Below are 135,818 nucleotides of genomic sequence, written 5' to 3'. Positions count from 1 at the left end.
GTCTCTGGAACTGCTTTTTCTTGCAGACAAAGACCTGCGGACCAAGGGCTTCAGCCTGGAGTCCTGCCGCAGCATGGTGAACCTCATGGACGTATCCTGCCGTGGGGCTTGGGGTTGGGGTGGGGTAGGCGTGGGAAGGGCGTGGGGTGACTTGTCCCAGGAACAGCGCGGAGAAAGGGACTATGGAGTGGGGATGGACCGGTGCCTTCCTGGGCAGCGTGCCCTTGATTGAGAGTGGGAACTGAGCCCCGGGGCTTGTGTCCAGTGAGCGGCAGAGCGGGGCGGACTTTCTGCACATGTGCCCAGCCTACCCAGAATCTCAGGTCTTGCCGCGTCTCCCCTCATCTGGCACTCTCCCTGGCCAGGCGCCCCTTCTCCCGAGTTGCCTGCTCACTCCCCACGCCTGGTTTAAGCTGTGGAATTTTTTTCTTAATGGCTGCCCAGCGGGATGGCAACGGGAAGCTGGGCCTAGTGGAGTTCAATATCCTGTGGAACCGCATCCGGAATTACCTAGTAGGTGGACCTGCTGGCAGCCCCGTCGCCGCCTCTGTGGCCTTAGTCACAGCAGGGCCAGGTCGGGCCGTGGGCTGCGTGGACCGGGCCATCCGCCCTGGGGTGGCTTCCCTGGAGCCCACACACCCTAGCAACTGACACTCCTGTTAGGCCTTTCCCTCCACTCTGAACAACCCTCCACCCTGGGGCAGAGGGGAGGGCTGGCTGTCTCGGCCTGGCCCTCACCCTGTGCTCCCCACCCCAGTCCATCTTCCGGAAGTTCGACTTGGACAAGTCGGGCAGCATGAGTGCCTACGAGATGCGGATGGCCATCGAGTCTGCAGGTGAGGCTTGAGGGCAGCAGGTACCTGTGGAGCCCCACGCCCTAGGCTGCTTCCCTGACAACTGGCCCTTGTCCCTGGGGTGACAATGACGATGGCGGGGCTGTGGGGACATCCATCTTCTCCCTTTTTCCCCACGGTTTCTGAGCTAAGTATTTTAGCAGCATTTACTTTAGTCTCCACTGCAGCTACTGAAGACAGGGGCTTTTATTGTCCCCGTTGTGCACAAAAAGTGGGACACAGAGCGGGGAAGTGACTGGCCTGAGGCCACGCAGATGGGGGTTGTGGGTGGAGAGCGCCATAGCCTTCAGTGAGAGAGACCCAGGGCTCACCCTTGCAGCCCCGAGGTCCCTCCCTGTCCCCTTGGGCTGGGCTAGGCCTCCCTGATTCTCACCTGCTCTCCTGGGCCAGGCTTCAAACTCAACAAGAAGCTGTACGAACTCATTATCACCCGCTACTCGGAGCCTGACCTGGCCGTGGACTTTGACAACTTTGTGTGCTGCCTGGTGCGGCTGGAGACCATGTTCCGTGAGTATCCCTATTCAGCTCCCACTCCCAATGTAAACCCTGTGTGGCGTGTACCAGGGAGGGGGGAGGTCTCGGGGGTTGGGCCCCCGAGTGCCAGGAGACCTATGGGGTGGGGGTGCTCTCAGGCAGCAGGAAGAGCCTCTCGTGGCTGTGGCCGGTGAGAGAACTCGGGGTGCTGTGGGGAAGTGGGGGACGAAATAGGAGGGGAGGCTTGTGGGAACACCTCCCAGAATTCTCAGCCTCACGTAATCTTTTCTTCAATACACAGGGTTTTTCAAAACTTTGGACACAGACCTGGATGGAGTTGTGACCTTTGACTTGTTTAAGGTGGGAAGCTCCCTTGGCCGGGTCGGGGAAGGTGCTCGGGTGGTGGCGTGCGCCCCCTCCTGGGGCTGGAGCCTGTGGCCTCAGAGCCAGCCCTAAAGGCCAGGGAAGGGTGGGGTGGGGTGTCTGGGTCCTGGGAAGAGAGCAGGGAGGGAGAGCCAGGCCCCTGGGGGACCTCTGCAGGAGCCAGCAGCTTGGTCTCCCGGGGGTAGAGGAGGTAAGAGAGCACGCCCCCATCCCCGCCGAGAGGGTGCCTCTCTGACCTGCCTCAGAGGGGCTGATGCGATGGTGGCCCCTGAGCCATGGGGCTGGGGGACAGGCCCTGGGGTCCAGCCCGGCTGACCTGCCCTCCGCTCTCCTCCGCCCGGCAGTGGTTGCAGCTGACTATGTTCGCATGAGACAACAGTTAGCCCCCCGCTGCGTTCCTCGTCCCTCGGTCGTCTGCCACGCCACGCCCCTCACCGCACCGCATCGGGCCACGCCGGCTGCAAGTGCCTTCCTCGGAGCGGAGGTGGCCTCCTGTCCCTTGAGCTCCCTGCACCGCGGCTCATCTGCTCTGGGCAGAGCCGTGTGGCCCGCCCTGCACTAAAGACCATGGGCCCAGATGAACTTCCCCAGCCCCTCTCGTCACCAAACCAGAAGGGCAGCTTTCGCTTGTTCCTGCCTCAAGACAGGTTCCTGGGAGAGCTGACAGCCCGGCCTCCCAGCATCCTGATGAGACCACTCACCTGGCCTCGCCTGCAGACTTCAAACCGTAACCACTAGCTCTGCACAGTCTGTACCGAGGTGTGCAGAGCCGCCTCCCAGCCAGGGCCGGGCTGCCTTCCCGGGGCTGTGAACGCCTGTCCCTTCCTGTGCAGAAGCCAATGCCCCCTCTGCCCCACGGCCTGGCCCCCAACCCTGTCTGCTGCCCAGGAGCCGCCCGCCCGGCCCAGGGATGGTCAGGCCCCCCCTCCGCCCCTCCCTCCTTTTTTATATTGGTGATGTTAAAGGGGACTTCAGGGACTGGTGTACGACTTATGGGGTGCCACAGGCACCTGGGTGTAGGGTGGGGGGACTCATGTTTCCATGCAGAGAAACCCCAAATAATAAAGGAAAAAGGCCCCACATCTTCTCTTGTCTCTGGAGTGTGTTTCTGCCCCAAACTGCTGCCTTGTCCTGCAGGACCACCTGGGACCCTGGCGGTGTGACCCGGCTGGGCCTGCACCCCCTCCCGGCCGTCCCGGGGGCCTGACCCTTCCCTTCCCTGAGCGCTCCCGCCTGTGAGGCTCTGGCTGAAACCAAAACCCCCAGTTAGCACAACCCTGACCCCCCAGGCAGCCCCCCAGAGCGCAGAGCCTCCTTCGGGTCCTCTTTGGGGACCCGGGGGTGGGGCCCCTGTGACCCAGACACCTGCAGCTTATGTAAGTGGCTCCCGCCCCTCTGGGATCAGGGCTTTTCTTACCACAGATAAGAGTGGGTTGAGGTGGGGGTAGAGCAGGAGTCGGGGTGCAGGGGGGTGAAGAGGAAACCACAAGGGGCAGGCTGTGTAGGTCAAAGGCCAATGGAGCCCAGGGGTGGGGGGTGGGGCCCCAGGGGGAGCCCCGAACGCCAGCCTGCCTCAACTCTGCCCACCAAAGGCGGCACAGGGCCCAGAGCGGGTCATCCTGAGTCTGCATCTTGCCTGTGGTGGTCCCTGGGACAGATCCTGCGAGGCGCAGGCGTCCCCATCAGTAAGGGGTTTGGCTCACAGCGCCCTGGGAGCCTGAGCTGGCTGTGAGCAGGCCAGGTGGAGGAGCCGGGGCCGGCGGGTAAGTGCTGGTCCCGTCCTCTGAGTCCTCTGTTTTGGGTTTTGTGTGATGAGAGGGTTGGAACAGCACGGGGCTGGATGATCTGGGGGCGGCCCTACCCCCCCAAAAAAACCCATTCATTCAAAGGCAAGGGGACGGAGCATTTACAGCAGGGATCCCTCCCCCCACAGCTGGGAGGGCAGCATGGGGGTGGGGGGATGGGGGCCGGGGAGGTGGGGGGCAACTACAGATTTGGGCAGTGGACTGTGAGATGCTCACAGGAGGTGAGAGTGAGGAAATTGGGGAGAAAGGGTCTGGAGGGAGGGGGAGCCCTTCAGAACATGGGGACACCCGAGGCCTCCTGTGAGGTGTAACCGGACCCGTCTGCCCTGCCAGAGCCAGGGCATCTGTGGCCCTAACCCTGGGCCTGTTCTTCCACCTCCCAGGGCCCAGCCCCAGCCCCTTTACATAAGGGCCCCGCGGGCTGGGCCTCGGGTCAGGCCTGAGGCATGGCCTTCACAGACCTGCTGGACGTGCTGGGCGGCGTGGGCCGCTTCCAACTCGTCTACACAGCCCTGCTACTGCTGCCCTGCAGCCTGCTGGCCTGCCACAACTTCCTGCAGAACTTCACGGCCGCCGTGCCCCGCCACCACTGCCGGGGCCCCGCCAAACCTGCTGCAGCCGCCGCCAACAACTCTGGGGCCTGGCTTAGGGCCACCGTACCCTTGGACCAGTTTGGGGTCCCCGAGCCGTGCAGGCGCTTCACGCAGCCTCAGTGGGCCCTCCTGAACCCCAATACCTCGATCAGTGGGGAGGCCACGGAGAGCTGCAAGGACGGCTGGGTCTACGACCGCAGCGTTTTCCCATCCACCATCGTGACGGAGGTGGTGGGGGGGTCGGGGTGGTGTGGGGGGCTGCTGCCTGGGGCCGAGGCTGGAGCCTGCCTCTCTTTCTCCCCCTGCAGTGGGATCTGGTGTGTGAGGCCCGCGCCCTCCGTGACCTGGCTCAGACCATCTACATGGCCGGGGTGCTGCTGGGTGCCGCCGTGTTCGGGAGCCTTGCGGACAGGTGAGCCAGCACCTTCCAGAGGCTGGAAGGCCCCCGGCCTCTTGGTTCATTTCTGTTTTCTTTCCTTTTTTTTGAAAAATAGTTTATTTATTTATAGAGAGAGGGAAAGGGAATGAGAGAAAGGAACATCAGTGCTGGAGAGAAACACAGATTGGTTGCCTCTCAAATGCCCCCAACGAGGACCTGCCTGAAACCCAGGCGAGTGCCCTGACTTGGAACTAAACCGGTGACCTCTCCATCCGCAAGCTAGTGTTCAGTCCACTGAACCACACCATTCAGGGCAATTTTTCTTGCTGCGGCCACAACACAGTGCTAACCACTATACGATCATGGCGAGCTACCGGAGCCTTGCATGTTTATTTGTGTATTTGTAGATTGATAATACAGATAATACATTCAGCATTATTCAAAATTCCAGAAGATACGAGAGTTTGTAGGGGAAAATTCCTCCCTCGCTGCTGCCCACTCGCCCGCCCCCAGTAACTTTGGGAAGGGCAGCCTGGTTTCTGTGGACCTTACCGGAGACACTTTATGCAACCCAAGCAAACGTAGGTCGATGCTGCGGCCCCCTTTCTCCTCACACGCCGGCATACCCCCAGGCGGCTCTGCACCCGGCTCTCTCCTCCCCTCAAGGCCTCTGTGTATGCCTTCAGAAAGCGCTCCCCAGCCTCCCTGCTGTCTGTGCTGCGCCCCACTGCAGGGAATGAGTCGAGCTAACTACAGGCCCCCAGCGACAGACAGCACCCCCTTTAGAGAGAGGCCCAGAAAGCACAGCGCCGTCAGGGATTCTACCAGTTGGTTCCCACGCCTCCTCTTCTGGGCTTCTTGCTCCTTCCTTCCCGTCTCTCTCCCCCTTTTCTCTCTTCTCTCCCCTCCGATGCCCCTCTCACAGTTCCCAGTTCAGGTTCTGGGGGGTCTTCCTGGACGCTGGACCCCACACCCTGGAGGGTGCTGCTGGCAGGTCCCTAGAGGGAGCTCTGTCACAGCCCTGTGGCACTGCAGCACGCCATATCCCGGTCTTTCCGGGTATGACCTTGTGTATCTTATTCATCCACAGCGTCTTTTTTTAATTGTATTTTATTGATTATGCTATTATAGTTGTCCCAATTGTTCCCCCTCCACCCAGCACCCCCCACTCCCTCAGGCAATCCCCACACCTTTGTTCATGTCCATGGGTCCTGCATATTCCATAGTGTCCTGCATGTCCTCAGGCCCCAGTGGAGGCCTGTCACTTAGAGGTGATGGGTGAACTTTCATATAACACAATGAGTGAGCTAACGAATGCATTGGTGTATCACGGGGTGTGTGCAGAAGAAATACAGCTGCCCTCCTGCACCCTCACTCACAAATGGGGCGGTGCTACAGCCGCAGTGGGGTGACGCTGCTGCTTGGCCTGGGAGCCCTCTGTGGTGTGACAAGTCCCTGCCCCAGCCTGGGAGTTCTGGTTTGAGGCCTCTCTCCAGCCAGAAAGTTGCCACCTGCCGCCCCCGCCTCCCAGCCTTTGCAGAATCCCTCTCTATCCCTGACCCTGGAATGTGATGGCTTGATAGGAAGGCCAGAAATACTACTCGAGTGAAGAAATAAAAGAGAATACACCTCTTCATCTTTGATATTTTCCACACCACGCTCCTCCCTGCCGGCCCAACCTGCTCCACCAGTGCCCGGTCCCGGCAGATGAGCGGTTTTCTTATGGAGGGGCGGCTCCGGTGGCAGTGGGGCGGGGGCGCTCCCTCTCACCCCCCCTCGACAACCCCCTAACGCGGTGCCCATGGCCAGGCTCAGGCTGGGCCGCAAGGCCCCCCTGGTGTGGTCGTACCTGCAGCTGGCCGTTTCGGGGGCCGCCACGGCGCACTTCAGTTCCTTCACTGCCTACTGTGTCTTCCGGTTCCTGACGGGCATGACCTTCTCTGGCATCATCCTCAACTCCTTCTCTCTGGGTGAGTCCGTGGAGGAGGGGTGGGGCGGGCCGGGGCAGGGGAAGGCTCCCAGAAGGCGCACGGCAGCCCCGTCATCAGACACTTGACCTGTTTCGCTGTGTGGGATTCTCAGGCAGTGCCCTTGACTCTGAGCGCCCTGGGCTCTCAGCAGCGGCCCTGCCAGCAGTGAGCCTCGGGCCTCGGATTGTGTCTGCCATCAGTTAGCTGAGAAGGTTGGATTTACTTCCCGAGTGTGTTAGTCAACAATGACTAACTAAGCACCTACTGTGTGCCAGGCTCCCAGTCTGGGCGCACAGAAGTGAGGTGAGACACAGCACTGCCCAGGGCTGCAGGCAGCCCTGAGGTGATGTGATCCAGAAAGGGCAGGGTTCACCGCACTGCAGAGGTGGTGACCCCTTAGTGCCATGGCAGAGACCTGGCCTCCTGGGCGCCAGGTGAGTATGTGCCCACCCCTCAAAGTGACAGGGTCAGTCCTCACTCCAGGCTCATTCCAGGCAGCTCCCCAGTGGCCCTGACGGAGAGTATGGTGGGGCAGTAGGAAGCCTGCCCTGGACGCAGGCCTGCCACCTGCCTGCACTGCCCTCTACTTCTGTCACCGCCTGGGGACACCACCAGGCCTCCGGGAGGGTCTGAGGGATTCGGAAACTACTGCCAAAAGTGGACTGGGCCTTTCATTTTGGGGGTGGGGGGAATCCCAGGGCCTGGATAACCAGGCTGCACCAGACGCACCCCCTTCCCACATTAGGACATCGACGGGTGCCGTGCTCACGGCAAGATGTCAGCAAATCACGGCCCATCTGCCTTATTCTTTCGGGTGGGTGTCCAGCCATGGCTCTTGGAATCTGAAGGCAGGAACACGTGTCTAAGGTCCCTCTCATTCTAGAGTCACCTGTGTATCACACATACAACTACACACACGTGCACACGCGCTCATGCACCCACACTGCTACCAGGTGCCAGGTGCGGGTCTAAGCGCTGAGATGCAGCTGTGAACAAGGCAGACCCCACCCCCGTAGGGCGGGCATTCTCATGCAGGGAGACAGGTAACGAACAACACAAAAACTCGAGTCGCTCAGTGTGTTAGAAGGTGGTAGGTGCCACAGAGGAAACTAAAGGTGGGAAAGGGAATGAGGTTGCCCAGGGTGGAGGGGAGTCCGCGGTTTTCATTGGAATGATCGGGGAAATGGGGTCACTTCCGGCAGAGCTTGAAGGAGGTAAGGAAGCACACCCTGCAGTTCCAGGGAAAGAACATTCCAGGCAAATGCCCTGAGGGAGAGTGTGCCCCGGGGTGTCCGTGTGGCTGGGGCACAGCCAGGGGGGTGGGGAACCAATGAGGTCAGGAACACGGAGGGGCAGACCCTTAGGTCTTGTGGCCATTTGAGGACTCTGGCTTTTCCTCTGAGACGGGAGCAGCCTCGGGAGGGTCCTGGGGGGAGCCGAGACCTGACTGGTCCCAGTTAGCATTTATCGGAGCCCTGGGGCTTCGGCATGCGGCCGAAGGACAGAGACAGGAAGGCTTCTGTGGTCACCCAGTGAGAGGCCAGGCTGGCTCGGTCGGTCGGGGTACAGCGGCACAGAAGACGGGAAGGACTCAGATTCTGGCTCGGTTGTGCGGGATTTGCTCATGGACTGAACACAGGAGCTGGCTGCTCTCGGAAAGAGGCGTCCGCGTGGATTTTTCAGGGCCGCCTTGTGAGAGTACATCATGATTTCCCTACCAGTCCCCCCCCCCCCCCCGTGCACTTTAGGTTGTCTCTGGGTTTTGCTCTTCGCCGAAAAAAAATTGTGTCATTAAGAACCAGTATAAAAAAAAAAAAAAAGAACCAGTATATTTCCTTTCCTACCAGACTCTTCATATCCTTTGCCTGTTTTTTGTATGTTCGGCTTGTTGCTTATTTTCCTATTGATTCGTGAGAAATTTTCCAAGGTTAGCAAAGTTCCCCCTTTATCTGCTGAGTCACAGTCTTTTCTTTCTGTTTTTTTGCTGGCGTTAAGACTTTGCTTAGAGTGGGTTGGGTTTTTCCCCCCTTTTTGTTTTTTTAAGCCAGACACTTCTTATTTTTATGAAGTTAAGTTTATTGATTTTTTCCTTTATTGCTTCTGGGTTGTGTGACATTCTCAGAAAAGCCTTTCCTGACTCTAAGATTGAAAAAAAAAACAAACCTGCCCTGGCTGGTGTGGCTCAGTAGATTGAGTGCTGGCCTGTTGGTTGCTGGTTCCAAAGGGTTGCTGGTTCGGTTCCCAGTCAGGGAACATGCCCGGGTTGCAGGCCAGGTCCTCAGTGGGGAGCATGCAATAGGTAACCACACGTGGATGTTTTTATTCCTCTCTCTCTCCCTTCCCCTCTGTCTAAAAATAAATCAATAATCTTTAAAAGAAGAAGAAGAAGAAGAGATCTATCATGATTTCTTCTAGTACGTTTGTGGTTTTTTGCTGTTCACATCTGCGTCCCTGGTCCACCTGGAATTTCACTGAGTGTAAGGAGTGGGGTCAGGATGCCTGTGTCTCAGCGGGCCCCTGAGGTGACTTCGAGAGACCCGTCACTGCAGAGGGTTGGGTGAACTGAACACCCTCACGAGTGAGGAGTCCACCGAGCCCGCTGTGCTTTCCCCGCAGTGGTGGAGTGGATGCCCACCCGGGGCCGGACCGCGGCGGGCGCCCTGCTGGGGTTCTCCTTCACCCTGGGCCAGCTCATCCTGGCCGGGGCGGCCTACCTGATCCGCCCCTGGCGGTGGCTGCAGTTTGCCGTCTCTGTTCCGTTCCTCATCTTTTCCCTCTATTCTTGGTGAGTCCTGAGCAGAGTGGGCGGAGGGAGGGTGCACCCGTGGGGCCGACCTGTCCCTCTGGGAGGCTCGGGGGAGAGCAGTGACTGGGACTTGCTTGGAGTGGGGGTGCGAGATGAAGGAGGCCGGTGCGTGTGGGGCCATGGCTTCCGAGTGTGTGCATGGCCGTGGGGAAGCTCCGGAAAAACCTCTTAGCTTAGCGTGGGGCTACGGGGCAGTCTGAGCGGTTTTGCCTTTATCGGCCCCTCTGTGTCTCGAAACCACCCACGACATGTCATAGGAGGGACATGAGGCACAGCCGAGGGAGGGTCTGTGATGTATTCAAGGTCACGCACCGGGGTGAGATCCAGATTTGAAACTGGATTTGTCCAAGTCCCAAGTCCCAAGCTGTCTCTAAGTACCTCAGTAATTTTTTTGTCTGATGTGTTGCAAATAAAGGGGAGCTAGCGTGTCCCCCAGTCTTCCCGATTCTTCAGAGAACAGGGCATTTCACCTTTGTTAGGGTCTGAAAGGAGGTGAGTGAAGGCGTGTTTGGGTTTGGGGAATGGAGTGAGTCCCACTCCGCCCTTCATCCTTCTCTTGGTCCCAGGTGGCTGCCAGAGTCATCCCGCTGGCTCCTCCTCCACGGCAAGTCCCAGCTGGCTATGCAGAACCTGCGGAAGGTGGCGGTGATGAATGGCAGGAAGGAGGAAGGGGACAGGCTGACCCAGGAGGTAGGCGGGACGGGTGGGAGGAAGAACGGGAGCAGTTTTCGGTCTTTCTGGAGGCCTGGAGTTGGGCCAGGATTTAGTGGCTTCCTAGGACTCGGTGCCCATCCAGGCGAAGAGGCTGGGCGTGAACAGCCTCTTCCAGCTGCTTTGTTCATCAGACTATTCATTTTGCAATGGAGAAATAACCCCATTCACACTGACAGCCAGCCGACATTTAAATAAGATAATAAAATAAAAATGTTAAAATAAAGATCACAAAATAAAACTGATGAAGAATTAATAACAAAGCACCAAATACATACTATTTGTGATAAGATCATTACCATTTATTAGAAGTAAGTACCATTTATCGAGTCTCGTGCTGGGAACAATCTTATTTAATGTGTCACTTTTGCTGAGGAGGAAACCTACGTTTGGAGGGATCCGGTAATCTGCCTCACAACACAGCAGGAAGCGGCAGGAACACTTGGAACCGCTGCTCTTGACCATGGGCCAAGACTGTCTCAGGGCCTCTACCAAGGGTGGGGAGTGAGGGTCCCGCTGGAACCGCAGGCGGCTATTTCAGCCTCATCGGGAGGCAGCTCGGGAGACTTGGGACACTTGAGCAAGCCCTGGCCTCATTCCCAGTCCCTGGAAACAGCCTATTAAGGGCCATCAGCCCCAGGACAGAGAGGAGACGAGGACCAGTCTTCTTCCCAGGGACTTCGACCTTGGCCCTCCTCTCCACGGGTGAAGGGACACCTGGCAGGGAACTAGCGTCTCAGATCCCTCTCCTCCCCTGACCAAGCCTTCGTTGCCCAGGTGGTGAGCTCCTACATCCAGAGTGAGTTGACAAGCGTCCGCACCTCCAACTCAGTCTTGGACCTCTTCCGAACCCCGGCCATCCGCAAGGTCACGTGCTGTCTCATGGTGGTCTGGTAGGTGGTGGGCTCGTGCCCCGGACTTTGACCCGAGGTAGAGACACAACTCTTGTCCTTACTGACTCACTCTTCAATGAGCTCAATGCAAGGAGCAGATGAATCTTGTGAATTCAATCCTGCACCACACCTTTTCTCCAGGGTCCTCTGGCCTTCTGCTGGGTGCTGGGATGTGGTCATGGGTGAGACACGCATGCTGACCTGGGGACCCCACATCTGGGCAGTGGGTCTCACCTGGGTGGGGACACTTATTGGAATCATCTGGGCAGCTTGTCTCAGAATGCACCATGTCTCATCCTGATATGCCCTTGGGGCGCCCCAGGGGATTCTGGGACATGTCCCACTCTGGAGAAATACTTGTGGGTCCAGAAGGGGGCAGACAGGAGAACAGTAATTTCCATGAGGTATAACAAGTGTCCTAAAACAGTTCTCCTCACTGGGGCTGCTGAGGGCTTCACGCAGGGGGTGGCATTTGGGAGGGTTTAAAAGACGGTTAATAGAGTTTGCAGGGCGAGCAGGAAGGAATTCCTAACAGGTACAGAGATGGACATGAGGGTGTGGAATGGATAAACGTGCAAAGGCAACCCCTGCCTGTTAGCGCAGGCTGGAAGCTAGCAAGTCCTAGCGTCCAGCTAGAGGAAGGGGCTGCTTTAAAAAGACTTTCAATTTGCTTGACAGGATGTTCTGGATAGAAATTATAATACAGGTCGATATTTATGAAGCAAGGAATGCAGGCTGCCCACTCTCTGTGCTCGGAGCAGACCTGGGCACTCTCTTTAGTGGTAACCAGCTGGGCTCGGGTAGACCAGACTACCCGGGGGCCCAGAGAGAGGCAGCCAGCCTCTTGTGCCTCGTTTTCTACTTACGTGCCTGCCCCCAAGGTCCTTGGGAGGACTAAAATCTGACCTGAAAACCCACAACTGGCCCTGGGAAATGCTCAGGTGGAGAGTCTGTTCTCTTATTTGAGTTTGGGGCCATGCCCCCTGCGAACTGGAAATGTGGGACACGCAGGACCTTCCAACACAGGACTGCCTCCCCCAGGTTCTCCAACTCCATGGCATACTATGGCCTGGCCATGGACCTGCAGAAGTTTGGGTTCAGCGTCTACCTGGTACAGGTCCTGTTCGGGGTCATAGACATACCAGCCATGCTGGTGGCCACTGCCACCATGATCTACGTGGGCCGTCGGGCCACACTGGCCTCCTTCCTCATCCTGGCCGGGCTCATGGTGATTGCCAACATGTTTGTGCCGGAAGGTGAGCCAGCAGCTTCTGCCATTGCCACCTGGGAGCCTCTGGGGTCAAGGATCTGGTGGGCAACCAATCCAATAAGGGAGCGGGGCGGAGAGACAGTGTCCTGGACCTGGAAAGAGAGTGGCTGTCAATTAGTAGGGTTTTTATTAAGCACTGGATTCCTAGGGTCAGCGTCATGGTTGTAAATACCCTCAAAGCCTTTACCATCTTGTCAGGGACATTAGACCGAAGCAGAAAACTAACCAGAGGGCTGGCTGGTGTGTGTGCACCTGGAACCTGCCCAGGCAGCATCTCAAGGGCTGAGACGTTCAAGTCTGAACCTCAGCCACGGTCCCTGGAGCAGCGGTTTGCAATCTGCCTGTAACTGTCACCACTTGGAGACCCTCGCAAATTGCCATGCCCAGGGGCTCCTCCCGGCCAGTGCAGTTGGTCTCAGGAGTGGGACCTAAACCTTAGGATTTAAAAAACTGTCCAGCCCTGGCTGGTGTAGCTCAGTAGATTGAGCACAGGCCTGTGAACAAAACAACTGCGGTTCGATTCCCAGTCAGGGCACATGCCTGGGTTGCAGGCCAGTCCCCAGCAGGGGATGCATAAGAGGCAACCATACATTGATATTTCTGTCCCTATCTCCTTCTCGTCCCCTCTAAAGATAAATAAAATATTAAATAAAGAACATAAATAAAAAACTGTCCAGTGAGTGCGGCGGGAAGCCAGGGCCGGGCCCGCAGTCCCGGAGCGTGTGCCGAGCCGAGGGCTCGCTGTGACAGCCACGGCCTGGGCAACACCTCTGACTCCTCTGCGCGTCAGCTCCTCCCTGTGAAACAGAGGGGTTCTTACTATCAGGGTTTCGATAAACTTCTTTCAGTGTTTTACCTTATTTATTGATTTTTGTATTTGACTTAATTGAGATACTATTATACACATGTATATATACAATATAAGATAAAAAGGATTATATGTGTATACGTGTGTGTATTTACATGTGTAATATATCCTTTTTCACATTGCATGTTTATAGAAACATGCTTTTCCATGTCAGTACACGTGCTGCACCAAAGAACGTGCTGTAACGTCCCTGACCACTGCCCCGATGGCGGACGTGGGCCCTGGGCTCCTACTGTTTGTAACCAAGAGCATAGCCGCCCAGTAAGGATGGCAGGAATGCAAACCTCTAGTGAGCCCCGAACACTTTGCACTCATGCATCGAGTGGACCCATGACAAGCCAGTGGGGCAGGTATTGTCCTCATTTTACAGATGAGAACAGCGAGGCTCAGAGAGGTTAAGCAACAGTGACCCAGGTCACCCACCTGGGCCAGAGCTGGGATCTGAACCCAGGCCTGACTCCAAAGCTTGTCCTGGTTCCCCAGCTGGACTTGGTGACAGACAGAAATACGGGAGGAGGTCGCAGGGGTCAGTGAAGGGCTGTGTGGGCACTTCTGGGTCCCAGGTGGAACGTGAGGTGGTGGGAATCCTGATTCTCCCCTTCCGTGTTCGGGTCCCCCGACCACCATGACTGTGCCTACCGCAGGCCCCTAAGCCTCCCCCCTTTTCTCCCCCATTTCTTCCTGAGCCCCCCCCACCCCCCTCTGCCTCCCTGGCCCCCTTCTGGGCTCTGAGCCGGTCCCTCCCACAGCTCTGTCCTTCCCCCCAGATACGCAGGCGCTGCGCACGGCACAGGCAGCGCTGGGCAAAGGCTGCCTGGCCAGCTCCTTCATCTGCGTGTACTTGTTCACGGGAGAGCTGTACCCCACAGAGATCAGGTGGGTCTGTGGGGGAGGCAGCGGAGCACCTGCCCCGAACTGGGGGCCCCTCCCTGGCTCTCCTGGGAACACTTGCCCAGGCAGGTTCCCTCTCTCCTCTGCCCCCCGTCCCCACGCTCCCAGCTCTCTGGTAAGTCTGGGCCATTGTCACTGACCTGTCCACCTTCCTCGGACAGGCAGATGGGCATGGGCTTCACCTCGGTCAACGCCCGCCTCGGGGGCCTGGCAGCGCCTCTGGTCACCGTGGTCGGGGAATTCAGCGCCATCCTGCCGCCTGTGGCCTTCGGGGCCACCTCGATCCTGGCTGGGCTGGCCGTCTGCTTCCTGGCTGAGACCCGCAACACACCCCTGGTGGAGACCATTGAGGTGATGGAGAGGAGGTGAGGGTCCTCTGGGCGTAGCCGGGTGGGGCGGCCACATAGGCTGTGGTTCCCACAAAACAACTGGGGGGCAGCGTCCCTGGGCGAGTGAGGACTGTGCCATCGCCACACCCACTCCCCCCTCGACTGGGGCTTAGCTGAGACCACGCTGAGATTTTAGGCTTTCGTTTTCAGTTAACAGAGAAACCAGTGCAGGACTAGGAGGAGATTAGGTTTTTAAATCTGTATTTTGAGAAAATCTTTCTGTCCCTTGGCATTATTAAATCTCAGCCTAAATGGGGCCTGAACATTTAGGAAAGTTGCTCTGGAACAGAGTTTCTCCACCTTTTTGTGTTACCTCCCTCCCACCCGCCTCCAAGGGGACTGTTACGTATTTTTACTAATCACACTCCACCCTCCCAATTACATTTGAATACCACAGATACGCTGCGTATCTTTTAATGTGCTGTAGCCCTCTGGAAGGCCCTAACCGCTGCAGTAGCTCGGATATTTTTGCCCCCCAAGAACCGGCTTTTTCCCCCTTGGGGGCAGTATCACCCCCGTGGAGAATGCGTGCTCCACCACTGTGCCTGTAAAAACTCCTTGCAGTCGAGGATTTTAGAGCTGCTGAGAGGTTCACAATCAGTGCACATTTAGTGTGTCCCTGCGTGACTCCCGGGTGTCCTGGCCCACAGGCTTCTTCCGTAGCCTGTCTGGGGTTCTTCTCGACCACTCTTGTCCAACCAAGCGTGGGACAGGAAGGGTCGGCTTCAGCTCAAGCGGCTACTTCTTCACGGCAGACACTAGAAAAGACGTGCCTGGTTTTGCAGGAAAGGGTGAGGAGGGGAGGAGGGTGGCAAGAGGGAGCCTCATTCTGGAGTCGGTCAAATGGAGTTTCAGATATTGGGACAATGAGAAATCCAGAACTCCTCCGCCAATCCCATTTTTCTTAAATTCTAATCCCATCAGATAACTGGGAGTCCAGTCACAGGCCCGGGCTGTCAAGGATTAAGATGAGAGAAAAATGACCCCTTTCAAAGTTTCGAGTTACCCACCCTCAGGAGGACAGCAAGGGTTGAGCTCTATCTAATCTACCTGCAGCTCGGGTTCCTGAGGTGAGGCCGTAATCCAGCTTCCCCAGATTAATTTCATAGACCGACAAAAATCTTTTTATAGAAAATGTATGTCTGTGTAAATTGCCAGATCCTTCATTAATCACAAAACCAGATACTGTTTCTTCAAAATGGCCTGAATGTCTGGGGTGGCCCTGGGGTCAGCGCCAGGGACCCCGTGGTTGTGCATGTTCCAGCCACACAGCAAAGGAAGAGTTGACTCACCCAGTTCAAAAATCCTTTTCTGTAAGAATGAAACACTTGCAAAGGAGGAAATGCCACTAGGAAGTAGACAGAGGAAAAGAATTCATGTCAGTCATAATCAAAGAAATGCAAATTAAATCAGTGATGTCACTTTAAAACATCAGATGAGGAAAGATTTCAAAACATAGTAATAGACAATGCAGAAGATGTGTTAGCGGGAGTGGAAACTCCTATATCCTTTCTAGAAGTTTCTTTGGAATCACTGATCATGAGTCATAAATATTTTCACATTCTTTTAAGCAGCAATAGCATTTCCAGGACCCTGCCCCAAGGGAATAAGCTTCTATGTGGTCAGAGTTTATTTACAAGAAAATTCATCACCATGTGTAATATACCAGGAAAAAAGCGAGCTTCCCAAATATCCGAGTCTATTGTGCAAAATATAAAACAGGTGGATGAAAGTCGTTAACGACCTGGGGAATGTTTTCAATATACTGTTAAACAGTGTATTAGAGTTTCTATACCATTTTCCTATACGTCAGGAAATACAGACTCAAAAAAGGAAAGAAATACGTTAAATGGTGACAGTACTTGCCCTGGAGTTTGGGTGATGCTTTGTTTTTTCCTAGCTTCTTTAGATTTTTTAAAATGAATTCCAAATTATTCATATTGGAGGGGTTTGTTTTGTTTTGTTTGGTAATTAGAGGGAAGAGGCACACAATGAAAGAACACAGGGCAGCTCCTCTTCTTGCCTAGAGGCTGGGGAAGGGACCTGGGGAGGCAATGCTCCCGAAAGCCCGCCCAGATGGCGGAATGACCTGGCGCAGAGGTGGCCTGGCCTGGAGAAAGTTTCAAGGCTCCAACCCGTGACCTTCCACGGAGCTCCTCCCACTGGCAGGGCAGTCTGAGGGGCTGAGGGGTCAGGGGACAGGTTTTCAGCCTTTCAATGGCCCAGCTCTCCACCAAGGTCAAAGCCCAGGCCCCTGGCCAGCTGGGACCTCCTGCTGCCCTCCCACCCACGGTGGGCACCAGTGGCGGGCTGACCCAAATACATTTTTCGTGCTAGTGTTATTATATTTCAGACATTGAAAAAGAAGTCCATGGATTTCAGGTCACTCGGCAGGCTAGCTCTCGTCATCTTTGCTTGTTTGATGAGTTTGGAATGGTGTTGAGCAAGCCTAACCATTTGCAGCAGTAGAACTGAGGAATGCCCACCTCCGGGCCTTTAGGAGCCATCTTTGAAAGGGGTGAGGACTCTATTAAACAGAATGGGGATGAAACAAGGCCCTGCCTCTCAGCTCCCACCCACAGGCACACAGCAGGTAAAACACACAGGCCCAGTGAAGCCAAGGGCAGAGTCAGGAAGGCCTCAGAGGGCAGGGACAATAGAATGGTTTCTCTGTGGTGATGTTAAGAAGAACATCACACACACACACACACACACACACACACACACACACACACACACACACGGTTTAAATCATTGAACTAAAAGACCAGAAATAGAAGAGTTAAAAGGTAAGGATAAGAAACACAGATAAAATGTTTTGAACTTTGAAAAAGTTCTAAAAATGGAACCAGCTAAAAGTTGAGAAGAGAAATTGGCAAGATGTGTACGTGATTAAAACAAGAAGATAAGGAAAAGGAAGACTGTTAAGCAGGAGAACAAAGAGCTCTCAGTCTGCAGTCTGCGATGCCGGGATGAAATAGCTGAAGGAGACAGGAACCAGTCATTACAAAGACTTCGGGTTAAAAGGGAAAAGGCCAAACTGGACCCCATGGGGGAGTAGCCCTCAGGCTCTTTGGAGGGTTATTCCAGGGGACTTCCTTGTCTTGCTCTTCCCCTGACTTTGGCCTTTGACCTCTGCTCCTCCCTGCCAGGTGGGCTGGCTGCTTCTCCACCCTGGGCCAGGGTGAGAGGGGCCTGGCAGTGCCCAGCCCCTGGGTCTCTGCTGGTGGCCCTGGCCGACACTGAGTTGGGCCCCACTGGGTGACTTTGAGTATGTGTCTGGCTTCAGGTCCTCTTTGGAAAACTCTCTGACCTGCAGCTTTTCCAAGTCTGGCTCTTACCAGCCAGGCCAGCCTCTGCCACCATGAGACCTCAGGAATGGAGCAAGGATGGGGCAGAAGGCACCGTGGAGACAGGACTTGTGCATGGTGCAAACACACGCTTGAACATTACACACGCACCCCCTGCTCCTAGCCGCCTCCCTTGCACCTTTCCATGCCATGTTTTCATTTGCTCGTTCATGTCTGCAGAGCCAGAGAAGGCCTTTCCAAGAAGGACACAGGGAGGAAGGCGGAAGAAATTTCTCTTCAGCAGCTGGGAGCTTCTCCCCTCAAAGAAACCATCTAAGGTGCCGGCACTCGGGCAGCACCCCAGCCGGTGTCCAGGCTTCCGCTGGTGCTGCCCCAGGGACGAGGTTGGCCAGGGACCATGGCAGCTCTGCCAGCCCATGTCGAAGAGTCACCCGCAAACTAGGTTGGGGCTGCTGGAAGATACCAGACCAGCGGCCACCGGCGTCTCACATGTACAGAGGTCAGGAAAGCCACACCCGTGACCAGAGGAGGGACTGCTTTCCTCTCCCTCCCCTGACTCTGCCCCTTAAAACCTCTCCACTCACTCATTCTTGTTCCACCTGTGGAATGCTGTGTCTTTGCAGGGTGAGGGGGGCAGTTCTGCCGCCAACTTGTCCCTGAGGAATTGCAGAGCTCACTGTGCTCCCTGTATGAGGCGTTACTCTCTCCTGCCTTGTAGGATGCAAGCTCTCCAGTGTGTATGTGACATACCTCCTCAAGGGAGGATGTCCGCACGCCAGAGCCCTGTCGCCCCTGGCAGTTGGCCTTACATGGCATGTGCTCAATAAATAGTTGATGAGTAAATGATGAAGTCTTGGCAGTGGAGCAAGACCTCTGCCCATCATTGCATTCCTAGGCATCCCACTTTGCAGAGGAAACCCAGAGGATTGCATCCCTGGCACGGCTCAGTGTTCCTCTGACCTCAGGCCGGTTTCCAGCCCAGGTGTTGAACCTGTGTCTTCATCCCTGACCTTGACCTTCATAGGAATTCAGATTAGATTCATGAGGGATTCAAATCCTGGCCCACTGGGTGGCCTTGGCTAGTTTCCTTGTCTAATCCCTTCTTCCCAGAGTTGCCTGAGAATCAAATGGGATAAAGGCTCTGTCCCCTACAGTCCAAGCGAAAGCACAGAGTGGGAAAGAGGCAGGAACATCACAGTCTGGGCAGGAAACACTGCAACCTTTTGTCAAGGTTAGTCTTTCAGTAGCTCAGCCCTTGGCACGGAGCTCAAGTGAAACTGCCCCCGAAGTGGTCCCAGGGCCCCCGCCTTGATGCACCAAGTGCTTGGTCCTTCCCACGCTGTAGCCTCTCTTTCAACGATCTGATACATGAGCTTTCCTATTAGAATTGCTCTCAGCTCACAGCCCTCCGCTGGTCACTAAACTTGAAAGGCAGAGGTACCCGGTCATATTTTAAGATTCACTTTTGGAGTCACCTCTTCCAGGCAGCACTCTCTGACTTCCCCTGTCCACCTCTGGACTCCCATGATGCCTTCTGCACACCCTCCCCACTGTGTTGCAATGGATCCAGCTACATGCAGGTCATTTTTGCCTGTCCTGTGGCCTGCACGTAGTAGGTGCTAAGTTCATACTACCGGAGCGAATGAAATCGGATGCTAAAGAACAAAAGTGGCCTGTCACTCTTGAACACTGACGAAAGAGGCAGAAAAACTGAATGGGAGACCTGGATAAAGTAACAAGATTTTAGATGCATTTAAAAAATATATCTGTTAGAAACACCATTTCATTTTGTTTTGATATTTTATTTATTTATTTTTAGAGAGAGGGAAAGGGAGGGAGAAAGAGAGGGGGAGAAACATCAATGTGTGGTTGCCTCTCACGCACCCTCTTCTGGGAACCTGGCCTGCAACCCAGGCATGTGCCCTGACTGGGAATCGAACCAGCAGCCCTCTGATTCACAGCCCGCACTTAACTCACTGAGCTACACCAGTCAGGGCTGAAATACCATTTTGTTTTTATTTTTGAAGAAAACTTAAAATACTGATTCTCAATTGTGGAATCAGCTGTGAGCTTTTTAGAAATATAGGGCTGGGGTCCAGTCCTGGAATTCTGACGTCTTTAGTGGGAGCCGAGGGCCGCTGTCTAGAAGGAGTTTTCCTCTCCAGCCAGAGAACTGGCACAGCCTAGCCCGGGAGACGGGGTTCAGTAGAACGACTGAAGTCCTAGGTCGGGCGAGTTACCGTGAGGTGCGTAAGCTGACATCCCAGTGCAAAGGAAAGACACACTTTTATGGGGATGCCACGTCCACTGCCACGTCCACTGTTGGATCCCTCTCTCCGTGACAAGGTCCTGAGAGGGGGTATAAGACTTCAAGGAAGCAGTTTCCAACCTGGTGGACGTGGCATGGAAGGCCCTGCAATACCTATTGTGATTGTGCTTGCTTTGGGGATCATGACCTTTTCTGCTTTAATCATTATGAATACCCTGGCAGTGATTCAGATAGGGTGCCTAGACCTTTCCCGGCTCAATGAACAGAATAATGATATCATACTAGAAACGTCAGGGAATATAGGTACAAAAAAAAAAAAACAACCAGAACAATCTGAGAATTCAAGCTTAATCAATAACAGATCATTGGAAAAACACCCAAGATAAGATAGAATACTCTAGGAAATCATGAGATGATCTCACTGCTTTCTTAGAGGGAATCAAAGTATAAAACATGTCTATAAAAGAACTCCTAGAGAAACTTAAAAGAAGTACCCTTGAAAGCCCCCCTGCAACATAGGAATAGCCCCTCCTTTACCTTGAATAAGAATATATATCAACTAGACAGGCAAAGAAATAACAAAAGCTAGTTAGTTATTACAAACTAAACAGTCACTAGGGAGTCAGAATCTATAGTACACAGAAAAACATTTTGGGCAAAAAAAAGGTAGATAGCTAAGTTAGACATCACAAGGGCCTTATAATAAATTTCCTATTTTCTCTACTCAATCTAGCGTATCCTTTTGCCCTATGACAAATTCTGAGAAACTTTAACATACAATAAGATACTTCTAATTGTCTGATTAATAGCTCTCCTGGTTAAAATAATCTTTGTTTATTATAACTAAATCTATGAGAACTTTCATACTTTTACTGATTACCTTTGTATTGATTTTTTCTGCTTAAATGATCATGTTATACTGCAAATGTTAATCACTACCTGAAATGAAAATATAAAAATCTGCTTGTACTTGCAATAAACGGAACAGAGCTTCACTGTCCTTTGAGGCGTGTTGTCATCTGTTACCCAGCGCCGACGCCTACCCTCACCTGTGGGACCCCTTGACCCGCTGTGGCCAGACCGCGGCATGGGGACAAACTTGATTTTTTATATCAAATATTCTGACATGAAGTTTCTCACAACAAGTGTAAATAACTTTGAGGTCACAGGTCGCAGTCCTGGGGTGAAACCATGCCTTTGACCACCCTGGTCCCTGGCAAACACGACTGGCCAGGAACTGTTAATGAGGACCGGTGCCCGGTGGTGCTACGCAGACGGCAGCATCTACACAGGACTCCACCGGGCTGGTGTCCCTTGTCCTCGTCTCCCGGGTAACTGGCAGGTGGTGTCCAGGCGTCTTTACCTTTACATCCTAAGGCACTGACCAGCCTTTGACGACAGTCTTCCAGGTTCCTCTAAGTCTCTCATTATCAGGGGGCCTTGTGTCTGCAGGGAGTTGGCTGCCAAGGGGCCCGGGGCTCCACGTATCAGTGATCGCCTGGGCCAGGAGAGATCAGCTAAGGCGAATGGTAAGGCGGGTGGTGCCCCGGGCCTCTGCTGCCGACTCCTGTGCCCGGAACGGAGCACTCCGCTAGTGACGGAGGTGCAGGCTGTGGAAGCAGCCCCTACATTCTCACTGTCCCATGGGTGGTGTGGCCTGGAAGATGTCACAAGACCCACAAACCCCCAACATTGACCCACGTGCCACATCAGTGAATCAACACACCAATCAGACCTGGGCTGCCAGACAGCAGGTGCCGCCGAAAGATGGCCTGTAAAGGAGAAACTGAAGGAGACAATGGGACGGCCAGAGCTCAGTGTCCAGTGCAGTACGCACTGCTAGCTGGGGCTCTCAATTCGGCAGTTCCCCCCAAAGGGTACCCCCACTTCAGTAGAATTTCCACTGTGAGGATTGGGGTGGGGAGGCGTGGAGTCCCAGACTGGTCGGCAGAGAGCAGACCGCACAGTAACCCACCTGGTGCTACTCCCCCCCCCCCCCCCCCCGCCCCCCCGCCCGGGGCCTACCCACGGGCAGCCAGGCTACGGGAACCTGCAAGTAGCAAAAAGACAGTGGGGGTGGGGAACCCTAACCTGCTGCTCCTTTGGCAGCCACTCTGCTCCCTCCACTTGAGTAATTATGGATATTGATGAGCGTTATCACAAACTAGAGGTGACACACCTCAGGCAGGCAACAGGAGACGCTTTAGGATGGCGCAAGGTGTGTACGGAAGAAACTGCTGAGTCCCCAGCACAAGTCCGGGCAAGCGACGTGGGTGAGACATGGGGAAGGGGGCGTGGTTGCTGCAGGGGCTGTTCACGGGGACCAGGGGTGGGAGGGAGGCGGAAGGAAGGCAACGCCCCAGACCCCCAGACCCGGGAGGTCAGGGTGGAGCCAGGGGCCACTGACCTCTTTCAGCTCTTCTTCTAGGACAGCTGGCCCGTTTCACCCAGACATGCACGGTGGCTCTCAGCCTCACCACTGACCGATGAAGACTCTTTTAAAACAAGATATTTTTATCTCATTTTTTTAGAGAGAGAGGGAGGGAAACATAGATGTGAGAGGGAGACATTGGCTGCCTCTCACACACATCCTGACCCGGATGAACCCGCAATCTAGGCGTGTGCTGTAACCGGGAATCAAACCGGCAACCTTTCATTTTGTGGAACTGTGACCACACAATGGCATGCATCAGTCAGGGCCCAATGAAGAGTCTTAATCTGACACTTGCCAACAACTATTCAATTCACTTTTTTAAAAAAAGATTTATTTATTTTTAGACAGAGGGGAAGGGAGGGAGAAGGAGAGGAAGAGAAACATCCATATGTGGTTGCCTCTCACGCTCCTCCAACTAGGCACGTGGCCCACCATGCAGGCATGTGCCCTGACCGGGAACCGAACCTGTGACTCTTTGGTTTGCGGGACAACACCCAACCCACTGAGCCCCACCAGTCAGGGCTCAATCCACTTTGTAATATTATTTTGGTTTTGACAAGTATTTTGAAGTTGTCTGGGGTTACAGTGTTCTGAATCTGGAATCTAGATTTAGTCTGTACTATTCAATGTGATTGCTATTAGCCACCTGTGGCTACTGAGATTGAAATTGAGTAACATTAAGTAAAATGTAAAAGTCAGGGCCTCAGTTTCACTAGCCACAGTCCAGTGGCCAGTAGCCACCTTCAACTAACAGCTACTGTACGGTGTGGGCAGCACAGATCGAGAACATCTCCCCCATCACCCTGCTCTAGAAGCTTCCTCTCTGAACACGCGATCATCATTGCTGGGGGCTTAGAGTCCAGCTGCTGAAGAGGCACTGGGTGTGAAGTGCCCAGTTGCAGGGGGACACCTCTCCTAATGAGTCCTGATTGCTTTTAACAAATAAGGTAATGCAGAAAAAATACAACTTTTGGGGTGGTTTCCTACTACTTTTAGATAGAGTTTCTAGAGCAGTTCTGTGCAAGTAAGGATGACTATGCAAAATTCAAAAAAGAAAAAAAAAACATCAAAACCACAGTTTAAATAATGCTATCATTGTTATCTCTTCAGGACAGACTTTCATCGGCTGGCAGGTCCCAGGGCCACTTCTCTGTTCAGCAAGAACTCAAGGGCAACCCAAGGTCAGTCGTCATAGTCCACACCCCGCTCTAGCTGGAGAAAGAACCCAGCCAAGTCTCCCGCTTTCCCAGGTAGGGAGTTTCCTAGCACACCCCTCCCTCTCCTGGGCCGGCAGTGGGTCTCAGGACTTGGTGAAGTTTTAATATGGATCCATCGAGTGAAGGGCAGCCGGCTCAGGTGGTCCTGGCCCAGTGCTGGCTTCATGCAAAGGGACCCTCTGCCATTAGCCCAGAATGACTGTGAACACAGCCAGCTTCCTGGGTCTGCAGCCTGTGCAGCTGCACCAGACCCCACGCCCAGAAGGTCCCACAGGTGCTCTGCTGCCATCCTGAAATTCTTAATCATTTTGAACTGGGAGCCCTCTATTTTCATTTTGCTCTGGGCCTCTCCAGTTAGGAAACTGGGCTTGTCTGCATAAAGTCAGACCTTTTTCAAGGGAGGTGTTAATCTGTGACGGAGAGAAGGTACAGGCAAGGAGAAGAGACGGGAGAGACAGTGGGGAGGGCCAAGCATGAGTTGCAGGGCCACCCGGGTGGGGGTGCCCTGGAGCTCGGGCACTGAAGGGGTGAGCGCTCGCTTGTTGCAGATACGTCCCTGTCGGGAGAAACTGATGGCGCATGACAAAGGTTTCTGTTCGGTCACTTTGTTTTACCATAACATTGACAGTTTATTTTCTTCCCAAACTTTTGCCCAACATGATGTAAACAGGTAGAAACTGGCCGAAGGGGGCTGAATGTGAAACCTGACCTGCTCAGGGAAGGTGAGGCCTCAAGTGAACCGTGGAATGGTCTGAAATTAAGACTTTCTAACTAAAAGCAGTTCATGCAGGTAGTCATGTCCTACGCTGGTATTTTTTCCCTAACAAAGGTCAGTCTTTACCTTAACTAAGCCCATACCATTCCCAGAATTAGCCAGAAGAACATTTGAATTTGATAAACTTACCGGTCCCCTGGCCCAAGAAAGCTCAAGCACTTGAGCTAATGGTGCTCCTCCTGCTGAGTCTTAGGGCGAAATGTGTCAAAAAGAGAATGGCACCCCTCCTCTGCCACCCTACCCCCTTCCCCAGCCCACTAGCCCTGAGTGAGAGGGGCCAGAGAAGCACAGCTCTTCCTTGATAAATGGGGCAGGCGGGGGAGCCAGGGGGAGCACAGTGAACATGAGTCACCTTGGCTTGCCCTTCCGTGAGTGCTAGAGAGAGAAGCAGAGTTCATCTGGATTGTTCACATGATCCATGAAGACCCAGACAGCTCCCTTGATGTCCCCTGTAAGGACAAGACAAACAGCCAAAACAGGGGCAGGTGGGGGCCAGCTCAGTGCTACCCTGGCTCTGGAAGCACAGTTAACACCACAGCTTAAGGAAGAGCATCCAGGTGGTAAGAATCACCCACCTGGAGAGCAGAGCTGTGAAAGGGAGGGAAAGAGTGATTAATGCCATTCCATCTTTTTCCTTTCCTACACAATAGTCCCCCCAAAAGTCCCCTTTTCTCCCTAAATACCTACAGCAGAGAGCGCTCAATTCTATTAAAACATGCAAGTGGGCTGACCATATCCAGGGCCACCTAACTCATCCAGGCCCCTGAATGAACTTGATAAAGGTACCCCATTCCAGGCAGCAGCAGCTCCCTGGGCACCCAGCTTGGTGGGTGGAAGGGGCCTGTGTGCAAATTAGAAAGACTTCCACCCCCGCCACACCCCGGGAGATGTACCTTCACGGCAGGCCGCACAGGTTGGCCAGCAGACAAAGGCTCGAGCTCAGCACCCACCCCCACCTGTCCGGACAAGCTTCCTCGCCCAGCGAACAGCCTGCACAACTGCACTCAGAGATTCTGCTTAATTGCTAAACATGAAGCTGCCCTAAACAGGAGGAAAGCAGTTTGCCCAGACTGATTCCTGTCAGGGGCAACTTACCGAATCTCAAAGTCATTGGGAAGGAACGGACAAAGGCTTGGAAAAGCCTTTTTTTACCCCACTTTGTTCTTACTCAAAATATGAATGTGATGGCTGAAATTCCAGAAGCCACTTTGGACTCCAAGGTGACCTGAAGGCTAATGCGAGGACAGTGGGGCAGAAGGACAGAAGGACCCGGCCTCCGATGAATGCGATCGGCCTTGGGCTGCACGGTTCTGGAGTTAATTTATCTGACAGAGAAATAAACTTCTGCTCTGTCCCAGCCACTGTGATTCTGAGATCTGGCTGTGTGGCAGAGATAGAAAACCTAGTTCATATACTGCTATAATCAAACCATTGTTATACTGACACAGAAGAGGCAACCAATAAGTTAGTAAAATATAATTAAAAAATCCAGAAAAAATATCCAACTATTCATGAGGACCTAATGTATGAAAAGATCACAGTTCAGTTCCCTTGGAAAATGTTTTATTGACTAAATGTAACTGACATATTGGCTATTCGTCTGGAAGAAAACAAAACTAAATCCTGCCTCATGTTACAAATAAAATTAATTCCAGGTAGAGGAGAGATCTAAATTAAAATGTAAAACCATTAAATTGATAAAAGAAAAATCAGAAGAATATTTACATAGGCTTAGGTTGGGGACACCTTATTAAGAGAGCAGGAAACCAAAAAGCCATAAAGGGAAACATAGACATAAAAAATATAAACTTTTAGTAGAAGAAACTGCAAAGCTAAAGGGCAGGTCGGGAAAATACGTGTGTAACACATCTGATAATGGTACTGCCTGGGGCGGGGTCGGCAAACACTCTCTATAAAGGACCAGATAGTAGATAGTAAGTACTTGAGGTTCAAGGGCCTCACCGTCTCTGTTGCAACTACACAACCTGCGTAACACAGATCCAGCCACACACCACTTATAAATTAACGGCCGTGGCTATGTTCCAATAAAACTTTATGGATACAGAAATTTGGGCTTCATATTCTTTTAATTTTTTTAGGCAGTGAAAAATTTAAAATTATTCCTAACTTGCCAGCGGAATAGTTGAATTGGTATCTGGTCTGTGATCTACCAAGAGCTCCTGATGTTTTCTAAGAAAAGACCAAGATCAGAAGACATAAACGTGCAAGTTGTAGAAGAGGAAATCCCCAACACTTGTAACAGAATGGGGAATGGGACTTCTCCTGTTCTGAGTACGATACACGACAAATAATCCCACCACCCAGAGCGGGTCTTGACAAACAATTGACCTTGTACGGGAGATCAGAACCAGTCTCTCAGCGCACAGCACCATCTGCAGACATCACAGGCAGCAAGTAACTCAGAAAAGGATTGAAAGAGGGAAGAGGGTTGGTGACATACCCACACTATCTGACACTCGAGCAGATGAGTTTTTAACGTCCCCTCTTCTATACGTTATCTTCAGTTATTATCATATTGAAGGCATTATGTATTTCAAAGTAGATCCAACCATTGTTTCACCTTTGGGGTTTTGTTTTTCTTTATTGGGCTTTATTGGGTCAATGCCTTTTCATGGTAAGGCAGTGCCTTCTATTATATTATGTGAAATAAGCTAGTCGAATACCATATGATCTCACTTATAATGTGGAATCTAAGGAACAAAATAACTTAACAAACAAAATAGAAACAGATAACAGAATTAATCATTCTTAAGAAAAGGACTTATCTGAGTGGACCTGACCCACAGCATGAGCGCTTTAAAGAGAGTTTCTCTGGCTGGAGCAGAAACCCCTAGAAAGAAAAGCAGTTTGGCAGCACCGATTGCAGCCTTGCCGAGAGAACCCAGACATGCTGTGCTCAGACTTCTGACCTACAGAACTGTGAATGAGTAAATGAGTGTTGTTTTAAGCCAACGCCCATTTAAAATTTGTGATGTTATTACACAGCAGTGGAAAGCTAATACACCCTTTATTGCCTGTACCTAGGTGGACCACTCCCACCCTCCACCCTTGGTCCCCACCAGGCAGAGGAGTGAGGGGTGCGTAGGGGATTTTCCCTCTCCACAACACCTCCCCCCAAATCCCTGCTGTGGTTGATATGCAGACTCCAACCAGCTCCACACTGCCCCACTGAGGCCGGGACAGCGTGCTCTGGCTCTGTCTGGTCCTCGCCTGGTGTCTCATACTCTGAGCTGTCCCCTGAGAGACGTTAGCCTCTTTGGCACAGTCTGGAGAATCCCTGCTTTGGTAAAAACCCCATACTGTCCTCAATTAGCTCCTACTTTTGGATGTTCGGACAGTTTCCTTTTAAAAACATATTGTAAATATGGCCACGACGAACAGCTTTGTACATAAAACTTTGGGCTTTGGCTGCTTTGCTTAGGGTAAGAAATACTGAGTCAAGAATTAACATTTTCAAGGCTCCTGATTATATTGACAAACTGTTTTTTAGATAGACTCTACAAGTCTATTATCCTATTTAGTGTGATGCCTAAGGTTGTTTGATCTAAGTTGAGCCAAAGATTTCTGCTCAAAGAATTTGGAGATATTTCTGGGGGAAGGCCCTCTTCTCATTTTACCTCTCAACTGTCTCCCCCTTAGTGAGCCATCTTCACTCCCAAGCTTTCAGTCGCTCATTGGGTACTTCTACCTGGAAATCCCAACGGCGAAAAAACCTAACTTCCAAAACTAAGGTATTTGTCACCTTTCCATTCCTTTTCCACCAAAAATGCTACAGGTCCAGAAAACAGACCTACCACTGCGGCTGGGACCAAGGTGATAACTAGGACGGTAATCATGGCAATGAGATTCCCTGACGAATTCGCCCTTTAAGATGAAGGAGAGCACACCGAGTGCGGAGATGACAGGAGGACAGAGAAGGGAAGACAGGCCTTCCTCTCCGGGGTAGGACACAGAATGGGTCATCTGAGGGACTGCATACGACAGCACCTGCGCAGCAGGGCACAGGACTAAGTGACTAGTGTGCGTCATGGACCTTCGCCAAGCGGGCAGGTCCTGGAAAATACTCATTTGAGGCAGCCACGGAGATATTACATGCGGGGGCCCGCGGGCCTGAGTGCCCGGAGCCCGCTGCCTGCGAGAGAAAAACTGCGCAGCAGTCCTAGGGCACCCCCGCCACAAAGCGCGGGAGCAAGAGCGGGCGCGTAGGAGTTTGTGCGCACGCGCCCTGGGACGCACGTGCGCGCGCAGAGCCCGGGAACTAGGAGCAGGCCGCAAGGGGAAGGGGTGGGGAATTGAACCCGGTCTCGCGCATGCGTACGCTGCACAAATCCTTTGGCGGGTTTTCCCTGGCACGTCTGTTCTGTGCGGGTCACTGAGAACCTACCAAACCTCTTGCTTTTAGGAAGCGGGAGCTTTTAGGAAGTAGGCTGTTGTTTCCTGGAGAGCGACTTCTCCAGATTTCTGCTCCATTCCTTCGGGCGTCTGGCGGCTTCCACCACTAGAGAAAAACAAAAGTGTTTCTCCGTGACTGACACCTGGGGTCTTCTGGCCACCTGAGGTTTGGGGCTATTTGGCCACCTTCGGTCTCGGTCCCCCGGGCCGCTAAAAGGATCAGAGGGACCTTGTCCTGCTCAAGAATCTCCACGCCGGTGGGTTTGTTGGACTCGGGTCAGAGCTGGGTGGACCCGCCCCCCTCCTGCGTCGCCATGGCCGTGTCCGCCCAGCAGCTGGCGGAGGAGTTGGAGATCTTCGGCCTAGACTGCGAGGAGTCGGTGACTGAGAAATGTGAGTCCCTCCCCCTCCCGGGACCCCAGCCGAGGTCCGCGCTCGGCTCCGCGTTCCTGTCGCCGGGAGCCCAAAGGGAGCGCTTCCGGGTTTCCCTCCCTTAGACCAGGCGTCTCGGCGAGTGGGAGAGGAGTTAAACTGAGTTTTGAGGTTTGGCATAGGGGGACTTTGAAACTCTCACAGGATACTGCTGGGACCCCAACTCGAAAATAAGAATACGAAAGACGATTGTAAATCAGCGCAGTTTCAGAAAGGTGGGATGGGACGTGCCAGGTTCACACAGACTAGGCTCTGGGGGCTTGTCCTAGTTTGGAAATTCCTTAAGCCTCTACGACAAAGCAAGAGGTTTGGGGCTTTTGAAATGCAGCTTTTTATTCCTGGCTCCTTCCTTTCCAGCACTTCTCAGAGCTGTTGGTAGCCTGTGTGTGAGTATTGCCTTCCTCTGAGCTCCTTGAGGTGGGTTTAGCTTCGGAAGGGACTGTAGGGAGCTTGTCAGCTGCTTACGGTGGAGAAACGGACCAGGAGAGTTAACAGCCTGCGCTGGTCCGTGAACCCAGCCTCCGTTCCTTTCGAGCTCCTTCACATCTTCCAAGGTGTCGGTCAGGCTCTGGGACAGTGTAAGGACTTGTTTGAAGCAAACAGAGTTCTCAGTTTTAGAAATGGGATGACTGTGCACCTGCCTTAACCTTTTTATACTTATTTTTAGAGAGAGGGAGAAAGAAAGGGAGAGAAACATCAATGTGTGGTTGCCTCTCATATGCCTCTCCACCGCGGCCTGGCCTGCAACCCAGGCACGTGCCCTGACTGGGAATCAAACCAACGACCCTTTGGTTCGTAGGCCAGCACTCAATTTACTGAGCCACACCAGCCAGGGTAACACTTTGAACTTTTTTAACATTAACATGTTAATTTCTCATGAAAGACCAGAATACTCCAAGTTCTTATGCCCAGTGCATTGTCTTCCTAAAAGGAGACTTAAATGAGAAACTCAGTGGTAGACATTTACTAGATGAGGATGAAGTCAAAACAAGAAATGAGTGTGTGAACCAGGTCTGTATAGGCTTCAGCCCAAGGTGCCTGTGGCTTCCGACTCACATAGGACGACGCTGGCAGTGGCGTTGGAATTGTAGACTGTGGATTCATGATCACTGACCCCAGGGGGACTTGAGTACCGCCTGACAGTCATACCAGGTCTTCCTGGCCTGTTCACTCTGAGTCTTCCAGGTGACTCTTTTCCACCTTCTCCTTTAACATCTTTCTTCCCTCTCTCAGTGATGAATGTATTGCCTATTTTACTGAAAAAAAAAAAAAAATAGGAGCTGTTAGAAAACTTCTGTAAGATAGAACACGATGCCTCCCTGCCTACCCATGTCTGTGCCATATACCTTGCCTTCCTCCCTGTTACAATGAATAAATTCTCCATATTTTTAGCAAAAGCCACACCCTCTGCTTGAGCCCTAAATCCCACTCCTCATCTTCTTAAAGACATCACTCCAGTAATTTTCTCCTTTTACGTAGTTTGTATTTTTCTCTGTATAAGATTTTTCCCCTAATAGCATAGAGATGCACTTCTCACTACTGCCTTTAAAAAAAAAATCTATCTTCTCCACTTCCCACTTCAGTTCTTTCCTTCCCAATTACACTAAATGTCCTCAAAAGGGTTGCCTGTACTTGCTGTCTTTAGTTTTTTTTCTCGACAGTCAACTTTGTCATCTCCACTGCCTCGGTGAAGCTGCTTTTCTCAAGGCCATCAGTGACTTTCATCTGGCTACCAGGGGTGACTTTCCAGTCCTCACATTGAGTTATCAGCAACATTTGACAGTTCCTCACGTCTTCTCTAAAACAGGGTTTTCTCTTAGCCTCTCGGACACCCCTGGGGCTGTCCTCCCACCGTGCTCATCCCATCTTCTCAGGCTTTGGATATTTCATGCCCCGCTCCCTCAGCGGTCCTGAGCCTCAAGACACTCACTGTTTTGGTGGCCTCATCTGGTCTCGTGGCTTTACATCCCCGTGTTTCCGATGAGTCCCAACGTTATGCCTTAGCCGAGATGTTTTGCCTGAACTGCAGGCTGGCCTGGCCAGCTGCCCAGTTGACATCTCCAGGTCGCTGTCTGATTGGCACATCGAGCCCTGCACTTCGGATACTGAGTTTCTGGTATCTCCTCTCTCTCCTCCAGGGACTTCCTCCTGCTGTCTTCCCCGCCTCGGTAAACAGTGACTGCATCCAAGAAAATATCCAGAAAATTAATTTAAAAATTTTTTAAGCCCCAAAAAAGAAACAAACAAAATAGTGACTGTATCCTTCCAAGTGCTCAGGCTAAAAACAGTATCATCTCCTTTCTTTCTCTAGACCTCACGCCCAGTTAGCAGGCAGGTCACACTGGCTTTACCTTTAGTGTGTATCCTGTCCAGACTCCCATCCCTTCCGGCCACCTCCACCGCCTTGATTCAAGCCACCATCATCTTTCACCTGGATTTTACTATGATTCTCTTAATTGGCTCCCCTGATTCTGCCCTTGTCCCCTTCAGTCAATGGAAATCAGATCACGTTACAGTTCTGTTCCAACCCTCTAGATTTCCCAGCTTGCTCAGAGTACTCACCAGGGTAATTGCAGTGGCCAAGAATGTCTCCCTTGTCACTACATCCAGCCACTGTGACCTGGCTGATCTTGTTGACCTTTGGATTTTTGCCTGAAATCTCTTCACTTAAACACTGCGAGACTCATTTCTTCACTCCCTTCAAGTCTTTACTTGAAAGAGTTCTTCTCAATGAAGCCTTTCCTGATCTGTGTATTTAAAATAGCTAAGCCATTCTCCAAGTCCCTGATCCCTCTCCTGGCTTCACTTGTCTACAGAGCACATTTAACCATTTACCTATATATGCCACCTCTTTTACTTGTTTGTTTTCTGTCGCCTGCCAGTAGTGAGCTTCGTGAAGATAAAGATTCTTCTCTGTTTTGCTATATTCTCATGCCTAGAACAGTGCCTAGCACAAGTAGTTGCTGAATAAATGTGGATTGAATAAATAGAGGATTATTTTCTTTTTTCAAGGTTTAAGGTTCAAAAAATAAATTGAGTGCTTACTGGTCCACTTTTCCCTCTGCAGTGGCGGAGCTGTGCATTCTATATGGCCAGAACGAGGAGGGAATGGTCGGCGAGCTTGTAGCCTTCTGTACCAGCACACAGAAAGGTCACGTTACCCTGGAGATCCTGAACTCCTTTGAGCGTGAGGTGAGAGCACAATGTAAGGAAACCCCCCCCTGTGATTCTCCATCTCTGCTCGGTAGGGGAGGCGGTAGGACACAGCGAGGAGAGTTGGAGCTTTGGACTCAGATCTGGCTTCGAGGCCCAACGTGAGCCTGGACAAATGACTTGATGTCTCCAAGTCTTAGCTCCCTCTTCTGTCAGTGGTTCTAACACTCCATACTTTTTAGGGTTGTTGTAAGAATTAAATGAAAATGGATGTAAATCACCTAACTGGTGGTAGATCTTCAACAAGTAATTGTTGTTACTATTAGAATCATTATGTGTTATAGAGCAACAGTCTCAGAATAAGTCTTTATATTTAGTTGATCACGAACATCATATTAATTCTTACTTGGAGGAATTTTATATTTTTCATTATATTTCTAAAGCCTCTTATTATCTTGCAGCTGTGGAAAACGCTCCTCTAATACTCGACTTTGGAATACTATATCTATTATCTTTTTTGCCCTCAGTTTCTGAGCAAAAGATTGTCCAAAGTCCGCCACAGCGCTCGCAAGGACAGCGGGCACGCAGGGGCCAGGGACATTGTTTCCATTCAGGAGCTGTATCCTTTTCTGTTGGAGGGCTCGACCTCAAGCCACCGTGTTCTATTTCTAATTTGTTTATTGTGTGTAATTTAGAAACAAACGAAAAGTACTTACTGTTCAGGTTCCTGCTCAAGCAACCCTTGCCTTAGATTTCAAGGGGAAGTTTGTTGCTATCTTTCTTAACCACTGCGGCTAGAATTGAAGCAGAGGACGAAGAGGAGACCCTCCTGAACTCATACACCACACCCTCTAAGGTGAGTTCGCAGTGTTCGGGAACGGCGTTCTGCAAAGTGTGTTTTTTCTTTTTTCTAAAAACATCATGACATCTGAAGTTCTGCGAGAGAAAATGACCTTTCACACAGTTTCTGTATATTTCCTACCGTATTTCCACTTACGCGTCTTCCTGCCCCATCACATGCACACGTGGTTCATGTAATTACAGTCCTCGTGAACGTGTGGGTAGCCTTCATTTTTCAGTTCACATATCATAGAATTTTTATAAATATGACTTTCTGTAACTATTTATTTTTTAAAGTTTTTTATTTATTTTTTTTAGAGAGGGGAAGGGAGGGAGAAAGAGGGGGAGTGAAGCATCAGTGCGTGGTTGCCTCTCACACACCCCCTGCTGGACCTGGCCCACAACCCAGGCACGTGCCCTGACTGGGAATCGAACCAGCGACACCTTGGTTCTCAGGCCTGCGCTCAATCCACTGAACTACACTGGTCAGGGCTATTTATTTATTTTTTATTTTTTTACATTTTTTTATCCTCACCCGTGGACATTTTTTTCATTATATTTAGAGAGGGAGGAGGGAGAGATAGAGATTGAGAGAGATAGAGAGATGTGACTTGTTCTTTCACTTATTTATACATTCGTTGGTTGCTCATGTTTCCCGCCTAGGAATCAAACCTGCAACCTTGGAGCATTGGGATGATGCTTTACTGAACTATGGAGCCAGGGCCTCTTCTGATTTTTTTTAAAGATTTTATTTATTTATCTTTGGAGGGGAAGGGAAGGAAAGAGGAAGAGAAATATCAATGTATAGTTGTCTCTCATGGGTCCCCTGCTGGGACCTGGCCTGCAACCCAGCCATGTGCCCTGACTGGGAATCGAACCAGTGATCGATCCTTTGGTTCACAGGCCCACACTCAGTCCACTGAGCTACACTTAAGATTTTATATAGAGACAGGAAGGGAGGGAGAAAGAGGGAGAGAAACATCAATATGCAAGAGATTTAGTTGCTTCTCACACATCCCCAGGAATGCGGACCTGGCCCGCATTAGTCAGAGCTAAGTTGGGTTGAAACGAGCAAACAATGAGAAACGGGTCAGAAGCTCAGCGGAGACGCAGTGTGGGTCTGGGCTGGAGACGGTGACGTGCTTAGAGCAGTCCCCACCCCACGGAAGCCGCTCGGTCATTGTTAGACCACGCACCAGAGGCGTGACAGAAGAGTCGTGGTGCCACTGGTGGCCTTGCCACACAAACAGCGCCAGGTTGAGGTCATCTGACCTTGCCAGGCCGTGGGGCAGGCTCACTCCTGCTACAGCAGTGAGGGTCATTGGTCTTGCTCGTCATCATCAAACATCTGACTTGTGCAGCTGACAAGAATTCGTTTGCCTTTGTGCTCACCATACATCTGGTTATAAGCGGGCTTTCCCCGTGTCCAGCCTGATGGGAGAGAATGTGTCAGCCTGAGGCTTGGAAGTTCCCATACCAACGGCATTATATTTCTGGTAAATTAGCACGCTGGCCTCCTGGGCTGTAACTTGGGTTCCGGTGTGCTGTGAGAACCCCGCGCCACCCAGGCTTCTCATTGCAGGGGACAGGCCGGTGTGTGGTGTTCGCAGTGGGTTTTGTGAGCTCGGTCAGAGCGAGCCCATCCCTGAGGAGCAAAACAGCAGGTGGCTTGTTGACACAGTGCATGCGGTTCCACGGCAGGGGCCGAAGTCTAGGTTGAGAGAGCTGAGACTGCTTCCCAGGGCGCCACCACGCAGCCACGTCCTGGGGGGCGGGCTCTTTCTCCTGAAATGATCCCTGCCCAGCATCGGCCGAGCGTCCCAGAGCACACGGCACATTAGAAGTGGATTTTGGGAAAGTAGTTTGGGAAGATATATCAAAGCCATAAAGTCTTTTCTATCTTTGACACAATAATTCTCCCTAGTAAAAATCTCTCCTGAGGAAATAATTCAAATTGAGAAAATCTGTATAACATGGAGATATGTGTCTCAGCATAATTTGTAATTAACCCAAATTACAAGCAGCTCATACATCCAGCAAGAGAGAAGTCATTATGTAAATTATTATATTTCAATTCAATCAACACAGCTACTAAAAAGGATAAAGATTGTGATATTGTGGGAAAATGCTTATAATTAATATTAAAAAAATGAGCCCTGGCTGGTGTGGTCTGGTGGGTTGAGTGCTGGCCTGCAAACTGAAGGGTCTCCCAGTTCAGTTCCTACCCAGGCACATGCCTGGGTTGTGGGCCAGGACCCTGGTGGAGGGCATGTGAGAGGCAGCCACACACTGATGTTTCTCTCCTCTTCCTTCCCCTCTGTCCAAAAATAAATAAAATATTTTAAAAAATTAGTATACATAGTACTTAAAGATTTGTATTTAAACTAAGATCGTAACTGTTACAAAAATATTAAAATACTAGAAAGGAAAGGTAAAAATGTTTATTGTATAGGGTGGTAGCATAAGAACCTTTTTAAGTCCAGTTTCCATTCCAGCTCCTTAGTGATGGTTTTGAACCTGTTCTCTGGTGGCTGTCTCACAGCACTGTAGGCAGCTTTGGTGGCAGGACTCAGATCCGCCGCTAGGAGGAGCCCGAGGGCAGAGAACGCCTCCCCAGACTCGCTGGCCTGGGCTGCAGTCTGGGCAAGGATCTGCCTTAGCTCTCAGTCAGGTCAGTTGCAACATGTTGAGTGGGTCTCGACTGTGGGTTTCATCCTCCACTTTGGGCGCCTCTCTGGATTCTTGTTGATAAGCAAAAACCAAAAATTGACCATCAGTGAGGTGTTTGCTAAATATTCTCCAAGTATGAGCTCAGCCGAGTTATCTGCCTGAGTCATTCCCTTCTCTAATTTTGAAAATGTGTGGTTGACTTTGCCAAAATGAGGAGTAACTCAGTCCCATCCCTTCTCAGGAAAATGCATCCACGCAGGTCAAAACCCATGCGCTGTTAAACCCATATGCGTTCTGAAGCAGAGAGAGGCGGGAGAGAAAGGGAACACACGAACGATTTGACAGGACAGATTGACCTCTTGGCGGTCCGTTTTAGGAAATGTCGGCACTTCTTCATAATTGCCTTCAACATGGGGTGGTATTCTGATGAATGCTGGGTTACAGTCCTGAAGATTTCTGGTGGGATTACTCTCCGCCAGTGGGACCCCCAGGCCCAGCCCCGCCTCGTGGCCTCCACTGAGGCCCCGCTCCCTTCTTCCTATGGAACCGTGCACTTAATTAGTAACCCGGGTCAAGAGGGAGTGGGCCTTTGTGTTTCGATTTGTTTCTAGGCTCCTCAGAAGCGAGCTGCCTCCACCCCGGAAACGCCCCTCACAAAGAGGAGGGTGTCCACTCGCAGTCCCCATCAGCTTCTCTCGCCATCCAGTTTCTCTCCAAGGTACGATCAGAATCAAGTCAGCTGCCAAAAAGCCGCCCCGCCCCCCTTTCTCCGGTTATCTGGTGGAGGCCGACTCCACAGTGACTTATTAAGTGGGGCGGTCGGATACCTCCGCAGTGAGCTGGCTGGAAAGCCTCTTTCTCTCTGCCCTCCCTCCTTTGTCTTCCTGTGTGGAAAATTACTGTTTCTTACAGCAATTAAGGAAACTCACTTTCCACCCACTTTTCTGGGGCTCATTTCCTAGATCGGGAACTGATATCTTCTGCTGGAAACAACCTGGCCATTCAGGCGCCCGAGGTCCTCCCGGTCGTGCCAGTGCGGGCGGACGGCCTTTCACCTGCTTGTTAGTTTGTGTGTTGTTGGGTTTCTTTTTGTTCAATCTAAAGCAGTGACTTTTTTTTTTAAGATTTTATTCATTCATCTTCAGAGGGGAAGGGAAGGAGAGAGGGAGAGAAACATCAATGTATGGTTGCCTTTTGTGCGTCCCCTGCTGGGAACTGGCCTGCAACCCAGGCATGTGCCCTGACTGGGAATCGAACCGCAATTGTCTGGTTCGCAGGCCCGTGCTCAATCCACTGAGCTACACCAGCCAGGGCAGCAGTGATTTTTTTAAAAGAGAAAAGCACGTATCTTTGTTCATAACGTTACATAACCTGTTCATTGTTCCGCCTGAGGGTCCAGCTGGTTTCTGGGAGGTTTCTTGTTGCTGTGAACCTGCACTGACCTAATCAGTACTTTGTCTCTGCTGCCACTTCCGCACCTGATTCCGCAATCATGTGTGATTTTTTTCAGAATCCACGGGTGATACCTCTCGTATTAGGGAACTCCGTAGGTGAGGGCTGTGCGGCGCGGAAGACAGGTTTTCAGGTGCTGCCAGGTGGGGGTGCAGCCGAGGGACAGTCCTGCCTGCCATCTCAGCTGTGGATCACTTCTTCCAGATGAGGCAACGCTTAAGGTTCCTCTGCCCCGTCACTTTAGGAAGGAGGTGGTAGCGGGCATTCCAGATGAGCAGTCATTGGATTCTGCAGGACAGGTCACTTTTCATGTGGTCCACTGCTGCCTTGGGAGTACTCAGACTTTTTAGAAGCCAACTTCCTAGACTTACAAGAGTGTCTCTGAACCTTGATGTGTACAGATGGCTCTTGTGGGTGGGCCAGCACTGCCCTGGCCGTCGTGTTCTGGAACGAGCGGTCCTGGGAGAGCTGGACCTCAGTGCAGCCGACCCTGTGTGCGAGTCTGGATGCTTTGAAGGGCCAGCTGTCACGGACGTCCCACGGAGCTCGCAGGAGAGGCTCGGAGAAGTCTGGGATGTGCTGCCTAGTCATTTTTAAGTGTGTGCTAATAAAGCCAGCATCAGAAACTGGTTTGGTAATTTATGAAAGTAACTTCTAAATTATTCAGGCAGAGGCAGCCCCGGAGATAGAGCTAATTAACTGAGTCATTTTCAGTTTCTCCTGGGAAAGGAGGAGTGACGGCAGCCCTCTCAGTGGGGCCCATATCTCGCTGGTCCGTGCAGAGTTTTGGTGCATTGGATGAAGCCTGTTTTTATTAAATAGCCCTCCCGGTAAGCTAGGTTCACCACCAGGGGATTGGAAGACCTCATTGTCATCTGAGCAGATAGCGATGTCCGAGTGTTCTTAGAGGTGTAATTTACCAGCCCGGAGGGGAAATAGGAGAACTGTCAGCGGAGCCTTGGAGAATGGGAATCTTTGTTCACCAGCTGACTGGATTCATTACATCTCCACCTCCACGGAGACTGAGGACAGTTGATTCGTTTCACTTAACTGCATTTTGCTGTTTGTTTCTACCTCAAACTATATTGTGAGGTGTCATATACAGGCATAGCAACTTCTGGCTTTTCTAAAGTTCTAGGCTCTGGAGGTGTTCTAATAAATGCTACGGGCTAAAAGAAAATGGTACTTGCTTTTTAATCAGTTCAGAGTTTGAGGTTTTTCTGCTTTGTTTAGTTTTAAGCCAGGAGAACGACCTTTTAAAATACGTCTTTGTCTCTAAACTTCTCCGAACATGTTTGGTATTGCTCAGTGGTATTCTTCAACCCTTCATTCCTGAAATTCCTTAAAGGCCTGGGTGTCCGACCCCATTAAGCTGATTAGATTTATAAAATGTGAGGCCAGCTTGACCTTTCTCCAGTTTTCATTTCCAGAAGGTAACCTCATTTTATTCCTCTCTCCCTTTATATATGAACGCAGTAAAATGTTAATCTCTTTTGCTCCCAATTAGTGCTACTCCCTCTCAGAAATACAACTCAAGAAATAACCGAGGAGAAGTGGTTACTGCCTTTGGCTCAGCGCAGGGAGTGTCTTGGTCCGGGAGAGGAGGAGCCGGTATGGTCAGCCTGAAGGTCCTGGGGAGTCCAGAGTCACTGACTGGGAGCTACAAATTCATGTTTCAGAAGCTGCCAGACGTCCGAGAAGGTGATTGTTTTCCCTTTTAAATTCTGGAGGATATAAAACCACTTGGAAGGGTTTAGAGTAAGGAGCAAAGTTCCAGTTGGACTGCAGAACAGATTCTAACATTGCCTTTGAATACATAAGTTGGTAGGTGTCCTCTGGGTGCCCTTGTGAGTAGAGGGACATGGTCCTCTCATTCTCCCAAGCAACTGCCCCTCGCAAAAGAAACGTGCTAAAGGAAAAGCACAGAACCATTTCCCAGTAACAATCACTCGAATTATGTAAAGGAAGCCAATGAACATACCAAAGAAAGCGGAAACATTTATGGCTTCTTAGGAAGAATGAGAGACTGCCCAGGTTGACCTTGGCTTGTCCTAACCCTCACTGATGACCTGAGGAAAAAGGAGGCTGGGGGTTGTGGATCTGTGCTGACTCTGGGTTGGTGCCACATGAGCCCCTGGCCAGAGGGAAGGCCAGACTCGGTATCAGGAAGCTGCCCGGGGAAGGTTTCAGAAAGCGTGAATTGGCCAGATCTAAGTACCCTTCCCGCCTCTGTAAAATGACTGGCTTTAATGTTTAACAATGTGCTGTATTTTCTTTCTGTTCTTGGCAAGTGAAACGTCTTAAACGCAACACTTTTTCCCCTCTGGGATTTCAGTTTTGACCTGTAAGATAGAAGAACTTGGCAGTGAACTCAAGGAACATTACAAGATTGAGGCTTTTACTCCTGTTCTAATTCCAGCACAAGTAAGAGTTGTTCTGATAGTCCTTCCTAATATTGTCCTTTCGAATCCGAGGTGAAAACCATCCTCTGGCTTCCTTTTTCACCTGCCTGCGTTCTGGTTAGAACAACTGTCCCAGTTGGATTTGGTGAAAGAGGTCCTTTTCACGAAAGACTTACAAATACTCTCTGATTTGTGCAGACACAGTCACCGTCTTTGCACTTGGGTTTAGGTCACGGCACACAGAGGTGGCAGGCTTCAAGCCTTCTAGTACCAGAGCGTAAGGACAGCAAGGATGGGAGTTCTAGAAATGGCAACTCTTCCTTGCTTGGTCTCTGTTATGAATAAGCTGCTGCTCGTGGTCTCTACATCATGATTTAATCTGGCATACGTACCAGGGTTTTCTCTAGAACCTTTAACCTAAGGGGAGATGTGTTCTAGAAGAGTCTTTAAGTTACCTCTGGCATATGTTTTCATTCAAGAGAGGAGTGACCAATTGGGGAAGATAATGCAAAACCGTGTGGTATGAGGAAGTTTGGGGGGAACTGAGGGGAAGTAGTGGAGGGTGGCAAGCATGTGTGATCTTGTGGGAAAAGGTTAGACTTCCTCACTTGGCCCCAAGGAGTGGGAACAGGGCAGAGGAAGCCACAGGAAGAGAAATTTCAGCCCAAGTTAATGAAGAACTTCCGGTTAAGAGGCAGTGAGGTGTGTGGTTAAGGATATGGCTCTAGAGCCAAACTTCTGGGCTTTAAACTCAGGCTTCAGCCACTTGTTTGACCTTGACCAAATTATCTAATGTCTCCGTTGCTCTATTTTCTCATCTGTGAAATGGGTGCATTAATAGTTCCCACCTCACACTTGGTGTGGCGACTAAATGAATTGATCCATGTAAACCTTTAGAGCTGGTATTTAGTAAGCTCAATGAACGTGAGCTACCGTTAACAGTTATAGGTATCCGGAGGTGCAGTGGGCTGCTTTGGGGGTGCCAGGACAGGTTCCCCTTCACTAGAGATGCTCAAGCCTAAGGTAGCCTCCTGGGGGCTCCAGCATTGGGTGGGCGGACTAGATGCCCTTTAAGATACAAGTGCCGAACACAAGGCCCGGGGCCGAATCCGGGCCTCCACCTGGTTTTATCCGGCCTTGTTTCTACCCAGTGGCAGCGCCGAGCTCCTTGCCCCCAGTTAAGGAGTAGTTAACATTTATACAGTCCTCACATTACATTCAGCCCTTTAAAGGCAACCGTGAGGCTGATGCAGCCCCTGATGAAAATGAGTTTGACACCCCTGCTTTAAGAGTTCTAATGCCCTTGTTGTTCGTAATGATCTGATCACCTCAGGGTCAAAGTGATACCCCGCCAAAACGATGTTTACTGTTACTTGGGATTTGCCTGCTACTCAGTGTGTTGACTTCAGATTTGGAGCCTCTGCCCCAAAGGCTATATCGTTCTGTTTTTTAACCTGCCCATGGCAGGAGCCCATCACCCTGCTGGGCCAGATCGGCTGTGACAGCAACGGAAAGCTGAACAGCAAGTCGGTGATTCTGGAGGGAGACCGGGAACACTCCTCTGGTGCGCGCATCCCGGTGGATCTGTCTGAGCTTACGGAGTACTCTCTGTTTCCCGGACAGGTGAGCGGGGCGCGGCGTGCCCCTTATTCCGCAGTACGCGTGGTGGGCTGTGGCTCAGGAACAGCCTTCACCGCTGGCCTGCTGCCCCTTGGTTTTGACCTCTGCTGCCATGGGATGTGGTGGGAGCACAGTCCCAAGAGCAGACACCGGTGTAGGGGTTCCAGCTTTCCCTGGTACACTCTGACCTTGGCTCTGGAATTTGACTGTGCAGGTTCGAATCCCGATTCCACCCCACATGGCGTGTGATTATAGCCATGGTAGTTAACCTCAAAGCCAGAGTGTCCTCATCTGTAAAACGGGAAGAAGAATTCTTCCCTCATGGGACTGTTGTCAAAATTAGGTCATCCGTGGAAAACACAGTTATGATTACTAGTATAACCCCCTCAATCTGTTTTCTAGAAAAACACTCCCGAGTTGTCCATTACTAAATGAAACTAGCTGGACGATTCTTTTAATTGCATCAAAATAATTGATTCCCGACCTCTCTTTTATCTCCCATCTTGCAATCCTGTTTTGCCTCTTGTCTTTCAGGTTGTAATTATGGAAGGAATCAACACCACTGGTAGAAAATTTGTCGCCACTAAACTCTACGAGGTAACCACAGCGGTGCCCGCCCTCCCCCCGGTCTCCTCCTGCCACGGTGTGCAGTTTGTCCACTTTAGGGGCCTGTTTATTTGCCTCTCGATCCTCTCTAGAGTGAGAACCTGCCTCTAGGCCAGAGCTTAGCAAACCAGTTCTGTAAAGGGCCAGACGGCGGCTTTGCAGGCCTCTTAGTCTCTGTCACCACGTCAGCTTTACCAGTGTCTCGCAATCGAAGCCGTAGATAACCTGTAAACCACGAGTGTGGCTGTGCCAGTAAATCTTTCTTAGAAAAGTAGCGGTAGCCAGGTTTGGCCCACAGGCCGTAAGTGACCTGTCCCTGCTCGCCCCTCCTTACTTAGCCCCTCCTTACTGGCACTTTGTTCCGACTTTTTGCTGGGTGTTTTATATGAGTTTTGCTGTGGCCTCCCATTTTCTGGGGTTGTTTGTGGCTCTGAGCAGATACAGAAAAATAGCAGGTACCGTCAGCTCTGCGAGCTTTTAGTTCCAAGGAGCAAGACACCTGCAAACAACATGCCCTAGTCAGTGCCCACACCGCTCCTTACCACGGCAACGCCTGGGGCAAGACCTCAGACCCGCTTCTCTCTGGTCTTTAAGGGTGTGCCACTTCCGTTTCATCAGCCCGCCGAAGAGGACGGAGGTAAGTTCTGCCTCAAACACAGTTGCCACCGCAGTGGGGGGGGGGGCCAGGGCCCGGAGCGTGGCTCCTCGGGCACCAGGGAAGCACAGAAGCTGTGAGTGCACCTCGGGCCTGAGGACGCAGAGGAGCCGGGATCTGACCACCTGCGATCCGCGTGCAGGCGGCTCGTCATTCACCTCTGATGGTAGTCGGTATTCGAAGGTCACTTCAAAAAGGGAGACCTAGGAGCTATTTAACAAAGAATTTCTCTACACGCAGTATGGTTTCCTGGATTGGGTTCTGGGGGAGAAAGGGGTTATTAGTGAAAAAACAGGCAACATGCACATAAAGTCAGAAATGGTCACCAGCGATGTATCAGCGTGAACTCCTTCATTCTGGCAGGTGTGGGAACGACGCCAGCCCTAGGGGACACTGGGTGGAAGCCATGCACACAGCCACTCTGTACCGTCTTTGCAACTTTTCTACAGTTCTAACGTTATTCCAAAATAAAAGGTTCATTAAAATGAACCCTGGCTGGTGTGGCTCAGTGAATTGAGCGCTGGACTGTGAACCAAAAGGTCGCCAATTCAGTTCCCCGTCAGGGCACGTGCCTGGGTTACAGGCCAGGTCCCCAGTTGGGGGTGAGTGAGAGGCAACCACACATTCATGTATCTCTCCCTCTCTCCTTCCCTTCCCCCTCTAAAGTAAATAAAATCTTTTTTAAAAAAAATTAGATGAATTTCTAAGAAAGCCTAGAGTTGTTTGGTAACCAAACTAGATAGAAAAAGACAAAAAGAAATTTTAACAAACTTTGCTTCAAAATACTCTTAAGGCATGTTTGTCAGGAAAGCAGCCTGCTGAGGAACTGCAGTGAGGTGGCCAGCACCCCGTGCACGGGAACGGTTTACGAGTCGTCTTCGGAGATGACCCGAGGGGGGGAACTGTAGGCACTGACGGTACTGTGTGCTCTCTCAGAAAATGTGTTTACAGCGGCGTGAGGAGCGGGCGGTGCTAGATCAGCTTCAAAGAGCGAAAAGAAATCGACCAGGCCCGGATGTCCAGGGCCTGCGTCGTCCTTCTCCCACCACCCCAGCATCTTCTAATCAACACCTTACGACTTTTTCTCATAGAATTCGAGCAAACCATGGTTCTGGTGGCCTGTGGGCCGTATACCACGTCTGACAGCATCACGTATGACCCGCTACTCGACCTGGTCGCCGTCATCAACCGTGACCGGCCTGACGTCTGTGTCCTGGTAGGAGGCCCTCCTAGGGCAGCTTTGCCTGGCAGGGCCCCTCGGGAACGCAGGGATTGACCTTTAGAAAAAGGTCCGGTGCGGATCTGAACTCTTAGGAAGTGTGTCAGGTTGTCCTTTTTTTAATATATTTTTTGTTCTTCATCTGTGTCTCTGGAGAGGTGCACGTGATCTGTAGGCTCCCACCTAATCTAAAAGCTGACAGTTTTGCCTCTACTGTCTTTATAAGATTCCTGCCTCTGTCTCATGACTCCAAGCCCTGAACTGTTCTCTCTTTAGGCTCAAAGGGAGGTAGGTTTCCCTACCACGTACAGAAAGTTGGGGAGAAGCCCCGTGTTTGTAGGAGGCTGTGCGAATGGTTACGGGGCCATGGCGGCCTCCCTGCATCCAGGGCCCACGGCCTCCTGTCTGATCTTGGCTTGGTGCCCCGCCCCATCTGCTAACTGTCCCAGGCTCTTCTTGCAGCCTTGGTGGGACAGAGGGGACTGTGGAGGCACTCATGGACACTCAAGGTTCTGATTGGATACCTTTCTTCCTCTCCTCCGCCTTGTTTGCAGTTTGGCCCTTTCCTGGATGCTAAGCATGAACAGGTTGAGGTGAGTGCCTGCGGTGAGGGGAGGGTGGTGGTTACTTCCGTGCAGTGGGCCCTCACTGTTGCTTTTATCTCGGCGTCACCCTGCATCTCATCCCCGCAGAAAGACATCATAGCATGGCACTTCTAGCAAAGGTACAGAATGCAAGGGCTTTATTTCCCCAGACTGCAAGGCCGTTTGGAAGCTGAGGGAGGGAAATACAAATACACGAATCCTGATGTTTCTTTGTGACGCTCGATGCTAAGGCCCAAGAGTGCCACACAGATGCAAGGGTCTGGGGGCCACGGAGCTGCAAAGCGGTTTTATCAGCAGCTTCCCTCAGCCCCCTGACCCACGCCTTGCTGTCCTTTGATGCGTTGACACAAGTGGCCCTTCTCTGGACATCTCTTACCCTTGTTCACAGGATGTTTTCCCGTCACAGAAGAGATTTCAAAATGCTCCTCCTTTTCAGTGTTTTAGCTCATATTCAAAAGGGTTGATTCTTCCCCGATCTCCTTTCTTGTCCCCAGCTGGACTGAGGTCCTTGAGGACAGACATCTGTCTTTCACATTCCCTTCAGCTCTCAGCTCCACAGCTGGTACATAGGGCCATCCAATGTGAAACGAGTGAACGCCAAGGTCTACCCTCACCTCCTTTTCTTGCAGAACTGTCTGCTGACCAGTCCATTTGAAGATGTTTTCAAGCAGTGTCTACGAACGATTATTGAAGGGACACGAAGGTCAGAATTCAAAACTGCTGCCTTTTAAGCTGCTCAGATTTCTCCTAAGCTTGCCACTAAAAAAAACGAAACTGTTCAAAGGGAAGGGTAGTTCCCGTCTTTCATCCTTTTGAACTAGCGATCAGATAGAACTCTTGAACTTCAAGTGCGCAGACGCTGAGTCAAGAGGCATCTTCATAAAACCCTGAGATAAACATACTTGACTTTTGCTCTTGCTGTGCTTTCTCTGTACTTCCTTCCCCTTCTTACTTCTGTTCGTACACACTCGTATTCCACGGGACTCTTCCCAGGGTGCTGCCGAGAAGCGTCGGGTGACTTACACAGCCAATCCCAGGGGACCCCAGATCTTGTTGTGTGCAAGATTGTTTCCGGTGAGCCCAGGGCCTTCCCCTGAGTCACTGCTTCCCCACGTTTTGTCGGGCATCGTTAGTGGCCTAAGAAAGCCATTAGTAGAAACTCAGGGAGGGTGGGGATCTTGAATCTCTGCCATAGACCAAGGGGAAGGATCTGTGGAAGGTTATGGGGCGACCAGATGTGCAGTTCTGATGGAGAAAAAAGGGACCTATTCCAGGAAGAATCACTTCCTGTCCCTTTAGCGCCAGTGCCAGGCTTTGAAAGGCATTGGTGTAGGTGATGGGTCTCCTCTGGGGACTTGCTTGCCTGTAGCTGAACTCATAAAAAACAAACATTCCTGGGGCTGAGCTTTTACAAACAAGTCTGTAACAAAGGTGGTTTTTTACAACAAGATGTATAATCTTCCACCCCTTGGCCGTGAGAACTGATCCCAGAGTCGATTAGTGGGAATACTACCTTCCTGCGCCGGCAGCACGGCCAGTGCGGTAGGCCTCTCGGACCGGGGAAACAGCCCCTCGATCACCCAGGAGCCTTGAACCGTGCGGTGACAGGCTGTGGCTGGGGCCGTCCCTCCCGCCCTCCCCCAGTGAGGATGACGCAGTGCCTTCCCTCTGATTCCAGGTCTGTTGTGATATCGAGAGTTCCTCAGACCTGGGGAGCTCAGGACGTAAATCCCCAAAACGGGTGTCCCTGTGTTGTCAGCCATTAGGGCTCTGTGGGGAAGGCCCGGGGTGGCGGAGCTGGGCCGCAGCGCTGGCTGGGTGCTGCAGTGTGAGGCCGGGTTCTCTTTGGGTCCCTCACCCCGTGTGGTATGGACGGCAGTGGCACAAACAAAGAACAGACCAGGCTTTGTTAGCCTGGGGGCACCCAGCACCGCCAGGCACTTTCATCTGCGGCCAGTGTGTGCCTGGCGCTGGGGAGCTGCGCCACTTCTCCCCGAACGGTATATAAAAGGTGCTCATTTTGGGGAATTTCTTCTTATTCCTGAGAGGTTAGAAGTACAGAGCGTGAAGCTGGTTTCTCAGTAAAAACCAGAACCCTTGAGGAAGCGCCTCCCTCACAGGCACCGGGCCTGTGTGGGGCCCTCCCACTGAGATGCATGAAGTTGTGCAATACTCAGCATAGTTGGAATTTTCTCTCGGACCCTCCCCCTACAGCCGGTCTATAACCCTGAGCAAGAGAGCAGTTTCCTCCTTAACTGTTGCTCTTCCAGCGCCTACACTGAAACAGAGCAATTCCATCTTTTAAAGTGGCCAACTGGCCTTGAATGGGCAACTTAGTCAGTTAGTTAGTTAGTTAGTTAGTTAGTTAGTTAGTTAGTTAGTTAGAGTGTCACCACCCTGATGCACCAAAGTTGCAGTGCATTCCCAGTCAGAGCATATACAAGAATCAACCAGTGAGTGCACAGATAAATGTAAAAACAAATTAATGTTTCTCTCTCTCTCTCTGTCTAAAATCGTACATAAAATGTAAAAAAGTAAAATAAAGCAGCCAGCTGTACCTTCATGTCCATCACAGACTGAGCCCTTGGCACCTGGAGCAGAGCCGGTCCCGTCTGGGCTGCCCGGCCTGTGCCCGCCTCTGGCGCCCACACTGGTGGGCGTGGGCCTGTCCAGTCAGCTTGTTAGTGTCGGGGGGGGGGGGGCTGCAATGAATACGCAGCGTTCCTTTGGCCTCAAGATTCTGATTTTCTGCTGTAGAAATCTCAGTTCACATGAACTGGCTTGACCAGTAAGTGACCAGTGTAACAGCAGTCACCAATACCTCTGTCCCATACAAGAAGCAGCTATGGCCATTAGCTATATTCTGCAAGGCCACACGTTGTAAGCAAGAGAGAGAGCCGGCAGTGAGAGTTAATGGTGGGTTTTAAATAAGCCCCCAGAGTCACACTTCATGCCTGTTTGGTTTATAATGGGCCCCTCTGCCGAGCACAGCTGAGGGAACCAAGGAAACGGACTTTTTTCCTTCTTCTTTTGTGTGGCTGGGGAAGATAAACAGTCGGCCCCCAGAGTTAAAGGTTTTTACATCACATATATGTTGTAACCCTGGAGATTCCCCTTCTGCCTCCATCAAAGGAGACATCTGTCAGCTATGCTTTTATTGTTGCTGTTAAATACGCCTTTCATTCTCACCAGACTCTGCAGTCAGAAATAAGAACTGAGGGCATCGCCTCTCCGTGAGGGGCGGGGCTGGCTCGGCTCCTCACCACGCTGAAGACGTCTCTGTCCTCCATGTCAAATTTCTGACCCAGTGTCTGGTCAGTAGGAGGTTGCAGTTCGATCTTCTAACTGTGAAGCAGTCTCCAGGTCTGATGAGCATGCGGGGTCCCCCCTGGGGGCCCTCTGGCCCTGGTTGGAGACTCCCAACGCTTTTCAGCTGCATCTCTTTACATAGTGCGAGGAGGCAGGACTTTGGTTTCAGTTTTGGCTCTCAGGCTCTAATTCTTTCTAGATTTTCTAGATCCCAATTTCTTTTCTTTCCTTAAAAAAATTATTATTAGCCCTGGCTGGTGTAGCTTAGTGGATTGAGCTCAGGCCTGCAAACCAGACAATCACGGTTCAATTCCCAGTCAGGGCACATACCGGGGTTGCAGGCCGGTTCCCTGCAGTCCAGTTCCCAGCAGGGGACACAGGAAAGGCAACCACACATTGATGTTTCTCTCTCTCTCTCCTTCCCTTCCCCTCTAAAGATAAATAAATAAAATCTTTTAAAAAATTATTATTATTATTTATTGTTTTGTTCCACTTACCGATGCATTCATTGGCTGTTTCTTGTATGGGCCCTGACTGGGGAACCGAACCCACAGCCAGGGCACCTTTCCTTTTCTGCCAAACAGTCGTCCCATCTTTTCATCATGCAGAGCCAAGAGGAAGCACGTCCTGGTGACCTGCTCCGGGTCCAGGTGGACGCGTAGAAATGAGCACGAATTGCCTTCCCACAGTGAGCTCTTCCTAGGAGAGCTGCTTTCTGAGCTCCTTCCCTGGGAGCAGCGGCTCATGCACGAGCTGCTGTGTGTCACTGTCATCCGGCTGCTCTCACTCACCTGCATTTTTCTCCCTTTCGGTGATTTTTTAATTTTTTTTTTTAATGAAATAGCTCCGGCTCGCACCTCGTCTTTGTCCCATCGCTGAGGGACGTGCACCATGAGCCCGTGTACCCACAGCCGCCCTTCAGCTACTCCGACCTGCCTCACGAGGACAAAAAGGTACCGGCGGTTCCTCCTCGGCCTGCAGAATCGAATGTGCCGCAGGTGACCCAGCTCTGTCCCTGAAGCGTGGAGGGTGCAGATGCCTTTTGGACACATGCAGGGCCTGAAGCTTTTTTTTTTAATCCTCATTCAAGGACATGTTTTCATTGCTTTTAAAGGGAGAGGAAGGGAGAGAGAGAAACACTGATGCGAGAGTGAAGCATCGACTTGTTGCCTTCTGCACATGCTGGGGCCAGGGGTTGCAAGCTCCCCAACCTGAGGGGCCGTGTCTTAAGCTACTATTTTTAACAGGCAAATGTGCTTGTAATTTACTGTGCATTGGCTTGGTCTCCCTTTCGTTGGGCTAGCCAGCCCTTGGAGATTCTCCACCCCTTCTTGTTTCAGCGAGTGCGGTTCGTGTCCGATCCCTGCAGCCTCTCCATAAACGGCGTGGTCTTTGGCTTGACGTCCACGGATCTGCTGTTCCACATGGGAGCTGAGGAGATCAGCAGGTGAGGCGCATCTTCCAGCCCCGCGGGCAGGACAGCTGACCCTCTGCCACACCCTTTGGCCACAGGAGGGGAGTGGCTGGAGCCTTTGTTTCTGTTACCACCGGTCTCTCCTACATTTGAGAGCACAAAGAACCACGTCCATCTGTCTGCATTTAACTTGGTCTGTAGTCTCGGAAGTTCATCTGTTTTCCTTCCCCTCCCACATCCGTGACTGATGGGTGTCTTCAGTGGAGGATGACCTGTGAACCCTGAAGGCTGTTCTCTGCACCAGAGCAGCATATAACTGCAGAGAATCACATGCAACCAAATCTGCAGCGTAGCTTCAGAGCCCCTTGAACAGGGGTGTGTGCTGATTGGCTGAGGTTCAAGGTGCAAAGGTCACCTAGGCTACAGACTCGCTTCACTCTGGTGCAGCCTGTGCGCTCTGGCGCAATCTGGTGCTGGCTGCCTTCATTTCAGTCACGGGATTCCTGCTTTTTCCCTTCTTAACTCATTGTGCTACTCCCCTCCTCGTGTGGAAACAGACCGAGTTAATATTTGTGGGTGGGTCTTTAAACTTCCCCAGAAGGATCCTCTTGTCACTTTGCCTTGGCCATGTAGCCTCTCTCCAGTTTATTAAATCCTTGAGGCCTCGCTGAAGAGAAATAGAAACCAAAAAACATGGTTCTACACTCCTTTTCTGCCCTCCCCAGTTCTTCTGGAACGTCAGACAGATTCAGCCGCATCCTCAGACACATCCTGACGCAGAGGAGGTGAGCCCGCTTGCTGGAATGACTGACCGTAGAGACGGTGCTCAGGGACCTGGAGCTGATAGACTGGATTGCGTGCTCTGTCCGCAGGCCATAGCCAGGCACTCCACCCTTTGTTGAGCCTGTGTTCTGTCCCCCAAACACAGAGAGGAAAGGAAACGATAGTCTGTGACAGTGTGGGAACCAGTGACGGGACCCACCTTGGAGGGAGGGTCCTGAATCAGCTGCTGCTGACCGCTTCTTCCCGTCTCTGTAGCTACTACCCGCTGTACCCTCCCCAGGAAGACATGGCCATTGACTATGAGAATTTCTATGCCTATGCACAGCTGCCTGTCACCCCAGACGTCTTCGTGATCCCATCAGAGCTGAGATACTTTGTGAAGGCAAGTTTGAACTCTGCTTTTTCCCAGACAGGCCAGAACCGGTCTTTGGTTTTCCCTTCTAGACCCCCCGGCACCCACTCCTCGGGGTCTGCTGACGGGCATGGTGGCCTCGTGTGGGGGGGGGCAGTGGGACTAGAAGACAGTCTGTTAGTAAAACATTTAAGTAAGTGATGTCCCTTCGCTCCTTTGTCCCCCCAGAGCTTGGTGCTGGGTCAGCCCAGCCTGGGAGTCCCAGAAACCAGAAGGATGGCCCTCACACAGTGGTTCTCAGGCGCCAGGGTGCCCTGGGGGCACTTGCCTGCCCCTGTCCTTGAACTCTGGTCTGACCTCCATGCAGCCAGCCCAGAGAACTTGGAGGATGCCTTAGGGTTCTCCTTTCTGCCACTGAGGCACTGCCCGCCTGGGGTTGGGTCCCGCCCTGAGACTCCGCCCAGCCAATCTTCCTCTTGCCAAACCAGAGCCAGTTCAACCTCAGGAGGTGAACTTCTTCTGGTTGGAAAACAATAACCATGTCAGGAGTGTCTCTAAGTTTGGGAGCTAATTGTCACCCTGCTCAGCACCTTCTTCATTCTGTCTCAGAGATGCCAAAGGAACCCAGAGTTTCCCAATAATAAGTTAACATATTTGACTTAAGATGTGTTTGGTTGCCTTGTTTCCATTCTATAAAACCCTCTTTGGCATCCAGCTGTTAGATGGTTCCCACTTAGTCACATTGGTTTTGCTACTTTTGGCCTTTGGAAACCCAGTGTCCTCCCTTCCTTTCCCAGGACATCCTCGGCTGTATCTGTGTGAACCCTGGGCGCCTCACCAAAGGGCAGGTGGGGGGCACCTATGGTCGTCTCCACCTCAGGAGGCAGACCATCGACGGGGAGCGGAGGCGGAGTCCTTGTGTCGCCGCCCAGGTGGTCAGGATCTGAGGTCTCCGGTACTTTGTCGCTCCCACTGTGCGCGCCCTCGTAGCCACCAAGAGCTCAGGCGCAGCCTGCAGACAAGATCCCAACCTTGGAAGGTGAAGGAGAGGAGGTGGCCAGCTGGGAAGGAGAGGTGCAGCGGGGGAGGAGTGTGCAGCTGGCCCCCGGCTCTGGGTGAGCGTCTCTGGGAGAACATTTGTTTCCGACACGCAGAGTCCAGAGTGAACTGGCTGTGGATGCAGCATGCTCAGAAAAAGCAAGAAGGCTTTGTGGCTTTCTTCATGAATCAGATACAGAAACAACTTTTGGAGAAATAAAAGTAAATTCTGAGTGTAACTTCTGAGTCTAATCTTCCTCCCGCCCTTTCTTTTTCCTGGAAGTGAACAGAGAATGTTGACTCCTTGACCTATGTCCAGAGAAGGCAGAGTCCCTGTCACACTGGGTTTCTGGCCGGCCCCAGCCCCAGCCCCAGTCTTTCTAGCTGCTCCTCAGGTCCCCGTGGCCTCTCTGCTGACAAGGAGGTGCGCTGGGCCCAGGCCACAGAGCTGGGCTGCAGAGCGAACAGCTGGCTGCGTGCCCGGCCCTCCCGGCCAGCCCTCACATGTGTGCCGTGGTCCCAGCCTGACCCCTCCATCTGGTGGGGGCGGCCTCGCGGAGCTGTGCCAGTGCTGGGTCCCAGGCGCTGCTGTGCACGGACAGCCCAGAACGCTGGACGAGGCCAGGCCTCCCAGGGTCCCCAGCACGTCCTCCTGCCTGTGTGTTCTGGTGTCTGAGGAAGCGCTGTCTCTGGCTAAACGTACGGGGGTTCTGCCCTGAAGTGGCTGGCTGTCTCCCTCACGTGCCAAAGCCAAGACAGGGAACCCCCAGCTGCTGGGCCTCGGGAGCAGTGGGCAGATGTCAGAATGACTGAGAACCTGGCAGTGCCCATCCTTCGTCTTCCACCTCCGACGGTGGAGTCAATGACATGTCCGACCAGACTTGGGTTAGGCTGGTCCCCACCCCCGTGAGAAAAAGCAGCTGCTGTTGTGTGTCATTGGTTTTCCAGGCGCCTCCTCAAGACGAATCGGAGACAGGCCCCAGCTTGGGGAGCTGATTTTCCCTCCTCACAGAAGCTTCCCGCACGTGCAGCACCCAGCTGTGGTCCAAAGGCCGACAGGACTTGTCGGCCCCCAGATGTGGCATTTCTGGAGGCCGGGCCCCTCTTCCACAACTTGATACAGCTGCCCCAGTCCGAGTGTCACTTGTATTTCCACCGAGCTTAATGTCAGCCCCAAGCCCACCCCTCCCTCCTAGGGAAGCTCTTGCCTGGGAAGATTAGCCAACCGGCCCGCAGCCACGATAAACAAGTCTCCGAGCCCTATCGCATGAGCCCGTGTGCGGCTTCTGGGGAGCCATGGTTCTTGGCAGTCACTTCCATGTTGCTTCTCAAGGAGCCTTGGGAATGGTAACATCGTGGTCCCCACTTAGCAAGGTCCAGAGAGCCACCGCCCCCCTCCCTCCTTGCCCCCCACCCCGTCCCCTTGACAGGGTCAGGAGGACCCAGAGGGCTGGTGAGTTGGAGGTGGATTGGCAGAGGGGAAAGAAAGCTGCATCCTGGGGGGAGGCATGTGCAGCGCCCCCGGCCCCCATCCCAGGGAAAAAAGCTGGTGCCCCTCTGGAATGAATGGGATCGAGAGTCATTGCCTGGATACAAATCACGTGCCTTGGAAATGACCCGGAAAGGTCAAGGGAGGTACTTAAAACTCAAAGAGAAAACAGGTGCAAAGCCAGAGAGCAGACAGGCTGGCAGAGTCACGCCTCTGCCCCCAGATGCTTCCCTTGTCAGGACCTCGGTGCCCAGCAGCCGCCAGCTGACTGTTCCCAGGCCCCTCGTCAGCTGCGTCTCCAGTTTCCTGATGTGTCATCCCTCTTGCTCATCTGGGACTCTTGCTCCCACCTGCACTGGGGCATAGAACCTCTGCCTGAAGTTGGGAGGGTGGAGGAAGCAAGGAGCCTGGGCTGGGCTTGGACTCCTGGGCCTCACCTGCCTCTGATTCTGGGTAGAATCTCCCTGGTCCCGGTTGTGCCTTGTGCCCTTGAGACATGAGCCCAAAGGTGAAGTTTCGCTTCCCATGCCTCTGAGCTCCAGCCATGCCCAGCGCTGCCCTTGGCCTCTTCCTTGGTCCGGTGGAGGAGCTGGAGGAGACCAGGGCTGCCTCCCCTTAACCCCGCATGGCTGCCTGTGAAGACTCAGGCTGTCTGCAAATGTCAGGGGACTGCTTCTGAGGGAAGCGGAGCTGCGTGGAAACAAGTGGGTGCCAAGAACAAAGCTGGGGAATCAGGCTGGGGGGCACCGGGGGGAAGGGCGGGGCGGGGCGGTGACTCTGTACCTCAGCCCCGCACTCTCCTCCGTCTCCTGCAGCCTCTTTGGCCTCGAGGTTTCCTTTCCCTGGCCTCGGGACGCCCAACCCAGCTCTGCCCAGCCCTGCCGCTCCCCCGGTGCTGGGAGTAGCCCTTCAGACTGAATTTTCCTTTCTGTTGGGTACACATTTCCTTTCCCCTGACCCTGGGGCTCCTGGCTGAGCCACCTGAGAGCCAGGCCCAGGGGGGCGCACGTGGGCTTTCCCTCCGGACTGTGAGTCCTCTAATAGATGTGAAAGCCCTTGGCTGACCAGGGTGGTTAGACTTTTTTTTATCCTTACCTGAGGACGTGCTCAGTGATTTTAGAGAGAGAGGAGAGGAACGTCAACGTGAGAGAGACACATCAATCGGTTATCTCTTACACACGCCCAGACTTGGAATCAAACCTGGAACCAACCTGAGACCTGTGGTTCATGGGACAATGCTCCTACCACCTGAGCCAGGGCTAGTCTATTTTTTAAGATTTGGAAAGTTGGTATTGAGCCCTGGCTGGTGTGGATCAGTGGACTGAGCGCTGGCCTGTGAACCAAAGGGTCGCTGGTTCAATTCCCAGTCAGGGCACAGGCCTGGGTTGTGGGCCAGGTCCCTGGTGGGGGCACATAAGAGGCAACCAGACAGTGATATTTCTCTCCCTCTCTTTTTCTCTCCCTTTTCCTCTCTAAAAAGTAAATAAATAAGAAATTGTTATTAAGATATAAAAAGAACACAAATGTCACCATTTTAATGTGTATCATTCAGAGGTTTTATGCAAGCAGCACCGCTAATTCTGGAATATTTTAATCATTGCAAAAAAGAAACCCCATGGGTTTCCTGCCCATTATCAGTCCCTTTGCCATCTTCTCCCCACTCCCAGCCCCCGGGAACCACGAATGCATTTTCTCTATGGGTTTGTCTCTATGTCTCCATGGCTTTGCCTGTTCTGGGCATGGAATCATCCAACGCGTGGTCTTTCGCGTCTGGCTGCTCTCACTCAGCCTTAGGTTTCCAAGTCTCATCCACACTGTAGTGTGTGTCAGAGTGTCATTCCCTCGTCTGGCCGGTCTTAGTCCCGTGTACAGATTTCCTGTGTTTTATTTGTCTGTTCGTCGGAGGATGGACATGGGGCTTGTCTCCACCTTTGACTATGGGCAGTGACGCTGCTGTGATCACTGCTGTACGAGTTTTCGTGTGAGCACCTTTTCCCTTCTTGGGTACAGGCGTGGTGAGGGGAGGGGCTTTAGATCCGTGAAGGAAGAAAATGCAAGGGACAGGAGTGGGGAGGGGAAAGGGGAGTGAGAAGGAGGGAAGGACAGAGGGCGAGAGGTGAAGCTGACACTACTGCCTTCACAGTCCTGGGGTCACCAAGGTGCAGTCACAGAGGGGAATCGCAGTCACTGCGTTCAGGTATTTGGGCCCCTCTGTACCCCGACTTCTGGCATTTGGGTTTTCTATCCCTGAGTGGCCAGGCCTATCTCTGCTCCCTCTGGGACTGTCCTGGAAATGCCAGGGCCCCCAGGGGCCTAGGGGCCTGGCCTGTACTTGGACCCATCTGGGCCCACGGCCAGCTCCCGATTTGTCCGCCCAGACCCCGCTTTCCCTCAGCCTCCAGGCTCCTGCCTGCCCAGAGCCTGCCTGACAGCTGAGAGCTCTGCAGCTGCCCTGGCCTGGGGGCCCCTCCGAGGTCTCAGTTGTGACCTCAGTTGTGACAGCTGCGCCCCCGTGCCCCTGCTGACCTCTGATCCCTGCACACTGCTCCCTGGGAGCCCAGGCGTCTGCCCACTGGCCTGCAGGACCCAGCCAAGCCTGTGTCCGCTGCCTGCTCCTGTCACTGCCCCACCCCAGAGGAAAGGGAAAGGGGAGAGGCAGGGTGGCCAAGGAGAGCCCTGGGCCCGCAGCCCCACAGAGGCACAAAGTGGGCCACAGCGGGAACAGCCCTGGGCCAGGGACTGGAAGGCAGGGCCATTCCTGATCCTCCTAAGGCCCTCTTTCCCCAGAAGACTCAAGTCCCCTGCAGGTGTTCTGCCCCCAAGAATACTCGTGGTGATGGTGGTTATCTCTGGGAATGGGCGTTGAAGGGCGGGGGGTCAGGAGCTTGGAGAATTCTTCGTCATGTCCACTCTCATATCCTGTTTGAAATCTTTTGCCATGAGAGATGACTTTGAAAGAAAGAATGGATACATATATATATACACACTATCACCACCCTCCACTCCTCTGCTCTCCACATTGGGTCTGGTTTGCAAGGCCCTCCCTGAGCGTCCATCTCACAAGAACTGCTGTCTGTGCCTCCCAGCAAGGGAGCCAACCCCAGGCTCTGCTCCTTCTCAAACCTTGTGACCTATAATCCCTCCTTGCCATCCCCAGCAACCTGCCATTTATTCATTCATCCACCCATCCATTCATCGGGTACTTGCTACATGGCACACACTCTGAGGAAACGATGGCAGTTATACACCAATGGGGGAGGTGGACATGTGTCGAATGGTGACGGCAGAGGGAAGACCGTGGTCTGGAGTTCCTGCAAGGATATGACAAGGGGACTGACCTCGACTAGGGGTCTGGAAGTCTTCCCTGAGACGGCGCAGCTGAGAACGGCAGGATGTGCAGGAGGTGGCCAGCTGAGGCGAAGGGGAAGGCGTGTGCAAGGCCCCTGCCCCGGGGGCCGGGCTGGGAGGCTGCTGTCCGGAACATGGGCGTGGAGAGGCAGCTTGAGGCCGCAGAGGCCGGCAGGGGTCCTGTCCAGGCTTTGTGGCCCTGAAGCATGAAAGAAGGAGTGTGTGGCCGTCTCAGGCGAATATGAGTTTTCAAAAGAAATGATGACAACGTGCCTTGAAGGGGCAGGAAGTGCTGACTCTGCTCCCCAAGCCAAGGGACAGCAGGGAGGCTTGGGTGCTCCCAGGGGCCTCTGGGAGGAAGTGCCTGGGCCAGTCCCTGCTAGAACAGGGCTGTCACCACTCTGGAAACTCCCATGGCCCTGGGCCTAGGGCCAAAATCCAGACACAAAGGAAAGTCCCCCAGCAAGGCCACCCAACTCCCAAGGAGGGGACCAAGGAAGAGGCAAAGGTAGCTCCAACGGGACGCTCATCTGGAATCCCAGCCTCTGATGGGTCGGCGTTCTCTGAAGGGGGTGAAGAGCAAGGGAGGCAGGGCTGCAGTTGGCAGGAGCCCAGGGGAGGAAGGAAACAAGAAACAATCAAGGAAAAATCTAACCCAATCCCAGGGTCGGCTCAGGTCACGGAGCCTTGCAGGCCGAACTCCAGGCTGGAATGGAGGAGGCTTCCTGGGGATGGGTGGGGGAGTGGGGGGGGGGCTGAGCCCCCTCTAGAGACCTCATCTCTTCTCACGGCCCGGCCCTCCTGGGTGCCCCCAAGACTATCACCACCCTTCCCTTGTGACCCTCCGCTCCCAGACCTGTCCCCAGCCTCCTGGTTCCTTTGGTCCCACCTGCCTCCCAGGGCCCTAGGTTCCTGGGTAGCTGCGGCCATAGAGAGCTGGCTCCAGCCTGGAAGCCCTTCCCTGCCAATCCCTGCCTCATTCCCAGACAACCCTGGAGGAGGGGCTTTCAACTCTCTCCCCCTGGGCCCCTGGGGGCTGGGCCTGCTGAGGTGGATGATTTCCAGGAAGAAGATATTGGGAGGGGAAGGAAGGGCTGAGTCAGTCCCGGGTGGTGATCACTGGGCCCTGTGTGGGGGGAGCAGCCGTGGGATTGAGGGGAATAGACTGGGCCCGTCCCAGGGCCAGGGAGCGGCTCCAGGCTGAGGAGAAGGAAGTTGAATATCCCATTCAGGGTGGTTCTCCATGGCAGCCTTCCTGCCTGTAACCCTCCCTGCCGGGTCCTGCCCCACAGCCACCAGGGCGCCCAGGGAGCCTTCTAGCAAGAACAGTCCAGGACCTGGCTGAAGCATCAGACCCTGGGCCCAGGGGGCAGGCTAGGGCAGGGGAGGCACTGGGCGGGGCTAGCGGCCTGAGTGTCCTTTGGGCCAGAAATGCAGGACACTGCAGCCTTCCCCTGGCTCAGGGTCCCAGGCTCCCTGCCCACGCTCAGGCCCTTACACACAGCCTGAGAGATGACGTCAAAAACCCAATTTTAGTAAATGAAATTCTGGTTTATAAATGCTCCTTAATTGCAGGGCTCCCATGGTGGCTGGGCGTGTACACAAAGGTCCTGTCCATTCAGCAGGTCCGGGAGGAGCTGGCTGCAGGCTCCCCGGGCTTCCTTGGGCCCCAGCCAAGTGATATAATGTCATCTGTGAATGGGGCAGCGAACCACCTATCTGAGTGCTTGCAAAGCACAGAACTCACGGCCAGGCACAAATCAGGCCTTGGATGTGGGCTCTGAGGAGGCCCCTTGCTCCGGCTGATGGCGGTATTCACCAAGCAACAAGGGGACTTGGCACTGGAGGGAGTCTTGTCGCATCCAGGTGGGCTTAAAACAGCTCCCAGAGAGCAGATGGCAGTTCCACTGGCTGTGGACGCTGGGAGCCCTGGCCTGGCAGACCACACAGATCACTAGTCCCCAAGGGAAAGGAGTGGTGGCTTGAGCCAAGCCGGTGGGGCCAAATAAGCTGCTCTCTGCCCATCCCTCACTGCTCCCCTATCACTCACTTCCAAGTGCTTCGCCATCCCAGGCCCAGAACCTCTCCAAAGAGCTCTGCAGTCTGCTTGGCTTTCTGTGGGCTTGGGTGGGTGTCTTCGCTGCTCTGAGCCTCCATTCCTGAGACTTTCTGTTTTGTCATCAGCATCAAATGGAGCTTCCGACCCTTCCCGGCCCCTTCCCCCTTTCTTGGCAGATGGGCAGTGCAGTTGGAGGCTGCACCTCAGCCACCTTCCAACAGGTTGAGGGGGCTTCACAGTAGAGCCACTCCAGGCCAGGCGGCAAGGCTAGCCCAGAGTCCCCCAAAGCTCCTGTTACATTGCGTCCACGACACTGCCCCCTGCTAAGGCTATGCATTCCCATCAACAAAGCACTCCCAAGTCCCTTTTCTTGTCTGGGGCCCACTAAACTACCGTTTCATAGGCGAAGAGGTTCCAAAAGGGACTGTCTTTTATCTGTGGTCACAGAACAAGTCAGCAGCAGAGGCAGCTCAGAACTTGGGCCTGCGGCTCAAATGCAGTGTTCAGGAGCTGCAGCCCTGCCCACAGAGGGTGTCGTGGGAGGGAGAGGAAGGCAGGGGTGACGATGGCTAGGTGAGCATCCTGAGAAGGGACCAGGGCCCAGAGCCTGTACGTCCTGACAATTCAGGCCGAGCAAATTACTGTCAGAGCCCCAGGCGTTGGTTTCCATCCCTGCAAAGGGGGACAGCCGTACTGGCTCTGCCGGCCTGGCTGGGCTGTCAGGGACAGGAAGCACTTAGGAAGGGGCACAGGCAGGTGTGGGTGGCTGTCTGGCAGAGCCTGGGTGGCAATGGGGGAAAGAAGCATAACTCTTATGCAACTACATCACAATTTGGCCCAGGACCACCATGTCCCTTCCCTCAACTGTCTCGGCCAGTTTTTGTCCGAACCACCAGGCCAATCCCGGCAGAACCTACCTAATTAACACTTTCTGGGGAGCTGAGGGAGGGCTGGGAAGGCTCAAGGTTAGAACCTGAAGTTTCCCTGTATTAGCTTAAAAAATATTTTATTTATTTATTTTTAGAGAGGGGAAGGGAGGGAGAGAAACACCAGTGTGTGGTTGCCTCTTAAGCGCCCCCCCCACTGGGGACGTGGCACCCAACCCAGGCATGTGCTCTGACTGAGAATTGAACCTGTGACCCTTTGAAAGCACTCAATCCACTGAGCCACACCAGCCAGGGCTGTATTAGTTTCCCATTGCTGCTGTAACACAGTACCACAAATGTGGAGGCTTAAAACAACGCAGATTTGTTAAGGTGCAGTTCTGTAGGGTAGAAGTTCCACACGGATCCCACTGTGCTAAGAGCAGGTGTCAGCAGGGCTATGTTCCTCTGGAGGCCCCAGGGGAGAATTTTTCCTGGTCTTTTCCAGCTTCTGGAGGTTGCCAACATTCCTTTGTTTGTAGCCTCTTCCCCATCTTCAAAGGGAGCAACTTAGCATTTGTGTGACCCATCTCCCATTGTCACAGCTCTTTCTTGAACTCTCCTTTTCTGTCTCCCTCTTCTTTTTTAAGGACCCTTGACATTACACACCCACCTAGACAATTTAGGGTAAACTGCACATTTTAGCCAGTTGGTCAGCAACTGTAATTTCATCAGCAACCTTCATTAAATTTGCCATGTACATCTTTGGGGGCATTATTCTGCTTACGTGGCTCCCCATCCTTTCCCAGCTCCCGACTGGGTTGACCCCACCCCCGCCTCCAGCACCCTTCTCTGCTTCAGGACGTTTTGCCCCCCTGATCCTGCCTCCCTAGGAGCCCCTCCTACACGTACAGCATGGGAGTCTTTACCATCCTGGCCACACTGTACTGTCACCCTCCAGGAAGCAAGGTCCCCCCGCCCCACTGCTATGCACTTTCTTTGTCCCACTCTTCTCAGCACTTGCCCAGCGGGAAGGGTATCATGGTGAACTCGGGGACTCCGTTCCATCCATCTCCCTTCATTGGACTGGAGGTCCCCATCCAGAGGGGGTTGAACCCCAGCGACAAGAACAGCGCATGGCACACAGTAGAGGCTCAACAGGTGTCTGTTGAATAGCTAAATGTGGCGGGGCCACAATTTCTTTCCATCTATTTCCAGCACCTGTGTAGGGCCTGCCCTTCGGTAAGTGTTTCTACTACTGTATCAGTGAATGAATGAGTGGTGAATGAATGAGCAAGCCAACCGTTGGAATGAGTCTAAGTATGGGCCCCACCCAGTTCTACCCCCACTCTTGCCCCCCTCCCTGGAAGCCACCTAGCCTGACGGCGTATGTGCCTAGGCCACACCACCTGCACACCCTCAATGCGCTCTTTTCTAGGGCGGGGGGGGGGCGGTAAATTCTTGAAAGACCTCGTAAATCTGTAACTTTTTAATGTAGGCGCCTTCCAGGCCTCATTCATTTCCTTAGTAATCACAGAATACACTGTGCAAGCGCCTCCCTGACCCAGCCCTCCAGGGAGGGAACCGGTCCAAGGACCCCCTGTGAATTCTCAGCCCTTCTAGAACCGAGAATTTGGGTACAGACAAGCACAGCCCAAGTCCGCGGAGTGCAACCCGGGCGCCCGATACTGCCTGGCTCACAGCCCCCAGAGCCTGGACTGGAACCCCAGAGCCGCGGGGCTTATGGTCCCCGTCGCAGAGCTGCCAAGGAAAGAGCCCGGGCGGGGACAGATGTGGGGCGGGGATGTGGGCGGGGCCTGTGTGGGAGGCCCCGGCATTGGCTCCGCGGGCAGGGGGCGGGCTTTCAGCAGCCAAGGTCTGCCCTGTAGGTTCACAGCGGGGATCCGCTCCCTTCGCCCCCGGGTCCTGCGCCGGAGCTTTTGCCACCCGGTTGGTCAGCTGCCTGCGCTCTAAAGGTGAGTTCACGCTGGGACTCTGCAATCTGTCGGAGGTTCCGAGGAGTCCCCTGAGAGACCCATCCCTTTGGCGCCCCGCCACAGCTCGCACCCCGGCCCCTAGCTCACCTCCGCGCAGGTTCTTTCCCGGGAGCCTTGGGCTCCACAGTGTTTCCGGCTAGCGCCTCGGTGCTGGCGGCCACAGCCGCACCCTCTCTACCTGCGGGGCGCCGAGCATCCCGAACCCGAATTCCCGATCCCGCCCTCCACCCTGCGCCTGAGCCCCACCCCACCTCTGGGATCCGGGACCCCCTTCCTGTGCCTGGGCTGGAGGTCGTATTTTTAGTGGATGGTGAGGTGTCCTCCTATCTTTAGCCACGGCTGGGAGCGTCCTGAAATGGATCCGGGCTGGTCTGGTCTGGGCTGTGCTGCACTCAGGCAGAGGGCGGGGAGGGGTCAGCGCTGGAACCCGAGCTGAGACTGAGGAGCCGGACCCACGGGAGCCAGGGCGGGGGCCGGCGCGCCGGAGCGCTGGCCCTGCGCCGAACGGACACTCGGACCTTGCCCAGGCCGGAAAGCACGGGGAAGGCTCCTCCCAGAGCTTGGACTCCCTGGTAGGATCCCCGATCGCCCTTTCCCCCCCGTGATTGTCTGGTTGTGAGACAGAACTCCCCAAGAGAAAAAAGATTCCGCAGATAATCCGCATCTGGTACGCGAACGTGCGGTTCCTTGGGGACGCCTGCCTAGAGCCAGAGGCGCGCTGGAGACCCCAGTGCGCACCCGGATTTCACCGGGACTCGGGGCGATAGAGGTAGCGAGCGCGCCACCTAGCGGCCTCGAGCTTGAGCGCCGCTCCGCCCCAGGACCCCTGGAGACCCCCGAGGTCGCCCAGGGGAATTCTGCGCAGGCTAGGCGTAATGGGCTGGCAAAAAGAGGTGGGCGCCCGGGGCCGGAGGCCGTTGGGTTTTGGTCTTGTTGGAAATGCTGTCTCTAGACCACCAAAGTGCTTGAGGAAGGCCCTATAGCTACTTATTGAATAAAAGGCCAGGCTGACAGTGACATTGGTGTTCTCGATTGCAGTGCAGCAGTGGCCCTCTGGTGATGGCTTTATTGCCAGCCCATTTAATGGATGAGGAAGATGAGGCCCAGAGAGGAACAATGTCTTTCCCAAGATCAGAGTGAGTCCCAGATGGGGATGGATTCAAGGTCGGTCTCCTGCTTTTAAGGTCAGGCTGCTCTTAGAACACCCCAGATAGGGAGTGGCCTAGTGTTCCTTGTGAGGGGAGGGGCTCTGGCTCCTGAAAATCATTACTCTGAAGGAGGCCAGAGTGGCTAGGTACCAGTGCCCACCCTTCCTCAACTAGCTGGGTGACCTCAGCGAAGTTGCTTCATGTCTCTGAGGTTCAGCTTCTGCCTCTGTAAAAGGTGGTAACGACACCCACCGCGCTGTGTCTGGGAGCATTAAAATGAAAGCTGTGCAAGGGCAGCTGGGGCCCAGCGTCTTGCAGTTGCCAAATTTGAATTCCTGGGGCTTGATGGCTGCAATTCCCAGCTCTCCCCTGGGTGGCTGACGCTGGCCCAACCCTTCCTCGATAGCCTCAGCTCTCCTCACATCTGGAATCGGGCGGTATATCTGGCTCTGAGTGGGGCGGCTGTCAGGGACGCCCACTGTGTTGTGGAAACACTCCGGCTGTCTTGGCACCCCTGTGTGATGGGAGGGGGGACCTGGCTCAGGCTCTGAGCAATCCCACCAGTCGGCCCGATTCATTCACTCTCCGTGAGTGAAAAGGAAGGAAAAGCCATCCCAGGACTTCTCGCCTGCCGAGGGGACAGATAGATAGGATGCGTGTCCGCATGTGCCTGACCCCCAGGCCTGGCACGTTAGATGAATGAGCAGGGGACTCCAAGACCTAGAGGGGCCCACTGCTCCCACCCCTACCCTGCCCCCAGCTCCTTCCACGCTTAGCTGGAATCCGCCACTGGAGAGTCGCTCCTTTGTTTCCTGTTCAGCTGCAGGTGCTCTGGGAGGGGCAAGATGTCCGGTCTCTGTGGCTCAGCATGACTGACCCAGGGTGTCCGGTCCTGGGGTGGGGTTTCCTGCATGAGAGCCTGGTCTGAGGAGGTGAAGAGAGTTGGAATTCTGCCTTCCTCCTTCCTGCCCCCTCCTGCCAGCTGCTCTTCCCTCACCCTGCCCAGGATGAAGAATAGGGCGGAGAAGCCGGCAGGGGCGGCTCTGCGGCTGATCAGCTCCTCCCTGGCTGATCTCCCACCTGCACAGCCCCTGCTGGGCTAGAGACAGTGCTGTGGGAGACGAGGGGCCCACCTGGGTACCTGCTGGGTGACCTTGGACATGTTCCTTTGCTTTTTATGCTCTGATTCTACATGTGTATCCACGGGTCGGGGCCGACCCCCCACCGAGGGGACTAGAGGCAGCGCTTGCAGTTTTTTTTCTGTAAACTAGTATGAAACCCCGTCAGAGTGTTTGCTTTTCCACTAAAAATAGCTTTCGTTTTCCTGACTACATAAATAATATGTGCACATAAATAATATATGCTTATTAAAAATTGAGCTTATAAAAAGCATGAACAGCCTTGGCTGGTGTAGCTCAGTGGATTGAGTGCGGGCCTACAAACCAAAGGATCGCGGTTCGATTACCAGTCAGGGCGCATGCCTGGGTTGCAGGCCAGTTCCCAACAGGGGTCGCTCAAGAAGCAACCATACACTGATGTTTCTCTCCCTCTCTCCTTCCCTTCCCCTCTAAATATAAATAAATAAAATCTTAAAAAAAAAAAGTATGAACAAGAAAAGCAGGTCACCAAAAATTCTACCACCTCGAGCTGTCAACATTTTGGCCACCAGCACTTGTTAATTTGCATATTTTATTTTACAGTAACAGGGTCAAATATTAGATAATTTTTATAAATGAGGACACTTTTCCTCCCATGTCACTGACCCCACATCCCGGCCCTGCCCCCCACCCCAGACCTAGTGCTGGCCTTCATTAGTCTCTGTTCTTGCGTTTCGTAGAACCCCGTGCAGACCTGTAAATGTGGGCGCGTGTACACGCGTCTGCAGGGAAGGGGAGGGGAGCCGGTCCAGGCTTCTGAGAAATGGGATCCTCTCCACCACATTTTTGTGTTTTGCTTCTCTCCCTCTACAATGCCTTGTGGGAATTCCCCCGTTGTCTTATAGCTCCAGTTTTTAAATGGGGATGATAGGAAAGTGGTTGAGATAATGAAATGAGAGGTCTTTGCAAAGAACTTAGCAAACTGCCTGCCCTATAGAAACCCCCCCAAAATATTTGTGCCCCCCAGCCCATTTCCTCTTAGGGGCTAGGGCTGGGGGTGGGGTGGGGGTGGGACAGAAACGACATCAGACCTGGTCCCTGCCCACAAGGAACTCCTAGCCAGGAGGAGGGAAACCCCAGGTGATCTCACGTCCAGGTGGGGTGTGATTGGGCCAGATGGGAGGGGGTCTCGGCCGGGCCTGGGTGTGTGAGGTAGAGGTTTCAAGATCTCTGTCCTCTGTCAAGTAGGCAACTAAGCCCAACCTGTGAGACTTGTGAGTTCTTGGGGCACCTTTGTCGTGCATTAGGGGGTGAATGCCCAGGGATGGCGATGAGCAGAGCCTGGGACGCAGGACAAGACACCAGAGACGTGACTTTGGGCCTGTCACTCAGGTTCCTGGGCCTCACTCTCCGCTCGTGTAAGGGAGAGGCTTGGCGCTGGTGATCCAGGCCGTGGGTGCGGCACGTGTACGACTGAGGTAGCTCCTGCTTCTGCCCGCCCGGCCCCGGCAGCAGGGCAGCCCCCCCTCGGCCCCTGGGGCTGGCACGGGAGGCCTCTGACTTCTGTCTTTCTGTCCCTGACTCCTGCCCTTGGTGTTTCAGCTCCGGACCAGGGAGACACTCACAAGGAAAAGACCGGGGAGTGCTGCTGCCTACAAGGTCTCCACCTTTCTGCTGCAGGTTTTCGGACATTCTCACCCTTTGGGGAGAAAGTGGTTTTGTTATCTCAACCCTCTGCCTTCATCGGTCATTAATCTTTCTTTTTCTAATTCCTTGGGCCAACTTTGACCACGCTCCATACCCTACCCTTAGCCCTTTGACAAAGTTTTGGTGTCTGGAAACCACCCACTGGGGCTTCTGGCTGAGCGGTGAGAGGAGGCAGCAGGAAGGCGGTGATCTCGGTGAGTGGACTGTCTCCAGCCTCGGCAGCCAGGCCCGCGTGGTGCGGCCACTATGTCCACCAAGGCGCCCATCTACCTGAAGCGCAGCAGCCGCAAGGGCAAGAAGGAGAAGCTGCGGGACCTGCTGTCCTCAGACATGATCAGCCCGCCACTGGGGGACTTCCGCCACACCATCCATATCGGCAGTGGTGGCGGCAGTGACATGTTTGGTGACATCTCCTTCCTGCAGGGCAAGTTCCACCTCCTTCCAGGGACAGCAGTCGAGGGACCCGAGGAGGACGGCACCTTTAACCTCCCCTTCCAGTTCACCCGCACCGCCACGCTGTGTGGGCGGGAGCTCCCCGAAGGGCCTTCCCCTCTGCTTAAGAATGCCATCTCCCTCCCAGTCATCGGTGGGCCCCAGGCCCTCACCCTGCCCACAACCCAGGCTCCGCCCAAACCCCCTCGCCTGCACCTGGAGACCCCTCAGCCCTCCCCACAGCCTTCCCCTCAGGAGGCAGGGAGTGTGGACATCTGGAGAATTCCAGAGGCCGGCTCAGCCAGGAATGGGCTGACCCCTGAGTCTGGGACTGAGGAGCCCTTCCTGTCCCACGCCAGCTCCCTGCTCTCCCTGCACGTGGACCTGGGGCCTTCCATCCTGGACGATGTGCTCCAGATCATGGACCAGGACCTGGGCCACACGCGGATCCCCACATAGGACCTGAGGCAAGCCGGGCTGGAAGCCCAGGCCGAGGTGAATGCCGGGAAGCAGCAGGTGGACGTGGGCCTGGCCTCGCAGTCCTGATCCTAAGACCTGCCTGTGTGGTCACCGGCCAGCGATTTCTGACTTTGACCCTTTGTGTTCCTCCCTCCCACCCTCTCCCCACGGGCAGGGTGCACCTCATTGCTTTCCCTTACAACCCATGAAGACACATGCAGAGCTCAGCCCAAAGGGCCCTGAGCATGTTGGGCCCCCGGGCCCCCACCGCCAACTGCTCCTCCTTCCCTCACACCCCTGGGACGAAGGCTCTGCTTCAGTGGACTTCCTTTTCACCTCTCCTGCCTTGGCCACCACGGATGCCCTGGCGGGGGCGTGGGAAAGAGGCAGAGCATCGCCAGCCAGACTTTTGGGAGCATGGCATCAATGACCCAATGTCCCTCTGCCCTATTCTCTGCCACATGACCAGAGGTTCTGGTTGCAATAAAACTTGCTGCTGCTCATAGTTGTGCTCCCCATACCCTTGTCCCTGAAGACAGGCCAGTCTCTGTGACCCCGGCTGACCCCAAGGAGACCACAGCTCCTGGCTCTGGCCCGGGGCTGGGACAGATCTGACCACTGTTTGATGAGCATCTGTAGTACACTTGGAGCGCTCCCCGTACTGGGGGGTAAGGCAGACGGGATCCCTGCTCTCCTGAAGCTTGCATTCTAGAAGGAAGATACTAAATTTGTGAGCAAGTAAGATGATTTCCAGTTGTGCTGAATACTATGAAAAAACGTGCCCTGGCCGCGTGGCTCAGGCGATTGAAGCATCATCCCATACGTACACCAAAAAGGTTTCGGATTCAATCCCCAGTTGGTATGCATGCAGGAGGCAACCAATTGATGTTTCTCTCTCTCGCCTTGCCTCTCTCTCTAAAATCAATGAATATATCCTCAGTGAGAATTAAAACTAAAAATAAAAAACAACGTGGTGGGGAATGCCAGGGGCAAGGGTACAGGTGGTGTCAGGGTACATTAGGATGATCATGTGATTTCGAACCAAACCTAGGGCACTTATTAATTGGTACTTGTTCCTTGTAGACATTTTTATGCTTGTCTTTGCCTTTAAAAAAAACCCTTTTTATTGATTGGTTTTAGAGAGAAAGAGAAAACATCAGTTTGCTGTTCTGCTTATGTACGTACTCACTGGCTGATCCCTGTCCGTGCCCCGACGGGGGGTGGGGGGGGTGGAACCCACAGCGTTGGCACATCGGGACAGCGCTCTGAGCAGCCGAGCTACCTGGCCAGGGCTTGTCTTTCCCTTCTTTAAGCACAGTGAGCAGTGTTATTTTCTGGTCATTATCAAATAACCCCAATATCTTAAATCTTTGTGGGTCGATTTATGTTTTCTGTTGTTTGTATCAGTTCTTGTTCAGGGTTTCTTGTTTCTGTGTGCCTGATTATCTTTGACTGTGGACGGGATGGATATTATATCTGAAAAAAAATGTTTTAAGAAATAATTTGAAGCTTTGGATGACAGTACATTCCTTAAGAAGGGATATTGCTTGGTACCAAATATGCTGGCTTCTGCCAGGTGACTAGGGACATTATGGAATGGGTCCAAGTTCAACCCAAATTTGATCCAAGTTAAAGGCTTGAGCTTTCTGGACCACCCAGATAATACAACTCTGGGCCGTCTGTCTACAGAAGTGTCCCATCTTAATAGTCCCAACTTAAAGCATGTGTATGGTGATGGTGGGTACCTGCCTGCCCACCTTGGGCAGCTCTGGGTTTTGATTTGTGATGGTCCCAGCCAAAGACTGCAGAACAAGAGCTCAGTGTCACAGTTGCATCTTCCAGATCAGTACATGTCTCCAGAACAAAAATTGCTTAGAATTCTGGGCTTACCTCTCTGGGTTTGAGCCTCCTAAATGTTGGCCCAGTAACTCACTATATTATTAGCTTTTTAATGCTTAAAAACATTTTTTCCACTTTTTCTGAATTTCAGTTTGTCTTCAGTGGGAGCGTTGGAATTAAATACCTAACCAGGAGCCTGTCTTCGATCGATTACCTGCATGTAATATGAACAAGATCCCCTGGGTTTCATTTATATTTCTATCTGTCTCCACTGGGTAATAGCGATCCTATTACCCCTTAATAGTTTGCATCCATCACCCCGCCCAACAGTGGTACCTCTTTTTACTTTCTTGCCCAGTGGATGTAGAATGCAAAACGACCCGTTGGCAGTCTGTGCTCTCCATTTAGAGAAATCATATTGAGCCCCCTGGTGGAAGCATTCCTCCCTTTGGCCATCCTTAAGGCTCCAGATCGGCCCAAGCCAGAAGCCAGAGTTGCAGACACAGGAAACATTTTAAAAGAGTCATTAACTGAAATGGCAAGCGGCTGTACCCCCACTTCTGCTCTTTGGTTCCCGGCTGTAAGAGAAACACTGTACATACTAGTCACTGGTTCTGGGCACGTGGACTCTACTGCTCAGTGATGCAGCGTATCTTCAGAGAATCCCAAAAGAACCGAGAGCCATTGACGGTGGGCTCATAAACTGTCTTTCCACTTATATGGAATTGGGCTACTGGTTAATACTGATATTTTTTATTTTAAAACTTGTATTGAATTATACATACAGAGAAGTGCACAAATTTTGTGTAGTTCAATTAATTTTTATAAAGTGAACAAACCCATGTAACCACCGCCCAGGTGAAGAAAAGAAACATCCCTAGGACGGCAGTCGCCACCTCATGCCCCCTCCTTGTCACCCTCCCAAAAAGGTAGCCACTCTCCTGAGTCCTGGCCCCAGAGCGTGTCTGTTTATGTAACTTTATATAAAGTGGAATCCTACAAGATGTCCTCTTTTAAAACTGGCTTCTATTCAATTTTAAGTTTTTGAGGTTGATTCACGTTGTCGCGTAGCGATAGTTTGTTCTTTTCATTGTTGTTTCAGTCATTTGGGATGCCCACAACAGCAGAATGGATCCGGTTTGGGGATCCAGTCTGGGGCTGTTACAGTGAACGCTGTTGTGAGCATTCTTGACGTGCTTTGGCTGCATAGATCCACGACCGGAAGTGTTGCCTCACAGAGCACAGGAATGTGCGGCTTTAGCGCTAGCATACTGTGTTAGCTAGCTTGACCTGCTGTAACAAAATACCACCGATGGGGTGGCTTCAACAACAGACATTTATTTCTCACAGATCTGGGGAAGCCCATGATCAAGGTGCCAGCAGATTCAGTTCCCTGTGGGAGCCCACTTCCCACCTTACAGATACCTGCCTCTGGCTGTGTCCTCACATGGCCTCCCCTTGTGGGGAGAGATATCTCTGACTTCTTAGAAGGACACTAATCCCCATCACGAGGGTCTTACTCTAACATCATTGCCTCCCAAGGGCCCCGCCGTCACACACCATCACACTGAGGGTCAGCACGTCAGTACGAATTCAGGGGGCACACGAACATTTAGGCCAAATTACATACTTTTGACTCCTGCATTGGGGTCAACTCCAATACCCTTTGCCCCACAATCACTTGTTTCCCAGAGGTAAAAGAGGGCACCAGCATTCTCTCTGGTTTTTCTTCCAAGGTGCTGATATCTATTCTACAAGTTTGGTGCAAGGTAGACAATGACAAATATCTCACAACCCTCGTCTGCCAGACATGATCTTAAGGCACAGTGATGGTAAGATGTGTCTTGATTCTGAAATAGTAAAACAGAGGGAGAGGCCCTGGCTGGTGTGGCTCAGTGGATTGAGCGCAGGCCTGCAAACCAAAAGGTTACCAGTTCAATTTCCAGTCAGGGCACATGCCCCAGTTGTAGCCAGATCCCCAGTTGAGGGTGTGTGAGAGGCAAGCAATCGATGTATCTCTCACACATTGATATTTCTCTCCCTCTCTTTTTACCTCCCTTCCCCTCTTTCTAAAAGTAAATAAATAAAATATTTTAAAAAAAAAATGGGGGGAGAGGACAGGGAATATGTGCATCTTAAAAATGATGAAATAGGTATATAACAAGGACCAAAGACCAAGTCCTGGGGACTCTGATAGTTATAGGTGGAACAGGGCAGCAAAACAGGCTGACAGAACTGACAATGTGATAGGACAGCCGGGTGCATGCACATCTCAGAAACCTGGAGCGGAGTTTGATAAAGGAAGGAATGTCACTGGTGTCCTGGGAGCTGACAGGCTGTTGAGGGCGGAGGAGAGATCCCTAAATCTGTTGAAATGGAGGCCAGGTCAGCTCCTTTAGGAGCTGTTTCAAGTGAACTGGTAGGAACAAAATCCCCGTTAAATTAGACTTCAAAATAAATCAACAGAGATTGGGAGTATAAACAAAACATTTGCTATGAAAAGGTGAAAGAAACGGGGTAATATTCCAAGGCAGATGTGGGCTTAAGGAAGGGCTTTGCTTTTTTAAAACGAGGATATTAAGCCATGAATGTGCACGAACTGACGTGATTCAACAGTGCAAAAATGAATGACACGGAAAGAGGGAAAGTTGCAGGAAAGAAGCTCTTCAAAACCTAAGTGGAGGAAACAGCTCCAATAGGAGTAGGAAGCAAGGAAGAGATGGGGACCAGTGAAGTTGGCGACTGAGTCTGGTAGCAAGGTGAGGTAACTTGTCAGACCCCAGTATATAGGTCAAACAACCGCCCAGTTCTGGGCATTAATGTCGTCTCTGTAAAATGCTCACGTCTGACAGCCCAAGTGCACTCCGCATGACTCTTATCTTCCTCTACCCACCAACGCCCCCCTCCCCACCGCCTGTGATGAGAGCAAAGGGTTAACCACAAGGTTAAAGGTCGGCGATGTAGCAGGACGAACGAGCTCCATCTAGCCCATCTCCGGGTCTGCCAGTTTTCACCAACCTCGCCTTCTTCCTACCGGACCACATCCTCACACCCTCCTCCAGTTCCTCCAAATGGAGGGGGTGGGACCCCAGCGGAAGGCTAGGAGCTGCGCCCGCATCCGTTGCGCCTGCGCCTCGGGCCGCTCGGCTCCCTAGGCGCCGCGAGCGGGCTCGAAGCTCGTTCCCCGTTGCTCGTTCTCGAGGGCGCGCGCGCTCGGGCGGCGCATGCGCAGAGGGACTAGGAAACTGGGTCCGTTCCCCCCCCCCCCCCCCCACCCTTAGGTCCCGGCGCTTGCGCGCTGTGGGCTCCGGGCCTCCCGGCCTGAGGGAGAGGAGCAGGGAAGATGGCGGCTGTGGTGGAAAATGTAGTGAAGCTGTGAGTGGTCGTTTCTTTCTCTCCTAGGCCGGGAGGTCTTGTAAGGGGCCTGGGAGGAGGGGGCAGTGCGGGAAAGGCCGAGGCGAAAGAGGGACGGCCCGGGAAGGCCATGTTGCGACTGCTACTGGGGAGGGCAACAGGAGACTCCAGAGAAGACGTCTCGCTTCTTTGGAAACTTGTGGAGGCCCTGAGGGGGGCACACGGGAGCCCCTTACGGGCAGCCTCCCTGGGCCGTTGCGGGGCTGTGCGGTCAGGGCACTCCTCCGGGCTTGCGATTTCCGGAGTGTGGCGCCCTTGTGGTGTACGACGCACACATTCCCGGGGTCGCTCCGGAGGCGCCGCAGTCCGGAGGAGCGGGGCCGAGGGCGGACCCGGGACCAGCCCGTGTCCTCGCGGAGCCGGGTCATCGAGCTCTCCCCGCGGGCTCCTGCGGCCGGCCCCGAAGCAACAGGCTCGGTGGCCCGGCGGGGTTCAGCACCGTAGGACTGTTTTGTTCTAAACAGCTCCTCTGTGACGTGGGGGTGAGGGCTCTTGGGTGTCAGGACCCACGACCAAACATATTGTCGGGAGGAATCGAAGAGCAGACACAGACGGGAAAGAACTTCGGGGAAAGGGCCTCCGCGCCGGCCAATCCCAGCCGTCAAAACACGGCAGCTGTCCGTCCAGCCTTTGCCTTTCTCTAGGCGTGGCGAGGTCGGCTGTCTTTGCGCTAGGCACTGTCCTTGTGCTGGCCGATCTCGAGCAAAGTTAAAGTTAGTGGTGGTTGGGGGAATGCAGAACGGCCAGAGAGCTACGAGTGAAAGGTGCTTTGGGACTTGACTGAACCCCGCCTCCTCCCTGGAGAGGAATCTGAATGAGTTTGTAAATAGATTCGTGCCCCTTGGCGGATAGAGCAGGCTCCTTTTCACTGGGCTTGGTGCGGGGTAGGAAAATTGAGAGGTGTGTAGTTGTCCGGGTAGGGCTTTGGGATTTTGATTGGACGAGGAGGTTAAGGTTTCCCAGCGGTTCCAAGGGATTCACAGCTTCTCCTGTGTCTTTGTGGTGCTCTGAAGCTTCATTCTTCCCAGGGGCCTTTTATAAGGGCACGTTGCTTCTCTCCCCTGCCTGGAGCCTTTTCTTTGAGAGTGCTTTCCCACTTCCATTAAGCTAAGTGCCTTCTCCTCGTGTGTGTGTGTGTGTGTGTGTGTGTGTGTGTGTGTGTGTTTAACTTTTAGCTGGATCCTGCTACCTCTTTCAGCCATCCCTCCTCCCAACATTATCATCTTTCTCTCATCAGCCCACTCCAGTTTCCCTGGCTGTCTTCTTCAGGCTATTTTCCTCAATTTAGAAACGACGCTGTTGATCTGCCACTTACATAGTTATTCTTCATGACTCAGATGTTCTTTCTTTGTTTCCCTGCCTTTCTCTTTGTTGATGCCCCCCATCCCGTGGTAAGGGGAGTTTTTACACAGGTTTCATGCTTCCTGAAAAAGAAAGCTAATACCTTGGAAATCTTCATTATACTAGGGGAATGTCAGACTTGCCTAATTTTGAGAGTTGTACATAATGAGATTTTTTTATGTTGAAAGACTTTCTTCAGGGAAATAGGGTTGCCAACCATTTTGTGCATTGTTGGAAGTGAGGGGTTGCCCACCTAAATAGAGTATGAGTTCTTATTTTTCTTTAAAGAACTAGAGAGGTTGTGAGGGTCACTGGCTCCTCACCAGTGAACCAGCCACTGGCTCCTGAGTACCAGTAATCAGAAACCAACGTTCTCCTCCTCCATTCCAGCTGCAGAGGGCTGTGTTCACAATTGGTACATTTTCCTTCAGAATTCTCCCTATAAGAAGAGGCATTTATTCCTCCAGGACCATTCTCACCTTGGGAAAAGATGCTGTTCTGTGGCTTTTCTTGATCATGGTGTGCTTAGTCCTTTGACAGCTGAGGTTATATATCCGGGTCAGGACTACTAGCTCATCTTTTCTGACTTGCATCTTGTTCTGGGAGAGGAATATTCCTATTTGTAAATTCTCTGTCCCTCCAAATGTGGTGTCATATTTGAAACAGTGTTGGAGGTGTCTTACTAGGGTAGAATAAGAGTAGTGAATAGCTGTGGCTGCTCACTAGTTTTGAAGCCTTCTGAGTTAGGTAACAAGATCTAGAGAATAATGTTAGTTGAAATTTCTTGTGATAGGAACCTTAAGTTTTTAAGACCTGTCTCATTCTTTCTCTCTCCTCATCACATCCTCTCTCCACCCAACTTCTGTTTCATTCTCAGCTGTCTTACTCCTGAGACAGTTCGCCCCACTTAACTCACAAGAACTTTGATAAAACATCTCTCAGCCATCTCGCCCAAACCGTTTGCAGCCTTCTTACTCTATCTTTGCAGCTCTCAGCCCATCTGGCCCTTCCTTCCATTTGACTTCAGTGTCAGTATCAATTCCCATCAGCAGAAACAAAGGAGCTGCTGCACTCTGCCTTGTTTATCCAATTTTCCTCTGTGTTATGAGGACATGGCTGCCTCCTAAAGGCGAGCAAGTGTGAGCCTGTTGTATTCTCTCCACTCTTCAACACAAGATTTATGCCTGCCTCCAGTCACAGTCATTAGGACTCGTGGAGTCAAGCCAGGCTGGCTGGTGGTGTTCCTGCCTTGTGTGTGGTGTGTCTTTTTCAGTGGCTGGGACGGTGCTACATTGTTGCCCGCTGCTCTGTTGCTGGCAACAGATCTGTTGCTGCGGCTGCTCAGTGAAAGCCTTCCTCGGATTCCAGGGTTTATTGATATAGCTCAAGATACAGACATAAGCAGCAGAGTCTTTCTCTGTCCAGCTTCTCGTGCTAGGGGTCTCTGTCTTGTAGAATAGGTTGGAACTTACCTAGTCCAACCATCCCAGTCTGCAGCAGAGGAACAGTGAATCCGCATGGATTGACTAAATGTCCACATTTATTTGGTGAATTTTAGCCAAGCCAGGTCTTTTTACTCCCAAGTCAAATTAAGGTACCCCAGACACCTTCATGGGTAGTGGGATACTATGGGAAGAAATCACCTCTACCCTCTATTTATTTTAAGATTGATCAAATATATAAAGATCAATTATTACAGCGTAAGCTCCAGTGCTAATGTGCTTGTGAAGCCCTAAAGGATGAGCACAAGATTGTTCCCACATACATGTGTCTCACAGCCCGGTGACTCCTGACACCGTGCAGTTTCCCAGCTTCTCAGAGCACTTCACAGTTCACTCTTGATGAAGATTTTGAGTGGAGTCTTTTGATCCCAAGAAGTTTCCTTCCTATATAATTTGATGGTGTGAAAATGGAAAATAGGAAATGGAGAAGGGCTTAGAATGAGCCTTTCAACAAATAGGTTTTGTATCAGTATAGTGATAGTAAAGGGTAGGCTTCAAGGAAATGCAGGTATTTTTCAGGTGACTTTCATTGACTGTAAAATTAGTATGTAGAATTAATTAGTTGGCTAAGTAAGTACCTAGTTAAAAGTTCAAAAGATATTGAAGAGCATGTAGAGAAAGTCCCATAGTCCCTTGGTTTTTCTTCCTGGAGACCTATGGTTTCTTTTCTACCTCTTTGTTCCATAAATGGTAGCATCCTATAACACTTCTCAACACTGTACCTTGTTTTTTTTTTTTTTTAAATTTTCTTGGATATTGTTTAATATTAATACATGAAGAGCTTCTTTCTTTATGGCCACATAGAATTTCATTGTAAAGATATACTATAGTTTGCTAACTATATCTTAGGAAGTCTCCCAGACCTTGTTGAATTCTTTTCCTCTTTTGTAGAAAGCACTTGACCTCTGCTTCTCTCTTTTTTTTTTTTAAACATCAGTGTGTGGTTGCCTCTCATGTGGCGCCCACTAGTGACCTGGCCGGCAACCCATGTGCCCTGACTGGGAATTGAACTGGCAACCCTTTGGTTTGCAGCCCGTGTTCAGTCCACTGAGCCACGCCAGCCAGGGCAACCTCTGCTTCTCATAGTTATGAGAGTTAAGAGAAATAGCATCTTTTTCCCCCCTTGATCCTCTTTGGAGAAATAGCATCTTGGGTAGCATAGAGTTTGGACTCATGACAGGCACACAGTGAATATTAGTTTCCTTTTCTCTTTGTGGGTTAGACTTAAATCTGATTAGACACACGAAGAAATCATGTGTTCCCAGTGGTAATTTATTTGTAAAGTTCCTTTCTCATAATGGCTTGGTGAAGGGGTTTGGTGTCCTGTGAGACAGGAATGGAGGCAGATACAACCAAAGCAGCAGTCTCCCAGTCCCTTGAGCCTTTTAGAGAAGCAGATGGCAAGGGAGAGGGATGCCCCACCCAAACACATGCACACACACCTGATTGTTGTCTTCACTGCAGCCTTGGGGAGCAGTACTACAAAGACGCCATGGAGCAGTGCCACAATTACAATGCCCGCCTCTGTGCTGAGCGCAGCGTGCGCCTGCCTTTCTTGGACTCACAGACTGGAGTAGCCCAGAGCAACTGTTATATCTGGATGGAAAAGCGACACCGGGGTCCAGGTGAGGGTCCAGGCTCAGGAACATGGGAGGAAGAAGCTTCTGCATTTTAGGGGTGAGCCAGCTGAGAGAGTTTCCCTACTGCTTTCCACCCATGGATGAATATGGCCTTCCCATGATTAGAAGCCCAAAGAGGAACAATCAGACAGATTTATACTAGAATCTTGGTTTTCTACAGGACTAAGGCTATTATTGGGATTCTGCAGAGCTATGTGTTAGCCAAGGCCCCAGAGTTTACATCTATCTTTCTTTTCCATAAACTGTCCCACCCACCATCACCCATTCCCCCTGCACTGCCCATATGCCTCGCTTGCTATAGAACTCAAGTGGGCCTACCCATCCAGAAAGTATTTGAGGCTATTTTCTAGACTGGGCTTGACTTTTCTCTCCCTTCCTTCCACAGGGTTGGCCTCTGGGCAGCTGTACTCTTACCCTGCCCGACGCTGGCGGAAAAAGCGGCGAGCCCACCCTCCTGAGGACCCAAGACTTTCTTTCCCTTCTATTAAACCAGGTAAAGCACACCCTTTCTGAGCAGGGGCATGGCCTGTTGCATGATAAAAGGCCTGCTAATCTCCTAGCAGATTAGCAAAACTACAACTAGACACCTCTCAATTTTCCTACCCTACACCAAGCGGGGGGTAGGAAATCTCCTGTTATATACCAGGCCTAAGGCTAGATTATGAAGTTACTAAAATGATTAAGGTGTGATTTCTTTCTTTAAAGAACTCAGTCTAATAGAAGAGACAGATAAACAGACAGTTTATGATTCCAAGTGAATTAGGTTGTCTCGGTTCCTGAGTAGCCAGGGACCAGAAGACTGGCTGGCCAGTGTCTGGCCCAGCACTCTGTAGACCCAGAGTGGTCCATGTGTAGCCCTTCTGAGCCTCGCCTCGTACCGACCTTGCCTGCAGACACAGACCAGACCCTGAAGAAGGAGGGGCTGATCTCTCAGGATGGCAGTAGTTTAGAGGCTCTGTTGCGCACCGACCCCCTGGAAAAGCGAGGTGCCCCTGATCCCCGAGTTGATGATGACAGCCTGGGCGAGTTTCCTGTGACCAACAGTCGAGCGCGGAAGGTATGAGATGAGTACTCTGGCTGAGGGAACCTTGATGGATAGCAGCCTCCTCCTCCTCAGAGGCCACCTGTTAATCAGAAAGGAAGCAAGCTGGGGGCCAGGAGACAGGCCCCCAGGTGCTGCTGTCTCATTCCCTAATTAGTGCCAGGTGCGGACTGGCTTCACTGTTCCATGCAGGCTTCCCGCTCCTGTCCTTCTAAATACAGACTCTCCCTAGTTCATCTTTTGTCACAAAAGTGTTTTGGTGCCTGGGGTTACTTAGATGAAATAGATGTGGTTCCCCTCAACAGGCACATAAAACTATACATAAAAATAATAAGAGCTAAAAATACTCCAGACACAGTACTAAAGGCTCTTCCATCCTTTTCTTCAGTCTTACAACCTTGTGAAGTAGGTACGTGATCCCCATTTCACATACACAGGGGCTGAAACAGCAGTTAACAAAAATGTCTCATAAGGCCACATAATTAAACAGCAAAGCTCTAAATCTAGGAAGTGAGGTGCTGGAAGGGAACCACCACTAAACGTGCTTCTGGGGCAGCAGATCAGAGGCAGGAGTGGGCCTGGCTACTTGGGGCATCGGGAAAAGCTGTATGGAAACATGGCATTTGATTCAGCTGCTTGGAGATTGTGGGAAAGGCCCGCTGGGCTAGGGGAACAAGGTGAAGAGTGACACAAAGGACAGAGAGCCCAAAACATTGAAGGGCATCAGTGACGAGGCTGGAGTGGAGGGCCAGGTCACAAAGGAGGTTCTGGGTGGCCTTGCCACCACCACTGTCGGGGAACTTTTGGATGTACATTATTTCTGCCTATCCTAACCCTCCTGTCCAATCAGCGGATCCTGGAACCGGATGACTTTCTGGATGATCTCGATGATGAGGACTACGAAGAAGACACTCCCAAGCGTCGGGGCAAGGGGAAATCCAAGGTGAGGGGCCGAGGTGCTGCCTACAGCCTGGGGCAGGGTGGATTCGAGTGAGATTAGTAGCCACTTCCAGGAGGGTTCAACTCCTTAGGCCTAGTCATCTTAGTGAGAGCATCTTTTTGCTCTTTTTTTTGGCAGAGTAAAGGTGTGGGCAGTGCCCGTAAGAAGCTGGATGCTTCCATCCTGGAGGACCGGGATAAACCCTATGCCTGTGACAGTGAGTGCCTCCCAAGTGGGTGGGGAGTCCTGGCCTTGGACCCAGCTCCTGCTCAGGAGATGAAAGGAGGGAGGGCTGTGTTCTTGCTCGGAGTGGTAAAAGACGCTTGGACTCTTGTCCTTCCTGCTGACTGGTTCCCTCTGAGACTGCTGGGAGGCCCTGGCCTCTGCTACCTGATGGGTGGGACCTGCATGCTCTGGGAGAGAATTCTGCTGTCCCCTGGGGTGGGGGTGCTGGTGAGGAGGCACCTGCAGCCGGCAGAATCAGCCTCTTGAGAGATGGCACCCAGGTCTGCTGGCCCCAGTCATGTCAGGGCCCCAGGAATCCAACGACAAGTTTTTCAATGTCTCTTTCTCCCCCTTTCTCTGACTCCCCACTTCTGTCCCTCCACCCTGGGAGCACCATCACCGCTGGGGTCTCTCTCTCGTTTGCTCCGCTTTCCTGCTGCTGCTGCTGCTCCTGTCTCAAGTATATCAAGGCCTTCTTCTCATGACTTTTCTTTCTGTCTTTCAGATAGTTTCAAACAAAAGCATACCTCGAAAGCGCCCCAGAGAGGTAGCTCTCTCAACTTTTCAGACTTTTTTGGTTTTCCTATCCCTTTTTCCCACCTCCCTTGTTCCTCCTGCCTTTCTCATTTCCTGTGATGCTAGTTAAAAAATCTCTGGAATGGCTCGGGGATAGGAGCAGTGGCCCTTCTGATGTGCTCTACTCCTCACAGTCCGGGAAGCTGCCTTCACCACTGCTTGTCACCCACAGATTTGCTCCTTGGGCTGCTCCGGCCCACTGCATGAGGTGGCTTCAAAAGCATTATGAGAAACCCTTTACCAACAGATCCCTCTGCTCCCCCCTCCCCAAAACAGCCACTTGGTGGTCAGCTAATATTCCCCACTATCCTGCCACCTCCTCCACCCATGCTCTTCCCATTCCTTTCCTGCTGGCTCCTTTACTCTTATTGGTATCACTGCTCAAAAGTAAAAGATGCCTTGTGGGGAATCTGCTTTCCTTGTTGGTTGGTGGGGTTGGGCAGGGCACTGGTTGGTTGCAGGTGTTCTTGAATTTCTTTGGGGGCCAACTACCCTTCAGACTCAATTGAGATGTTATCCATAAGAGACCCAGGCCCTATGCTTTATCCACTTTGGGCAGAGATGTGCTCTTTGGTATATATGGTATAGTGCGAGCCTTCCACATTTATTGGGGAGGGAGAAGGAAAAAGTTTGGCTTATCTTTCTTAGTTCTCCTCCTTCCTTCCAAATCGTAAAACCGTAGAAATTCTTTTTTCTTCCTGACCTGGACCTCCCCAGACCATTCCCTGGGCAAGTGTTGGTGGGGCCAGGGCTCAGCCCCACAGACAGCCAGTTTGGAAGAGTAGAGGTGGCTGTGGGCTGGGGTTTAGCAGGGAGGGAGGAGAGCCAAGGAAGCTGGAAAGCCCCTGGGCCTGAGGCTCCTGGCCAAGGGGAGGTGGCTGTCACCAAAAGCCTGTCCCAGAATAGAGCTGGTTGGGGTGGGGGTGGTTGCCTCCGCTTCAGCTGGGGCCCCACAGCCTAGAGGGATGGGGAGGTGGCACTCTGAGATCCTAAGACCTTTCTCTGCAACCTTCTCCCCACTCAGTTTGTGGAAAACGTTACAAGAACCGACCAGGCCTCAGTTACCACTATGCCCACTCGCACTTGGCTGAAGAGGAGGGTGAAGACAAGGAGGACTCGCAGCCGCCCACCCCGGTCTCCCAGAGGTCCGAGGAGCAGAAATGTGAGCTGAGGTGTCAGAGTTGGGGCTGGCAGGAGTCGGCTCGGTTATGAAAAACCCTCTTGTCCGGGATGTGGAGTGGCCCAAAGGCCCCGTGGGTATCATCAAAGTTCTTTCTTTCTCCCTGTAGCCAAGAAGGGTCCCGATGGACTTGCACTGCCCAACAATTACTGTGACTTCTGTCTGGGGGACTCGAAGATCAACAAGAAGACAGGACAACCCGAGGAGCTAGTGTCGTGTTCTGACTGCGGTCGCTCAGGTACCTCCAACCCCAGGGAAGGGCCGTCACGGTCAGCATCCGGTCCTCAGCGGGTTCTTGGCTTGCCGTCATCCAGTGGCTATCACAGTCAACCAGGTCACCTCACTTCTCCCCCATTTCTGGCTGCCTGTTTCACCTGCCCCCGCCCCCCACAGGGCATCCGTCCTGCCTGCAGTTCACCCCCGTGATGATGGCGGCAGTGAAGACCTACCGCTGGCAGTGCATCGAGTGCAAGTGCTGCAACATCTGTGGCACCTCCGAGAACGACGTGCGTGTCCCTGCCCTCCCGGCATGCTCCTCAGCTTTTACTGTTTTTCCCACAGTTCCCTCTTAAGTGAGCTTTCTTTTAAAAGGAAGCAAGACCCCCTCATACATGTTCCTCCCCAGCACCCCAGGTGGAACTTCATTTGGCAGGTGTTTGTGGGACATCCGCTTGGTGTCAGACCCTGTGCTAGGCACTAAGGACCCCAAGACAAGCCAAACAAAGTCCTCGCTTTTGTGGGATTTACAATCTTGTGGAAATAAGCAATAAGCAAGGAAATAAGTGGCATTTTAATGCTGTGCCATGAAGAAAATGAAACCAGTAGTGTGACACGGTAATCAGCTGATTTGGACAGAGATGGCTTTTCCGAGGAGATGATGTTGGTGTTGAGGTTTGGATGATACAAAGGAGCTTTCCAGGAAGACTTGGAGGAGGAGCGTTCCCAGGAAAGGATCAGCAAGTGCAAAGACCTAAGGCCGACAAGCCAGGTGTATTGCAGCCAGTGTGGCTGGGCGGAGCCTTCCGCCATTGGGAGAGCAGGGTGGAAGATGAGATTGGAAGGCAAGACCACCAGGTCCAGGTTTAATCAGGGTAGTGATATGGTGTGTCTTTGTTTTATAAAGGTAACTTTTGCTACTCTGTGGAGAAGAGGACACTCTGGAGACCATGAGGTCAGATAGGCAGCTGGTAGTGTAGAGATGGACAGCAGTGGTTTTCTGTATGGAGATACCCACGTCTGTTTTTCCTGCCACCTATCTCGCCCCTCTTTGAAATAGCAGCACTGTCTACGGAAGTCCTCCTTCCTGCTAATCAGCCTGTTAGTCATTTATTGCCCCTGCCTCTTTCATCCTGCCCTCTCCAGGACCAGCTGCTGTTCTGTGATGACTGCGATCGTGGCTACCATATGTACTGTCTTACTCCTTCCATGTCTGAGCCTCCTGAAGGTAGGTTGTCTGGGTTGGAACAGTTAGTAGTAACTTGGACTTTCTCCTGTACAGTAAATGAGTTCTCTTATCAGTGATTTATCCTTCCAAATTAGGGAGTTAGCACTTTGTCTTCACTCATTTTAGAATGTTTTCCTAGGACTTCTACTTCAAGGGTCTAATGCTTGCACATTATCATCAGATAACTTTGTAAACACAGAAAGAATATCAGCAGCCCAAGAGAAAGCAGATACTGAGCAGAGAACAGTTACCAGAAGTAGTGATTTGTTTGCCTTCATTCAGTCGGGGAAACTAACGATAGCTTGTCTGAAGTAACAGTTTTGTTGTCAGCTGTTTGAACTTGACAAATTTGAGTGTTCATTTCTGCCCAGTCTGGAAAGGAGTTGAACCTGAATCTTGAATAGTTTGCTTAATAATGCTCCACGGTTGTGGAAACTTGAAGAAACCATTTGTGGCACCAAAAAGTGGCTGCCTCTCTACAAGTCCCCTTCCAGCCAAAGTTCTGTACTAAACTCCTCCTTTACAGAAATTGAGGGGCTTAGGAGGACGTGAATGCACCAGTTGCTGTTACTGTGGACGGAGTGTGTGGGCCAGAGAGAAAGGGGCTCGCTGTGTGCTGTTAGCCAACCTGTAACAGGCCAGACTGCTGCCACTACCCCGTGTCCCCCGAGAAGCAGGCCACTGGCAAAGTCAGTCTTTTGGCAGCTGCAGAGAGCACACGGCTCTTGTTGCATGCTGATTTAGAAATCGCTTTGGGGAGAAATAGCGAGTTCTGTATTTCATTTTTTTAATCATAAAAATACCAATTTACAGATAAAATTTTGCATGAAGTGTAGAAGGGCTTTCCTTTTGAAGTACTGTCAGATATTGAAGTAGTGGAAGCAGCTCAGGGGGCCCTCAGAAGCCGCCAGATGGCATAGGTTAGAGGTTGGCAAACTACCTCCGCCAAATCCAGCTGCGTCTAGTTTATATGACTCTCAAGCTAAGAAAGATTTTCACCTTAAACGTCTTTTGCTTTGTTCCTTTTTTCTAATTTCTAAAAAATATTTTATTCATTTATTTATAGAGAAGGGAAGAGGAGAAGAGAGAAACATCAATGAGTGGTTGCCTCTTATGTGCCCCCTACCTGGGACCTGGCCCACAACCCAGGCACGTGCCCTGACTGGGAATCATACTGGCGACCCTTTGGTTTGCAGGCCTGCACTCAATCCACTGAGCCACACCAGCCAGGGCTGTAAATTTTTTTAATCCTCACCAGAGAACATGGTATTGATTTCAAAGAGAAGGGAGAGGAGGGAGAGAGAATCATCTATGTGAGAGAGAAACAGTGATCAGTTGCCTCTAGCACGTGTCCCAACTGGGAACCGAAACCGCAATCTAGACTGCCCTGATTGGAAATCAAACCTGCGACCTGGCATGTGGGATGATGTGCCACCACCTAACTGAGCCACACTAGTCAGGGCGGTTTTCACATTTTTAAAGGGAATTTAAAAAAGTAACCAGCCTAGCTGGTGTAGCTTAGTGGATTGAGCGCAGGCTGCCAACCAAAGGGTGGCCGGTTCAATTCCCAGTCAGGGCACATGCCTGGGTTGCAGGCCAGGTCCCCAGAATGGGGTGTATGAAAGGCAAGCATGCATTGATATTTCTCTCCCTTTCTTTCTCCTGCTCTTCCCCTCTTTCTAAAAATGAATAAATAAAATATTTTTTTAAAAAAAGGGAACCAATACTATTTAAGGCTCACATAGCCTAAAATATTTAACACTCTGTCTGGCTGTTTGCACAAAAGCTTGTCAGCCCTTTCCTGCGTGTTGACCTTTGGGCTAGAAAGGACCTTCATATTTTTTGAGAGCCACTGGTCTTTCTGAACAGCTGATAAAAGCTGTGGATTCTTTCCCAGAATAATGTTTAAATACATATATTCACAATTATGCTTGTAATTTCAAGACATTAGGGGCTAATTCTGTTTCTCAAAACAAAAAAGTAGGAGAATCTGCCCTGGCTAGTGTGGCTCAGTGGATTGAGTGCCAGTCTGCGACCCAAAGGGTCACTGGTTCAACTCCCAGTCAGGGGACAGGCCTGGCTTGTGGGCCAGGTCCCCAGTGGGGGGTAACACACATTGATGTTTCTCTCTCTTTCTCCTTCCCTTCCCCTTTAAAAAGAAATAAATGAGCCCTGGCTGGCGTAGCTCAGTGGATTGAGCACGGGACTGCGAACCACTGAGGATCGCGGTTCAATTCCCAGTCAGGGCACATGCCTGGGTTGCAAGCCAGTTCCCAGCAGGGGACGCACGAGAGGCAGCCATACATTGATATTTCTCTCTCTCTCTCTTTCCCTTTCCCTCTAAAGATAAATAAATAAAAATAATTTTAAAAAAATTTTTTAAAGAAATGAAAATTTTTTTTTTCAATGTATGGTTGCTTCTGGTGCATCCCCTGCTGGGGACTGGCCTGCAACCCAGGCATGTGCCCTGACTGGGAATTGAACCGTGATCTTTTGGTTCGCAGGCCCGTGCTCAATCCACTGAGCTACACCAGCCAGGGCTAAATGAAATCTTAAAAAAAATTTTTTTCTATCTGCCCAGGCCTTCTTCCTAGACATTCTGGTTTAATAGGGCCAAGAGGGTCTGGGAATCTGTATTCTCCAGGTGAAATAGTCCTCCAGGTGAATATTTATTTTGTCTCCATTGAGAATTATTCTTCATGATATTTGAAGACCTAGAAGCTTCTCCCAGCTCAGGATTACTATGAAATCGCTACTGCAGAATGCCTCCCATCCTTCCTGTAGCCAATGGCGATCCTGTTACTGGAGGTGATGTGTGAGGGTTGGAAGGACAGCAGATTAGGATCATGTGGGACTCATCCTAACCCCATTACACCTCTCTGCAGGAAGTTGGAGCTGCCACTTGTGTCTGGACCTGCTGAAGGAGAAAGCCTCCATCTACCAGAACCAGAATTCCTCTTGATGTGGCCGCTCCCCCTGTTCCCCGCCCATCCATCTAGGGCTGTTTTCTCCTCTCTTATTTTTCATGCCCACCTTTTCCTTCCTCCTCTCTTTCACAAGTCCAGAGAACTGGGGGTGGTCCTGCCAACCTGCCTCTGGCAACAGTGAACTGAGGCGGCAGCTCTTGACTGCCTCTGGCCCCAGGCCCTCAGGGAGAACGAGCAGTGTACTGCCCCGAGGCGCACCTGGGGGCCCAGCTTCTCACGGCTCTCCTTGAAGTGCATTCACTCTGCCTGCCTTGAGCCCCGGCCATCACAGGGATCAAACAGTGTCCACTGAGAACGAGTGGGGGAACAGCTCACTTCTCTCTGAGCTTTGCCTCCACTCTGGTCCCCAGGGTTTTCCGTTCCCCCAGAGGCAAGCCAGGCCAGGCTCTACCAGAAGTAGCTGGGAGCAAGCAACCAAGCAAACTGCGATGGGCTTGCAAGGAGCTCTCCGTGCCCTTCCTGCTGCTTAGCCTCACCACCTCCTTCCCCCAGGGTGGTTCTCTGTGGCCCTCTGTCCCTGCTACCCAGGATCCTTTGCCTGAGCCAGGACGCTCTTGGTCACCCTCTGGGCTCTGCCCTGTCCCACCCCGGAGGGAGTAGCAGCTTCACCCTGATTCTTCTTGTGCTCACCTGGCTCACCTACAGGCGGTCTCCGGTGATTGCAGCATTCCTCACCCTCGGGATATCCCATCTTCTGCCTCCCTTCCTATTCCCTTTGGTTTTGTGGGGAGAGGGAAAGCATCAGGGGGCCAGGCCAGCCGCTTGGGGGGTTACCGGGAGATGTCAGACAATGTGCCTGTTTTTTAACTCGATGAAAAAGCCTACCTCCAAAATCCCCTTTTTGTTCTTCCTAGACCTGGGTATTCAGCTCCTGCCCTTAACTGAATTGGGAGCCTCTGCCTCCTGCTCTCTGTATCCTGGCTCCGGGTTCGTGGGGAAACCACATAGACCCCCTTTCTTCCCTTGCACGCTCACTAGCAGCTGGTAAGGTCTTCACACCCCGATTTCTCAGTTTTCTGCCTGGTGACACTTTAAGTAGCGGGAGGGACCCTCCATGCCAGGACACCCTGGAGTGGCTTTCCCATTGGCCTTGGGCAGGCCCTAATTCACTGTCGCTTCGGAGTTGTGTCTTTTTTTTTCTTTCTTTCCTGTACTCTAAACATTAGTACAAATAAACGTTTTTACACAGAGCCATTTGCTGGATGATTTATCTTCTGACTCCCTTTCCTGGTTATGAAGTCCACTTCATTCTAAAACTACCTTACAGTGGTTTTTAAATTGGTAAAATACAGCTTTCTTTCCCAAATTAAAATTCTTGCTGATCCCCAATCTGTAAAGCAGGTTATAATAGTTCCTTGATATAAAAAACAATGAAGTTGTTTTAATTAATACAAAATTTAAAGTCTACTTTAGCATCCTTTTTATTTCTGTATCTTGGTTGCTTTGGAGGAAATTCAGCTAAACATAAATAATAGTTGACCTTGGAATTTGAGATACTTAAAATGGGCCCAGAAGCTTATTAACTTCAGTATTAAAGAGTGACACAGGAAAACTAAGGGCACCAGAATGGGACACATGAAAGGCTTTTGGGTAAGTAATGAGCATGGGGAGCAGAGGCACCTCAACCGTGCTTGCCCGGTGTCTTCATTTTCAGCGCAGTGCGTGTGACCTTGGACCACAGTGCGAGCCTGCAGCCTTCCTTTGGGCATGGCTGTGTGTGCAAAAATGAGTTTCTTTCCCTGCAGCCAACATTGACAACTTCCACAGTGGATCTTAATGTATCCCGCATAAGTGTGTGTTGAAGTTACTAAAATTTTTAAAAATATTTTAAATCAGGTATGAACCCTCAAAGTATCTTTAAGCTTTTCTGTGGGTTGGAATTAGGAAAAGAAGGCAGCCTCCGTCCTCATGCTTCCACACGGAAGTAGGACAGGTGCAGGGAGTAAAGCAATGATCCTTTGTGGCTGAGTAGTCCAAGGGCCAGAAAAGAAACGTAAAGATGAGAATATTAGGCACGAATGGGAAGAAATTTGGAAAGGGTTTGCAGGAAGTGGGATTCAGATGGAACAAAAGGCCAATGGGGGCAGGACTCAGTGGGGAGGGAAGCCTGTGGGGAAGGTGGAGAGGTGGGGACTCAGATCCTTGGTCAGGTCTTCCAGTCAGAGCTGTGAGGGGATGAATGAAGTGAGGTGGGGAAGCAGGTGAAATTGGGAGCTGGGAGCCGTGGACCCCAGGCTGAGACGTTTGCATGTGATTGCATACAACAGATAGAACTGAAGGTCACTAAGAAAGGGAGTGATTATTGCATCTTCGGTTTAGAAATGAATCTTGCCAACGGATATCAAAATTATAACAGTGATTGAAGTAAACAATGTACTAATCACATGGTAATTACAGAATAGGCTGTACTAACAAATTCATAGAAGTTTCATGATTCATGATTGAAGCTTCCCTTGTAAGTATTTTATAGACATCAGCAGTTGCAGCTCCTGGTTAACCAAGAAATGGCCTTGACCACAAGGAACTGGGCGAGCATCAGAACCACTGCGAATGATGACGCATGCACGCAGGAGGTAACATTGAAGCCACCCAAGAGTGGAGCTGCAAAACTGTACGTCGCAGTTCCTTAGTTTCCCCATTCTCTCGGTTTTCCTGTGTAAACTAAGGCAGGACGCATGAGCTGCTGAGAGAGGCTTCCAGACGAGAGTCCCTCATCTTCCAGGTTGCCAACACCTGAATCCACTTTCCTTTACACCAGCACCTGCCTCTCCAGTGTTGGCTTTGTAAGCCAAACTTGCATTCTGTTACCAAACTGGTAAAAATTAGTCCTTACTCACCCTTAATCAGAACTGGCCCCAGTTTCTCCATAGCCAGGTTGCGAGTGGAGGCCAAGCTCTCCGTGGTAAGGTATTTTGTGTAGCATAACTGCTTGATTCCATTTTCTCAAAACCACTTCGTGAGGGGCATTAACCCTATTTGGTAAATGAGGAAGCTGAGACCAGAAAGGTCTTGGGACACCAAATCTGCTCTCTGGTCCTCACGCTGCCCCGAGGCTTGGGTCTTCAAGTGCTAGGGGCGCCGCTCAGACTCCGGCCTAGTTCTGGGTCTAACACGGCTCCCGCGCTGGAAGCCCCGCCTCCCAGGGGGCTTGACGAACCGCCCCTTCTGCGATGTCCAATGGGGCTTAGGTGGGGGCGGGACCTATCTGCTGAGGGCCAATATGATTGGTCTAAGGCGCAAGGTGGAAGCCCAGCGGCTGCACCGTAGGTTCCCAGCCGGGAGAGAGCCCGGAGTGGGAGGCGCGCTTGGTGTTCTGCTGTGCGCGCACCCGCCGCCCTCCGTCAGCGCAGCCCCTCGGCCCGCTCTGCCCTTCGGGTCCTGGCGCCGGTCTCTCCCCTACTCTCCCTTTGCCGCCTGGACCGGGACTCGGGAGACAGGCCAAGGCAGGGCGGGAGCTGCGGGACGAGCGCCTGAGGTGGGTGCAGAACAGAAGGCCGCAAGGCGGGGAGGCCCGGCGGGAAACTCCCGGGTCCACCCCAAGGACGACCCCGCGTCTAGAGAGACAGAAGCCCACCAGGTTGTGGAGCCTGGCTCCTGGCCTGCCTGGGTCCCCGGCGCTCTTGCCTGCACCCTGATACCCGTCCCAGACAACCACCTTACCTGCTAGAGACACCCTCATGCTACCCATGGTCTCCTCACCCTTCTTGTCCCCTGTCGCTTGTGCACCTGCTCTCTAGGCCTTGTGCTCCCATTTACGCTCTAAACCTGAACCCTGCCCCCCTTTACCTCCTGAGAACCCAGCGCCAAATTAGATTTGCTCCTTCAGGCCCCATCCTTCTTTGTCTTCCGTACACCAGTTGCCTCGACTCTGTTCGTCCATCCACCCCACCACCCCATCTTCTAAGAGCTTCATCTAAATCCAACCCAGGTCGTCATCCCTTTTCTTCTCCTGGAGCCCTGATTATCCCTAGCCAGCGCCACTCAGCCCCAGCCTCATGTCCTGCCCCATCTAAACTCTTTTGCTGTCTATGCAGCTGTCCCCTCAGCTCTATTCGTAGTCTCCCCCAACTATACCAAAGTCCTGCCCAAACTCCCTTCTCCTTCTGACCAGTGAGCCACCTCCCCTCCAGCTCTGTTCTGGCATTCCTCCCGGCAGGTCTAGCCATTTCCCTTCCTCTTTCAGCGCAGCCCTCTTCACCCTCCCCAGGTGATCCTGTGCCCCATGGTTTCCCCCACATACCAGCTGATGTCCCTTTGCTCATAGAGTCTCTTCCTCACAGTGCTCCTCTCCTGTGCCAGGTGGCCTCAGTGCTTTGACCCCTTGTCACTGTTTTCTCCCCTACAGGTGCCCTGGAGAAACCATGGAGCTGAGCAGCAAGAAGAAGCTTCACGCTCTATCCCTGGCCGAGAAGATCCAGGTGCTGGAACTCCTGGATGAGTCCAAGATGTCCCAGTCAGAGGTGGCCCGGCGCTTCCGGGTCTCCCAGCCCCAGATCTCACGCATCTGCAAGAACAAGGAGAAGCTGCTGGCAGACTGGTGCAGCGGCACCGCCAACCACGAGCGTAAGCGCAAGCGGGAGTCCAAGTACAGCGGCATCGATGAGGCTCTGCTTTGCTGGTACCACATCGCCCGGGCCAAGGCCTGGGATGTGACGGGACCCATGCTGCTCCACAAAGCCAGGGAGCTGGCCGACATCTTGGGCCAGGATTTTGTGCCCAGCATTGGCTGGTTGGTCCGCTGGAAACGCCGAAACAATGTGGGCTTTGGGACCCGCCATGTACTAGCACCTCTGTTCCCCCCTGAGCCACCTCCCCCAGGCCTCACGTCCCAGACTCAGCTGCCTCTCTCCCTGAAAGACTTCTCCCCGGAGGATGTGTTTGGCTGTGCTGAAGTGCCCTTGCTGTGTCGAGCAGTGCCCGGCAGAGTAGGTGCAGGTGATCAAGTGCAGGTGTTGCTGTGTGCCAATAGCAGGGGCACAGAGAAGCGGCGGGTACTGGTTAGTGGGCTCCAGGCTGCACCCAGCTGCTTCTTTGGGGTCAGCAGTGAGGCTCTGCCTGCCTCCTACCACCCTGAAGTGGGCACCCCCTGGTCAGAGTGGCTGGCACAGTTTGACTGGGACATGGGGAGGCAGGGCCGGCAGGTAGCCTTGTTGCTGGCTGCCCAAGTGATGGAGGAATTGGCAGGCCTGCCTGGGCTCTGCCATGTGAGGCTCCTGCCTCTTTCCACCACTAGCGCCACACCTTCTCTGCCCAGCTCTGTGATCCGGGCCTTTAAGGCCCATTACCGGCACCGTCTGTTGGGCAAGCTGGCAGCTGTCCAGAGCAAGAGGGCCGGCATGTCGCTGGCCGAGGCTGGGGCAGGCATCACAGTGCTGGACGTGCTGCACATGGCAGCGGCAGCCTGGGCTAAGGTGCCTCCCCAGTTCATTGTAAGCAGCTTCCTTCAGGAAGGGCCAGCTCCCTGCGAAATGCCCCTGTCCTCGGACAAAGCCTCTGAGATGCTGCCTGTCCCTGGTGGGCTGAGCTTTGATGAATTCTCCCGCTTTGTGGACCTGGAGGGTGAGGAGGCCACATCTGGGGTGTGCAAAGAGGAGATGGGTACCAAAGACGAGGAGGGGGCTGGGGAGGATGGCTGCGAGCCCCTGCCCACCAGAGCCGACGTCCTCCGGGCCCTGGGCACACTTCGGAGGTGGTTTGAGTGCAATGGCACCTCCCCTGAGCTATTTGAAAAATTCTATGCCTGTGAGGAGGAGGTTGAGCGACTCTGCTGCCTGTGAAGGGTGCCTGCTCCTCGCCAGAGCCCCCTCCTGTGTGTTTCCCGTGGAAACGCCCTGTCACAGAAGGCAGGTGGGAAGCTTGTCTCTTTCCAGTGGAAATGGGGCTTTTGTGAATGGTGTAGAAGTGGGACAAGTCAGGAGAACAAGTCTAAGTTATCGGAGCCCAGGGAAGGGCAACCGAAGTGAGGCTCGGCTCGGTAGTTTCTGGACCTCCAGGGAGGCTGGGACTTGGGTAGGTGAAATTTGGGCTTCGCAGACAGGTCAGTGTCTTGAACTCTGTTAAAAACAGTTCTGCTTCTGAAAATAAAGTTTTTAATCAGAAAAGAGGCCAGGGTGTAATTTTCAGAGGGAAAGGGTAGATGGTTTCAACTCAGCTTTTTAACTTGATGGCTGAGGGTGGCCACCACACAGCTGTCCGGAGCTGTCTGCAGGTGACCACAGGGACCCTCCTCTTACAGAATGCCAGCAGGAAGGACTCCCAGGGTCCGGGACGCCTCCTCAGCTGCCAGGATCTCAGACACTGCTCCATACCCCTTGCTGCTCTGCTAACGTAGCTCTCAGGTTGCGGGAGGGGAGGAGGTATCAGTGGGAGGGGGCGGGCTAGGGACTTACTGGGGAAACAGAAAAGAACCAGAACTTGGAATAGTCATTGGTTTTGGTTTTTGTTTTGTTTTTTGGTTGGTTGTTTTTCCTGTCATTCACTTGATCATTCCACAACATCTTTTCAGCAAGGCCTGTGTGACAAGGTTGCAAAGATGAGGTCCCTGCTGGGCAGGATCTTGCAGACAATGACAGTGGAGTGTGATTATGTGCAAAGCGCTATGGCCCTGTAGAGCCTGGGAGACCCCTGGAGGAGGTGAGTTTTGAGTTGCAGCTTGAAGAACAGACAGGGGTGGGAAGCATAGTCCAGGTCCAGGAGTGGCAGGTGCTGAGTCAGGCATTCTCACCAGAGCCACGAGGAGGCCCCAGGAGCTGGAGGAGCCATTAGACCTCCAAGTTTGGTGGTGAAGCACCCCAAAAGGTTTTAGCCAGAGAATGACAGGTCATTTGTGGGGTTCTAGAAAACGGAGATGTGGAAGGTAAATCAAAGATGGCAGAGAGACTCCGACTGGTTTAGGGATGGTGAAGCCTGAGCCAGAACATGGGAGCATGAGGATGGTTTTACCTGGAAGGATGTGGGCTTTGGGCACAGACAGACTCTGACTGGTGAGAATCATGGCTCTAGACCAAAATCCTGTGTGTTCAGGCCGACCACAGGCAGCCACAAGCCCGAGCGTGCAGTTCCGTGGAGGGCATAGCTGTCAAGGACTCAGGCCACTCACGGCAGCCCAGTGGCTACCTGCATTCAGAGCTCAGGCACCTCCTTCCAGGGGACACCACGCAAGCACTTCCTAGGTGCCCCCGCTGAGACGCTCTCTCCACTTTGACCAGTCAAAGCCCTTTTATTCCTAGCCCTTCTCACTCTCTCTCCCCCAGTCCACAGCCCATCAAGAGGCAGGGGTTTCTGACAGTGAGACAGTCCCTGGTCTGCCTGTCATCTGACCCTCGCCCGGTGCTGGTCTACTGAGGAAACTGGAACCCTGGGGAGGTGGTGACTCTCTGCCACTTGCTTGCATTGTCACAGTAAGGGAATAAAGGCTGCGTGACTTGCCCTGACTGACCACCTCAACATCCGGCAGCTGGGCAATGAGGACGACTCAATTTTAAACAGCCCTGAAGCTACCGGCTGGCCTGCCTTTTCTAGCCTAAGATCCCAAATCATTTAGCCTTCCCTCCCGGATTCTGTTTTTCCTAGCCCGCAGTCGTTTAAATTGTCCTTTTTCTGAAATCATTCCAGTTCTGACATCTATTCTTAAATGTGAAAACCAAAATTATATAACTCTAAAGGCCTGACCAAAGTAACGTAGAGGGGACAGATGAGCTCTCTGTCTCGGGTGTCATATTCCTGTTAGGCAGAAGCAGGTTTTATCACTGACTTCTTCCCAGAGCTTCCCCTCCCCCGCCGCCCCTTCCTTGCATTGTTACCACATACCACACTTTGCCTAGGTGCAGGTGACTTTGGTGGCTCATTCAAGTCTTGCTTGCTGGGCAGGCTGTGTTCTAGGACCCTAAGCTCATGCCAAACAAGACAGAGCGGATCCCTTACCTCCTAGTAGAGGGAGCTACAGATGCCCAGGTGCAGAAATAACCGCGGGATTTTAGGTTCTGATGAGTGAGGTGAAAAGACGATGCCACCAGGAGCGACTTTGAGAGGGGGTTCAGGGACATGCCGTTTGCGCTAAATCGTGCAAATTAAGAAGGAAACACTACCAAAGGAAGAGTGTCCCCTGCCAAGGAACAGCGGGTGCCATGTCTAAGGTCAGAAACGACAAGCTTGAGAAGCAGAAAGACATGCTTGGGGCTGCAAGTGCAAGAGGGCCGAGGAGAGGATGAGGGGGCAGAGGTGGGCGGGGCCTTTGGGCCGGCGGAATTTACATTTCATTCTGAGTGAGATGGGAAGTTATTTTGGGGGTGGTGGGAGATTTAGATAAAGGAGGAACAAGATATGTTTTATGTTTTTAAAAATCTAATTTTAGTTGCTACGTGAAAAACATGGGAGCTGGGGAGCAGCAAAAGTGGGAACCAGGAAATCAAGTTCAGAATCTATGGAGTGGGCGGGGCTTCCTCCTGGGTGGGCATAAGGTGTGATGGGGAGAGGAATGACGAGAACTATTCCCAACAGGTCGGCTCTTTTTTAAAAATCAAGGCCGGGCAGTCCTACCAATTTTTGCAGGTATTTCCACATGCAAAGTAAGAGATGGCCAAAAAATTTTATTTACATTATTTCAGTTTCTTTACAAGCATATAACACCCTCTACGTTCAGAAGGCGTGCAAGGCTCCAGGGCAGCAAAACTGAACAAGATACAGTCCCTGTTTCTAGATGCGCACGGACTAGAGAGAAGTAGCAAGTGGCTGGCGATCCAGGTCAATCGTGAGGATTAAACAAATTCATTTGCATTTGCACAGTGTTTTCTGCTTGCCAGGCACTATCTTAACCACTGCACATATGGCAGATGGCACTGTCATCCTCAGTCTTGAGAAGATGATGGACTGGATGCAGGGAGCCCAACAGGCAGAAAGACGGGTCCCGTTCTTCCTACATCTCTGCAGTGCACTTGGAGTAGTTTCTTATCATCTGCCTTCCACTTCTTTTCAGCTGTGACAACTTTTTGTTTTTTCTCAAATATATGTAATTATTTTTATGCTGTTTTGTTTCTTCTCCTTTAATTCCTTTATGTATTTAAATATTTTTGCGTGGTTATTTCACATTCTGGATCTGATCATTCTAATATCTGAAATGCTTGGGGGGGGGCTAAATCTGTTGCTTCTTCTTTTTTTTTTACTGATGCTTTAGTTTATGGTGGCATTTTTCCAGGAAGGTCTGGTAATTTTTGTTGTGGGATTTTTTTTTAATTGGTTGCTCTGAATCTCCGGAAAACCTGAAGATTCTGATTTAGGGTGCTCTTCGTTAGAAAAGAATGTAGTTACTCCTGTGAGGCACGAGGGGGCGCTAACACCATGATAAATTAATTTCTGGGAGGAACGAATCCAGGCCCAAACGGGGGCCTCGTGAGCAGGCATATATGTGGTTGGTTCCTGGTTCACAGGGGAGTGGATCTTATTCTTAATTTCTTTCCGCCACAGGGAGAAAGGCAGATTTCTTTGTAGGTTTCCTTTACTGGTTAGGAGAGATTTTCTGGTCTACACTTTTACTAAAGATGCAGCCCCTTCCAAGATCTTGACAATGTACGAGACTTGGGTTCAGCCAGGACTCAAGGTCTTCCTAGTCTTCTGGACTAGAGGTGGTTCTTTAATCTTCCAGGTCATGGTGTTAGAATTTGCTTTAAGGGAAGCTGTAGAGACAACCTGATTGCACTCACTGTCTTGTCTTGAAGGGGTCCTCAGGGAGTTCCCTTACTATTTGCAAAGTTACAAATGGGTGTGTGTGTGTGTGTGTGTGTGTGTGAAAAAGAAAGGAAAAGTTTATTTAAAGCTGTACAGACTTAAAGTAGTAACCCGATGTCCCCATAAAAATATCAAAGTCCTTTAGGATAACCGCAGATGCCTGCAGCGCTGCCTTCTCCCCCTGCCCTAATTTGGGGTACCGTATCTCAGGAAAAGAAGCACATGTCTGTGTTTCAGGTCGCTGGCACTGTCAGCTGTGTCGCTGTTCAGGCAGGATCTCCAGTTAATCCAAAGTTATGTGGCACCTTCTCATAGTCCACTGGCAAGAGTTCTTTGTACCCATTTTTCCAGGCAAAGTCTCTCCTGCTTCCCAGGCCACGCGGCCAAAGGGAGCACCCCCAGGCTGTGTGGGCCCCTTCTATCAAAGCTGCAGGGGTCCGCACTCCACCAAAAGCGCATGTCTTTCTTCTTCACCTGGCTGCAGGGATCTCCATTCTGGCAAAGCTTTGTGGTTTTCCCTTTCACCTGGGAAAGAGCAGGTCTGCACCCTGCCAAAACCACGTGGCTCTCTTTTTCACCTCACCAAGAGTGGGTCCTCACTCTTCCCAAAACCACATGGCTCTCTCCACAAATGGTTCTTAAATTGTGTCTGTTGTATTGGATCTAGAGTCTAGTTACTTGTTGATAGGAGCGCTCTACATAAAGTCTAGAGCACCAGCGTGACAGAGGGGAAGTCAGGAAGACCAGTTTTCTTGCATTCATTCATTCATTCATTCATTTGTTCAAAACTTTATTGAGCACCTCTGTATGCCAGTTAGAGTATGATTGATGATGAGCAAAAAGAGTCAAGTTCTCTGCTTCATGGAGCCCATAGTTTAGAGGAGAGACGATTATAATCAAAGAGCCACCCAAATGAGAGTCTATAATTACAGACCACAAGGGGGATGACATGAAAGCCCAAGCCAGTAGTTCTCAAACTGTGCCCCACAGCATCCGGGACCTTAGTGAAACGCCCATGCTCAGACCCGCCGCAAACCTACTGAATCTGAGATTCAGGCGGGACTCAGCGATCTGTAGTCTAACGAGCCCTCCAGGTGCATCTATGCCAAAGGAACCTGAGCTAGACAGAGGGGCTGCAGAAGGTTTCACTGAGGAAGTGATACTGAGCTAAGAGCTGAAGGATGAGTGGGAAGTGCACAGGCAGGGAGAGCAACAGGTGCAAATGTCCTGTGGTGGGAGGGAAGCTTGCATGCTTAAGGAACCGCGAGAAGGTGAATGTCCTGGGGCCTTGGAGGCTGTGGAAGGAGCTTGCCCTGATTCCCCAGAGTAATGGGAAGCCATCAAAGGGGCAAGAGGAGTATGGTAACACGATCAGAAATGCATTTGAAAAAGTTATTTGTCCAAATTCAGGGCAGAACCAAGGCTGTTGTGCAGGCACACCTCGCTTTACTGCATTTCATGTGCTTCGCAGATGTTGTACTTTTTACAACTGCAGATGAGGCCCTCCACCGGCAAAAAGGTTATGGCTTGCTGAAGGCTCCCATGATGGTCAGTATTTTTTAGCAAGAAGATATTTTTTGGTGAGATTTTATTTTTATTTATTTATTTTTAGAGAAAGGGAGGGGGAAAGAGAGGGAGAGAAACATCAGTGTGTGGTTGCCTCTCACGTGCCCCCAACTGGGAACCTGGCCCATAACCCAGGCATGTGCCCTGACTGGGAATCGAACTGGTGACCCTCTGGTTGACAGGCTGGCGCTCAGTCCACTGAGCTACACCAGCCAAGGCAAGAAGGTATTTTAAATTAAGTCATGTGCATTTTTTTTAGGCACACGCTATTGTTGCCCACAGTAGACTACTGTATCACATAAACAACTTTTGTATGCACTGGAAACCAAAACGCTCACATGACTCCCTTTGTTGTGATAGTCACTGCATCTCAGTGGTCGAACCAAGGCTGAAACATCTCTGAGATATGCCCGAGTTAGTACTGGAAAGAAGGGAGTGGGTCCCAGCAAGCTCTGGGAGCTGGACCACAGGAATTGGAGACTCCTTTGAAGCAAGAGGAGGGGAGAGGGGAAGCCTCTTTGAGACACCTGGGCAGGTGTCTTCGGGATGCGCAAGGCCCTGGGACCGGAGTCGGCAGTCTGCAACCGCAGCTCAGGACAGTGGTCAGTCTGGAGGCGCCAGTTAAGAGTGACTTCTCTTAATGAAACTAAACTCGTCTGTTTAGTGAGTCTGGCAGGAGTGATCCATGCCAGAGTCACCCCAGTCTGTCATTGCCCCTTCACCTGCATGTGCGGCCTTAGTGTCACTACACACATAGGTTAGTCCCCTGTAATCTCTCCTCCTGTGACCACCACTGTGAAAATGGGTGCATATGATGTTGGACAACGCAGGTCGGATGAGAAACAGCTGAACGTTACACGCAACCCTCAGGCACCGGCCCCGCCTTCAACCTCAGAGCAGCTCATTGGCTGTTCCCTCGTCCTCAGAGATTCCTTCTGTCTAAATGGGTCTCAAGAACAGTAATGACCTCTGATGACATGTGTTCATTCCTGCAGGAATTTAACACGCACATTGTGAGAGACTGCTGATGTGAAAACATCTAGCTTTTAAAAATATCTTCAGCCCTGGCTGGTGTGGCTCAGTGGACTGAGTGCTGGCCTGCAAACCAAAAGGTCACCAGTTCGATTCTCAGTCAGAGCACATTCCTGGGTTGCAGGCCAGGTCCCCAATAGGGGGCACATGAGAAGCAACCATGCATTGATGTTTCTCTCCTGCTCTTTCTCCCTCCCTTCCTCCCTCTCTATAAATAAATAAAATCTTTAAAAATATATCTTCAGGACTTCCGCCAAGATGAAGGCGTAGGTGGAAGCACTGTACCTTCTTGCACAACCAAGTTTAAAAACAACGAGGTTTTAGCAACAAAAATGCAGCCAAACCACAGAAAATTGAACTATACGGAAGTCTGACAACAACGAACCCTTTGGCCAAACTGGTAAGAGGGGCAGGGCCAGCAGCAGAGCGGGGTCGGGCAGGAAAGATCCACTGGACTGACCTGGGTGCACAACCCAGGTGCGTCAGCAGCCGTGGGTGGATCCCAGGTGTGGAGTAGTGGGCGGACCCACTGAGGGTGCAAGGCGGTGGACTCATTAAGGGCTGACCACGGTCACACATTCGAGAGCAGATAAACCGGTGAAGGAACAAGCAGTGAGACAGACCACGCAGGCCCCAGTGGCGGGAAGCAGCAGAGGGGACCACTATTGTCCCTCTCTGACCCGCCCCCACATACAGCGTCACAAACCAGCAACCTGGGTGGCCCCGCCCTGGTGAACAACTAAGGCTCCACTCCTCATACGTAACAGGCATGAACAGATCAAAACATGGCTCAAGAACAACTCAGAGCCCCAGAGCTGATAAGTCTAAGCGATGAAGAAATAGCCAAATTTTCAGATGCACAGTTCAAAACACTGGTGATCAGGATGCTCACAGAACTGGTTGATTTTAGTCACAAATTAGAGGAACATATGAAGGCTAAACTAATTGAAATGAAGGGAAATGCACAGGAAACCAATAGTAATGGAAAGGAAACTGGGACTCAAATCAAAGGGATGGACCAGAAGGAGGAAAAAAATGATCAAACAGAAAAGGATGCAGAAACAAGAATTCAAAAAAATGAGAGGCTTGGGAACCTTCAGGACATCTTTAAATGTTCCAACATCTGAATTATAGGGGTACCAGAAGGGGAAGAGGAAAAGCAACAAGTGAAAAAGATATCTGAACAAATAATAAAGGAGAACTTCCCCCATCTGGCAAAGGCAATAGACTTCCAGGAAATCCAGGAAGCTCAGAGAGTCCCAAAGAAGGTGGACCCAAGGAGGAACACACCAAGGCACATCATCATTACATTAGCCAAGATTAAAAGGAAGGAGAGAATCCTAGAAGCAGCAAGAGCTAAGGGGACAGTCACCTACAAAAGAGTTCCCATCAGACTGTCAGCAGATTTCTCAAAAGAGACCTTACAGGGAAGAAGGGGCTGGAAAGAGGTATTCCAAGTTATGAAAGGCAAGGACCTACATCCAAGTTTACTCTATCCAGCAAAGCTTTCATTTAGAATGGAAGGGCAGATAAAGTGCTTCTTAGATAAGATCAAATTCAAGGAGTTCATCATCACCAAGCCCTTATTATATGAAATGTTAAAGAGACTTACCTAAGAAAAAGAAGATAAAAAAGATGAACAGTGAAAGGACAGCAAACTCACAGTTATCAACAACCACACCTAAAACAAAAGCAAATTAAGAGGACAGCTAGATCAGGAGCAGAACCATAGAAATGAAGATCAAATGGAGGGTTAGCAACAGGGGAGTGGGAGAAGGAGAAGGGGGGAGAAGTTATGGAAAATAAGTAGCATAGACGGTAGGTAGAAAATAGGGGGGAGGGCAAGAATAATAGGGGAAATATAGAATCTAAAGAACTTGAGACATGTGGTCATAAACTAAAGGGGGGGAATGGTGGGGGAGGGGTGTGCAGGGTGGAGGAGAATGAAGGGGGGAAATAGAACAACTGTAATGGCATCATCAATAAAATATATTGAAATAAATATATATATGTCTTCAGTCATGCCCTGGCCAGGGGGCTCCATTGAAGCGTAGTTTGGGGTTGACGTTTCTCTGTCACGTGGATGTTTTTTTTCTCTCTCTCTCCCTTCCTATCCCTCTACAAAAACATCAGTAAACTTATGCTCCAGTCAGTCATTTCCTGACTGACTTTGTTTGTCTTTCCAGCCTCCCTCCAACCTCCTGCCCTGGGGCCTCCTGAGGCCTCAGAAGGAGTGACCTGCTTTCTCACTGCTCAGCCAAGTTTAACCCTACCCTCGCTGCAGCGCCGCCCTGCAACTGGACTAGTGGGGGGACGGTGAGGCCCACCACGCTCTCTGGTTCTAACGCGAGCTGGCAGTAGGGTAGCTCCAGGCAGCATCTGCCTCCCAAGAGGACTGGAGAGAGAAAACAGAAGCGTGTGCCCAGACAGTGCAAAGGCAGGCTTATGGGTGAGATTCAATGAAATACCCCAAAAGGGATTCAATTTAAACGAAACCAAAAAAGGGGTTTTGTATTTCATTCCCTTGCTAACTGGTGATGGGCGAGAGACGGAAAACTTCAGAGCACTGCCCTGACTCTTGACCCCTCTTGCCCCGGGCTGTAGAGCTGCCTCCCCTCTCACACGCAGGCTCGTGGCCCCTCCCAGCCACACACTGCCCCAGCCAGAACACGGCGCAGTGTGCACACGGGCCTCGGGAGAGTTCTGCATCGCACAGCACAGGGTGCCGGGCCGCAGCCTCAGGCAGTCTGATTCACTCAGTCCCGGTGGTGCCCGGGACTCGGGGCTCACCAGCTCCAGGAGGTGCTGACAGCGCTGCCCCCCCCCACAGGCCACACCGGGACTGCCGCGACCACTCTGTGAGTGAGGGTGAGGGCCAAACTGTCGCAGCAAAGAGACGTCCGAAAGCAGCAGTCTCGCAGGTTTGGGGCTGGCGGGGCGCCCACTGCATCCTCAGTAGTCCCGCCCATCACCACTTCAGCCGACAGTGAGGGAGTTCCTTGAAAGCAAGCGATGGGCAATGTGCCACATCACACGTTTCTCCAGCAAGACCCCAGACGCGCGGCCCGATGCAGGGCCCCATGCAGGTGCCAGCGAGGCTGGCACACACGGCCTGGCTCTGTGGCTACATGCCCTGGGGCCGCATTGCGACGATGGGAGAAGGCAGAAAGATGTGGAGTGCCCCCTGCGGCCTGCGGCCCATGATCCGGTGAAGGACAGCTCAGGAGCGCAGGTCAGGACTGAGGCTGGCAGGCCTACCCGGGTGACTGTGAACTCAGGTGACTTATGGGTGACTGTCACTGTCCCCAGGGAAAGCTGAGAGTTTGGTGCGCAGACACATCGGGGCAAGTTGTGTGCTGTGGCAGCCGTGTAACCTGGGACTGGCCGAGCACTGACTGAGCGAGGCCGTCTCCTCCCTCGGCAGCGACTCAGAATGCCCGGTTTCACAGGGAGTGCCAGGGACCGCGGGGAGTCTGGGCATGCAGATCACCAGGCTCGGGCACAGGCTGGTCTCAGACCAGGTCAGGACACTCAGCAGGTACAGACACTGCTAGGCTTTATCGCCAACTAAATGGACCCTCTGAGCCAGTTTTTAAAAAGATTTTTATTTATTCATTTTTAGAGAGGGGAAGGGAGGGAGAAAGAGAGGGAGAGAAACATCGATGTGTGGTTGCCTCTCACGTGCCCCCCACTGGGGACCTGGCCTACAATCCAGGCACGTGCCCTGACAGGGAATTGAACCGGCAACCCTTTGATTTGCAGGCTGGCACTCAAATCCACTGAGCCACACCAGCCAGGGCTCTCTTAGCCAGTTTTGTTTTTTTTTTAAAGATTTTATTTATTTATCTTTAGAGGGGAAGGGGGAGAAGGAGAGAGGGAGAGAAACATCAATGTATGGCTGCCTTTTGTGCATCCCCTGCTGGGAACTGGCCTGCAGGGAACCGGCCTGCAACCCAGGCATGTGCCCTGACTGGGAATCAAACAGCGATCCTGTGGTTCACGGGCCCGCGCTCAATCCACTGAGCTACACCAGCCAGGGCTCTCTTAGCCAGTTTTTAATGCTCACTTTGCAATTGAGATAAGTATGTATGTGCCATGCATGGGAGCAGGCCCAGCAGATACCCCTGACTTCTGGTACCCCTCCACTGGGAGTGACCCCAGGGTAGGCAAACCTCTCAGTGAAGGGTTGGGGGCATTGGTAGGGGCAGGGACATGACCAAGGAAGCAGGGTGGCTGCAGTCAGGAGAGAGGCCAGGAATGCAACTCCACTTCCTTCGACAGGTATTTGCTGGGCTGCTGCGAGCACCGGGCTCTGAGCTGGGAAATGAGCAGATGTGTGACCACTGGCCTCAGGGAGCTGGCAGTTTAATGAGGCAGCAGGGAAGTCAGCCAAGCACCACGACAGGTGAGGGCTGTGGTCAAGGTGAGCGGGCGGGGAGATTCCCCCAGCACCCCATCGGGAGGGGGTGGAGTTTGGGTTTCCCTGAGCATGATGGGAGTCACTGTAGGACTCCAAAGGCCAGGAGATGTAACGGCCACTCTGGAGTCAGGCAGGGAGAGGTCTGATGGGTAGTAAGGCGAGGTGCAGGTGGACACTGCCCTGGGAACCCAGGGGACCGTTAGCAGCCAGGCAGGGGAGTGGAGGAGCTCCTGAACGGGTAAAGTCGCTGGATGCGGGAAGGAATGTCACCAGCACCCCTGGTTACTTGGTGTATGAAGGAATCAAGGCAAGAGCTCCAGGGGCTGAGGCCTGCCCTGGATTCTGGGCGGGGTCCCCAGTGCTGTCTCCCCGTCCACATCTGCATCTTCTGGACTGGGAGGCGCCTTGACAAGAAAGGTTGAGCCTCTTACATTGAAATTTCAACCTGGTGCTTTCAACTTGGCCTTCAATCTGGGTAGCTGGGTGGTGGTCAGTCCCACTGGGGAGCTAGCTGCTGTCAGTGCCCAGCCAGGGTCATCCCCACGAGTGGAGGAGGTACTCGTAGCTGAGGAAGGTGACGGCGTTGACAGGGAAGGCGCGGGCACTGTTGAGGGTCAGGCCCCGGAAGAAGACCCCCAGCCCTTCCTGCCGGGCGCTGGCCACCATGCAGTCCAGCATCCCCCGGTATTCCCTCTGCTTCAGCCCATCCATCTGCATCCGGGACTTGATCACGTCCAAGGGGGTGGCTGCCGCCCAAGAGGTGATGCCTGCAAAGCCCCCGGCCACCAGCACTGTGGCTGAGCCTGGGGGAGAGCGAGCCCGGGCCAGGGTCAGACGGAGGAACGCCCTCCCCCTGCCCTTCTCTCCCCCCCCAGCGCCCCACACCACTCCTCTCTGCTCCCAGCCCCTCACACTACTTCACTTACTGGGGTTCTGGCCATGTGGCGTGAACTGGCGACAGAGCCATTCATAGATGACGAAGTAGATTCCCACCGTGGGGGTGTCCCTCAGCGTCAGAGCCCAGGCTCCCCGGAACAGCCCCCGGGGCCCCTCCTCCTGGAAGATGGAGGCCGCACAGTGCACGGGCCCCCGGTATCGGGGTGGGTGGCTCCCAGGCTGTGCCCTCAGCTCTGTCTGGTTTTGTAGCCGAACTTTGATGAGGTCAAAAGGGGCCAAGCAGAAGGCCTGTGGGGAACGAAGTGTGCAGGCCCTGGGTGGGGCTCAGGCCAGGACAGCTTCTCTTAACAAGGGGGCGCAGTGTGCGGAGAGGGCAGCATCTTCCCACAGGACGTCATGCTCCCGCTGCCAGCTCTCAGCTCCTCACACCTGAAGCTGGGGACGGGCCAGGGCCACCTCCTGGGCATCAGGTCCCTCATGGGCGAGTGGCATGGCCCGTTTCAGCTTCATGGAGTCTCCCTCCCCCAACTTCTGCAGCATACCTCTGAGACGCCCCTGGGGCCAGCCCTTCCTGCCCCTCGCAAACCCCCAACCACCAGTGTCCCAACAGAATTTGGTGACAGGGTGAGATCTGCAGGTCCCAGAACTCATCACCTGGCTGAGGCAGGTGGGACACAGATTTGGGGTAGAATTGGGACTGAAGGTGGGAGCTGGGAGGATGTGGAGGGAGGCCGTGGGGAGGGGCCGAGGTATGGGTTAGGGGACCAGCTGGGCCAGGGGCCGCTGTTTGGGTGAGAACCGAGGTCACAGCTGAGGTTAGCGGAGTGTCTGGGGCTCATGTGTGTGTGTGTGTGTGTGTGTGTGTGTGTGTGTGTGTGTGTGTAAGGTGCAGGGCCCAGTCCCCCAGCCCTGGAGATGGCTGATGGCAGAGGAGCTGGTGGCCAGCTCTGGCAGCCACCCTTAGAGGGTGGCAGGTCAAGTTTGCTGGCCTTTTCCCCCTCAAGGAGGGCAGTGGACTGGGGACCCTCCCTGTGAGACGGGGCCCTCGTGCCACCCCGGAGCCCACTGGCAGTGCCACCTGAGAGCCTCTCCTGGGGCTGCGCTCCTGAGCCCTGGGCTCTTGGGGGCTGAGGAAATGGTAAGGCCAAAGTTAGGGTGGCCCGTGGGGGCTGGCTAGGGGCCCTCCCTTCCTCATCCCACACCCATGGGCGCAGTGGGGACAGCAGACACTGCTGCTGTTTGACGGGGTCAGCCTTAGCCAGCCAAGAGCAAGTTCTGTGCACAGAGTGGCTGCCAGTCCCTGCCCTGCGTTAACCAGAGTCCTTCCCGCCTCTCCCGCCCACCTCCCACTAAAATGCAGTTTTTGCTCCAAGATTGAAGTCACAGGCCTGACAGCAAACCTGGGCTCCCGCTGGTCCCTGGACCCGGTCCCCACCCTGTCCCAACTGGCAGTACTACTGTCTGTTCTACTTCCCAAAGAGCTGGAGAGGAGGCTGGAGGGCTGGGCCTGGCCCGGCTGCACGAGGCCGTGAGGCCTGGGGCCCCAGCACTCCTCCTTGTTTGGGGGGGCGGGTGCCGGGTCTCGGGGCTGGCACCCTGCAAGAAGGAGCAAAAGACAAACCAGGACCTTCTGAGGTCTCACAAATTATTAATGTACTTTAGCGAGCCAGCTGACTCTGTCCTCTGTCCTCACCCTCTGACCCGTGAAGTCCGTCAAGAGCATCAGAGCAGATGTCAGAGGGTGACCTGAGGCGCCTGGCTGGGGTTTGGGGCTCAGTCTCTACGCTCAGACCCCCGTTCAGATGCGGCTCCTCTGGGTTCCTGGAGACCCCTCCTTCCTCCACCCAACCCCCCAAAAGTCCAGGTACTTAAGTACTGAGAACAGAGACCAAAACCGAATGAGCAGAGTTACTTAATGATTAATGCCCTGGACTCCCCCAGCGAGATCTGTAGACGGGCATCCCAGGACCACACCAGGACTGGGCTCAGAGCTCCATGGGGCTGTCAGTTGTCCAGGGTGAAAGGTCACCTCAGAGAGCGCTTCCCACAGCCCTGAGGTAGGCAGACCCCTCCAGAGGCGGGCAAGCCCTGTCTGCCCCAGCGTAGTCCGCCGGCTGCTGCTCCGTGGTGTCCCCAGCCCACCCCCCCCCCACCCCCCCACCCCCCACCCCCCACCCCCCACCCCCCGAGCTCTCTGTTCTCCGGGACCTTTCGCCCGTAGGTCCACAGTGTGGAAGGCCACCCTCAGCCAGGCCAGGTCGTCGGGAGCACAGGAGCTGCCCATTTCCCCACAGCCTCTCATGTGCCAACAGGGAAGGCCACGGTCAGCAGCTGTGGGTCACCACAGGGGTTTGGGAGGGGAAGGAACGAACAGACCGTCGCTTGGTCCGTGTGCGCATGCGTGCGCACACGCACACCCCAACGCTGCCCTGACCTGCAGGAACCCTCCGGTGCAGCCAGCTACGAAGACGGCCGTGTAGCTGGGAGGCTGGACCCGCCGCTCACGGTGGGAGGTGGCTGTGAGCAGCAGCAGGACATTGCTGTAGACCCCGAACAGGACTGAGTTGACCACAGCTATGCTGGCGAGGGGGAAGCTCATCCCCTTGAAGAAGCCAAGGATCTGCAGGGAGAGAGCGGCACTAGAGTGGGTGGTACACGCGGGGGCCTCTCCATTACCCCTGCAGCCCTGACTAGGCCTCCTCTAGCTGGAAACCACTCTGAGCTCCGGCCGGAGGCAGAGGCGGGGGAGGCTAGGGCGGCCTCAGTACCACTCTTGAGGCACTAAGCTACCACCCAGCCCTTGTGGCCCCAGACATGGGTCTTCTCCCTTCCAAGGGTGGAGTCCTGCCTGGAGAGGAGGGAGCTGGTGCCCACTGTTCAGATGCCTCCCACCCCAAAACCCACAGAAGTGGGCCACCCACCGACTCATGGCGATAAGTCTTGACTATACAGTCGACGATGCCTCGGTAAGTGCTCTGGGTCTGCAGCCGCACCTGGACGGGGGACAGAGCAGGCAGGCAGGCCACACAGCTCCAGCCTCCGCCCCTTTGAGTGGGGCCCCCCGCAGGGCAGGGGAGGCAGGAAGGGCCTCTGGCAGCCAAGCCCTTGCTCTCGGGGCATCCTGACATTTGGTTTGGGGGACACCTTTCATTCCTTGGGTGCCTCCTCAAAACTCACCTTTACAGTGTCAAAGGGATGTCCCAGGACCAAGCCCAGAGCTCCTGCGGTGACAGGGAGGCGCTATGAGCGAGGCCTTTCACGCCAGTCTGAGGGGGCAGTCTGGGCCAAGGGGAGAGGGGCTGAGGCAGGAGAGAGGGCAGGGCCTGTTACCAGGCCAAGAGAAACTCCGCCGGCCCCCTTGGGCCCTCTTCCATGCCAGGCACTGGGCTGGTCAAGTGTGGGGACACAGGGGGGAGCCCCAATCTTGCCTGGAGGACACACATGCAGATGGGAGAGGCCACCCACAGACACGAGTCTTCCTCACTGGGAGCCCCCATGCGCCACCCCCAGGGTCTAGCTGGCTTCCTTAGCCACTACCTGAGAGGAGTCTCCACAGCTCCTGCCTGTCTGACAGCTTTACCCTCCCTCCCTCCCTCCCTTCCTTCTTTCCCCCTTCCCCCTTCCTCCATTTCTTCCTCCCTTCCTTCCTCCCTCCCTTCAACTCACAACCTCTGTCCAGTCCAGGCCCTCCCCCCGCCCCCCCAGCACTCTGCCCCCATCAGCTGGCACCGGGAGAGGAGGGCTCAGCCCCAGCCACCTCCCCACTTCCTGGTCTTGCCCTCTATGGCAGAGGCTGGTCCTGGAACTTGGGGAGAGGTCGCAGCCCCAGGAGGCAGGGTCAGAATGCCCCTCTCTTTCTCCTAAGAGAAATGTCACCCAGAAGCTGAGCTGGGCCCAGAGCATAGCAGGCCTCAGGGACTGGGTATCGGTTCATTGTCAGGGAGGGCAGAGGCCCAAAGAGGACCGCAGGATGGCAGGTGAGGTCACAGGTGAACTTCTTTCTGAGCCCCACAGGGCAGGCTTGGAGAGCAGGGTTTAGGGTGCAGGTGCGGTGCCTCGGGGAGAGCACCGCTCACCTTGGCTCCCCCTCTTGGCAGGTGGCAGGCAGCAGGGCCTTGCGGCGCAGCAATGACACTCTGCCACCTCTGCCTTCCTGTCCTCTCCCCTCAGACAGCTCCCAGGATGCTCTGGGACAGCTGGCTTTGGCCACTCCAGGGGAACCAGGACTTTGGCCTCAGCTCCTCCTATGTCCCCTACCTTCCCCAGGAAGTAACCCACCACTGGGGACAATGTGACAGAAGGAAAAAAATGTCTCACCAGAGATCCAGCCAGCCACAAACTCCTCCACAGGCATTGTTCAGTCGGTGGGGTCCGGTGTCCGAGGAGCCGCTGGTAACAGTGTAACTCTACCCTCTCCCTCCCCAAACCTGGACTGATAACTTCCCACTAATGTTTAACCCTGGGTGGAGGGTGAGCAGTGGCCCAGTGCCCAGACCTTGGGCACCAGGAGATGGGAGCAAGCCAGCTTGGGCGGCCCTGATGGACCAGAGGGGCTGTGCAGTGTGAAATCTCACGGGGCAGGGATGACTGCCCACAGTGACCTGCCAGCCCTTCTAGCCAATGCTGCCCTTGAAGCAGGACCAGGACTGGCAGCCAGGCCCAGGCCCCGGGCCGGGTGCCCCCAAGCTGCCTCAGTGAGCAAGGATTCAGGGAGTCTGCCGGGGACCAAGGCCCTGCCTGCCCTGCCCGGCCCGCACCACCACGCACCGGGTGGCCTGCCGGTCCCCAGGGAGGTAAGGAGGCTGGGCAGCTGGAGCATGGCCACTAGGGAAGGCCCAGCAGGAGGTCTTCCTGGGCACTGGGGAACCAGGAAGCTGGCAGGGTGGGAGGCAGGCCTTCCCCCAGGTTGCTTACTGCCCGCCCCCACGAGAGGCGAAACAGCCGCCTCTGGCCTCCTCTCCACAGAGCCTCTTCCCCAGGGACAGATGGAGGTTTGGACGTATAAAGGGTGGCGTGCCTCTCCGCTTTGGGGTGATCAGGCTTTGCCCATTTCTCTTTGGACAACTACAACCCAAACTGACAGGGCAGGGAGCTGGAGAATCGGGCACAGAGGGCACAGAGGTATGGGCTCAGGGACCACTGCCCACGGACGTCTGTGAGGCCCTGAATGTGGGCACCAAGCTTAGGGTGGTCCTAAGCCCTTTCCCTCACACCTCACCACCATGCCAAGAGGAAATGGCATTAGTATTGCCTTTGAGCCCTGGCTGGTGTGGCTCAGTGGACTGAGTGCTGGCCTGCGAACCAAAGGGTCACCAGTTCAATTCCCAGTCAGGGCACCTGCCTGGGTTGCTGGCCAGGTTCCCAGTGGGGGGCACTTGAGAAACAACCAATGAATGTATCTCTTGAACACTGATGTTTTTCTCCCTCCCTTCCCCTTTCTCTAAAAATAGATAAATGAAATATTTTTTAAAATATTGCCTCAATACAGAGGTGAATCCATCACCTCCACCATCCCTCCACAGGGATTCCTGCCCCGACTGGCCCCCACCTGCACCCTTGCCTTCTTCCAGCCCACTCTCCACTGAGGGGCTGGAGCGGTGCAGCTAACGTCTAAGTTAGACCAGGTCTCTCTTCTGCTCGGCTCCCTGCAGCGGCCCCATCCTGCTGAAAGGCGGAAGCTACATGCTTTTCCCAGGCTCCAGGAGCCCTCACAGTGCCTCCTCATCTTCTGTGACAACATCTCTGGCCGCCCCCTTGCTTGCTTTGCTCCAGCCACCCCAGCCTCCTCCTCTTCTTCAAACAGGCTCCTGCCTCCAGGCCTCGCCCTGGCTGCTCCCTCTTCCCCGCCTCCTCTGCCTGGGGCTCCGAGGCCGCGAGCCCCGCCTGGCAGCACTCCTGGCACGGAATCCTGGCTCTACTTTTTAGTTTGTCTTTAATTTTCATTTATTGATTTTTTTTCTTTTTTTTTAGAGAGAGAGGAAAGGAGAGAGGAACATTGATTTGTCATTCCACTCACTGATGTGTTCACTGGTTGATTCTTGTATGTGCCCTGACTGGGCATTGGACCCGCAGCCCTGGCATAGCAGGACGGCGCCCTAACACACTGACTGAGCGGCCCAGCCAGGGGCCCACCTGTTGTTCCCTCCGTCGCACTCACCACCTGCCGTTGCATCTTGTAGTTAGTTAACTTGTCTGGCTGGGCAGAGAGCTCTGGCTGTTCGGCCCACCGATGTTGTCGTGAAGGCTTAGAACGTCTTGTGGCACACAGCAGACACCAGTCCATGTTCACTGAAGGGATGAATGAGCGAGCCCTGGCAAGGAAGCTCAGCTGGTTAGAGCGCTGGCCTGATACGCCGAGGCTGCAGTCCAATCCCTGGTTGGTTGGGGCACGTGCAAGAATCAGCCAATGGCCCTGGCTGGTGTGGCTCAGAAGACTGAGCACTGATCTGCAAACCGAAAGGTCACTGGTTTGATTCCCTGTCAGGGCACAGGCCTGGGTTGCAGACTGGGTCCCTGGTTAGGGCTGTGCAAGAGGCAACTGATTGATGTGTCCCTTATTCACTGATGTTTCTCTTCCTCTCTCCCTCCCTTCCTCTCTAAAAATAAATAAATAAATAATACAACGTATTATTTTTATTTTAGAGAGAGGGAACGGGAGGGAGAAAGGGAGAGAAACATTGATGTGAGAGAAACATTGAGTGATTGCCTCCTGTTCATGCCCTGACCACTGACCGAACCCACAACCCAGGCATGTGCCCCTGATTGGGGATCAAACTGGCGACCTTTCGCTTTGCAGGGCAAAGCTCAATCAACTGAGCCACACAGGTCAGGGCTCATCTATGTAGTTTTAAACATGTGTTCCTCCTGGGCTTCTCTCTCTCCTCTCTCCCTGCACTCCCCAGTTAAACCATAATAGCTTCTACGTATCACCCAGGTCTCCATCCCCTGCCCTGGCCCAGGGCCCAAACCCAGCAGCACTCAAAAACCGCGAACTGTATTCCCACTTTGCTCCAGTGGGTTTAGGGAGGCCACCGAGCCATTGTGTCCTGATCCGAGGGTCACAGAGCTGAGAACCAGGAGGGAAATGTCTGTTCCCACTGCTACCCTTCTCTCCAGCTCACATCTGCGCTTCTCAGAGTCCTCAGTTCATGCCGGGAAGGAAGAAGTTGTGACCAGGCAGTGTGGGTCCAGGCGGGGAGGCTATTTCAAATCCTGAGGAAGCTAGGCCTGGACTAGGAGCTGGAGCCCCGTTCCAGTGCCAGGGAAGCAGGGCCCGGTGAGCTCACCCCCACCCTCCCTCAAACCTCTCCTGGTTCTGCTGATCATCAAGTTCATTGCTGTCACCTGGAGCAAGCTCTCGTACCTGTGGCTTAGGAAGGCACCACACGGAGTTGTTTTTCTCCCCGAGATCTACACATCAGGCACACACACGCTGGCGTTGCCAGGACACGTTGGTGATGTGACCCTGGGGGTAGGTGGTTTCACACCTGCTCTTCCAGGCCCTGTTCCTTTTCCCAGCCTGGGAAGGCCTCAAGGTCTCCGAGGTTGTGTGTCTAAGATAGCAAGGGCTCATGTGACCCCTCCCTGGAAAAACAAGTGTGCCCCGCCTGCGTTTCTGGCATATAATTAGAGGGTCCTTGGAGGTCCTCCTCATTTTGCATATGAAGGAAACAGGCCTAGAGGGGAAGGGACCCAGCCTTCTGACCACAGAAAAGACCCCATTGCCCTTCATGGCCAGGGGGTGCTGCAGTACCGGCCATTGCCTGGGTCACCTTCACCCAAAGCCCAGCACAGTGTGAACCCCTGACGCAACCCGGTTAGCGTCTCCATTTTACAGGTGAAGGGGACAGGCAAGTAAGTGCCAGAGCTCACGCCCAGGGTCCCAATAGCCTTGAACCTTCCACACCTTACTACAGGTCATCGGTGTGAGGGCCCTTAGTCACTCGGATAAGTGGCAAGGCTGGTTGTTAGTGCGGCCATCCCAAGGGGTGACCAGACAAACATAAGAGATATGTAACCAGGTCGTACCCGGCTTACTCAGGACCGCGGCGGGGGGGGGGGGGGGGGGGTCGTTGAGCGCGCAAGCACCGCAGGGCGCGTGCGTGGCGGCCCCAGGCTCCCATTGGCTTCCACGGGTCGGGGGGCGGGGCCCTGCGCTCCGCCCTTCCCCTGCTCCAGCTTCCGCGTCGCGCCCCGGGTGTCGGGTCCTGAAAGGGGAGCAAGAGTCACCGTGGGCGGCAGAACCCGAACCGGTGCTGGGGGTCGGAGTCAAGGCAGCGGCCTGGGCTGAGGCGGTCAGCGCTGCGTCCCTGCAAGGTGAGGACGCGGCAATGCCGCGCGCTGGTCCCCGCTGCGACGGGGTTGCGGGGTGCCCCACCTGGGCTTGCCGGCGAGCCGAGCTTCCACCGTGCTCCGGGCCGTCACGGCCTGGTCCTCCCACCAGCCCTGACCTGGAATTGGCTGAGGAACCCTCACCTCCACTCCTCTAGTCTGCACACCAGTGCCTGCAGCCCCGTTGCTCAGTTTCGCAGATCAGCCCGGGACCCTTCCCTTCCTCAGTGAGAGCTTCCCCAGCCACCCCATTCCCAGACCCCCAGTAACAGCTCTTTTTCTTTCTGCAGATGGACGGGACGGAAGACAGTGCCGGGCACTCGGGCCCTGCTGAACGGTCCCATCGAAGCAGCGTGTCCTCCGTGGGAGCCCGAGGTGGGTCCCTGTCTCCATCTGCCTTCCATACCCTCTTGGGGCCCCAGCCCCAGGGATGTGGCCCTGGCTTCTCATCTCTTCCATTAAAGAGAATCTTAGGTGTTAATTAACAAATAAGAGATGTTGAGGTATGCAAAAGTGACCCAAGTCGGTCAGAGGACCTGGGTTCTGTTACTAGGCTACTGGCCAAGTTGGGTGCTCTTCTTGAATCTCCTTTTCCTCATTTGTAAAATGAGCGTGTCTCACATAGCTGTGAAATTCAAAAGAAATCTCATGAATGAAAAATGACGCATTCACTTTCTTTGTTGGACTTTTTTCTCACAAACACCCTTTTGAAAGCAGGCATCATGATCTTCATTTTCTAGGAAGAAAATTGGCGCCTGGAGAGGTTAAGCCACAGGATACTGGGGCCCTCAGTGCCTTGGTTTTCCCTACGTGAAAAGTGGGTCTGGATCTCAGGGTCCTGGAGATTGTTTTTATGATCTTTCAAGAAAGTAGCTGTTAGGGAACAGACTAGGTATCCAAAAAACACTTTCCCTCATATTAATGATAAACTATGCCCTTGCCTTTCACAGGCTTCACCTCATTTGATTTACAGCCACACTTTGAGGGAGCAGTAGCCCCGCTTTACGGGTGGGGCAGCCTGCACTCACTGACTTGCTGGAGTCAGCCAGCTAGCCAGGGGCCAGGCGGGGATGCAAAGCCAAGTGTACTGAACTCCCAGCTCAGTGCTCCTTCCCGCTTGCTGCAGTTCCAGGGATGGGGATTTTAATCGGCTGCTCTTCCAGAGGTCTCCCCTTGGCTCTGCACTGCAAACAGGAATCCCAGGAGCTGTCATGAGGGAATGCCCAACTTGTGCTTCCCAGCCTATCTGAGACTATCTTGAAAGGCCAGGGTACTGAGTTCGGAGGTATGAAGAGTCCTAAAGAAGCTCAGCGCTGGATCTTGTTTCACCCTGGCTTCCTTGAGTCCTCAGTTCCCACCTTAGCCTGGGCCAGAGAGAGACAGCAACTGGCCCAGTTCTCCCCACTCCCAGCCTGACATACCAACTGTATTAACCTCACCACGGACTCAGCCTGTCTTCCTCAGTCCCCGCCAGTGGGATTTGCTCCTTCAGGGAAGAAGCGCAGAAGAGTCCCTGGGGCTTCGAGGGGAGTGTGCAGGGGGCATTGCTAGCCCTAATTTGAACCTTTGGGGGTTGAAATGTGGCTAGGCCAGTGACTGGGGCAGAGGTGCTGGGTTTCTGGGTGCTGTGAGGGTCTTGAGTGAGTAAGACCCTCTTTCTGGGGTTCCTCTTTCCTGGGTGTGCTGGCGCTCTGTCTCTTTCCAGGGTCCCCAGGAGTGTAGAGTGGGGACCGCAGCCCCAGTGGGGGTAGAGGGTCCCTGATGGACATGCCTGCGCCTGCGCACCAGCCCAGCCAACCCTGCCTGGCTTTCATTGCAGCACCGGACGTGCTGGTGTATTTGGCGGATGACTCAGTGGTGCCGCTGGCTGTGGAGAACCTGCCGTCCCTCAGTGCCCACGAGCTGCACCGTGCCATCCGTGAGGTCCTGCAGCTCCCAGACATCGCCATGGATATCTTTGCGCTTTGGCTTGTCTCCCCTCTGCTGGGTAAGGCTTGCCAGTGAGAAGCCTGGGAGGCTGGGATAGAAGGGTGCTGACTGGTGTGCGGGAGGGGGCAGCTTCCAGACCCGAGGCCACCGCACATGAGAGGAAGGTGGGACTTGCGTGTGTTCTGGAGATGGCCACCCCTTGAGGACCCAGAGCCCTCAGACGATGCCTTTTTTCTTTCTGCCAGTGGCAGAGGAGGCGTGGACTGGAAGACGGGGAGGGGAGGGGTCTGCGTGCACGGGGTACATGCTCTGTGCCCCATCCTTAGCTGGCATTTTGTGAGCAGAATGTCACCTCACCCTCACGGCCGGCCCTCCTTGCAGTTGAGGGAACTGAGGTTTGGCGGAGTAGGACTGAGAGCAGAAGGGAAGCCTCGATGGCCCCCAGCTGACCTCTTTGAACTGCACCTGCTCCTGAGGGCAGGGAGGAGGGTGGTACTCAGCACAGGAAGTAGCCATCTCTGAGGATGGGACTTTGCCTGCGGGTCAGGAAGGCAGGATGAGCCGGAACCGACTTCTCTGCCAGGGGGCCTCTAGCCCTGCCTGGCTTGTGGCCTGTGCCCACCAGTGTCCTGCAGGGATGGGGTGTGGGTGGGGGCTGTGGCTCTGAATAGGGCCTCCAGCCTCTTGGCTTCTGCAGGAGGGGGGTCAGGGGAGAAGATGCCCAGCTGGTGCCAGGGCCAGGCATGTTTTCTGAGCTTAAACCTTTTCCTTTCTTGTGGAGGAGCAGGGGCAAGAAGAGGGTGACCGGCCCCCCCGTGGTGGTGGTTCGTACCTCTTCCCTGGAGGGGGGGTATCAGCTGGCTTGGTGGGAGAGGGTGCCCCTGCCCCCCGGCCCTTATTCCCTTCTGCCAGTTGGAGCTTCCCTCCCAGCTGCTGCTCTCGCCCACTGTCTTCCTGCTGCTCCCCACCCAGCGCAGCTGTGCTTCCGTGAACCTCCAGGCTGTTGGTTAGGACTGTGGGCCCCTTGGCTTGTGTCTTTGAAAAGCTAGGAGTGGCGTTCCATGTGGTGGGTGCTGCCTCAGGCTCCCTGTCCCTGCAGCTGGACGGCTTGTTTTCCCCTCCCACTTCCTCCTCATCGCATTCCTGCTCCCCCTCAAGAACATGAATGGGCTGCCTCTGTGGCCCTGCCGGCCTGGTCTCCCTGGGGCACTGCCTCGTCTAGGAGGGGGGCTAGAGGCCCCAGCAGGAAGTCAGTGCCCACTTTGTTCCCTCACTGCATTCAGGAAGGCTGAAAGGCGACTTCAGCTTTGACTAGGGCTCCACAGGACCTTCGCTGCCGCCCCCCGCCCCCAGTGTGGGTGAAGCTCTGACAGACGGCCAGGGGCTGGGAGGCAGGAAGGGCCCTTCCTTCAAACCGGGTGTTTGAGAGGGATCGGCCTTCCCATTCCCGATGCCACTCTACTTGGAATAGGGCTCCAGGGATAGTCTGTCTGTTTGGGTAACAGCTTCCAGGCAGAATGGCCCTATTTGGAAGTGTCGGACCAGGGGGTCAGCGTGGTCCCGTTCTGACAACAGAAGCCCTCTGAGCTGCCGGGGCTCGGGGTTTAAGGCCGGCCAGGGCTGGGCCATAGGCAAAGGCAGGGCTCCCTTAGCCCAGATTACTCCCCCATTCATTTGACAAGTACGTGCAGAGCCCCACCCCGGTGCTGGGGAGCACCCCGGAGGCATCCCTGCCCTCAGGGAACTCACCTAAAGTGCGGGTCTGGAGACTCAGTGGGCAGAGCTCTGTCCTGTGTGAGCTGCTAACTCTGGTGGCCTTGGGCAGGCACTGTCCCTCCTTGGGCTTCAGTGAGTCTAGATCGAGTGTGCTTGGAGGGTCCTGCCGAGTGGGTGGGGGGTTGCTGAGGGAGCCCTTTCTGGAGGGGAGAGGATGCTACTGCACATGGCACGTTCCCCTCCCGGGGGTCATCTGGCAGGGGTGCTTCTGCAAAGGTGTAAGCAAGTGTCTCGGTTGGAAAAGGGCCGTGGAGCCAGCAGGTGACCTGGATCGGAAAGATGACAGGAGGAGAGAGGGCTGGGGGGAAGCTGAGTGCAGAGGTGGGGTGGAGGAGGCTGTAGGCAGGGAGGGAGGCCACTTTGGAGGCTGTGGCTGCTGTTATGGGTTACGATCAGAGTCCAGATGGAAGCCCGGAGGACAGGGATGAACCCTGGGCTTCAGGCTGACAGGACAAGGTACCCGGCGCTCTGGCGGGAGGGGTGAAGGCAGGAGATAAAGGTCAGAAGGCAGGGGAGCTAGTTGATGGCGTAGGCGTCGCCATGCCTCCTCCATGCCGCCCCCCACCAGTAGCCATCTTCATTCATCACCAGGTGGTCTTGGAAATGGCCTCAGACTTCTCAAAGGCTACAGTGTCCAAGGTGAAACTGCTCTGCCACTCCTGGACTGAGCCGTTGAGTCCTGGGGCACATCTGCGGTGAGGGCCAGCCTGTGGTGAGCCCAGGGCACAGCAGTGAACTGCGAGGGGGCAGTCCTGCCCTCGTGATGCTCAGGCTGGTGAGGGCATGGACAGTGAGATGGTGTCAGATAGTGCCGATCACTGCAAAGTCGCCCTGGTGGGGCACTGTTGGTGTGATGGTGACAGGGAGGGGCTGCCCTAGCTAAGGGTCCAGGGAAGATGACGACTGAACCGAGACCCAAGCCAGCAGTTCCTGTGAGGCTCTGGGGGAAGGGCTGAAGCGGGAAGAACAGCAAGTGCAAAGGCCCAGAGGCACAAACACGCTGGGACCGGTCGAGGGAATGAGGAAGGCCGGATGGGAGAGGGAGCAAGGGAAGGAGGGGAGGTGGGGCAGCTGCACGGCTGGTGTCTGTGGCTATGGAGACCAGGAGCTTGCAGGATGGGAGGGCAGCTGGAGTGCCCAGGGGAGATGCTGAAGGTGGGGGCTGGTGAGGGGGCAGGGGAGGGCATCCCCTCAGTTCTCCGTCACCAGCTTGGGTGGCCACCTGTACTGCCGCCCCCGGCACCTTCCACCTGCAGCCTACCCTGGGCACTGTAGGGGACAGTCCAAGGCTGGCTCTGTTGTGTGACCTTGAACAAGCCACTTAACCTCTCTCAGCCTCGTTTTCTCTGGATGAAGTGAGGATGGGGCATTGCAGAGTGCACCCCTAAGATGGTTCGGGCGCTCAGTGCCTGCTTGGGTGGTGCTGGCCACGACCGCTGTCGTGTCGCTGCCGGGTGGGCAGCAGTCGCACTTGCATGTGCCTCGGGGGCCTGTGCCCTTGCTCTTCCTCCTGCCGGTGCGGGTAGAGGCTGCAGCATCGCTCCCTCTCGTCCTGCAGAGGTACAGCTGAAGCCCAAGCACCAGCCCTACAAGCTGGGCCGCCAGTGGCCAGAGCTGCTGCTGCGCTTCACCGACGCACCGGACGATGACGTGGCCACAGGTCAGTGTGCTCCTGCCGCTCCTCTCAGGGCCCACCTGGGTCTGGAGTGCCAACTGCCGGCCCAGCCAGACTTCTGGTGGCAGCGGGGGCTGCCCTGGCCAAGGGGCAGGGCCAGCATCTTCCCCAGGCCCCATCAGCCTCTCCTAGCAGGGGAGCCCGGGGTCCACAGGGAGCCCAGCAGAGCGTGGGCCAGGAGGTCAGTGTGCATGTTGAGATGAGCTGCACACCTCGCTGTCTGGACAGCCGTCAGGCTTTGTCAGCTGCGGTCGGGGGAGCCCGAGGACTGGGGACCAGCCTGTCGGGAGAGGGCTGGGCAGGGCTGAGCAGTGACCCCGGCCTCTTCCCCAGATGAGCCTTCCCTGCAGTTCCGAAGGAACGTGTTTTTCCCAAAGCGGCGGGAGCTCCAGGTGAGGCAGCCAACCCCAGGCAGGTCTGGTGCCCTGTGCTTAGCCTCCACGTGTCCCCAGACCCCTGGCCACTGGTGCCCTGGCCGAGCTGAGCAGCCCCTCCCTGCCACGCAGATCCACGATGAGGAGGTCCTGCGGCTGCTCTACGAGGAGGCCAAGGGCAACGTGCTGGCGGCTCGGTACCCATGCGACCTGGAGGACTGCGAGGCCCTGGGCGCGCTGGTGTGCCGCGTGCAGCTTGGGCCCTTCCGGCCTGGCCAGCCCATGGCCTGCACCCTGAGGTGAAGACCAGCGTGGCCTGAGGCAGGGGTGCTGGGTCGGGTGGGTTGCCCCAGAATCCCACTTACCAGTGGCCTTAGTTCTTTCGAGGTCCCCGAGTCAGGGGGCCTCGGCCTCAGGGCTGGCCCTCATACGGTGGGACCTTGGGTGGGCCAGCCCACCTCTCTGAGCTTCCTTTTCCTCATCTGCCTAGGGCTGAGGGCCCGGGGCAGGGGACTTGGGTGAAGTGACGTCTGTGAGAGGAGCTGCCTGCCTGTGGAGCCCTAGATGTGCGTGAGAATGGTGGTCGGCCTCCTTCTGAGGTCAGGAAGGAGGTGGCCTGTTTATTTGTAGTCATGGTCAGGGACTGTGCAGGGGACAAATGATGAAAACACCCACGGCAGCCCTGAGAAAGGTGGGCAGCCCCCTGGAGACCCCTCCTCTTGCCAGCCTGCAGTTGGGCCTCTCCCGGCCCCCACAAGTCCCCCAGCCCTCCTTCTGGCCCAGCCACCGGGCCCCAAGGCCCAGGTGCCCGGTGTCCCAGAAGCCACAGTAGGGCTGGGCTCCCAGCGCTCGGAGACCGAGGCTCCAGCTGCAGTGGAGGCAGAATGGCCAGCACGAGGCCCACGCAGCCACAGACTGCTGAGACAGGCTCTCTCCTCCCCCCTTCTCCCACGAACCTGTGTTGCTGGGTGGGAGGCCGGTGCTTTTCACATCCCCCTGGGCAGGACACATCGTTGACAGTTCTGGGTCACTTGCATCGTTTTTCGGTTGTCAGATTTCCCCTCCTTGTGACCTGGACGTTGCCATGGAGCCCTCTGGCCTTGGCCTGGTGTCCTCTCTTCTCCTGACTTTCCCTTCGGGGCCCTCGCCCGTCAGGCGTACTGCTGGGACAGCAGCAGTAGGACTCCTGGCGGCCCGTGTCCGGGGCCCCCCACCCCCGTGAGCGTGCCTGCCCAGAGGACCTCGGCAGTTGTGGCCAGTCCCCGGCCACGGAGCCCCTCCTCATGTCCAGCATCGTCTTCCTCTCTCCGCAGGGAGCAGCTGGACTCCTTCCTCCCTGCCCACCTGTGTAGGCGGGGCCACGGGCTCTTTGCCGCCCTCCGTGGCCGTGGGGCCAAGGCTGGGGTCAGCGAGCAGGGCCTGCTCAACGCCTACCGCAAGGTGCAGGAAGTGGCCAGCGAGGACAGTGAGCGTGAGGCTTCCCTGAGGACCCACTACCACGCCTACCTCTGCAAATGCCACGAGCTGCCCTATTACGGGTGAGTGTCATCATAGCAGCCGAAGCCCTGGGGCCCCTGTGTCCCGTGACAGCCCTGGCCTTAGCTGGCGGGGTGTGCCAGCGAGCCCGTCTCCACTGCACCTGAACTCGGTCCTCACGTGAGGTGCGCCTTGATGCCAGCACCTCCAGCCCCATGGGTCCGGAGCTGGACGCTTGTCCTTCCCTTCCTCCTCTCACAGACCAGGACAGCCTGGGCAGGTCCTCTCCTCCCTCCGGCCCCAGTCACTTGGTCAGTGGACCTGCTGACCTGCCCATCGGCCAGGGCTGCCGTTCACGCGGTCAGCCTCCCCTGGCAGCGCTCCTCTGCCTGCCGTGGTGGCACTCGGCACAGGCCACGCCTCCGTGAGCAGGGACCCTGATCCCTGCCTGGTGACGCTGTCGGTCTAGTGGAGACACTGAGTAGAAGTAAAGAACAGACGACAGGTGGGCAGGGGCTGCAGGCAGCCCACCTGGGGACCGTGTGACATTTCTCCACGTGCGTGATGTGGCCGGGCTCCGGAGGTGGAGGACGAACTCGTCAGAACTTTCTGGCTAGAGGTGCAGTGGAAGAGGTGAAGGGGGGGGGGAGGACTCCAGGCCTCTGGCTCAAGCAGAGGAGGATGACATTGTCGCCAGCTGAAATGGGACCAAGCAGGGGACAGGCTGGGGAAGGCTGGGGGCCTTGGCACGTGCTGATTTTGAGACGCTCGCTAGACACGCAGGCGGCAGCTCCGAGGAGGCGTGTGGGTTTTCGAGTCGGGTGGTGACAGGTGAGGCGGCAGCTCGTGGATGGTGTGTGAAACCGGGGCCCAGAGAGACAGCCCGTCTCCTGGCAGGAGGGTCGGGCCAGCAAGGCGGGAGGTTCTGTACAAGCCAAGCGAAGGGAGGTGTCAAGGAGGGAGTGACTGAGCATCCCATGCTGCTGCTTCAAGGTCAAGTTCAACAAGTCTCGTGTGTGGGCAGACAGTTGTCCCTGGCTCCAGCATCGTGGAGAAGACGATGGTCTAGGAGAATGAGACGAAGCCCGGGACAGTGAGCGTGACCAGCTGTTTCCGTGCGCTGTGCAGTGGGGTGTGGAGGCGGAGCAGTGGTTTAGGCGCGTGGGAACAGGAGTTAACTCGGTGACAGGCGAGGTGTGCGTGCTGACGGGTACGGCTCAGCAGAGTGAAAGCCTGAGCTGAGGGTGGGTGAGCAGCCCCCCCTCTGCTACCTTCAGTTTCCCCGCCTTCAGCCAGGCCTGTAGAAGTCTGGAACAAGTGTGGGACTGGCGTGGGACCTGCGTGGGTTGCCGGGTGGCAATCGAGGCCGCTCTCAGTAAGGGGAGGCAGTGGGTGCTTGTCTTCAGTCCCCCTGCGCCAGCGCAGGTGGTCACAGAGAGCGGGACTGACGGGGGCGCTGGCTTCGCCAAGGGCAGGGGGGTGAGGGACCAGGGCAGCCACAGGAGTGGCAGAGGACATGGCCGGGCAGGAGGGGGAGGGTGGCAGCTCAGTGGGTCGACGTCCCAAAGGCACTTCACCCTTTTTTGCTTCTCAGCATCAAGCCCTGCAGCCACTTTCCTAACCCTAACGCCAACCCCCTTGTGCACCCCAAGCAGGTGTGGCCTGGACCCCTCTCTGCTGCCCAAGGGGGAGACGGGGCTCTCCCAGCCCTGGTGTGGCCTGGCCTGCCCCCCAGCCGCCTCAGCCCCCGAGTCCTCGGGGTCCTGGCGGCTCCTTGAACATCACTTGTTCTGTCCACACCTGGGTCCACACTCTTCCCTCTGCCTGTGGTGCCCTTCTTCTCTGTGACACTTAGTTCCACCTCCTGCCTGTTCAGACCCTCCTGTCCTGCACGACCAGCTCAGATGCCACCACCTCCAAGAAGCCTCCCTTTCACCCCACCCCAAGTTCCCCCCTGCCCCAGGGCAGGCTTCCATTTAACCTGCAGTCACTGGAACAGCTAAGCTGCTCAAGACCCTGGGCCTTCTGGTCCCAGTGCCGGAGGGGACAGGCTGATGCCAGCTTCCCTCCCCAGGTGTGCCTTCTTCCACGGCGAGGTGGACAAGCCAGCCCAGGGCTTTCTGCACCGGGGTGGGCGAAAGCCAGTGACCGTAGCCATCAGCCTGGAGGGTGTGCATGTTATCGACAACAGGGAGAAGGTACCTCCAGCCCCTCCTGGGTGAGACCCTCGGGGGTCTTCGTGGAGAGGAAGGGAGTGGGGTCCTTACCCAGGCCTTCCCGGTTCCCCTGGGCTTGTGACTGGCCTTGGACAGGGTGGGTGGCCTGTCCGGGAGGGCCCCTGCCTCCCTTGGGTGTCTCTGGGGCTTTTACTGTCATCCTGGGGTCTTTCCCAGGTCTGCTGTGGATCAACTTTTCTGTCCCGTGTGCTAGGCAGGGGGCGGCTGGGCAGGGAGCGGCCGGGCAGGGAGGCTGCCCCTGGGACGAACACCTGCGCCTGCAGGGGGTCTGGCAGGGCCCGGCCGTGCTGCCCAGCCAGTGGCTAAACGTCAGCTCCTGGGTTCCCAGAAGTGCCCACCATCAGGAGCCCTCCTGGGCTGTCTGGGTGCTTCCTCTCCACATGGGGTGCTCGCTGTCCTGGCTGCCTGTGGCGAAGGCGGCGGCGGCGGCAACTGCCCCTCTGGGCTGCTTCTCTGCTCCTGCTCAGGAGTCCCTCCTCGGCCAGCAGGACAACTTCTGGTTGTCCCCAGAGAGGGATCCCAGCCCTTCCTGGGCGTCTGTGCTGAGGAGCTACCCAGCTGACCTCATGGGAAGGGCCCCCCTGCCCACCTGCCTTCCCCCCCACGCAGGTGTCCTGGCTGTCGGGCCTCCACCTATGGGTGAGAAGTGCTGTGGCCAGGGCGCCTCAGCCTCCCTGGCCCCGCCCCTCACAAGGGACTGCTTCCCTCAGAGAAACTCGTGCACATATTCAGACCCAGCCTTGGAGTGAAATAGCCAGGAGTCGCCTCCTGGCGGCACCCAAGCCAAGCTCTGCCTCTCCCGCTGGCCAGCACGTCCTGCTGGGCCTGCGTTTCCAGGAGCTGTCCTGGGACCACACGTCCCCCGAGGAGGAGGAGTCTGTCCTGTGGCTGGAATTTGATGGGAACAATGAAGGCACACCAGTGAACAAGCTCCTCAAGGTCTACTCCAAGCAGGTAGTGGGTGTCGCTTGCACTGGTGTGGGTGGGATGGGGGAGGCTGGGCTCAGGGGGCTCCAGCCTGTTGGAGGCTCCATACTGGCTGGCAAGGGGGTGACATGGCTGCTGGGGGCCTGGGCACCTGGGGAGCTGGCTCCTCCTGGCCTGGAGCCGCCCGGGGAGCTCACTGGGCCTGGTCTGGGGCGTTGCCCACGTCAGGCCGTGGCTGTTGGCTGAGGGCTTCCCAGTGCGGTGCTGCCGGCCCACACCAGCTCCCCCGTCCTCCTCGAGCTGGCTGCTCGGGCGAGGAGCGGGCATGGGCGGGTCAGGGCCGCCTCCACTGGCCGTCTTCCCCTCCGGGAGAGGTGTCCCCCACTCCCCAGGGCCCAGTCAGGACTGCGTTCCTCTCGCCTGTCATCTCAGCGCCTCTGCAGGCAGATGCCGCCCCAGGGACTCCCGTCTCTGAAAGTGGTCACCCCACACTCCTCCTGCCCCTCCTGGGGCCTCTAGACCCTGCAGAACCCCGCTGCTCTCTGCTCTCTCCGCCTCCCTCCCTGATCCTCACCCCTTGGGGCCACACCTGTCACTGCGGGGCCACCCCCTCTGACTCCCCTCCCCCCATGGGTTCTCTTCTTGGGAGCAGCAGGCAGGCATTCCACCTGTCCCGGTCCCTGCTGTGTCTCGCTGCCTACCGCCGCGCCAGGCACACGGCTTGCCTGGCGGCGCCCGATAAATGTGTGTTGCCTGGCCAGGGAGCACCACCCACTGACAGCTTTCTGCCTGTGGCCCTGTCGGTCCCCTGACATGGCCCGACCTGTGGTGTCCAGACCATGGTCACTGACTTCTGGTCACTTCACTTTCTGTATCAACATGTATTATGTTTCCAACGTGTTGAGAGGCTTTTAAAGAATGTGCCCAGAAGGAGCCGCCCACCCCACGCCCAGGCCCTCCCTGCTGCCTTCCTCTCTTCACCGGCCTGCAGGTGTTGCTCTCAGCCGACATGCACGCAGCTGCCTCAGGCCCGAAAGCCCCGCCAGGCCTGTCCTCCCCCTCGTCCTCCCAGTAGCCGCTGGCTTCTCTGGCCCCCGCCTGCGCACTGCTGCCTTCCAGTCCTGAGCCTTCGAACTGGAAGGCTCCCCGCACCTGCCTTCCAGGCTGGGACGCTGGGACCCCTGCTCATCCTCCAGGACTGGCGTGTAACGTCACCCCAGACGGGACGCCTCCCTGCCCCCTGGCCTACAGATTATCTGCCCCTACTTCCTTTCTTGTGCGAATTTTTTTTTAAGGGGCAGGGTTGTTTGTTTGTTTCAATTTATTTATTTTAAGAGATAAATATTTTTAAGGATAGGAAGGGGAGAGAGACAAACATCAGTTTTTGAGTTGTTTTTCCACTTATTTATGCGCTCAGTTGATTCTTTTTTTTAATTTAATTTATTTATCTTTAGAAGGGAAGGGAAGGAGAGGAGAGAAACATCAATGTATGGTTGCCTTTTGTGCATCCCCTGCTGGGAACTGGCCCCTGCTGGGAACCGGCCTGCAACCCAGGCATGTGCCCTGACTGGGAATCAAACCGCGATACTCTGGTTTGCAGTCCCACGCTCAATCCACTGAGCTACACCAGCCAGGGCTCAGTTGATTCTTGTATGTGCCTTGACTGGGAATCGAACCCGCAGCCTTGCCTTATGGGGACAGTACTCTAGCCAGCTGAGCTACCTGGCAGGGCTGTATGAATGGCATTTGTTTCCTCATTTGCCTCTCCCATCAGAGAGCGGGCAGGGGACAGTCCTCTGGGTCCTTGCCCTGCAGGGCAGGAGAGCCCGAGCCTGGGCCCTGGCTCACCCCCTAGTCCTCACGTGGGCCTCTCGCCCCTCCCCAGGCTGAACTGATGAGTGGCCTCATCGAGTACTGCATTGAGCTAAACCAGGCCTCAGAGCCCGACGCCCCCCAGGACGGCGGGACTGGCCCCTCCTCCGCCCCTGGCTCCTCACCCCCTCCCGGCCAGCGCCCCCAGCTACAGAGGCAGGGCAGCGTGGTGTGCAGCCGGATCCAGCACCTCTCCACCATTGACTACGTGGAGGAGGGTGAGTGATCCCTTCATGGTACATGCACCCGCACGCACACTCCTGCACGCGCACACGTGTACACACACGTTATGGGGAGCTCTGGAGGTGCCAGAGGGCTGGGTGTAGTGTCACAACTGAGCTCTGTGATTGGGAACGGGAGGCCTCTGGGGCCCTGGGGGTAGGAGTCCTGTTCTCTCCCTTCTGGCCACTGCATCCACAGACGTGTTCATGAGGACTGTCCAGACCTGAAAGACTAGGAACCCCCCAGGTCTGCTGTGACACGGGCGGGCCCGGAAACGGTGGGACGTGGTACTGCGCATCAGCACAGCTGGTAAAAACGCGATGCCCCAAACGCAGTGTGATGTCTGGGATCGGGTCCTGGAGCAGACAGGACGCCGAGTGTGTGGAGCAGCTGGTGAAACCCAGGAGTCCCTGCACTCAGTGCTGTACTGATGTTCACTTCTCGGCTTTGGCAAGGTGCTGGCATCAGGAGGGGCTGGACGAGGGTAGTACCGCCTTTGCAACATCTCTATGAGTCTAGAATTAATCTGCAATAAAAAGGGCTTTTTAATGCAGTAACACAGACCTACATTTAAAAGGCAAGATGTTTAGAAAGTGACACTGAGCAGAGAAAAGCAGGTGGCGTCCGTGTGCGGGCGGGGAGGCCCACTAAGGCGGTCGGTTGCTGCAACTCTTACTGTCTTCTTCGTGCGTCTTTGTAGCATTGAAGTTTTCTACAAGCATGTCATTTTTATAACCAGGAAAAGAAAAATAATTTTTATTTATTTTTTTAAACTTTTTAAAAATTGATTATGCCATTACATTTGTTCTATTTCCCCTCCTCCGTTCCCCTCCACCCTGCACACCCCTCCCCCACCATTCCCCCCCTTTAGTTCATGAACATGTGTCTCAAGTCCTTCAGATTCTATATTTCTCCTACTGTTCTTACCCTCCCCCCATCTATTTTCTATCTACTGTCTGTACTACTTATTTTCTATACCTTCTCCCCCCTTCTCCTTCTCCCACTCCCCTGTTGCTAACCCTTCATGTGATCTTCATTTCTATGGTTCACTCCTGATCTAGCTGTCCTCTTTTTTTTTTAATTTTTTTATTGATTATGCTGTTACAGTTGTTCTGTTCCCCCTTTCATTCCCCTCCACCCTACCTCCCCATCCCCACCATTACCCCCCCCCTTTAGTTTATGACCATGTGTCTCAAGTCCTTTAGATTCTATATTTCCCATGCTATTCTTGCCCCCCCTTCTATTTTCTATCTACTGTCTATGCTACTTATTTTCTATACCTTCTCCCCTCTTCTCCTCCTCCCACTCCCCTGTTGCTAACCCTCCTTGAGATCTTCATTTCTATGTTTCCACTCCTGATCTAGCTGTCCTCTTAGTTTGCTTTTGTTTTAGGTGTGGTTGTTAATAACTGTGAGTTTGTTGTCCTTTCACTGTTCATGTTTCTTTAACTTCTTTTTCTTGGATAAGTCCCTTTAACATTTCATATAATAAGGGCTTGGTGATGATGAACTCCTTGAATTTGATCTTATCTGAGAAGCACTTTATCTGTCCTTCCATTCTAAATGAAAACTTTGCTGGATAGAGCAATCTTGGTTGTAGGTCTTTGGATTTCATGACTTGGAATACTTCTTTCCAGCCCCTTCTTGCCTGTAAGGTCTCTTTTGAGAAATCAGCTGATAGTCTAATGGGAACTCCTTTGTAGGTGACTGTCCCCTTAGCTCTTGCTGCTTCTAGAATTCTCTCTTTCATTTTAATCTTGGGTAATGTAATTATGATGTGCCTTGGTGTGTTCCTTCTTGGGTCCAACTTCTTTGGGACTCTCTGAGCTTCCTGGATTTCCTGGAAGTCTATTTCCTTTGCCAGATTGGGGAAATTCTCCTTTATTATTTGTTCAAATAAGTGTTCCACTCGTGGCTGTTCCTCTTCCCCTTCTGGTACCCCTATAATTCGGATGTTGGAATGTTTAAAGATGTCCTGAAGGTTCCTAAGCCTCTCCTCATTTTTTTGAATTCTTGTTTCTGCATCCTTCTCTGTTTGGTCATTTTCCTCTTTCTGGTCCACTCCTTTGATTTGAGTCCCAGTTTCCTTTCCATTACTATTGGTTTCCTGTGCATTTCCATTCATTTCAATTAGTTTAGCCTTCATATGTTTCTCTAATTTGTGACTATATTCAACCAGTTCTGTGAGCATCCTGATCACCAGTGTTTTGAATGGAGGGAGATAGAGAGGAAGAGAAAGATCAGTGTGTGGTTACCTGTTGGGTGTGCCCTACTGGGGACCTGACCTGGCCTGCAACTCAGGCATGTGCCCTGACTGGGAATCGAACCAGCCACTTGTTGGTTCACAGGCCTGCACTCAGTCCACTGAGCCACACCAGCCAGGGCTTTTTTTTTCTTGATTAAAAAAAATTAACATGTTGATATGGTGTATTTATTTATAATTAATGAACCACATTGGTATGGCTTTATTAACTAAAGACCTCAGGGGTGTTTTTGTTTTTGTTTTTTTAAGATTTTATTTATTTATCTTTAGAGGGGAAGGAAAGGAGAGAGGGAGAGAAATATCAGTGTATGGTTGCGTATCGTGGATCCCCTGCCGGGAACTGGCCTGCAGGGAACCGGCCTGCAACCCAGGCATGTGCCCTGACTGGGAATTGAACCGGGATCGTCTGGTTCACAGGCCCGCGCTCAATCCACTGAGCTACACCAGCCAGGGCAAGACCTCAGTTTTGACCTGCCATTCTTCCTGAGTCCCAGGATCCCATCCAGGACACCACACTGCATTCAGTTGTCCCCCCTCCTTAGGCTCCTCTTGGCTGCGACGGTTTCTGACTTTCCTCTTGTGACCTTGGCAGTTGTGAGGGAGACTGGTCAAGGGTATTTATTGCAGGATCTCCCTTTCCTGGAGGTGACTGGGCTTATGGCTGTTCGGGCAGAGGGTCACAGAGGTGGAGTGCCATTTCTATCATGTCACATCAAGAGCGCGTTATCTGCATGGTTCGTGACTGTGGATGTTGACCTTGATCGCCTGGCATGAAATGTTTAACCTGTAAGAATTCTTTTCATCTTGGCAAGGCTCACCTTGAGCCAGTCCGTGTCTGTTGTAGGTACTTTGTGTCTTTAGTCTCCTCTTTTTTTTTTCCCCTTTAGTCTGTTCTGGAACAGGTTTTAGCAAAACCTCCTCAAGCACCAGAGCTGGCCCAGCGTCACACAAACCTGGGCTTGCCTCTGATTTGGGAGGCTGGCGACACACCCGACCCACCCATCCTGTCGCTGGCAGAAGGATGGATGGGTGGGGGGAATGAGGCCAGAAAGGTGGCAGGTGTGAAGGGGCAGCTCAGCCCAAACCAAGGCTTCCTGGGGCCGGGGCCCCTCGCCGGAAGCCCCTTCCTCAGGGCGCTCCTCTTCCTCCCCGCAGGCGAGCAGATCAAGCGGGTGAAACCGAAGCGCACAACGTCCTTCTTCAGCCGGCAGCTCTCCATGGGTCATGGGAGCTACACTGTGGTGCAGCCGGCCGAGGGCCCGGAGCAGAGCTGAGGCTGCAAACTGGAGGAGGGCACACGGAGGGGCTGGTCAGGCTGTTGAGCTGGGGAGGAGGGCTGCCTCGGAGCTGGAGGAGCGCCTTCTCTTGCCGGATGGGGCGGGGCCAGGGCCGGGGCTGTGCAGCACTGCTCAGGGATCCCATAGGGTCCCTTTCCAGCCCGCCTGCCTTTCCCTGCACTTTGGCCCCTCTGCAGTCTCAGGACCATCTGATCAGGCCCCGGCCTGCCCCTTTCACCCAGGGACTTGCCTCTGTGCCCCTCAGGATGGACAGTGTCCCCTCCCCTGTTCTGTAGCCCACATTGGCGGCCCCCACGGCGGGTGACTGAGGAATAGGGCTTGGGACTTGCCCAGTGTGTGTCCCTGGTGTATTCCCTGGATTTTAGTGACTACATCCCTGCATTCCTTCAGCCTGCATCGGAGCCACACTGCCAGGCAGGCCATCACTGCAAGGATGGGACAGGGCCTCCCAGGGCGGGTCCTTGGCAGGAAGAGGAGGAGAGGCCCTGCCGGTGCCCTCCCTGGCTGGCTGGGGCTGGAGGTCCAGCTCAGCGGGCACCTGGGCCCCTCACTCAGGCCTCTCTTGCAGGCAGGAGACACTGACCAGAAGGAAAGTGCCTTTTTTCTAGCTTTCGGTGGTGTCACTGCGCTTTAAGGTGGCTGTTCTGGGGACCAACAGGCCACCGGACCCTCCCTCCACACTGAGAAAAGCTCCCTGTGGGCTTCCAGTTTCGGTTTCGACTTCTTCTCAGCTGCTTTGGTTCCACCGAGCCGTGAGCTCCGGGGCACTCATGGGAACCCCACGGCCTTTGCCCTCCTGGCTCCCCGTGGGCTGGCGCTGCGCTTTCCGCCTGACCCGGCCCTGCGGGCCGCCAGCCCGTCTAGTCTCCTCTCTGAGAAACCAGTGACGGCCTGAATGTGGCGCTGGGCGCGGCTCCTCTGTGGCGGCGCCCTGGTGGGAAAGGCAGCCCTGGCACAGAGCAGGGCTTGCCGCATCCCCTCCGACGCCCGCCGGAGCCCGCCTTCTGCCTCTCCCGGCTTTGGAGCACTCCGTCATGATAAATAAGTTTCCCAGCCTTTGGAATGTCCCAGCCAAAGGACATCTCGTCTCTCCTTCGGAGTGACTCACCTCTCTGGCTCCCAGCCCACTGTCCTCTCTGCCCACTCACTGTTTTGATGCCAAGTGAATTCTTATCTGATGGGCTCACGGGGCCTGTGGGGTGTGGCGGGTGTGTGTGTACACACATTACTTGTTTTTACCCTTGTCTTTCTCATCTTTTGTAAGCCTCCATTGTGCCTTAACCTTTTCTGCCTGTCCTTTGGGACAAAACAGCATTTTACTGAATGTCCTTTGAATATTCTTTCTTTTGTACCATGTGACTTAATAATAAAATCAGTTTCCAGCAATGTTGGTGTAGTTTATGATATGAAATAAGAGTGTAGTTTTTTTTTATTGTTGATTTGAGAGAGAGAGAAACATCATTTTTTTTGTTATATTTATGCATTCATTGGTTGGTTCTTATATGTGCCCTGATGGGAGATCGAACCCACAACCTTGGTGTATCGGGGACAACACTCTAACCAATGAGCTGCCTGCTCATGGGAGAGGGAGTTGGTCACAGCTACAGGTTGGCCTTTGGTCAAGGGATGCAGCGTTCAGGGCTCCCAAACACTCGGCTGCCGCGGTCCAGCCTTGGCAGGGTTCAGGGTCCCCGAAGGACGGAGGGCGCAGGCGTATGAAGAGTCAGACGCCCGACTGGATGCCGGAGAACAGCCGGCCTCTGTGGGACTGACCGAACTCAGTTTGATTTAGGCTTTATTTTTATAGAGATTGTTGCATAACATTAAAGGAACAGGTGCATGGTGTGATCAGTTAAGCAGAAAAACCAATACAGAGGTAACCAGGAAAAGTACAAGAATTTCCATAGTTTCAGCTATGTTAAACAAAGGTTGTTTTGACCAGGAGAGCCATTAATCAGACAATTTGAAATAGCTGTATGTACAAAGTTTGAATGTCTTATTGTTTATTAAAGGTCTTAGAATTTGACATGGGGCAAAAGGTACGCTAGACTGAGAAGAGGTTAGGAAATTCATTATAAGCCTTTTTGATGTCTAACTTAGCTATCCATCTTTCTTCCCAAATGTTTCTCTATGTACTATGGACTCTAACTCCTTGGTAATTGTATCTACGTGCTTAGTTTATAGTAGCTAAAAAGCTTCTCCTGTTTCTTTGCCTGCTAAGTTCTAATTAATGTATATTCCTGTTCAAGGTAAAGGAGGGGCTGTTACTCCAACAACTTTTAGACATTCAGGGGCTATTTCATTAGAGGGAACTTTGTTCTCTGGTCAAGAAATTGTTTTGTACAACTTCATTGGAATTATGTGAATCAATGAACCTGAAATACAGGTGTCTAACAGTCCCACCACCTTTTGATCACCAAAACAAACATGTAAGGAGAGACAGGAAATCCAGCCACAGTTGCCTCTGCCTTGCAGATGCATCCCAACTGTCCCGACCGTGTCAAGGGACAGTTGCTGGCAAGCTCCCAACACTCGGCGGAGCCAGAGTGAAGTTTTCCAACATTGGGGGCTGGTGGGGAAAGAAGACCCGAGAGGGAACTGGCCTTTGCCGCTGTCCTGTGAACCTGAGCCACTTGCCACCAGGTTCCTCCTCACACGGTTGGGATCCAGGGCACAGTGCCTCAGGGGCAAGGCCAGAGAGCCCAGGAGGACTGAGTGACTCCGGAGCCCTCCCCGAGGGCTCTCCTGCCCTGGGCCAGGCCAGGGGCAGTTGGTTTCCCACAGGTCCTGTGGGGCAGGGCCAACGTCAGGCGGACCCTTGGCAGCCCTGTGAGCCCCACCAGAAGCTGCACAGCAGTGAGAACCATGGGCTGTGTTCCTGAGGGGTGAGCCCCACTTGGGGGTTGGGGACGCCCTGTGTCCAGAAAGCTGGAGTGGAGAACAGGATTATGGGACTCACCCCAGCGGCCGGGGCCCGCAGGTGGCACAGAGCCCCGCCCCCAATGGGCAGGGGAGCACCAACAGCCTGGGCCTGGCAGGCCTGGAACCTACCCTGTGCCCAGGCCCCTCCGCCCTTGCCACCTGTGTCGGTTTCCTGTGGCCGCGGTAACATGGCCACAACCTTAGTTGTGGAGCACACACTGGCTATCTCAGAGTTTCTGGGGGTCAGGGGTCTGAGCCGTGCCTCACTGGCCCAAGGTCAAGCATGGGGCAAGGGCTCGACCTAGGGGAGAATTGGTTCACTTTTCCAGCTTCTAGAGGCCACCGGCGATCCTTGGCTTGTGGCCCCTTCCTCCATCTTCAAAGCCAAAGCCAGCAAAGTTGGGGGGGGTCCTCACAGCACAAACTGTGACTTCCCCTCCTCACATCTCTCCCGGGTGCTCCTCTGCCTTTCTCTTCCATGTTTAAGGACCCTGGTGGCTGTCACACTGGGCTGAGGGGGATGATCCGGGTACTCTTCCTAGAGTCAGCGGAGGGGCTACTTTATTTTTTAATCATTTTTTATTTTTCAGTTACAGTTGACATGCAATGTACTAGTTTCAGGTGTACACGCCTGTGATTAGACATTATATAACCTACTGAGGGAGCAGCTGATAATTCGCACGCCCATCCGACACCATGCAGTTGTTAGAGTGTCACTGACTGTGTTCCCTACGCTGCGCTTTACAGCCCCCGCTGCTCTGTTCCCGCCGGTTTGTACTTCTTGATCCCATCCCTTTATCAACATGAAAAACATTCAAACCTGCAGAGAATTTCTGGGAGTTTATTTGAGCCAAACTGATGACAGTTGCTGGGAAGAAAACCTCGACAGATTGAGGAGACGCTCTGGAATGTGGCCATTTTGCACCTTATTTTATATATGGCGATCACACAAAATCCACTGGCGACAGATGAGGGAGGCGGGAGAAAGCAAAGGGGGGATCTGCTGGGATTGGATGAAAAGTAAAATGACAGACACACACTTCTTTTACACAGGTGGGTACAGGAGGGCTAACAGCAATTAACCTGATACTAACAATGAGGGGGTTGTGGGAAGTGCTGGTCCTTCGAGTGGTCCAAAAAAAGGAAATTACTTTGACATTCTAAAGGTATGTTATGCAGATGCAGAAAGACAGACAGGCTTCAGGTAGAGACTTTTTGTCAGGGAAGATTTTGGCCTAGAACAAGATTGCCTGCCATAAATTGCTTTTAGTGAGTAAGTCTACATTTCAGACCACTTGTGAGTTTCTAAGGCCGCCTCCAAGGCCTCCCCTGAGCTTGTCAGGTTTTGTAAGGGGACCCTTTTCATCCATAGCCTTTTGTGCCCAGTCCCCAACCCTCTTCCCATACAGCAGCCATCAAAATGGTCTCTGTGAGTCTGTTTCCGTTCTGCCTGTTTGTTTAGTTTTTTAGATTCAATTGTTGATATATATTTATTGACATTTTATTGTTCATATTTTTTAAAGATTTTATTTATTTATTTTTAGGCAGGGGAAGGGAGGGAGAAAGAGAGGGACAGAAGCATCAGTGTGTGGTTGCCTCTCGCAAGCCCCCTACTGGGGACCTGGCCTGCAACCCAGGCCTGTGCCCTGACTGGGAATCGCACTGGCGACCCCTTGGTTCGCAGGTTGGCGCTCAATCCCCTGAGCCACACCAACCAAGGCTATTGTTCATATATTTTTTAAATTATTTTTTCTTCTTCTGAAGGAAGACCCTTTAACATTTCATGTAATAATGGTTTGGTGCTGATGAACTCCTTTAGCTTTCCTTTTCTCGTCTGGGAAGCTCTTTATATATTCTTTGATTCTAGATGATAGTTTTGCTGGATACAGTAACCTTGGTTGTACGTTCTTGCTTTTTATCACTTTGAATGTGTTTTGCCAGTCCCTTCTTGCCTGCCAGGGTTCTGTGGAGAAATCACTGACAGTCTTGTGGGCACTCCTCTGTAGGTGACTCTCTGCTTTTCTCAGGCTGCTTTCAAGATTCTCTTTATCTTTAACCTTTGGCATTTTAATTATGATGTGCCTTGGTGTGGTCCTCTTTGTGTCCAACCTGTCTGGGACTCTGTGCTTCCTGCACTTGTATGTCTATTTTTGTCTATTTCCTTCACCAGGTTGGGGAAGTTTTCTGTCATTATTTTTTAAAATAGATTTTCAGTTTCTCAGTCTCTCTCTTCTCCTTCCAGCACCTCTAACCCCCGTGATGCACATCTCGGTACTCTTGAAGTCGCCCCAGAGACTCCTTCCACTATCATCTTTTTCTTTTTTCTGTTCTGATTGGGTGTTTCTTGTGTCCTTATATTCCGAGATTTTATTTATTTAGAAAGAGGGGGAGGGAAGGAGAGAGAGGGAGAGAAGCATTATTGTGTGAGAGAGAAACAGTTGCCTTTCGCATGCTCCCAACTGGGGACCTGGCCCACAACCCAGGTATGTGCCCTGACTGAGAATTGAACCCGTCACCTTTCAGTTTGTAGGCCGGTGCTCAACCCATTGAGCCACACTAGCCAGGGCCCAAATTGACGATTTAATTCTTGGCTTCATCTACTCTACTGTTGATTCCCTGTAAATTACTCTTTTTTGGAAATTTATGTTTATTCTATTTCTTTCCATTACCATTTAGTCCCCTTATACTCCCCTCTCCACCTGCCGTTCTTCATTTCAGTTCCTTTTTTATGCTGTTGAGGTTCTTACTAAGTCCATTGAGCATCTTTACAACCAGTCTTTTAACCTCTGCATCTAGTACATTGCTTGTCTCCATTTTGTTTAGTTCTTTCTCTGGAGTTTTGTTCTGGTCTCTCATCTTTGGACATGTTTCTTTGTCTTCCTGCTTTGATGGCCCCCTGCGTCTGTTCCTGTGTAAGCCGATGGGGAGGGGACCCCCAAATTGGTACATAGGAGTCAGTGCTTAAAACAACAGAAATGCATGGTCTCATAGTCCCAGAGGCCGGAAGTCTACCCCCAAGGTATGGCCGGCGCCAAGCTCTCTCTGCAGCTGTAGGGGGTCGTCCTGCCTCTCCCAGCTTCTTGTGTTTTGCTGGCAGTCCGTGGTGCCCCTTGGTTTGCAGCTGCACACGCCCAATCGCCGCCTTCGTCGTCACATGGCTTCTCCCTGTGCGTCTGTCCTTACGTGGCCATCCTCTCACAAAGACCCCAGTCATACTGGGTTGGGGGCCCACCCTACCCCACTTCCTCCTAACTAACTATACCTGCGATGATCCCAGTTTTCGCTAAGATCAGATTCTAAGGTACTGAGGGTCACGGCTTCAACACACCTTCATTGGGGGGACAGAATTAAACAAGTCAACCCATAGTACCACCCTCATAGTTTACTGTCTTGGTCTTCCTTAGGGCTTTTTAGATATATCAAGGATGTTCTAAAATACCAGCTGCCCTTGGGTTGCAGGGAGAAGCAGGAGTGGTTCCCCCTACCAGCCTGGCACGCATGGCCTGGCCTAGCTCACCAGCACCCCAGCTCTGCAGGCCCCCAGAACCGAGGAGACCCTGAGGAGAGGACCCTGGCCTACCCATAGGAGCCAGTGCGGTGGGACAGGATCTTTGGGGCTCCCACACACCCCCTAACTAGTCAGGTAACAGAGCCCACTGAACAATCAACACAGGTAATCTCACTGTCTGGAAGGAGGCTGGGCATTTCTGGGTCAGTTCTCCACCGCTTGCAGCATCTGGGAGCATCCTGGCACTTTGGCCCTGTTCAGCTCAGCCCCACATTTAAGAGAAGGGAGGCAGATTATCCAACCTCATCCGGAGTGAGTGGCAGGGCACTCCCTGGCCAGGACTTCAGTTTGGAGCAGCAAGTCTGGCGCCCCAAATTCAGCTGCTTTTCATGCTCCGACTTGGCTGCAGAACAGGGGAGAAGAGCAGGTGAGAAGTCTGCCGAGGTCCAGGCCCGCTGGTTGTTGCTCAGGCTTTGGCCAGCAGGGGGCAGCTGAGTCCACCCCTTCCTCCTCCAGTTCTTGGCACAGGCCGCAAACCAGCACCACCCACCCGGATCTGTGCAGCTGGAAAATTCCAGGGCTAGGCCCGGCGCTGCGCGCCCCCACCCTCGCTGAGCCGGTGTTCTGGCTCCTGACCGCCACCGCCTTCCTCTGGGCCCTGTTGGAGGGTCTCTGGATCTCCACGAGTACCAGATGCAGGGGTTCCCCCCAGGTTCCTCTTTTGGTGATGGACCCATGTTCTCCAAAAATCATGATCTAGATCCTGAAAACAGATTCTGCTTTGGAACTTTTTAAAAATTTTCCTGTGAAATGACAACTGAGTCAAAATGTTTAAAACCAGGGTTATTGGGGGGAATCCAGGAGGTGGGTGGACACACCCTGGGACTACTCATCTCCCTCCTGCTTCTCCCTCCTGCTGCGCCCTGCGCCCACAGGAGCTGACTGTCCCAGCTCCCTCCCCCTTCCCAGCTGTCCTGTTCCCTCTCTCGGCACCTCTCTCCCCCACCTCCACCCGTACTGAGCCCTGCAGCTTCTTTAAACTACTTGTCATAACTATAATTTGCAGGAGGGGGAATAATAATAGTCCCAGCTCTTCCCTAGGACTTCTGTGTCTCCTGCCCATTTGACCTTGGCATTTGGTGGAGGGGGTGGTGGTGACTGTTGACATTCTGGGCCAGTGAGAGCACAGGCCTCCCTCAGAACATCAAGGTCAGCAGGCCTCCAAGGGCAAAGGGAACCATTCAGAGGGTTTCTGCTTTCCCAGTAGAAGCCCTGGCTCCTTGCACACTTTGCTTGCAAATGTAACTCAGGCGGGCCAAGGAGGGTGAGAACAGAAAGCCACCTTCAGAGGCTCAAGGACAGTCTGAGTCACCAGGGCTCTGGGGTCCCACTGTGGGGCCAACAAGGCTCAGGCCTGACGACTGACCACGGACAGGGCCCCAAGCAGAAGTGGGAGGCTCTGGCCGTGGGGGCTGCAGGCAGGCCCTGGGGAAGGCAGAGGGTTGCTTAGGGGCTGTGCAAACCTAGGGGTGGAAGGTGGTGGGTGTGGCTATCCGCCCAGAGGAGCACTCACTGGGATTCCTGGTGGGTGGGGCTGGGGGAGCGGCTGGCAGGGCACAGGCCAAAGGGTGGGGGTCTCTGAAAGCTGGGACTGGCTGAGTTGGCAACAAGGGGGCCTAGGAGGTCAGTGGTTGAGGGAGGTAAGCCTTGGGGGAGCGGGTTCGTCATTCCACAGGCCTTCCCGCTGCTGGAGGCTGGGGAGCAAGAACACAGCTGCTTGGCATGGGGAGGGAACACGTGGGTCTGGTGAGCACTTAGGAGCAGGGGCTTCAGGACATAGGGAGCCAGTGAGGAGTTGGCAGGAGAAGGGCAGAGCAGGCTGCAGACAGAAGGCCAGCTTGGGCAGGGCCGAGGGAAGGTGGGAGGGGTCGTAGGGCTGGGGCTCCAAGGGCCCGGTGTCCAGGAGTTAGGGGGTACAGGTGGCAGGGAGTCTGGGAGATCTGGATGCAGGGGACTGACACCATCAGATTTATCTCCTGGAGGCCTGGCCCTGGCATGGGGGAGGACCCCAAGCTGATCTGCCCTGGCAATGGCCAAGAAAGGGCATCAGGGATTCAGACCCCAAAGGCCCTGCAACCCCCAGGGGAGACACGGATCAAATGTGAGAAGTCCTCTCCTCAACTTAGGATTTCCTCCCAGCTTCCTGCACCTCTTTCTGGCTCATATGAGACAAACAAGTGGAAACTTAAAATGCAGGTGGGTTGGCCCACCTCCTCCTGTGTTAATAAACCAGGGAATGGGGAGTGTCCACCACCCACACCCTCTCCCACAAATGCCTTCTGCCAGCTTTTGCTCCCCTCCCCATTCCGGGCATTTCCTGTGACCTGCTGGGCCTGCCCGCAGAGAGCAGCCCCCCACTGTCCCCTTGTCTGCTGACCTGGAAGCTCATGGCTGGACAGGCCCCCAGGTCTGGGACCATCTTCGAGTTCGTGGGGCTGATGCTTCAGTCAGTCCATGAATATCACAAATGGTTACTGAGAGCCTCCCTGTGGACAGGGTGACCTTTACAAAACAGGCTGGTCAACACATTTACTGAGGCTCACTTGGTGCCAGGAACACACCAGGGACGGCCAGGTGCAAAGATCCCATGGAGGGCAAAACAGATGAAAACCCCTTCCTGCAGGAGCTCAAGTCCCGGTGGGGTGGGCAGCTCCCTGAGAAGGTGACCTCTGGGCAATGCCTGAAGGGGCGGAGGGAGGGCTGGGCTGGGGGCCACTGAGTGACGCACCTCCAGCAGAACAATACTCAGAATTAGGAAGTGGGAAGGAGGAAGGAAAGCTGGGCTTCCAGGGGTTAAGGGCGTGCCCAGGGTCAGGCTGCTGTGAGGTGGGGTGCACTGGCTGGAGCCCAGACTGAGGCCCAGCTTCCTGTGGGGACTGGCGGCTGGGGGTGGGGTCCAGGCTGCTGTGACGCCAGCAAGCAGGAAGGGCTCCCTGCCAGCGCCCAGTGACTCTGCAGTTTCCTTTCCCAGAAAGGGCTGAGACTAGGGAGGGGACTCACTGTTCACAGGGTCCTCACAGTTCAGAGGAGACAGCCCCAGCTGGGGGACTCTTGTAAGCAGAGAGCCCAAGGTGACCTAGGCCACAGCTCTGGAACTGGACCCATGGGGGATGGGGTGGAGTTCTGGCATAGTCTCAAGCGGCAGCAATACTGCCCTTGTCCTGCCCTAGGTGTGAACCTAAAATGCCACCCCTTTCTACCCTCTTCTCTCTCTTCTCGAGGGGCTCCTGAGAAAACCTGGGTCCTTTCCTGGGCTGGTGTGTGTTTGGAAACAGCAGAGCTGAGCTAACTTCAGAACAAGATGGGGAAAGAGCCATGACCGTGAG

General features: G+C 53.6%; 8 protein-coding genes and 2 long non-coding RNA genes across 25 annotated transcripts in view; 7 read left to right on the top strand and 3 right to left on the bottom strand.

Annotated features, from left to right (window-relative positions):
* CAPN1 (calpain 1) overlaps positions 1-2,794 on the top strand; it is a 23,653-nt gene extending 20,859 nt beyond the window's left edge. For both annotated transcript variants that reach the window (XM_053659154.1, XM_037146464.2), the window contains exons 17-22: positions 27-91; positions 445-513; positions 758-836; positions 1,245-1,361; positions 1,630-1,688; positions 2,057-2,794. In XM_053659154.1, coding sequence (XP_053515129.1) covers positions 27-91; positions 445-513; positions 758-836; positions 1,245-1,361; positions 1,630-1,688; positions 2,057-2,083 — 416 coding nt within the window. In that variant the 3' untranslated portion in view covers positions 2,084-2,794. The remainder of the gene's footprint in view (positions 1-26; positions 92-444; positions 514-757; positions 837-1,244; positions 1,362-1,629; positions 1,689-2,056) is intronic.
* A 1,169-nt stretch (positions 2,795-3,963) lies between these two features.
* On the top strand, positions 3,964-19,533 carry LOC119050237 (solute carrier family 22 member 20-like). Its single transcript, XM_037146401.2, has 10 exons — positions 3,964-4,338; positions 4,419-4,522; positions 6,299-6,459; positions 9,076-9,244; positions 9,832-9,955; positions 10,754-10,869; positions 11,911-12,125; positions 13,775-13,883; positions 14,060-14,263; positions 17,818-19,533. Exons 1-10 carry the CDS (start codon positions 3,964-3,966, stop codon positions 17,912-17,914), a joined length of 1,674 nt encoding a protein of 557 aa, XP_037002296.2. The 3' UTR covers positions 17,915-19,533.
* A 1,134-nt stretch (positions 19,534-20,667) lies between these two features.
* Positions 20,668-31,574, bottom strand: LOC119050266 (uncharacterized). Of its 3 annotated transcripts, XR_008390467.1 has the most exons (8): positions 31,490-31,574; positions 31,069-31,317; positions 30,195-30,394; positions 29,604-29,723; positions 25,187-28,812; positions 24,646-24,742; positions 22,275-22,362; positions 20,668-21,653 (listed from the first exon to the last, which is right to left on the bottom strand). It is a non-coding gene; the product is annotated as an uncharacterized LOC119050266 (long non-coding RNA). The 3 variants fall into 3 exon arrangements; XR_008390466.1 differs by lacking the exon at positions 31,490-31,574 and having other exon boundaries at positions 21,959-22,362; positions 31,069-31,456; XR_008390465.1 differs by lacking the exon at positions 31,490-31,574 and having other exon boundaries at positions 31,069-31,456.
* Positions 28,804-51,495, top strand: POLA2 (DNA polymerase alpha 2, accessory subunit). Its single transcript, XM_037146465.2, has 18 exons — positions 28,804-29,099; positions 32,206-32,330; positions 32,819-32,910; positions 33,090-33,147; positions 36,413-36,519; positions 38,761-38,954; positions 39,589-39,677; positions 41,123-41,278; positions 41,810-41,872; positions 42,476-42,518; positions 43,628-43,752; positions 44,310-44,348; positions 44,990-45,063; positions 48,514-48,622; positions 49,010-49,116; positions 49,809-49,868; positions 50,122-50,248; positions 51,016-51,495. The coding sequence occupies exons 1-18, from the start codon at positions 29,021-29,023 to the stop codon at positions 51,163-51,165; spliced, it is 1,797 nt and encodes a 598-aa protein (XP_037002360.2). The 5' UTR covers positions 28,804-29,020; the 3' UTR covers positions 51,166-51,495.
* A 9,401-nt stretch (positions 51,496-60,896) lies between these two features.
* On the top strand, positions 60,897-66,360 carry CDC42EP2 (CDC42 effector protein 2). 6 transcript variants are annotated; one of them, XM_037146515.2, is made up of 4 exons: positions 60,897-60,991; positions 61,346-61,584; positions 62,051-62,148; positions 64,860-66,360. In XM_037146515.2, exon 4 carries the CDS (start codon positions 65,211-65,213, stop codon positions 65,853-65,855), a length of 645 nt encoding a protein of 214 aa, XP_037002410.1. In that variant the 5' UTR covers positions 60,897-60,991; positions 61,346-61,584; positions 62,051-62,148; positions 64,860-65,210; the 3' UTR covers positions 65,856-66,360. The 6 variants fall into 6 exon arrangements, with proteins under 6 accessions (XP_037002410.1, XP_037002409.1, XP_037002411.1 ...); XM_037146514.2 differs by lacking the exon at positions 61,346-61,584; XM_037146516.2 differs by lacking the exon at positions 61,346-61,584 and having other exon boundaries at positions 62,051-62,176.
* A 4,618-nt stretch (positions 66,361-70,978) lies between these two features.
* DPF2 (double PHD fingers 2) lies at positions 70,979-85,175 on the top strand. Of its 2 annotated transcripts, XM_037146468.2 has the most exons (12): positions 70,979-71,069; positions 75,416-75,576; positions 75,977-76,084; positions 76,485-76,648; positions 77,484-77,576; positions 77,712-77,790; positions 78,304-78,345; positions 79,399-79,536; positions 79,664-79,792; positions 79,948-80,060; positions 80,917-80,998; positions 83,884-85,175. In XM_037146468.2, exons 1-12 carry the CDS (start codon positions 71,038-71,040, stop codon positions 83,958-83,960), a joined length of 1,218 nt encoding a protein of 405 aa, XP_037002363.1. In that variant the 5' UTR covers positions 70,979-71,037; the 3' UTR covers positions 83,961-85,175. The 2 variants fall into 2 exon arrangements, with proteins under 2 accessions (XP_037002363.1, XP_037002364.1); XM_037146469.2 differs by lacking the exon at positions 78,304-78,345.
* Positions 85,176-86,534: 1,359 nt separating this feature from the next.
* Positions 86,535-90,356, top strand: TIGD3 (tigger transposable element derived 3). The gene is made up of 2 exons (XM_037146467.2): positions 86,535-87,460; positions 88,331-90,356. The coding sequence occupies exon 2, from the start codon at positions 88,347-88,349 to the stop codon at positions 89,760-89,762; it is 1,416 nt and encodes a 471-aa protein (XP_037002362.2). The 5' UTR covers positions 86,535-87,460; positions 88,331-88,346; the 3' UTR covers positions 89,763-90,356.
* Positions 90,357-99,891: 9,535 nt separating this feature from the next.
* Positions 99,892-104,794, bottom strand: SLC25A45 (solute carrier family 25 member 45). The gene is made up of 4 exons (XM_037146474.2): positions 104,545-104,794; positions 104,058-104,243; positions 101,653-101,911; positions 99,892-101,529 (listed from the first exon to the last, which is right to left on the bottom strand). Exons 1-4 carry the CDS (start codon positions 104,749-104,751, stop codon positions 101,261-101,263), a joined length of 921 nt encoding a protein of 306 aa, XP_037002369.2. The 5' UTR covers positions 104,752-104,794; the 3' UTR covers positions 99,892-101,260.
* On the top strand, positions 104,238-127,414 carry FRMD8 (FERM domain containing 8). 5 transcript variants are annotated; one of them, XM_037146470.2, is made up of 12 exons: positions 104,238-104,589; positions 105,890-106,015; positions 110,245-110,329; positions 111,774-111,941; positions 115,218-115,319; positions 115,668-115,726; positions 115,841-116,007; positions 117,022-117,246; positions 119,259-119,382; positions 120,232-120,375; positions 122,234-122,438; positions 125,860-127,414. In XM_037146470.2, exons 1-12 carry the CDS (start codon positions 104,551-104,553, stop codon positions 125,976-125,978), a joined length of 1,563 nt encoding a protein of 520 aa, XP_037002365.2. In that variant the 5' UTR covers positions 104,238-104,550; the 3' UTR covers positions 125,979-127,414. The 5 variants fall into 5 exon arrangements, with proteins under 5 accessions (XP_037002365.2, XP_037002366.2, XP_053515102.1 ...); XM_037146471.2 differs by lacking the exon at positions 105,890-106,015; XM_037146473.2 differs by lacking the exons at positions 104,238-104,589; positions 105,890-106,015 and adding an exon at positions 106,142-106,416.
* Positions 127,415-129,594: 2,180 nt separating this feature from the next.
* Positions 129,595-135,571, bottom strand: LOC119050301 (uncharacterized). 3 transcript variants are annotated; one of them, XR_008390482.1, is made up of 4 exons: positions 134,870-135,571; positions 133,039-133,195; positions 132,735-132,835; positions 129,595-131,275 (listed from the first exon to the last, which is right to left on the bottom strand). It is a non-coding gene; the product is annotated as an uncharacterized LOC119050301 (long non-coding RNA). The 3 variants fall into 3 exon arrangements; XR_005082723.2 differs by having other exon boundaries at positions 133,123-133,195; positions 134,870-135,566; XR_008390483.1 differs by lacking the exon at positions 133,039-133,195 and having other exon boundaries at positions 134,870-135,551.
* Positions 135,572-135,818: the final 247 nt, after the last annotated feature.

The sequence above is a fragment of the Artibeus jamaicensis genome, unplaced genomic scaffold (assembly GCF_021234435.1).
Source record: "Artibeus jamaicensis isolate MK-2021 breed Jamaican fruit bat unplaced genomic scaffold, CSHL_Jam_final scaffold_614, whole genome shotgun sequence".
NCBI classification, from domain to species: Eukaryota; Metazoa; Chordata; class Mammalia; order Chiroptera; family Phyllostomidae; genus Artibeus; species Artibeus jamaicensis.
This window is presented reverse-complemented; position numbering and strand designations above follow the sequence as displayed.

Coding starts and splice junctions, on each gene's coding strand:
- LOC119050237 (XM_037146401.2), top strand. CDS start 3,964: ATGGCCTTCACAGACCTGCTGGACGTGCTGGGCGGCGTGGGCCGCTTC. Junction 4,523..6,298: donor TTCGGGAGCCTTGCGGACAG/GTGAGCCAGCAC, acceptor GCCCATGGCCAG/GCTCAGGCTGGGCCGCAAGG. Junction 13,884..14,059: donor CTGTACCCCACAGAGATCAG/GTGGGTCTGTGG, acceptor TTCCTCGGACAG/GCAGATGGGCATGGGCTTCA.
- POLA2 (XM_037146465.2), top strand. CDS start 29,021: ATGGCCGTGTCCGCCCAGCAGCTGGCGGAGGAGTTGGAGATCTTCGGC. Junction 38,955..39,588: donor GCTGCCAGACGTCCGAGAAG/GTGATTGTTTTC, acceptor CTGGGATTTCAG/TTTTGACCTGTAAGATAGAA. Junction 39,678..41,122: donor CTGTTCTAATTCCAGCACAA/GTAAGAGTTGTT, acceptor TGCCCATGGCAG/GAGCCCATCACCCTGCTGGG.
- CDC42EP2 (XM_037146513.2), top strand. CDS start 65,211: ATGTCCACCAAGGCGCCCATCTACCTGAAGCGCAGCAGCCGCAAGGGC.
- DPF2 (XM_037146468.2), top strand. CDS start 71,038: ATGGCGGCTGTGGTGGAAAATGTAGTGAAGCT. Junction 78,346..79,398: donor CTCGAAAGCGCCCCAGAGAG/GTAGCTCTCTCA, acceptor CTCCCCACTCAG/TTTGTGGAAAACGTTACAAG. Junction 80,061..80,916: donor GTGGCACCTCCGAGAACGAC/GTGCGTGTCCCT, acceptor TGCCCTCTCCAG/GACCAGCTGCTGTTCTGTGA.
- TIGD3 (XM_037146467.2), top strand. CDS start 88,347: ATGGAGCTGAGCAGCAAGAAGAAGCTTCACGCTCTATCCCTGGCCGAG.
- SLC25A45 (XM_037146474.2), bottom strand. CDS start 104,751: ATGTCAGGATGCCCCGAGAGCAAGGGCTTGGCTGCCAGAGGCCCTTCC. Junction 101,912..104,057: donor GCACCGGAGGGTTCCTGCAG/GTCAGGGCAGCG, acceptor CGTTCCCCACAG/GCCTTCTGCTTGGCCCCTTT. Junction 101,530..101,652: donor GCCACATGGCCAGAACCCCA/GTAAGTGAAGTA, acceptor GCTCTCCCCCAG/GCTCAGCCACAGTGCTGGTG.
- FRMD8 (XM_037146473.2), top strand. CDS start 106,207: ATGACTGCCCACAGTGACCTGCCAGCCCTTCTAGCCAATGCTGCCCTT. Junction 106,417..110,244: donor GCCTGCCGGTCCCCAGGGAG/GTAAGGAGGCTG, acceptor TTCTTTCTGCAG/ATGGACGGGACGGAAGACAG. Junction 116,008..117,021: donor CCCATGGCCTGCACCCTGAG/GTGAAGACCAGC, acceptor CTCTCTCCGCAG/GGAGCAGCTGGACTCCTTCC.